Here is a 144,179-nt window from a genome sequence, read left to right as displayed (position 1 = left end):
AAATGATGTTCACCCATCACCACAGAACCTAAACCTCTGGGTGGGTGAGGATCCTTCATGTCCTTTGTCTTCATTACCTGCAACATTAAGGCACATTTTGACAGGATGTAAGGTGAGTCTTAGCCAAGGATGGTTTACTTGGCACCATGACCAGGTGCTGCGATGTTTGGCCTTAGCATTGGAAGACAAGCGTAAAATGACCAATAAGTTGCTACCAGTTCCATCAAAACATTACACACAAAAGACAACATTCCTCCGCCCAGGAGAGCAACCACCAAGAAAAGGTGTTAAAACCAATCCTCGCCCAGGACAACTGGAAGCTGCTAGAGACTGGAAAATGCTGGCAGATGTTGGTCAACGGCTTATTTTTCCACCTGAGATTGCCACCACTAACCTGTGACCAGAAATGTCTTGTGGTCTGGATCAGCACACCTTGTTCATCTGGTAGAGTTAATAGTGCCATGGGAGGATGCTGTGGATGAGGCGTATGAGTGGAAGAAACTTCGGTATGCTCAACTAGCTGCTGAAGCGGAACAGCGAGGATGGAGAGTCCGGGTTTACCCAGTGGAGGTGGGTTGTCGAAGATTTGTGGCACGCTCTACAACCTGGTTTCTCAGAGATGTCGGGTTCAGTGGTAAAGAGTTGCGTCGCACAGTGAAGAAATTATCTGAAGCAGCAGAGAGGAGCAGCAACTGGCTCTGCTTGAGACGGAAAGATTCTGGCTGGGGATCTCAAGCACAATAGAAAGAAAGAAACGCTGATGTATGGGTAAGAAAGCTGGGCTGAGTTGAGTGGGGGACGGAGGGGGGTGATGCTGGGATGCCAGAATCACCGTCGAGCCCTCTTGAGATGTCGTGGGCTAGTCGACAAAACACAGAGGATGGAAGGTGCACACTTGAAGACCCCAGAGATGTACCCTACTTTGCTCAATCCAGACGGTTGTCATGCTGATGCGCTGGGGAGACCGCACTGTGGTTGATCCCCGGAGCCAGCATCGCAGCTGTTGTGTGTGCTGATGCGCTAGGGAGGCAATAAGCTGATCCCTGGAGTCAGTATTACACTTCAGCCATCAACACCAGACAGAAGGATATCTACATCATCATATGGAAGGAAACGCAAATGGATGGACACACATATGGATCACATTAGTTTACTGTAAAGCTACGTCTTAGTTGGTGCTTATCTTGGCGAGAGCCGAGTTCAAATCAGCATGAAGTTTTAACATCTACTCTCGTTTAATGGAAATCATTATTAACTACATATCACAAGGTCACTTTTAATCATATTACCTTGAACATTGCAGTACCTTTTAAAAGCAGCAATATTTTGTTTTCTGAATAAGGAGTTACTGTATTAAAAGAAGACACTACTGTGAAACTGGTTTCATTGGTTAGTTGTGGGTGGTGGGAGGTTTTGGGCGGGGCTTGGATTAGCTGCTTTGTCATTTGGTGTGTGATACAAAGTTAGTAGTAAAATAACTATGATGTTCTGTTTAATCTTGGGTTAAAGCCTTTTGGATTTAGAATCATGAAATGTCTGATCTGTAGCACCCAGTATGGAGAAAAGCCTACAGTTCCTGTTCTATTGTTTCTGTTCTAATTATTTCTTTAATTCCTGAGGGAGCAAAACAAATGTCAATTTGTGTGCTATATTTGCATTTTATTTTGAAGACTCTCTCCTTTAATTTAAGGCCTTCGGGCCTCATTTACTAAGCGGCGGTAATTGCAGACTCTAGTTGATCTGTGGGCAGATAGAAGTGTTCAGGAAGATCTGGATTTGTGCGTCAGAAAAGAGAACATTTATGAAGCAAATGGACATAAACCGTGGGTAAGGTACACTTAACTCACACACTGAAAAACACAAAATTCTACCAAATTTCTCATTCTTGACTTTTATCAACATCTGCCAGCATTTTCCAGTCTCTAGCAGCTTCCAGTTGTCCTAGACGAGTTTTGGTTTTAATACCTTTACTTGAAGTTAGCTCCCCTGGACAGAGGAATGTTGTTCTTCGTGTGTCGTATATTGGTGGCAACCTGTTGGTCATGCTGCGTTTGTCTTCCAATGCTAAGACCAAACATCGCAGCACCTGGTCATGATGCCAAGTAAACCATCCTTGGCTAAGACCCACCTTACATCCTGTCAAAATGTGTCTTAATGTAGCTGGCGATGAACACAAAGGACACAACAGATCCTCTCCTACCCATAGATTAAGGTTCTGTGGTGATGGGAGAACATCATATGTTGACCTGATGAGGAAATTGATCCTGCTCTGTTCCACTGTCCATAGATCTCGCAAGCCGATCTTGCATTGTTCCACATTCTCCCATCTCGTCCATTCTCCCTGCTTGGCCGGGGAAACTGCCTTACACACCTCATCCTCTCCTCCTGCTTTTGCACCTCTTCGACTACTAGCTTCTTCCGTTGAGCTGGGGCTGCTTTGTGTCATGTACTGAGACCAAGGCCTCCTCTTCCATGCTGTACTTGATATCACTGATACAAAGGGCAGCCTTTGCATCTTCCACAGCTTGCCACCCACTTTCTTCCAGTTTTCAACACAGGTACTGCCTCCCTCACACATTCGTCGTGTTACTCTACCAATGTAATTTCCAATCGAACCTTGGCGCACTTAAACTCCTCGGTTAGAGCTGAGACTGGCAGCTGCAGTATCCCTTTACCATACAGTCCCACTCTGCTGAGGCAGCGTGGAAGTCCCTAATCATTACCTGAAGTATGAACTGATTAACACTTCCAGCTTCTCTACTGTTGTCAAGGAAACCTCATACACAGTGAATGGCTACTTACAATTATCCCAAAATAAATCATAGTGTCGCATTAACATGTTATGGCTATACAGGTCCTTAAATATCTGCCATTTCAAACCGGTACAGCGTCTGCCGCCTATGCTCACCGCTTTGCAGCAGCATTCAGCCGGCTGAATTTTTGAATGTATGGCAGCTCATTATCTGTGTTTAGCATGCTGCTTTGCATACGTAAACATCATTAATTCAATGCAAATGAGGCGGCGGCACTATTCTGCCCTTTCATCTTGCATCCACTAAATCCTTGTTTTCCATGTTGACCCATTTACAAAATAATACCACAGCCTCCACAAAACCGGAGGACAAACAGTAAATAACTTAAATAAGCATTATATGGTGACATATCCCACATGTTGGTGTAAAAAAAGTAGACAGAACAAATATATAAGACTTCTTCCTATAGGATTTACATGTGACAACCAACCCCCAAAACCATGTGACAGCCTGCCTCAACCAGACTTTACATGATAATTTAATTCTCTCAGTACTACTGGGAGAACCTACTGGTTTTGTTTTTACACTAAAAGATTGCCAGTATCTGGTTCTATTAACATGGCCATCAGTTCAAACAAACTCCAATACTACTACGAATTATAACAACAAGATATACATTTTTTACTTTGGGTATGAAAAAAATGAAATATGAGCTAACCTTTATGTTAGATGGAATTGACCTCAAATTACAAGATGGTTAAGTTCCAGACAAAAGAACACACATCTTAGTGTTAGTATCACCTGCCTGCGCCATCTAGTTTCATAGTTATGAGCACTGTGACAACCAACCCCAGTCTCCCCTATATATAGATTTACATACTATATATATATATATACAGTGCCTTGCATAAGTATTCACCCCCCTTGGACTTTTCCACATTTTGTAGTGTTACAACCTGGAATTAAAATGGATTTAATTAGGATTTTTTTGTCACTGATCTACACAAAATAGTCCATAATGTCGAAGTGGGGAAAAAAAATCTACATATTTTTTAAAATTATTTACAACTAAAAAACTCTGGTGCAACCAATTGCCTTCAGAAGTCACATAATTAGTTGAATGGAGTTCACCTGTGTGCAATTAAAGTGTCACATGATCTCAGATTAAATACACCTGTTTCTGGAAGGCCACAGAGTTTGTTAGAGAGCATACAGACGTGCTCAAATTTGTTGGTACCCCTCCACAAAAAACGAAGAATGCACAATTTTCTCTGAAATAACTTGAAACTGACAAAAGTAATTGGCATCCACCATTGTTTATTCCATATTTAATAGAAATCAGACTTTGCTTTTGATTTTTTATTCAACATAATATTGTAAATAATAAAACAAATGAAAATGGCATGGACAAAAATGATGGGACCGCTAACCTAATATTTTGTTGCACAACCTTTAGAGGCAATCACTGCAATCAAACGTTTTCTGTAGCTCTCAATGAGACTTCTGCACCTGTTAACAGGTAGTTTGGCCCACTCTTCCTGAGCAAACTGCTCCAGCTGTCTCAGGTTTGATGGGTGCCTTCTCCAGACTGCAAGTTTCAGCTCTTTCCATAGATGTTCGATAGGATTCAGATCAGGACTCATAGAAGGCCACTTCAGAATAGTCCAATGTTTTGTTCTTATCCATTCTTGGGTGCTTTTAGCTGTGTGTTTTGGGTCATTATTCTGTTGGAGGACCTATGACCTGCGACTGAGACAGAGCTTTCTGACACTGGGCAGTACGTTTCGCTCCAGAATGCCTTGATAGTCTTGAGATTTCATTGTGCCCTGCACAGATTCAAGGCACCCTGTGCCAGGCGCAGCAAAGCAGCCCCAAAACATAACCGAGCCTCCTCCATGTTTCACTGTAGGTATGGTGTTCTTTTCTTTGAAAGCTTCATTTTTTCGCCTGTGAACATAGAGCTGATGTGACTTGCCAAAAAGCTCCAGTTTTGACTCATCTGTCCAAAGGACATTCTCCCAGAAGGATTGTGGCTTGTCAATATGCATTTTAGCAAATTCCAGTCTGGCTTTTTTATGTTTTTCTTTCAAAAGTGGAGTCCTCCTGGGTCTTCTTCCATGGAGCCCACTTTCGCTCAAAAAGCGACGGATGGTGCGATCAGAAACTGACGTACCTTCACCTTGGAGTTCAGCTTGTATCTCTTTGGCAGTTATCCTTGGTTCTTTTTCTACCATTCGCACTATCCTTCTGTTCAATCTGGGGTCGATTTTCCTCTTGCGGCCGCGCCCAGGGAGGTTGGCTACAGTTCCATGGACCTTAAACTTCTTAATAATATTTGCAACTGTTGTCACAGGAACATCAAGCTGCTTGGAGATGGTCTTGTAGCCTTTACCTTTACCATGCTTGTCTATTATTTTCTTTCTGATCTCCTCAGACAACTCTCTCCTTTGCTTTCTCTGATATGTTCAGTGTGGTGCACACAATGATACCAAACAGCACAGTGACTACTTTTCTCCATTTAAATAGGCTGAATGACTGATTACAAGATTGGAGACATGTGTGATACTAATTAAAGAAACTAATTAGTTTGAAATATCACTATAATCCAATTATTTATTATCTTTTCTAAGGGGTACCAACAAATGTGTCCAGGCCATTTTAGAATATCTTTGTAGAATAAGCAATAATTCATCTATTTTCACAGCTTCTTTGCTTTATTCTATAACATACCAAAGGCATGCAAGTATACATGATAAAATAGCTTTTAATTTCATCACTTTTCAGGAGGAATGAAGCATTATTTCAATGAGCTGTAAGGGTACCAACAAATTTGAGCACGTCTGTATGTAAACAAACAGCATCATGAAGACCAAGGAGCTATCAAAACAAGTCTGGGATAAAGTTCTGGAGAAACTCCAATCAGGATTGGGTTATAAAAAAATATCCCAAACTTTGAACATCCCCTGGAGCACCGTTAAATCCACTATTAAAAAATGGAAAGAATATGGCACAACCGTGACTCTGCCTAGAGAAGGCCGTCCACCAAAACTCAGTGACCAGGTAAGGAGGGCATTAGTCAGAGAAGCAACCAAGAGGCCAATGGTAACTCTGAAGGAGCTGGAGAGATCCACAGCTGAGATGGGAGAAACCGTCCATGGGACAACTATAACCCGGACGCTCCACAAAGCTGGGCTTTATGGAAGAGTGGAGAGAAGAAAGCCATTGCTGAAAAAACCCATATCAAATCCTGTTTGAATTTTGCCAAAAGGCATGTGGGAGACACAGCAAACATGTGGAAAAAGGCTCTCTGGTCTGATGAGACCAAAATTGAACTTTTTGGCCTTAGCGCAAAACGCTATGTGTGGCGCAAAGCCAACACTGCTCATCACCCTGAGAACACCATCCCGGTGAAGCATGGTGGTGGCAGCATTATGTTATGGGGATGCTTTTCATCGGCAGGGACTGGGAAACTGGTCAGGATTGAGGGCAAGATGGATGGAGCCAAATACAGGGAAATTCTAGAGGAAAACCTGTTTCAGTCTGCAATAGACCTGGGACTGGGGCAGAGGTTCACCTTCCAGCAGGACAATGACCCTAAACACACAGCCAAAGCTACACTGGAGTGGTTTAAAAACAAGAACCTGAATGTCTTACAATGGCCCAGTCAAAGCCCACACCTCAATCCAATTGAGAATCTGTGGCAAGACTTGAGCAATTTTGCCAAGAAGAATGGGCGAAAATTGCAGGAATCAGGTTGTAACACTACAAAATGTGGAAAAGTCCAAGGGGGGGTGAATACTTATGCAAGGCACTGTATATATATATATATGTCACAATATATAGAACACCATTACATCATGTAAGAATAAATCATGGATTTGAATGTAAACAATAACAAGTAGTTGTCATGCTGTCAAAAACCTATAAATACCTCCAATGTTTTGATTCAAACACAGGCTCCCTTGAGAAAGATATGTACAACATATCAAAACATTGGGCAGCTGGCTCTTTGAGCTAATATATATATATATATATATATATATATATATATATATATATATATATATATATTGTAGCGTTCTGTGCTATGGGGATGAGACAGACTCGGGAGAGACCAGATGAGGTTCCACGTACTTTTATTTTTTTAATTTCTTTAATAACACAACGAAACCCTGTTTGGGCCGGGGTTCACGCCAAAATAACAAATAGCTGTCTCTCTCTCTTTTACACCGCAGACTCACCGACAAGCACTCTCTCAGCCGGTACTCTGTCTCTCGTAATCGCTCTCCAGTCAGACATTCACACGCATTCTCCCGCTCGCGGCTTCCCCCCCCTCCTACTTATAGCCTCTGGGGGAACCACCCACTGCACACACACGCATGCACTCACGCAGACACACACCAACGGCGTGCCCCGTACCCTCACAATACATGGAACCTTAAACAGGACGTAACAAACAAGACAAACACAATGTCCAGGATGCTGCCATCGCCAGGGTCGTTACACAGCCCCCCCCTTAGTCCCTCGTCCCCGAGGGAAGAACAAAGTCTCGAAAACGACCCGGGAGGCGATGCTGTCTTTGCGGGCGGGAGCCCTGCGTGGAGGACGGGCTCCTGTCAGCCACAGGGGACAGGGAAACTGAACCGTCGGGGGAGGAACCCTCAGCCCTGGGGGTGGGGGGACTGTTAGGGCAGGGTGGATCAGGAGGGGGCAGGAGAGGACTGTCAGGAGCTGCTGGGTCGGATGGTGCTGGGTGTTGTCCCAGGTAGGGGGCCAGCCGATCCCGGTGTAGCACTACCTTGCGTCCTCTGTGAGGTAGCTGCACCCGGTAGGCCACGTCCCCGATCCTCTCCAGGACATGGCAAGGACCAAGCCAGTGGCTGTCCAATTTGGGGCAACGGCCCCGCTGTCTCTTGGGGCTGAAGACCCACACGAGCTCCCCGGCGGTGAAGTGGCGCCCCCGTACTCGGAGGTCATAGTTCCGCTTCTGCCGTACCCCAGCAGCCTGCAACTGGTCTCTGGCGAAGCTGTGGGCTGATTCCAGTCGGTCCTGTAGTCTCCTGGCATACTCAGGGCCCGGGGGTACACTGGGGGCATCTGGGGGACGACCAAACGCTAGCTCCGCAGGAGTGCGCAGCTCACGCCCCAGCATGAGCAGGGCAGGGGTGCAGGCGGTGGAATCCTGGACAGCAGAGCGGCAGGCCAACAGCACGACAGGCAGGTGGGTGTCCCAGTCCCGCTGGTGGGTGGCGGTGGTGACAGCCAGCTGTACGGCCAGCGTGCGGTTGAACCTCTCCACCAGTCCGTCGCTCTGAGGGTGCAGAGGGGTGGTCCGCGTCTTCTTGATGCCCAGGCGCCGGCACATCCCGGCAAAGACCCGGGACTCAAAGTTGCGCCCTTGGTCGGAATGCAACTCTTGAGGGACCCCGAACCGGCTGAAGAACCCCTCCAGCAGTGCTTCAGCGACCGTCTCTGCCTCCTGGTCTGGCAAAGCGTACGCCTCTGGCCACTTAGTGAAGTAATCGAGGGCCACCAGAACGAACCGGTTCCCCCTCTCTGAGCGTGGAAAGGGGCCTAGTACGTCCACGGCAACCCTCTCCATAGGCCCCCCGACCTGGTACTGCTGGAGTGGGGCGTGCGACCGGCCCTGGGGTCCTTTCCGGGCAGTGCAGATGTCACAGCGTCGGCAGTGGTCCTCCACGTCTCGCCTGCACTGCCCCCAGTAGAACGACTGGCGGAGCCGCCTCAGGGTCTTCGTCACTCCAAAATGCCCAGTGCCTGGGGTCCCATGATGGGCCTCTAGCACCTCCTGGCGCATCGCCCCCGGGACAACCACCTGCCACCTCACCTCCCCCGTGGCGGGCACCTTCCACTGCCGCTGAAGGACTCTGTCACGCAAGGCCAACCCGCTCCACTGAGCCCACAGCCCCCGAGTGGCGGTGGAAAAAGGGGCCACCTCCTCCCAGGGAGGCCTTCGCTGCTCCTCTAGCCAATGTAGTATGGGGCGGAGGTCCGGGTCTCGGTCCTGATGGGCTCTCCAATCCACCCTCTCAGCCGATACTGCCACCCGGCATTGCTCTTCCCCCCGGCGGGACAGCTCTGCTTCCCTCTCCTCCTTTCTGCTGCAATGGGCGCATCCCTCCCAGGCACAGGGACGACGGGACAGCGCGTCCGCATTGGCGTGCTTCTCACCAGCCCGGTGTTGGATCCGGTACTGAAACGCCTGGAGCTGCTCGATCCAACGGGCGACCTGTCCCTCCGGCTCCCGGAACGTCAGGAGCCACTGCAGGGCAGCGTGGTCTGTGCGAATGGTGAAGGGGAGCCCGCAGAGATAGTGGCGGAAGTGGCGGACCCCCTCCACCACCGCAAGCAGCTCCCGTCGGGTGACGCAATACCGGCGCTCTGCCTTGCTGAGCGACCGGCTAAAATACGCCACCACATGCTCCCCTTCTGGACCCGGCTGGGATAAGACAGCCCCGATCCCCTCGTTGCTTGCATCCGTGTCCAGCAGGAAGGGAGAACGGACATCCGGGGGAGCCAGCACCGGGGACTGGCACAGCGCATGTTGCAGGGAGGCGAACGCCTCCTGGCACGCCGGGGTCCACTCAAAGGGCTCGTCTTTCCTCAGGAGGCGGTGCAGGGGGGCAGCGATGGTGGCAAAGCCCTGCACAAACCTGCGGTAGTAGGACGCAAGCCCTAGGAAGCTTCTAACCTGCCGGGGATTGACGGGAATAGGCCAGTCCCTCACTGCGGTGACCTTGTCCACCTCTGTCTGGATCCCCTCTGCTCCCACTCGGTGCCCGAGGAACGAGACCTCCTGGCGCATCAGCTGGCACTTTTCAGAGTGCAGTTTTAGCCCCGCTTCTGACACCAATGTAGCGTTCTGTGCTATGGGGATGAGACAGACTCGGGAGAGACCAGATGAGGTTCCACGTACTTTTATTTTTTTAATTTCTTTAATAACACAACGAAACCCTGTTTGGGCCGGGGTTCACGCCAAAATAACAAATAGCTGTCTCTCTCTCTTTTACACCGCAGACTCACCGACAAGCACTCTCTCAGCCGGTACTCTGTCTCTCGTAATCGCTCTCCAGTCAGACATTCACACGCATTCTCCCGCTCGCGGCTTCCCCCCCCTCCTACTTATAGCCTCTGGGGGAACCACCCACTGCACACACACGCATGCACTCACGCAGACACACACCAACGGCGTGCCCCGTACCCTCACAATACATGGAACCTTAAACAGGACGTAACAAACAAGACAAACACAATGTCCAGGATGCTGCCATCGCCAGGGTCGTTACAATATATATATATATATATATATATATATATATACTGTCTATACACACACACATATATACATATAGTATGTAAATCTACTGCAAAATATAATATCATATATTAATTATCCCATATATGAAAAGCAGGAATTATCTGGTTATTGTTCTGTACACTGCACTATATAACAACAAGTACAACACAGAGTGAGTAACCAATACAAAATGACTTATTTATATGTGTTGTTTATATATGCAGTTTTGCCAGTACAGAATATACAGTACTATATATACGCTCTACCTAGCTAGCAATCTTTCCATATATATTAATACTTAAAATTTTTCAACAAGGGTCATATTAAAATATATTACTAATTCGTGTTTAATACTTACCTAAGGGGTTTCCTAGTTATGGGGTATTTAACTCTAAATAGTAGACAAATACATGGCTTATACAAGCTTTATTATAGTACATCCAAAAAATAAAGAGAAACACGGTTTTGCTTCACAAATTTGACAGAATGTATAGCAGTACTGGACCGCATAAACATGCATACTCTATCTTTCTAATGCACATACAATCAATCCAATATGTTCTTTTTTTAGTTTTACATTTACAGTGTATTATAAAATACGTTACCATCAAAACTTTTAAATACTGTTTACAGATACTGCACGTAACAAAAACTACTCACCGCAGTGTCGTCCTCTGACAGCCCGCATTCAGCAGCGATCAGCATTAATGTCGCTTCATCTGGCTGTTTGCTCACTTTCAAAAAATTTTCTTCCAGCACTTTGATCTGATCTTCTGCCAGGTTCATATCCTGCATTACGTCTCCATTTCTCGCCGAAGATTCCATAGCTGAAGACATTTCCTAACAAACAAACAAACAAACAACGAATCCAAAATAGTATAATATCAAACTACTGCTACTCTTGATCTGGACCCAATTTTCTCCGTGTGATTTCAGAGGTTGACGATTGCATGCAAATCTAACGCTGGTGCCTAGCAAGTAAACAACAGTGTCTACTGAAATAGAAACGAACGAACACAAATCCCAAAGCAATTAAATCTGCTGTTAGGTACTGTACTGTGTGAATATAAAACCGAACAGCGTAGTTTTGGTCGGAGTGGGCAGCATAACCTATAGGCTGTATCAGAAAAGAAAGAGCGACACCCCCACATTTAGCACGAGAAACTGGCAAGCAAGTATTCGACTCTATTTTTAACCACAATTCTTTATGGTTCTATATATATATATATATATATATATATATATATAATTACCTGATTCTAGTGCTGACACGTTTAAATATAAATATTAACAGTAGAAAGTTAAGAACAACAGAAACGTTCGCTAGATCCCCGTCTAAGTCATTAGGTTTTATCACACACCAGCGTGTGTATTTTCTATTGGTATTGTAGTTTTCCATAGTTAAACGTAGTTCCTGGGTGACGCACGGCAAATTCTGTTAAGTTTCTGTAGTAAGCAGGTGCGCCTGTAGAACCAGTTTAAAGACTTTTCATCCACATAAAATGTTTGTAATTCCAAACATTACACCACCCCTTAGCCTTAACATAGGTCTGTCATATCTACGCTAAAGGGCAGATCCCACTTGTTTAAGTAAAGATTGCTACATGGTTTTGTGTTAACTATGTGGTTTATCAAGCTGCCAGACTATCTGTCAAAGAGTTCAGCATCTCATTGTCAGCTCATTAAAGCCCAGATGTACACACTGCACGATTGAGCTCACGTGGTATCTTCTTTGATACCAGTTTACTTTCGGGAGGCTTGCTAGTCTGTATGCAGACCAATTTTCACACCAAGTTTGGTTACACACAGAAAAGGGTTTTGTTTTTTGTGCATAGATGTCAAGTCTCAAGGTTTACCGTGAAACTAATTTTTTTTCACAATTTTGAGTCTCACGGCCGTGCAATGGATTCTCACGTTTCTTAAGTTTGTTATTGTTTGCGAGGCTGCGATACAGCAATAAATCCAATACAACTGTCGAAGCGTATTATTTCATGTTGTGGGGTGGGGTGGGTGTACGTGTACATTACGTGTACATTACCATTGTATAGTCCTGTAGCTGCTACGCAAACTCCCACCTTACTCCAAAGATAGAATTGCCTTGTTGTCTCAAACTGACTGTTTGTCTGCGAGAGCCCTTCTATGCTTCTGTACACACGTCATTACTCGGACAGTCGAAGGAGAGGCTGTCGGACTGTCATTGTCTCGTTCACGCAGAAATTAACACATAAATAAAAGAGAAATGGACATCAATGAGAATGTAATTATTGAAGTCGAAAAGTGTTATGTTCTTTATGATTCCCGTGTCAGTGATAAAAACAATACAAAGAAAGACGCCATATGGTAAGAAATAATTACAATTGGAAATTGATGATCTATCTCTCCCTTTGTTTTATTTATTTTATTTCGCCTCCACAAAAGGAGCAAAATCAGACAGTATTTTCTTTTCATGACTAGCTAGTTTTTTTTTTTTATTTTAGTTTTTTTTTTAATGTCCTCGTGCTGTATTAGTGTCGCTTGCTTAGCTCCCGTTGTACATTGCCCTTAGGTCTAGGTCAGTGGCATAGCCCCACCCCCCGTCCCATAAATAAATAAATAAATAAATACATAAAAATAATTAAGCATTTGCACTTGTGCAACATGTGAACACATTTTCTCCAAATGGGGAATTATACAAATTAAGCAAGAAATAACAAACCTGTGAATTATTTATTCTCCAGTTGAGTTTTCCATTTAGAAATACAAACACAGACCTCCAGATGTGTTGTTGTACGAAACCCCTAATCACACTATGCCTTCAGTTTCTTGTTTATGTCTTCAATACGTGCTTTATGCATTATTATTTTCAACACATATATAACAGGAGTAATCATTAACAAGTACAGATGAGAGAAAAAAGTTCTTTTTTATAAATACAAAAAAAAAAAATACATATCCTTGTTTTTCTATTGAAATGTAGCAGTTTCCCAAATTTTTGTTTAAATCTTGTGGTCGATAGCTTACAGTATGAATAGTTTTTTCACTATCTTTTCTAATTGCTTTAGTATTACAGTCAACCCACTTAATATCCCTCCTGACACCCTCCACTTATTTTTACCACATTGAATTGTCCTGGGCAGAATTTAATGGGAGTAAAGGGGAAGGAGCTTCTGGTAAAGTCTTTCCTTATTGCTCATGCTCAAGATGTCAGCAGTAAACGATGAATTTAAAAATTATGTTTTAATTTATCAAGTAGTGTGCTATAATGTGAACAAAAATACAATGTTGCTCTTTCATCTCTGCCTTTGTTGTTTTCAGTCTGGTTCATTTACTCTTATTTTACAAAAGGTTACAAATACAGTACATGCTAATGTTGAAAAACTAGAAAATGAAAAAAAATTCACATGCATTGGAAACCTATTTTAAAGCAAGTGCAAAGGTAAATGATTTTTTTTTCTGAGAGCAATACAGTTTTATTCTAGATGGCTTGCAATAAAGGCCATTGAAACTCTGCAGACATGTAGTGAACATGTATTATGAAGAAACATAAAGTTTGCTTAACCATCTTGACCTTGCTGGTCATCTGAGTCCCACCCAGCATCATGGCCAACCTCAGGAACATGGTCTCACTTCCAATGACATACCACCAAATGTATGTGTTTGTTCCGATACCCGAGGATACTTTCACTAGATAGCACACTCTGTGACTGTTTCACCTGGATGGGATCAGTTCTACCTCTGGTGAGGTGGAGGAAAATAACTCCTTCTCTGGGACAATTTCAATACAGCTGGCCACTGTTCCCTAGAGAAGTAACCCACTTAATTAACATGTAACATCCTCTCTACTATAAACAGGTGTGATTGAATAGTGGCTCCAACTAAATTATTTGCCCATCTGTAAGCCATTCTTTGCCTTTGACTGCATTTGCTTCAAAATAGGACCCCTTGCAGTCTTTTACTTACTGTAGTTGTTTGGTTTTGTAATGTTTTTCATCTGTTTGGTTATTGAGAGTGTAAATTGTCTAAAACATTTGAAGTCTAATGGTTAGAAATGACATTTTGTTCTTCAGCTGAGCTGGAACTTGTACCATTTTAGACTCTACAAGTGTTAATGATTCTCTGCTTTGTTTCTGCTACATCTGGAGTCTGGAGAAGAGTCGGTTTTTGGGAAAGTGGGTGATCACGTGAAGGTTATGTGAGCCTAGTCTCTGGGGAGGAAGAACATCTGGTAATGGAAATTGAAGTCATAAGAGTTTGAATGAGGAAATGAAGCATTGGGTAAGTAAATGCAGTATTAAAGCAAAAAAGTGACAAACTGTGGACTCACACTCTTGCAAAAATCCTTTTGGAAAGAAATATTAAAGTAAACACTGACATAAACTATTAAAACTCAGTAAAGCCAATGGTTTGCCAATATATCAAGTACATTTATTTAGTATGGAGGAATTCATCTGGCAAAAGCTGTGAATTAATCGGTACTGAACTGGAAACACTGACTATTTTAATAGAGAGGAAATTAAATAAGCGTGGTTTATTTTAAGTACATTCATGTAGATTACTAAAAGGACACGTACATTTTAGTTAAAAATAAATGAAGTAAAAAAAAAACATTTTGGCTGATGCCTTTGTCCGTTTTATAATAACACTGATGAAGTCTCGTAAAGTTGTATAGTACCTCAGAATTTGTAATTCAGTGTATGAAGTAAAGCAGGATGACAATAAAAATGAGTATTCTGCACCATCTTTGTATATTGAAGAACAAAAGACTAAAGCCCGTATAACATCAGGCAACTTTTTAGAAGACATTTTCAAGCAATTTTCACTGAGTATTACAATTTGTGGCTTAAACTATTCACATGTTGAAAATGGTTTAAAAATGTCACCACCAATACGTTTCTTCATAAGTTGCTTGTTTCATGGTGTAAGAAAATCCTCAATACTTATTTTATACAAAGACAAATTTGAAATTATCCATTGCGCCAGAGTGCTAGAAATAACTAACTTTAAAGAGGTTTCCCACGTCCCCATGTGTTGCTACAACTGTTTAAATAATGTACCTGTAATTTTTATTTTCATTGTTCAGATCCTGACAACTTTTTACACTTATAACTTTAAAGTCTGTTTCAAAATGGCTGCTTGCTCTAGTGCACTGGGATTTGAGATCTGTCCTCTAAATTACTGCAGAGTGATTAAAATATACATAAATGAAAAATAAAACATGCTCATTTATCGTTTTTGCTGTGTTACTTGTTTGACAGTGTGGGCAATAATCCTTACTCAATCAGTGCACTACAGTGGCCATTTTTTTAAAAAGACCTTTGAAACAGACTTTAAAGTTATAAGTATAAAAAGTTGTCAGGATGTTAACAATAAAAAGAAAAAATTACAGGTACGTAGCAACAGTTTGGGACGTGTAACGTTATATTTTTCGGAACCCTGCTACTTACTCTTTAAAACCTTTAAACTGTGTATGGTGGAAAGCTACATATTATGTTGCTGTAGCCATTAGCCAAGCCAGGTTTTTACTGAGGATTTCTTGCTTGGAGATAGCTTGGAGTACTTATATGATGTCCATATGTTGTACTATCTGTGACTGGGTAAAAAGCATCTGTTTCAACTTCTTTGTGCATGCAAGCTCTAAAAAAATGTACTTGCTGACGCCTAGAAAACAACTGTCATTGAATGTATTATGTTTCTTTTAGTTTCTAAATATAAAGTGTTTAATTAAAAAAAATGATCTTGTTGGGTCATTATAATCTTGCAATTACAAAAAAACAAATAAAAAAATGAAGTTCAGTCTCTAGTTTTTGAACGACTGTTTTGAAAGAACCACGTAATTAATTCAAGGTCTCTTCAGCACTCTTAAGTTTGTTGTTTTCTCAGTGTGTAATATAAACTTAGACGTTTCTTCTTTCTTAAAATAGTAGATGCTTGGCCCTGTGGAACATTTCATTTTATACAGAGCACCCCACTCAATACATCACCTCCAGCCCAATATATTGTACATCCAGGGCTCGAAATAAAACTTTTTTGAAGTGGATGAGTCGGCTAAAAAGCTATTTTTTTATTTTATTGTTTTACTTAGGCTGTGGCTAAAAATCTATTTATGGTTTCGGTATGTTTAACATACCTTTGTCAAGGCAAAGTGTGTTTGAAAACAAACAGTGGAGGCAATATAGTCTTTTGATGCCATGGTAACTTCACTCACTTATTTCTATTTAAATCTATGAATGTGCTTGTGATGTCATTTACTACATAGTTAATCATGGAACAATATACTATTCCTTTCTATTTAATCCTTCAGACATCATGATATTGAGTCTATTTATCCATTTAATTTCCATATTCTTCTACATCTTCTATGTAGTAAATGACATCACAAGCACATTCATAGATTTAAATAGAAATTAAGTGAGTGTAGTTACCATGGCTTCAAAAGCCTATCCCTTGTGACCCCACAGGTGTTCTGGATTAAACAGTATGATGATTTAAAAAGGTAATACAAACTACTGAATACATCACAAAAAAAGTAAACATCAAAACACTTTATTACATGTAATTACAGTTTGCTGTAATACACGGACTGTACTTGATTGTGAAAGAGGGGAAAAGGGATACAAAGTCTAAGACACTTTCAAACACAAACTGCATGGAGAGGCAGAGAAAGCGCTGTACTGTAACCTTATACATCCCCTTCATGTTCTGACTTAAGCAGTACAAAATTAAAGAATATTCTGGTACCAAATGTTACCTAGGGGGGTTGACAGAATTCTGTAATGGTTTGACCCACCCAAAATCCGGTAATTTGAGCCCCACGTATATCTATCCCTTCCATAAATATACAATATCAATCTGAAGTGGAAACACCTCAGCACTTCATGTCCAAACATGTAACACTACAGGTTTATTTTCCATTCAAAGTGTATCTATTTATAGCATTGATAGGGTGGATGTAACAGATGGTCTTGCCTCATCACAGGAAAAACAAACAAACAATAAGAAAACAAAAGAATTGTACTTAGTGGCTCCTGCAAGCATGGGTATAATGCCATTCTTGGCTGGAGACCAAGAAAGAGCCTTTGCAATTGGCCTTTCCGTCCCCACAGTTTAAGCTAGGAAAAGTGTCTAGATATAGTTTACCAGGCTGCTTCTGGCCTCGAGGGTTCAGTAGCTTGGGGAGATCTGTTGCTTAGTTAAACAAACAACTAAACATACTTACAGTCAATTGTTAAACTACCATTTTCATGGGGATGGCAGTTAATTAAAATGCACAATAAAACAAAATATAAAAAAAACACGCACGATTGAGGTTTGCTCACTGCAATATCTTTTCAACTACTAAAGTTAGGTTTTTTTGGCATTTAAAATTAGATGTGATCTCAGTGGAAACTGTTACACTTGTAATGAACAGATTTTACTAATTTAAACTATATTTTGGAGATCCCAGATGATTTGAAGCAATGAGGTCTGAAATGCACTAAACCTAAAGTCTTTCCAATTAAATTACACTGTGCTTGTTTTTTCTGGCTCCCAAATAAGTTTCAAGGTTCTGGTTATCTGCTTTTTCATGATACTGATCATTCTGAATTTACAGTGCTAGTGGGGGATGAATATCACTGACATGCGTGTTCAGTAAGCAAAGCTACATCATTATGAAGTGTTAGAATAAAAGCATAAAAGTGTTCAGTCCCTTATTTCAAGATCCACGGTATTGCCATGCTGTTAAGTTATCACTGACTGTCGTCATTACTATTATCTAGTTACCTTAAAGAAAGGGTTTTAAGTGTTAACATGTTTTATTTAGAACATAACTGATAAAATAAGTGTGCCTCAGGATCTCATCTAGCCTCAGTTTATAAAGCAAATACTCAGAATTTGTTTTTACATCCCATCTCTAGACTTTTCATCTCTTCAGATTGACATGGAATCTTAAAATGTTTTGTTTTTCCTTTTTTTAACCCTTTTCAGTACAAGGGACATATTGTGTCCCACAAATAAGAATTATGGTAACTTTCTTATTTTTGCAGTGAGGTGCACGAAACGGTTTACAAATATACTGAAAGGTTGGTCATCCAAATTGTCAGTTTCCTTGTGATACTTTATACTTTTAAATGCATTTTATAAAGAAACCATTTGAACAACCGCTCAATACCTTAAGGGGTTAAAACCAAATTAAATCGATCAATATGAAATGTGATTTTTCTGAATTACAAGGCAATGAAAGTGATTATTTTCTGGTTACCATTACTACTCTGGTAATGTTTACTATGGAATTCACCGATGGCATGAATATACTTTATCAATGTGTGGTGTGTGTTCTACCATATATATGCATTTTTTTATTTATTTAGTTTCTTATTCATTTATGCTATACATGTTCTCTGTTGGCAGTGGGGACGGAGTAAGAAGCTGTGATGTTGTGATGACACGCTCTACTGAGGCCTTCACAGCCAACGTTTTACATCTGCATTTTAACTAATTATGGACAACAGTGTTGTTGTTGTTTTGTTTTTTTATTCGTGTAAAATATTTTTCGCTAACTAAAATTCAATAAACTTTATTAAAATAAACATGTACATGTGTAAAAAACGATCCGGTTCCCTGAAAGAGAAAATAACCATCAAGGTATGGGACATTGCCGTCAGGCAGTAGGGAATGGCTGAGCTTTATGTCAAAGCTGCCGATAGGCCTCCGCGCAAGCTGCCGTGTAAGCCCGCCCCCTTGGGAGCTTACTATACGCAGCGCGCGGAGAGTCACTTCCTCTTTTGCCCTTCAGGCCGTGAAGGCCTCCAGAGCGACCTCGCGGCTTGATGGTTATTTTCTCTTTCAGGGAACCGGGGTTGCATCCGCAACCTATCGTTCCCTTTCAAGTCGAAAATAACCATCAAGGTATGGGAACAGTGTACCCAAGCCGTCGCGAGGGAGGATTCTCGGCAGTAGGACAGACTTACGTCATAACGCAACTGCGTAGGCAGTACATCTACACATATGCGGAGCTGCGCCTCAGCGTCTATGCTCGCAATGACACCTGTCCCAAGGTGGAATAGTCACACCATATTGTCACCTACTCTAGACGTCCGCAACCTGAGGCGTCATAGAGTGCAACACAGATGCTCCAAATGACGGAGCAGAGGATTCCAGTACATTTAGCCTGTAAAACCTCATGAAAGTATGCGGCGTAGCCCAACTGGCTGCCGCGCAAATATCAGACACCGGCACCCCTCGAAAGAGGGCCCAGGATGTCGCCATACCCCTGGTAGAATGCGCCTTCAACTGCCCTGGTGGTGGAAGGCCTGCAGATTCATACGCTAATTTAATAGCATCCACTATCCAGTGGGAAAGGCGCTGTTTAGACAGCGGCTGACCCAAAGATCTAGAACCATGGCATATGAACAACTGTTCTGTCTGCCTCACAGTCCTTGTACGGTCAATATAACACCTCAATGCCCTCACAGGGCAGAGCATGTGTAACCGCTCTTCCTCTGGGGAAGAAAAAGGAGGAGGATGGAACGCCATCAACTCAACTGACTGGTTCATGTGGAACGGGGATATAACCTTTGGTAAAAAGGCCGGATTAGGGCGCATGGAGACCTTAGAACCGTCTCCTGCAAAACGAGTACAAGAAGGATGCACTGACAGTGCATGTAACTCGCTCACGCGTTTTGCTGATACTACAGCCAGAAAAAACGCAGTCTTAATAGATAAGAGCTTCATATCCACGCTGTGGAGAGGCTCAAACAGTGCCTTGGCAAGGGCTTCTAGCACCACATCAAGGCTCCACGACGGTAAACTGGTCGTTCTTGGAGGCCGCAAGCGTCTTGCGCCTTTCAGAAACTGAGATGCCAAAAAATGGCAACCAGGTGATAACCCGTCAATGCGTACGTGGCAAGCCGAAATAGCGGCCAAATACACTTTAAGTGTAGAGGGAGACTTACCCTCGTCTAACAGCTTCTGCAGAAACTGTAATATCACTGCCATAGGGCAGGAGACCGGGTCATGGCCCTCAGCCAGACACCAACTCTGAAATAATTGCCACTTATACGTATATTGCGACCGAGTAGAGGGCGCTCTCGCACTCTGAATAGTGGATATAACCGCCGTCGAAAGCCCTAAGGCTGACAGGCGCTCCCGCTCAGGGGCCAAGCCCATAGCTGCATGAGCTTGGGGTTCGGATGCCATAGCCCTCCTTGGGCTTGGGACAACAGGTCCGCTCGCAGAGGGAGCTCCCTCGGGCGACCGTGCAACAACTGCACTAGACTCGGGAACCATATCCTCCGAGGCCACCGAGGAGCGATCAGAATCACTGTCGCTTGCTCTACCCTGACCTTCTCCAAGAAGGCGGGGAGCATCGAAATCGGTGGAAATGCGTACAGGAGCCCTGGCGGCCATTCGTGAGCCAGTGCATCGACTCCTAGGGGGCTGTCGAGGTCCTTCACCGAGAACCATAGGGGGCAGTGCGTGGTCTCTCGCGAAGCGAAGAGATCGACTTGCGCTGTGCCGAACCAGTCCCAAATGCGCTCTACCACCCAAGGGTGAAGACGCCATTCGCCCGCAAGAGGACCTCCTCTGGACAGGAGATCCGCTGCGTAATTGACTCTGCCCGGCAGATGAACTGCACGCAGAGAGGCTAACCGCGGTTGAGCCCAGAGCAACAGCCGCGTTACCATCCGGTGAAGACCTGGGGACCGCAATCCGCCCTGGCGATTGATATACGCCACTACTGTGGTGTTGTCTGACCGCACTAACACGTGCTTGTCTAGAAGCACTGGCAAGAAGTGCCGAAGGGCGAGGTCCACTGCTCTGAGTTCCAGAGCGTTGATGTGGGCTGACCTCCAGGGTCCTGACCACACTCCACGGGTCCCTGTCCCGTTCCAGACTGCTCCCCAACCTTGGTTGGAAGCGTCGGTTGTGATAACTTCCCTTCGGAAGATGGGACCCAAGCGCACGCCCTGGCGGATGTTCGACTGAACTTTCCACCAGCGTAATGCTTCCCAGCAGGTTCGGGATACCCTCAGCCTGCGGTGCTTGTCTCTCCGCGGGTGCAACGCGAAGGCATTGAACCAGGCCTGCAGAGGTCTCTGGTGTAGTAAGCCCAAAGGAAGGGCTTGCGAGGCGGCAGCCATCAACCCCAGCATGCGCTGACAGAGCTCCATACTGACTGTTTCTCTCAACCTGAATAGGGAGAGACACCGCTCTAATGAGGCAACTCTTTGTGTCGATAGGGTCGCTTCCATGGACACTGAGTCCAGATGCAGACCCAAAAACTCGGTCTGTTGGCTGGGCACGAGGCGGCTCTTGTATGGATTGACCTTCAGACCTAGCCGCTGAAGATGGTCTGTAACCATCACTGTGTGCTGTGCCAACTGCTCCTTTGACTGCGCGCAGACGAGCCAGTCGTCCAGATAGTTCAGCAGTCGAACGCCTTGAACCCGCAAGGGGGCTAAAATGGCGTCCATACACTTCGAAAAGGTTCGAGGAGCTAGAGACAGGCCGAATGGCAGGACACAAAACTCGTAGACCCTGCTCTGAAATGCGAAACGTAGGTACTTCCTGTGACCCGGACAGATGGGAACGTGAAAGTACGCATCTGTGAGGTCTACGGTGGTAAACCAGTCGCCCTGCCGGACAGACTGGACAATGTGCCTGTGCGTAAGCATCTTGAACGACAACACCCGTAGGTATTTGTTCAGTACACGCAGGTCTAGAATAGGGCGGAGCCCGCCGTCCTTCTTTGGCACAAGGAAGTATTTGGAGTAGAACCCCTGGTCGGTCAGAGCAGGGTCTACTAGTTGAATGGCACGCTTCTTGAGCAATGCCTGTATTTCTGCATTTAGAGCTGAGGACTGAACCGAGTCCTTCACTGCAGTTACCACCACTCCCCTGAAGGGGGGGGGGGGGGTTTAACCGGAATTGAAGGGTGTACCCGGTGAGTATAGTTTTGCGCACCCAGATGTCGTTGGTGCATTGTTGCCAGAACAGGAGCTGTGGAACAGTGTAGGGGTGGGTTAACGGCTGCCGGGGTTTCTCAGGGCTGCTTAGGCTGCGCTCGCTCACGAGGGGCCTGACCAGAGCCACGAGGGCGTGGTCTGCTACCTCCTCTGGGGCGCCACCCTCCGCGCTGCGGTCTTGCAAACGCGGGTTGGCTGCGTGCTGCAACCCCCGAAGGGGCGGTTTTACTGCCCTGTGGGTGCGCCTGCTGCTGTGGCGGCGCCCTGCGCCATTGGCGCTCCTGCGGCCGCTTTGGCTGGAAAGGCTTGCTTGGCCACATCTTAGCCAACTGCTGCGACGCCTCACGCGCCTTGACGGAGCGTTGCAGCATCTCCTCCACCGCTGGGCCAAACGTGTGCCCCGGGGATATAGGAGCATCTAGCAACGGGGCCTTATCAGGCTCCTGTACCCTGGCCTGTGAGAGCCATAGCTGCCTCCTTGCTACTACGAGGGAAGCAATGCTCCTGCCCTGTGCTCGCGCATTTAGTTGAGCCAGCCTGACCAAAAGCTGTGCAACTGCACCCAGCTCGGCTCTGAGCCCGACGGATGGGGACTCAGGCAGGTCGCGAATCAGCGCCGCCTGGTAGACTGTCAGGAGGCTGGCCACGTTGGACAGTCTAACTGCCTCTGTAGCCGCGGCATAACCCTTTTTTAGGTGGGCCTCCGTAATCCTACACTGCCTGTTAGGGCAGGAAGGGTCCTTAGCCAGCCCCGAAAGTGTCGGCGTCTTTACTAGCGCGGCGAACGCGGCGCCCACTGGCGGAAACAACGCAAGCCCAGCTTCGCTCGCCCCATGCATGGTGAAGGCCGAAGCCTTGCGAGAAGTCGCAGGGGCGGAGGCCGGTGCTCCCCAGGTGGACTGCACCTCCTTAATAAAATCCGGGAATGCCGGGAGCATCCTGGACTGAAGGGGCGGAGCCGATGGCAATTCAAATAGAGAGCGACGTGTTGGCTCTGATGCAGGCCAGTCCACGCCCAGATGACGGGCTGCCCTCTCCACCACTGACCAGATAGGGTCATTAGTATCCAGCACTTCAGGGTCGTCCTGCCCAGAGTGCTGGGATGCCACCTCAGGCTCTGTGTCTTCAAAGAGCGGGTCTGCATCAGATGCGTCCCTTGAGACAGCATCGGCGTCCCACTCTACTTCCTGGGGAACTGGTGGAGGAACCATCGGCTGACTAGCGCTGGGTCCGGTAACCATCCTGGGGCCCGAGGCGCCACATTCGCTAGAGTCATGAGGAGGGATTGTTGTCCCATCATGAGCTCCATAAACTGTGACATCTTGGAGGTGAGCTCAGCCACCCCAGATGTGTCTTGATGCCGTCTACCCCTTCGAGGGGAGCGGGAGTGCCTTCTCCGGCGAGACGATCGAGATCTGGATCGCGACTCCCGACTGAGACGTCGCCGGCAGCGACACGATAGACGATGGTGGGGCCGAGACGGTGTGGGACGAGCCCGAGGATGGGGAACGACCTCCCACCGCCTTCCTAGCTCTCTGGCGCAGGGTGCGTGTTTGAAACCCCGCACATAGCTGGCAGTATGCCCTGTCTGCCAGGGCAGATGCTGCATGGTCCGGCCCTAAACATGCGACGCAGTCCTCGTGAGGGTCGCTGGCAGGCAACTTGGCCTGACAGGTCACACAACGGTGGAACCCAGACATATTGACGTCAATCACGAAGAGCCGAGGTGCGCGCGTCGAGCGCCGAAGCGCTGGGCACCAAGCGTCAAGCACCTGAAGTGCGTGCGTCGAGCGCCGCCGCGTCGAGCGCCGAGGCGTCGAGGGTGCGTGTGTCGAGCACCGAGCGCCGAAGCGTTGAGCACCGAGGTGTGTGCGTCGACGTCAAGGGTGCGCGCGTTGAGGCGTCGAGCGCCGAAGCGTCGAGCACCGAGCGTCGAGTGCCGAAGCGTCGAGCGTCGAGCGTCGAGGGTGCGTGCGTCGAGGCGCCAAGCACCGAGCGTCGAGCGCCGAAGCGTCGAGCGTCGAGCACCGAGCGTCGAGCACCGAGGTGCGTCGAGGGTGTGTGCACCGAGCGTCGAGCGCCGAGGCGCATGCGTCGAGCGTCGAGGGTGCGTGCGTCGAGGCGCCAAGCGCCGAGCACCGAGCGTCGAGCGCCGAAGCGTCGAGCGTCGAGCACCGACGTTGATGGAACGTGCACCGAGCGTCGAGCACCGAGCGCCGAAGCGTCGAGCGTCGAGCACTGAGCCCCAAGTGCAGAAGCACTAAACACCAAGCGCAGAAGCGCTGCACAAAGCGCCGAAGCGCTGCACCAAGCGCACAAGCGCTGACACCAAAAGCGCCGGAGCGCGAGCGCCGAAGCGCGAGTACCGAGCGTGGAACGCTAGCACAGACGCCTAAGCGTCAGCTGACCCGCCAAGCGGAGACGCAAAGTGCTGGTACAGTGTCTGATGCTGTGCAATACCTACCTGAAGGTGCTGGGGATTTTGCACGTTGGTGGTTGTCTTCCTCTGTATAGTGAAGGGAAAAACTTTTTTTTTTTTTTTTTTTTTTTTTTGTGGACGCTGCAGAAGGAAAGGGAGTGTAGTGCAATACCACGTGGCAGGAACGCGCCGCGGGGGGGGACACTGCAGAGCAGACTACCCGCACACACACACGGTTAGCCTAAGCTAGACCGAGGATGCAATTGCGCGTGGCCAAGGCCAACGCAACACGCGTCCGACACACAATGTAAATATATATAACAATATAATTACACAAAAAATATAATATATATAGAATATATATATACAAAAAACCCACACAGTAATAAAAAAGGAACAGAGGAAAGACGGGGAGACCACGAAGAACGCAATGCCGAAGCAAAGCGAAAAGGAATATATAATGTAAACACAAAATATATCCTAAAATAATACAAATACACAATAATAATAATAATAACTGAAATAAACTCGGAGAAGGGGATAAACCAGCTTCTCAAGCCTAAGCTTAGTGAGTACAATCAGTTAAAATAGCTCTAAGTCCTACCGCTACTGATGCTGAAGGCAAAAGAGGAAGTGACTCTCCGCGCGCTGCGTATAGTAAGCTCCCAAAGGGGCGGGCTTACACGCCAGCTTGCGCGGAGGCCTATCGGCAGCTTTGACATAAAGCTCAGCCAATCCCTACTGCCTGACGGCAATGTCCCATACCTTGATGGTTATTTTCGACTTGAAAGGGAACTAAAGTTATTCTCTTTGGCAGCCTCCTAAACCTTACAGTGAAGCCAGTTCTGTGTCCATTCATCTAATTAGTTAAACTGATGAAAGAAAATGTAAATGTCTGACTTAGCTCAGGAGGTACAGTTTGCTTTATTCGTAAATGGCAACACACTGAATTTGGTCCTGATACAGCAGCACAATGGTACTGAAATTAATTATACTGAAGTGATACCACTGCATTGCCATTGAAAATCATTTGGTAAGGGTGGGGCCCTATAACTTTATAACATGTTCAGTGTAAGACTATTCATCTTCCATTGTTGCAGGTTATTTGGTAGCAATGTGTGCTTTTATTTTAATGCACTTTCCCTGTCCATTAAGGGTATGAAAGACTGTATCTTGCTCATGCAAGCAGACTGTCCATATGAAGGTGTGATGGTTAGGACTCTGGACTTGACCGGAGGGTTGTGGGTTCAATCCCTGGTGGGGGACACTGCTGCTGTACCCTTGAGCAAGGTACTTTACATAGATTGCGCAAGGTACTTTACATAGATTGCTCCAGTATAAACCCAACTGTATAAATGGGTAAGTGTATATAAAAATAATGTGATATCTTGTAACAATTTTAAGTTGCCCTGGATAAGGGCATCAGCTAAGAAATAAATAATATACAAGAAGGACATTACAGAATACAGGGCAGGATATAGAGTGGAATACATTTCCAGGCTGACATTCAGTTGTCATGGTGCTTTTAGAACACCTTATCAGCAGTTCCTTGCTCATACTCAGCCACTGGGAAACAGTGTAAGCTTATATAGAATCATGAGCTATCATGCAAATACTGAAATAACAACGGAACAGCCTCCAGCTTACATTACTTTTATGGGATTGAAAACACAGAAGCCTTGCAGCAGAGTTATCTTAAGCCTTTTCACTGGAAAAACAAACATTCCTGGATGGTAAAAGGGATACCATATATATATATATATATATATTCTTAATATAGTATTTAATTGCTTATCTGTTTAACCCTCATAAAAGTTTACCCTGATATTTTTTTAATGGTATTTTTGCAGTTTTACCAAGTTTTCCCCATGGTTATACTATGCACTTAGCATAGTTTACCCTGGTCTGCCATGTTTATTAATATACTTCACCATACCTCACCATTCTTTACAATGTTTCCTATGATTTACCATGCTTTCACTATGCCTTAATAAACTTTGCTATGCTTCTACTATGGTGAACTTCTCTAAGCGAATATCCAACTATGGTACTTGCTCATGAAATTACTATTCAAGGTTAATTGTGAGGAAGTGAGGTGGGTAATATTAGCATTGCACTCTGCAGCTTCGTGCAGTTCTAAACCAGAAAAAGTAGAGATTCCTACAGAACATGCATAAAAAGGATAATAAAAATGTAAGAAATTCAAATTAGGAAAAAAATGTACATGATATAAAGTATCCCTTTAAGAAAGCAGTTACCAGTACTGTATAAGCCCATACAAAAAAATATTAGTCCTTTTGATGGTTCCTATAAAACATGTTATTAGTACAAAAAAAAGTTGTTTTCTGAACTACAACAGAGCTTACAGATATCATTTATAACTCTCAATAGTCTATCCTGGATAAATAGATGGAACTTAATACTTAAGTTTTACAGTAGGTGCATTCCTGTAAGACACACCGATTGATGTGGTGTCAAGCAGGTTTCAAGGGTAACTGTCAACAGTCTGTTTTGTGATAAAGAATAGAGAACAGAATGATAAAATATTGATGGCAGGCACCAGTTGAATTATATTTTTTTGTAAAACTGAAGTTGTTAAATCAGTGTATACTCTAGTCTAATCTCCTATCTCATATAGAAGGCTGTGTGGTCCAGTGGTTAAAGAAAAGGGCTTGTAACCAGAAGGTCCCCGGTTCAAATCCCACTTCAGCCACTGACTCGTTGTGTGACCCTGAGCGAGTCACTTAACCTCCTTGTGCTTTGTCTTTTGGGTGAGATGTAATTGTAAGTGACTCTGCAGCTGATGCATAGTTCACACACCCTAGTCTCTGTAAGTTGCCTTGGATAAAGGTGTCTGATAAATAAACAAATCATATTTTTTAAAAAAAGTACAAGTGCTAAAGTGCACTTTAATAAAAAGAAATAATACAAACACAAGGGCAAAATAAAGGTTTAAACAAAAATACAAAAACTGTTCAGGCTGGACAGAACCTTCATTGAACTTTTAACAACAATACAGAGACACAAAAGCCACCACAGATTCACTCACCATACTCCTCTCTCCAAATGGAGCCCTGGGCTCTCCTTTTATGGGATGTGGCTGGAGCCTAATTAATCAATAATTAGCGATTATCTAATTAAGGCTCCAGCCACATTCTCACATATTTTTAGCATTAGCCCCATCCCTGCCAACCACCACCAAACACTAATAAATATACATGGGCAGAGCTCTCGCTCTGCCACAGAGTCATTCTGAGAAAATTAAAAACTAGGAAGTTTAAAGTATGTCTTCTCACGGTTCACTGGTACATCAGAGTGTGACCATTAACCTGCCCCCCTGCAACACTTTGCCCCAGTGGATGTAATACATGTTTGAGAGTCAATTTGAGGCCACATGGGTGCTTTAAATCAGTGGTTCTCAACCCTGGTCCTGGGGACCCACTGTCCTGCTGGTTTTTGTTCCAACTGAGCTCTCAATTACTTAATTGAAACCTTAATTGAACTAATAATTTGCTTAATTTTACTTTTTAAATTGATTAGCTTACAAAATGTTGGATAATTCAAGTTCCTTATATAATTTTATATTTACCTTGAAATCTCCAACTCTTAAAATAAGTAAACAGCTCTGATTAGTTCCATTAAGGGTTCAGTTAAGTAATTGAGAGCTTGATTGGAACAAAAACCATCAGGACAGTGGGTCCCCAGCACCAGGGTTGAGAACCACTGCGTTAAATACATCCACTATGGGCAGAGTGAACAAAATCTGCAATAAAGTTTCTGACATTCGCATTATGTTTTCACTATGAAATGTACAATTTTCAGGAAAACACATGAATATTTTGTTGAGAAAATTTCCAACCTAAATTGCTTTTTTAAAATCTGCACTGGTCTTCCATATTTCCTGTAATTTGGAAATCAAGGGATTAAATAGTTACAATTAGGTAAAACTATTGTATTTGTCTGACCTGACACTGAGGGGCTGATTTTCAAAGCATTTTATTCCAATAAGTAAATTACTCAATTTGTTCAAAAGCAGAAAACACTTTTAATATTTATGAAACTTGAAATAAATCCAACAGATATCCAATTACCTGATGTGAGTTTTTTTTTTTTATGTTAGCTTGCGAGGTTCGGGGGGCGTGGAGCTGGGGGGGCCGCTAATCTCTAATCTTTCAATTTTCTAATCTCCCGTTAATTAGTTTCTATTTACTATTTAAGACCTGATCACCTGCACCTTTTCTGTCTAGTGTTTCGTTTTTCCTCCTCCTCCCCTCCTCCACCTTCTACATGCCTTCGCATCGGTCATCTCTGGGGGGCAAGTGAGGCTCACTTCCCCGACCTCAGGGCTAGGCAGCCGCCTCCCTTACTTTCAGGGGTTCTCACCGCGTGAGTCAGAGCGGACCCCCGGCCAAACTCTGTTCTGTCGCAGCTCCTGCGCTCATCTCACTCAAGGCTCTCTTCTATTCTGCCTCTCTTCAGGACGTGGTCACTCGTGCCGAGTCCTATACTAACCTCAATGCTCTGTCCTTATTTTCAGGTCCCAGGCAGCGTGATGTCTCGGCCAATCAGGGGTTTTACGAGCGCCCCTTACAGAAGCCTCAGATGCTGGGTACCTCTCTCATCTCCTCCCGAGAGGCGCCTTTCCAAGTCATAACCCTCATATGTGTTTTCAGGTTGCCGGGTCCTCCACCCCTGGGATGTCGACAGCGTCGGCCCCAGTCGATGACCTCTTTTCTATCCTGTTTCCGGTTGCCGGGTCCTCCGCCCCTGGGATGTCGACAGCGTCGGCCCCAGTCGGTGACCACATTCTGTCCTACTAACTACTCATTGCTACTTCTTCTGCCTTATCCTCCCCCCCCCCCCAGCTCACGCCCAGTGAATTGTCATTCAAAACTGTTGTTTTCCTGTTAAATCACATTATATTTTTTAACTTGAAACACTGCGTGAAGGGCTCAACAGTCTTAAAGCATGCTCAACACCCCTTTACAGCTGGTATTTCTTTTTTGTGAGGATCATTGTGTAGCATGAAAGGGAGGGGTTCATTACTGGTACTCACTCACAATTCATTTCTGTTAGTGTGTGGAAGCACAGACAACCGTGCTCCTGGGGAAGGTTAAAGGTTTAGAATACAGTAGGCTGTCTGAATTGACCTTTAATACAAACAAACAAACAAACAAAAAAAGCACAGTAAACAACGAATAAAAAATAAACACCCAAGCAGAAAAAAAACACACATCTGTCAGCAGCAAAAACTGCCTAGCAACAGATTCCACAGGCAGAGTCCTTTATATCCAGCAGTTTATATTCCGGTAATTTTTGTTGGAACAGTGGGGTCCTTTCAGTATTAATATACTGTCATTTTATGTATTTCTAAAGATAAAAGTACACTTAAGAGCCACCAAGACCGATGTCAGTCCCCTGCATTTAATCATTTAAACTACGATGGTATTTTGATCCATCACTGTTTAGATCAATTGAATAGACACTTGCATCTTAAGTTAGTTGAAATACAGAATGTAAACTCAAAGTAACAGTAACATATGTTGTAACAGCACACCAACCACACCTTCAGCAATTTATATTTATATACACCTTATATAAAACAAAAACATACTATTAAATAGCTTTTGGCACCACCATCTTTCCTATAAAAACCTGCCACAATACACAGAATAATTGTTAGTCATATCTGTCAAGCAAATACAAATGATGAGAAACTAGAACCATGCATTATGCTGGCACTGTCGCACTGATACAGGATAGTTTATTTAACAAATGCACAAAACTCAGGAACAAATATGCACAAAACACAAGGGCCAAAATAAACAGTTCTCATGTCAGACTGGGCATTTGCCTTCACCAAGCTACTAAACATTTTTGGCGGTGGCAACGCAGGCAGCGCCACTTGGCACTCCGGCAGCGTCAGATGCGTGGGACACTCCAGCAGTGGCGACGCTGGCAGCTGCGTTGCTGGGCACTCCGGCAGTGGCGCTGACATCAGCACGGGCACTGAGCCCTCTGGACGTGGACATGCGGCTGGCTTTCACCAAGCTCCCCTCAGCAGCAGGTGTAGCGGCAACTGAGGTTGGCCTGGGTGGTTGCCCTGCTGACTGGAGCCGGGGGAATCTCGGGAGATGACAGCGACCCCTCCCCCTTTGGCACTGGAGATGGCAATGGCCCCTCCCCTTCCGGCTCTTTAGACGGCAGCGGCCCCTCCCCCTTTTGCACTAGAGACAGCAGAGACTCCTCCCCTTACAGCTCTGGAGACGGCAGCTGCCCCTCCCCCTTTTGCACTAGAGACAGCAGAGACTCCTCCCCTTACAGCTCTGGAGACGGCAGCGGCCCCTCCTCCTTCTGCACTGCAATCACATGTTTTCCATGATATTCACGATGCAGTGATTACAAATTCAATAAACTCACAGTTTTCCCATGACAATACAAAAATGTAAATTTTCATGAAAATTACTTAACCATTTTTGAAATTGTTTAATTGAACCAATTAAACCTCCATCCACACCCTGAAGTATATCATTTTACCTGTTAAACCTGGAGTGGAATGGCCCTCCAGGGTCATGATTGGACAGCCCTGCTTTACAGTGTAAGGCCCTTTCAATAATTCACTACCCTCAATATATAAGATTTTGTTAGGTGCAAGTCAGATAGCGAAATAAAGTCATAGGTCAGAATACTGTTCTGTAGTTAAAGTCATAGTTGCTTTTGGTGTTCTGCCTTATAACAAGAAAAACATGAATGCAAATGCTACTGCCTATATGACTATACCACTTTATACCCGATTCTACTATAAAAGGCCACCCTATATTAAGGAGAAGTTTTCCAGCAGCACAAATAATTACTGTGATACTCAACAAGGCATTACCTAAATTAATTTAGGTGTACATGTATGTGAGATTTTGACTTATTGGCAGGACCTTTAGTTCACACTGTTTGCTGGCATCTTGCCATTGCTTTTTTACATGGCATTTTGCCATTGCTTTTTTACAGCACACAGTTGTGCCTCCCTGTTTTTCAACATGTTTACCGAAGGTCTAACACTGAGTTTTTTTAATATGAACATATTTGTTTTATTAGTGTCTGCTGTAAATCGTGTTTGTTGGGGGGGCGTGGGGGGGGGGGGGGGGAGATGTAAGGATGGCAGGGATGTGGTTAAATCTGTCCCTGCCAGCAATCACAGGTGTGGCCATTCCGCAATTAGGTAATTGATGCTAACTGGAGAGTGGCCACATGTACAAAAAGGAAAATCATTTGTTTGGGGGGAGATTGGTGAGTCTGCACACTGTGTGTTGTTGGTAAATGTTTAGTAACTTGATCAGTGAAGGCAGAAAGACAAAACTGACAAACTAGCAGAGGTGACTGCAAGCTGAAGGGGCTCATTCGATGGGCTTGCTTGGAGGTTGGGCACCACAAAGAAGAGTGCCCATATGAAGACCCCTGCTTTATGATGGCATATGCAAGGAATGAGGTGGGGTCCCCGGACGAGTTGCTCCCCCTTAAAGCCCAAGACCAGTACCCGAAAGTCAGAGACGGGCCCCTCTGCTTCCCAAGCCATCTGGAGCAGGTGCTGCCTGCCCGAGTGCCAGAGAGGGAGGTGCTGCCTGCCCCAGTGCCAGAGAGAGAGGTGCTGCCTGCCCCAGTGCCAGAGAGAGAGGTGCTGCCTGCCCCAGTGCCAGAAAGGGTGGTGCTGTCTGCCCCAGTGCCAGAGAGAGAGGTGCTGCCTGCCCCAGTGCCAGAGAGAGAGGTGCTGCCTGCCCCAGTGCCAGAAAGGGTGGTGCTGTCTGCCCCAGTGCCAGAGAGAGAGGTGCTGCCTGCCCCAGTGCCAGATAGGGTGCTGTCTGCCCGAGTGTATGTTTTTTACGTATTCTTCTGAATTTCATTCCTAAAGATAGGAAGTGACAATGCATTGAATTGATTGTTTGAATGTTTTTTTTTTTGTTGACAACCTGGGCTTGGCAGCCCATATTGTAGCATACAATTATACTGAATTGCAATGAAACTTGATTATGTCATTCTTTGGTGCAAGTTATAGCAATCTGGGGATGTGTTTAGATAAGCATTAACTCATTTGTGATGAAACTTATCAGAAACAAGTTATCAGAAGGAAATGTCTGTCGTCACATTGCACCTGTCTGTTGGGGTTTGGCAGCACAGCAACAGTATTTGTTTAACATAATAAAATTGTTACTTCAGGTGAACTTTTATTTCTGGCTCCAGAAACAGGAAATAGAAGATTGTTATCTACGTAAAAATGTACTCATGTTCTCCTGTGCATTTTAATCTGGATGAATTTTATCAAGTTAACTAAACAAGCAGTATATTTTGAAATATGAGGGATCCTTTTCAGTACAATATAGCCTCACATGTAACAGCATACGCACCTCCAGAAACCTGAAGGCATCTGTTTTCTGTCAACTCCTGAAACAACATGTTGGTTGTGCCTTTTCAAAGCATAATTAAAATTGTTTTGATGATGTTATACTAATTCTACGGTTGGGGGAGGGGGGCGGTTGTCAACTGGACAGAAATGATCTCATATAATAATTTGCTTGAGAGGTTTTCTAATGTCAATGGTCTTTACCCTCACATTCTGTGCCGTACATAGGAAACTGTATGGGGTCGGGTGGGTCCCTGTTAAACAGGAAGTGAATAAGGAGAGGACACAAAGGATAGGATTTAAAATACTAAAGTTACAAATGCTATGTCAGTTGTAGTCCTTTTGGAACTGTCCATTGATACTGTCTATAAATCTGCTCAGAAAATGTGTATATTCTTGCAATATCTACAGCAGATCTTTTTTATCCCCACTGCGTATTATAGTTGAAATGCTCCCTCTAGTGGCACTGATCATTACAATGCTTTCTTGTAGCCAATGGAAAAATCCACCCCAACTACACAGTACTTAAAAGTACATTTCAAAAACTATTAAAATCACAACAAAAGATGATATAAATGTATGCCACCCCTGTGTAGGACTGACTTTGTGCCTCTGAAAAAAATGAAGACATTGGTAAAGAATTCTCTTTTAAACTACCAATAAGGTCAAAAACTTGTTCTTTCCCCTGGCAAAGTCATCCCTAACTAATTCATTCTGAGCCCACTAGAGTGTCATGATGCTTTCCTTGCCTGCCAGTGAAAATGGAGGTGCATTGTAAGGTTTATTGCTAGAAGAAAATAACATTAAAAACTGTACACAATTGAGTACAAGACATAATGAAGGTTAATCCAGGTTCTAATTTGGGTTACAATACACTCAGTGCAATTTACAGAATAATAACATTAAAGCTGGGTCCAAATCAAAACTTTGACAACCCGCTAATCACACTTAACAAAACTGTATTTAATAGTGTTTTCTTTTTCTGAGTAGAAGAAATAGATACTTACAAAAAAAAAGAAAAAGCTATTAAATAAGTGCGATTAGCAGATTGTCAAAGTATTGATTTGGTCCGGGCCTAAGTCAGTTACTCTTTACAAGATAAATTAAATGTGCCATGCATACAAATACACAATTACATAGTGCAATATATTTCAGAATAAGTTTCACAAGTGTAAACCAGTACATCTAAATGTACCAGTTTAGTTAAAATACCTGAAATAAATAGGGGTTGGAAATAGGCATAGAAACACCTACCAAATGGGTGTACCATGGATGGTGGGTCAGTAAGGTGTTAAACTTGTACAGGAGGCATACAAGAGCATTCCTCATTAGTTAGCGTGAAGATTACATTCTTTTTTTAAAATCGATTCCATTTGCAAAATAAATTAATAAGTCATGTGAGGGACAGGCCATTTACAAAAAAGTGTGTGCTAGATATGAAAACATGTTACTTTATTTTTTCCAACTCCAGTATTAAAATATTTTAAGCTAAAGTCTTCTGAACAAAAAAGATGTATCTTAAAATCCATAAATACCATTGATTTGAGTTTAAACATATCTCTACTCATAATTATTATATTATGGTTTCTAATAATTGAAAAATTACAGAGTAACCTGTACAGCAAAAATGTTTAATAACTCTGAAGGGTGCATTTTCTTCATACATGGGGGCCAATTAAATGCTGACAGAAGGGGTTCGACCCTTCTTGATTTTGAGATACCCTATCTGGCTGATTATAGGGTCCAAGAAACTGTTCAGAAGCCCAAAGATGAAGAGCACATGATTGATGGCTTCAGGCACTGCTTGAGTATTTATCATCTCTGGGAAAAAGCAATACCAGAATCCAAGGACATAGTATGGAGTCCAGCAAAGGATGAAGGTGCCCATCAGTACAATGGTCATCCGTAAGGTTTTCATCCGGACTTTGGGAGTGTTATCTCTTGTACATCTCAATGTTGCATGTTTACAATGCACTGCAAATGAAACATTGAAGTTGTTTGTTTTCCCACTTATATATCAGATATACAGCGAAGTAAAGGAAAGTACAGTTACTGTGTCTGTTCATACTACTCTTTTGTCAAAAATGGGGAGGGAGAGAGATATAACCAGAATAAGGGTTAATACCATTGTAATATAAATGTGTACACTGACATTAGGAACTGGAGGGGTGGGGTAAGGGTTGAGAAGAGCGTATCTGGGTAGTCTCTGATCTTTGGCATCATGCATGTTACATATGCAATGGGATATAGAAACAAAATAAATTCAATGACAAACATGTCAACTAAAGTCGTTCTCCATGTATTTAATGCTGAAATTAGTTTTCTGTTTTTATACTTGTATATCACTGGGTTATGTGTACTTCCCTAAGTGGTAAAATGTGAATGAATTTTCCATGTTTTACTTTTTTCCTTGCTTACCTACAGTAACTTACAGCCATGTACACCTCGGCACCATAGTTACCATAGGTTTTGGGGCTTTATTGTGGTTTCCTATTTTTTTTTAATGATATTTAGGATAGCCCTGTTGTCCATATTAAACAACAATTATGTTTAAGAGAGTTTATTAATATACTTACTGTCTCCTGTATTTACTTTTCTGGAAACAGTAACAAGTATGCATGTGTAACAGAAGACCATGACAACGAAGGGCACTAGGAAGAGCCAGGTGAAGGTGAAGAGAAAATAAGCCTTTTCCTGCCATGGTTCAGTGAAGCTGCCGTGGGTCACACACTGAGTGAAAGGTTCTGGATGGGAGATTGAGACTGTGTGGAAGAGGAAAAGCTGCAAAAAAACAAAAAAACACAGGACTGTATTTCCTTTAAAATTGAGTAACTATTTCAATTAGAGGACATATCCTTTACTAAGTATGATGTATTTAATGCAACTCGTAGGTAATGATTCTACCTTGGTAACTGGAGTACACATGTTAAAGTGGAACTCTCAGATACAATATCATTTTTGAAAACAATACGATGGTTATAAAGCAGAACAAAAAGATGCCTCTGAAAACTTATTCAGGTATGTATTTCATAAAGCAAGTCAGAACACCATACAGTTTTGTGTAATCAGATACACATTTCTTCTGATACCTGAACTAAGAGAAATGTACTTTACATTCATAACCCCTATGAATTGCATTCCAGAAAAAGTGGTATAGAAAATGAAATGATTCAATATATATATGGAATGAAAATTGTAGCCGTTCAGTTCATCTGAGTAACAGTATGTCAGGAAGGCTTCAGAGTGAGATGAAGCTGTAGCTGAAACAATGAGCAAACAAGGCCAAAAAGGAGGTATGGAATATAGCAAACTTAGACCAAGAAATTGAATTTTATTATGAAACTAAACATACTTTTTTATCTCTGGATTTGCATGCTATTTATATGTTTTGGGCATTTTTAATACATATACTAGCATTATTTTACCTTTGTGGAACTTCTGCAATGAGGCGAGTATACAAATGACCTTTAAAGATATGCACAGGCATTGTCTTCCCTTTTGAGTCTGTTCAAGATTTACATTGTAAATCTTTAACAGACTCAATGTTTACTGTATAATTGTGCAAACTGGTTCGCAAGCTTATATTTAGTTAAACACTTTGAAAACTATTTTGGTTTAATATATTACTACTAATAGCTGTCACAATTTAATTGTGCTGTATGAATTGCATGCAGTTGAACATTGAAAGTAGTTAAATAGTAAGTACTGTAGCTTCAAATATCATTTGAATTTCTTTTTTGCACCTCCTTTACTATTTTATGGTGTCTGCAAACATTCAGAATGGTTTCTCTGACATTGAGTTATCACTTTTTTAAATATCAGCCTTAACCTGACTGTGCTGCTTTGAGCCTTTTCAAAGTATCCCAAGTGCAAAGGCTGGACATTCCATTCAAATCACAAGACAATGTGACCTTTCTACTCTGAATCTGCATTTATAGCAACACAGAGTAGGCAGACCAGGTAATGTACAAAAATAAATAAAAGTGCCATTTGGAGCTACTTGCTCTTAAGGTATTGGTACAGTATTGGGATGTGACAAAGCTTACCAAAGTTTGAGAGGGTTTTTACTGTTTGTGCCCGGCTTATCAGGTGCTTCCATTATGGAAACAAGTTGTCTGCTTGCATAAGGCTTGTATTTGTGAGGTGTACACAGTCAAAATCCATCAAATGTCTTTCTTGAAACAACTCAGTTGGGAAAAGGTACTGTCAGATTGTGTCCTTCATCACTGAGTGTAAGCAGCCTGATTCATTCAGTGATGTGACACTGGCCTTCATAAAACACCTGTGCACCAGTTCAACGGTAGTTCAAAGTAAAGGAAACATGCCAGGGCTTCCTTCAAATACTCCGCATGCTTTTACAAAACCCCAACTTCAGTGTTTTCATTGTTTTCAGAAATTACCTGAGGTAAAAAATAAATAAAAAATCTGTTAACATGCCACTTGGTATGGGTATGAAATATCACTGTTATTTGAACTAATGTAGTCTTTTTGTTTAGATTTTAACTAATGTAATCTTTTTGTTTAGATTTTAACAAATGTAGTCTTTTTGTTTAGATGTGTACAGCATTTCTGTTTCAGTCATTCCATCATGGTTACTTGTTAAAGCTCAGAAGTTTAAAATCCCCCCTTGTGGCCTCAGTCATCTCTTGAAGTTAAGTGGGTACACTGCAGTGTAATCATTAACCCGTCTCCAGTGGATATATAAGAAATAAATCAGTAATAAATACCTCTTAGAACAAATATAAAATTTCTTGCTCCACTGAAGGACACACTCATGTGTACCAGTTTACTTAGAGACAACACATGTAAGAGTTCTTTAGAAGCTCTTTAGAAACGTTTAACTTTTTTTTTTAAATTCTCCAGGATGTGATGACTGAAACAAAAAATGATATTCGAAGCGATTCTAAAAAATAACAATACATTCAGTTAGACAACTGATATTTCATAACTCAAAAAGATTTAAAAAAAAAAAAAAAAGTTTCATTTTGTTTGTCAAATATCTAGGACACACAGTGACTGGATATTCTAAAGGCTGCTGGGAGAAGTTTTTTTTTCTTCTATATTTCTTTGACCCTGCAAGCTAAAAACACTTACTGTACAAACAGTCTTGTGCAGTTTTTAATTACCAGGACAGGCAATTGGTCAGCTTAGAAAATAAAAATCATTCATACAGCTCATATATTTAAAACATTGAATATTCATTCTACTCAAGTCACAAAAACATGTATTTATTTATCTTATGTCTGAACTTGTTTTATAAATAAAAAAGCAGCTGCCTTCATTTGTTATTTACATCTTCAGTGGAATGAGTTATTGCTTCCACAATGCTTCAACGATCTCAGTAACTACACAGGATTACTCCCACCCATTATTGTACATTAACAAATACAATATGAAATATGGGTTCTATCACAAGATGCTGTGTGTCTGGTGTCATTTATATTTCAAGATATAGTAATAACAGGGAATAGTAAATGACAATGTGTGTACAATTATGTTAAGAAAAAACAACAGAAAACAAACAAGAGATATATGATGGGGGAAAAACAAAGGACCTTTGATTGGTTTAAAGCACACAATTAGTGTATATATGTTTTTGTCCGCGGTTTGCTACATATTATGGTGATACTATAGGAACAGGTGTTTCCCTATTGGAAAAAAAAAGCATATTGGATACCATTTTGTTAAATATATTGACATATGGTGCAATTTGTATATCACACTCAACACAGCTTTGAGGAAACGTTTGGCCATCACCTTATATAATTAACTAATTTTGCTTCATATGAAATCTGCTAAATAATGTTTCGTTAACATATTGGATTACATACCGCGATGTAGTTTTCTATATACTTAACGAAAATCTGACAATTGTAAAATGTGACATTTTGAAATCTGACCTGAAATACCGCACTACTATTATGTCTTCTGGTAGACTTTTGCGATTTCATTTAGTATTTTCTTTGATTACATGATGTTAAGTAAAATATCTAAATTATATCTAAATCCTAAAATGATAAGTGATGCAAAACTTTTGGCCATAACTGTACAGTATATTATTGTCTCTACGCTTATAACAATATTTATGATTTATCGTGGTGAAGAATATTTTATATGAATAAAAAAAAACTCACCTGAGGGACGGCGAACACAGTACTCAGTACCCACGCTACTGTCAAAATAATTGTATTCCTTTGATTAGCACTTCCAATTCCGAGGGGATGCAATATGACACAGTACCGGTCAATGCTAATTACCACAGTAACGAAAGCACAGGAGTACATAGCGACCAACTTCAGGAACATTAAGAATTTGCAGGCAATATTACCCGCATTCCACTGGACTGTTGTGTTCCATACTGCGTCCAAAGGCATCACAACACCGGTGACTAGTAGGTCTGCACAGCACAGGTTAAATATTAGCATCCTAATGTGGCTTTTCTTCCCTCTGTGGTTCCTCAAAGTTGAGAAGAGAACTGCTAAGTTTAAAAAGGCAGAAATTACAAACAAGATAAACGTTACTGCCACCCGTATTTTTGAAGCGGTTGTAAAAGTCGGTAGCAGCAAGTTGTCTTTAAATGCGTCGACCAAACTGGTGTTGGTCGTATTCGTGCAGGACTCTTGCCGTTGAATAAAGGTGCTGTCACTACTGGGTATCATTGTAATGAAATGTTGAGTGGTCTTCATTGTTTTCTTATTGAAGATTGAGTGTGCGCCTGCACACAGAGCTCTAGTGATCTACCGACCTTGTCAGCGTCATGTAAATTCCAAATGATTCAAATTATTTACCCATATCCGAGTGGCGTGGTGCGTAACTTGGCACCGATTCATACATTGTGAAAAGGCAAGTTTAAAAAGGCACGTTTTATAGATACCCATTCATGCCTTTATGTCATTCTTTGACTAAATTCAAAGGACAGTCACCAGTCACCAGCTGTTTTTAAATTCTCTTCACCTATGGGAATCGAAATGCAAGAAGAAAAATGTAGTATATACGTTTGTTTTTTATATTAGAGACAAGTACATACACTTAAAGTATCGTATTATTTAAGACAGTTTAAAATACTAACAAAGGAGTAATGTCCAATGTGATGTTTCCTGTAATATGTTAGCAGTATAATAAAAGTATAATAAGGAAAAAAAGTGCTTTATAATAATTAAATGCTATGGCAGGAGGCTGTGTGGTCCAGTGGTTAAAGAAACGGGCTTGTAACCAGGAGGTCCCCGGTTCAAATCCCACCTCAGCCACTGACTCATTGTGTGACCCTGAGCAAGTCACTTAACCTCCTTGTGCTCCGTCTTTCGGGTGAGACGTAATTGTAAGTGACTCTGCAGCTGATGCATAGTTCACACACCCTAGTTTCTGTAAGTCGCCTTGGATAAAGGCGTCTGCTAAATAAACAAATAATAATAACAAATAAGAAGAAGAAGAAATAGACTTTTCCCTATTAATATATGAACAATAACCACTGCAAGGGGAATCTCCAGACCTACATCACCAGGGACCCTTTAATACCATCAGTCTAGATTTAAGTGCAATAAACTAGTAAAAGGGATTTTAAATCAGAAACAACCTCAGGAGTCTTTAACAGGTTTTGGCAATGGGTTTCATAAAGGCATCTCTTTCTCCCCAGGAGTGCAACATCTCTTGCACCTGCAACACACCAGAGTCCACAGAAATAAAAATACAACCCTGGATGTAGGAAGCAATTGAATCTGACGAACCTGTGCCTTTACAAGCCACTATAGACCATTACAGATTGTATATTTGTCTTTAATGGCTTTTTTTTTTTTACAAGCATCTACTGTTGTCCTACTGCTGCAAGTACAGAAAAGCATGCCAATCTGACATGGACAGTGACGTTTTGACAAGCAGGATTTGGGGAAGCTTTTTTCCCTACAGTGTACCTTTGCTGAATGTAATCAGACTGGATTACTACAGTACAAAGGTTAAATTATGGAAGAAAGAAGACAGCTTGACGAAGGCCATCTGGCTGGAATGTTGCTCTATTTTTAACTTTGTTCCTTTTTAAATAATAATAAAGAATGGAAATTTGATCTACAATCTATTAGTATGGTGTTGCACCTCTGCTTGCATCAAAGTAGAAAACCAAAACCAAAACATTCTATTTTAGTGTTAGCTCGAACATGATTGCGGGGTACTGTTACTGATAAATAAGGAGCACTCCCTTTGAGCCAGAACTGAACCAGTTCATTGTCGAGGGCTCTGTACTGTAGGCAGAACTGTCCTCTGGACGACATCTCATTGGCGTCTTTTGAAGAAAAGCAAGGTCTCAAGCAAGTTCAATAGAACACAGGCCAACCACTCTTGCCATCTTGCTCACTGTCCAGTTTGTTTACATCCCCCTAAGAGCTTTAACTTGGAAACTGCTTGCTAGCAAGTCGCACAGTAAGCCTAACATGCATGCTTCTGCAACTACTTGCAACAACAGGATGTTCCACACTAAATGGCATCATCAGACTTCGTTTGGCCTAGAAAGTGACATAATTTAAGAACAGGACAATGCTTTTTTATACTGAAAACATTTTACATAAAATTTGCATATCTGATCAGTTTATAACATACCAGTATTCTTAAATAATGGAATTTACAATCAACATATGTACCTGAATTGAATAATTTGAACAGAAGATTAAAATATATATGCTATTGTTTAACTATTTTACACAAATAATACAAAAGTGTCAACAAACTATATTCATGCAACTGAGTACCACCAAAAAACTGGAGGAGACCACAATGTCAAATGCCAGTTTTTTTTAATAGCTCTCTACCACAAAGGATGTGTAAATAATCGTATTGCTGTCTGAAATACGTTTTATCCAAATGCATACCCCAAAATAGAATAGTCTGTGATGTAACTTTAAAAAAAGGATGGTGAGTAAGTAGATTCAAGAAACTGCACAGAGTCCTTTTCTTCAGTCAGTTGTTATGTTTATTGAAATATGCAGGGAGTCTGGTCCCAGGTACAGGACACAGAATACTCGTTCTTACAATTGTTGCATGACATTAAATACCCTTCTGCATAGGTGTCTCTCTCCTCCTCTTTCTCTGACACTTAACCAATAGAAAAGGTACAACTCATTATCATGTTAACATATATTTCATTTAGTGTGAGTGTGAGTGTGTGTGTGTGTGTGTGTGTGTGTGTAGTCCAGTGTGACGACCTCTGAACTCAGTGCATTCCTCAAACCCCTGGTGCCCCAAAAAGGTCCATACATCTGGTTTTTGTCATCTTCTCTCCGTTTTGCCTTAGACCCTTCAAGTCCTAGTGGTATTATCTCTTACTCTCCCTGTGAACCTCTTGGTCCAACGGCAGTCCCTGGGAGCCTTTTAGCCCCTTTATGCTTTGTATTCCTAAAAGTCTTAGAGCCTAGCCCCTCCTGGTCCACAGCACCAATATCTTGTTAGCTTGCAGTCAATGTTGGACAAGAAGCTTGTAGACACAAGGTCTCTTATCAATTGTTAGCAGTACATGCAATTTTAACCAAACAGTCTGCTATCTGCAATATTAGTTTCTTTTCAGAAAAGAACACCAGTATAGCTCTGCCAGTCCACATGCGTAGCAAACTGCTAATCAATTCTCAATCCATGTTTTCCAACAGTCTGATCCAAAATGTTCCTCACAGTGATGTCCCATAACCTCCCATATTTCTAAATATCTTTATTTTGCACTTATTTCTTACTTTTCTTTTAATATATATATATATATATATATATATATATATATATATAGAGAGAGAGAGAGAGAGAGAGAGAGAGAGAGAGAGAGAGAGAGTTATGTGCCCTGTTCTATGAATATTATGATGTTTGAAATAATAATACAAAAAATCAATATTTAATGTCGAGGGAAATTACTGTAGATTGCCCCACTGATATATATATATATATATATATATATATATATATATATATATATATATATATATATATATATATATATATATACATGAATAAATAGTTTAATTATGACACACCATTTGTTTAAGAATTATTATTTATCTGAAAGGAATACAATTCTGTACAGTTACTTCTGTACAGTTACAGAGTTACAGTTATGTAGAAGAAAAATAGGCTCCTTGGTAAATCTGTGAAATGATAATAGGTCATGAGGGTCATCAAGAATAGGCCATCCTCTGTCTTCACCTTTCTTAAGATATGAGTAGAACTGATGATCAGATCTGAAAACAATTCTGTACAGTCATTTCTCAAGGCAAACTTGTAAAACAGATGCCCTCCATCATTCACAAGGCACAGTGCAGATGTTTTGATTGTGTTGTCTATGTAAAGAAACCGACTGCAGACTTCAGAAATGGTACAGTATGTACTGTAATACTGCAGCAAACCCTACTGAGCATGTTGACATGTTGGCATTTTAGATTTGCATACCAGAAAGCCTTAAAAGATTACAAGTAACCTATTACATGAATTGAGTTTCAAAACCATTTTAATATGTAGCTATAAAGGTAAAGGGCATGTGGGAGTAGATGGACATCTGCAGCTGTTGTGCGGATTTCATTCTGGGAGCCAGGACTTTGTTACACATGACTGGGTTTGTTCAAACACTGTGTACAAATTGTGTTGACTTATTAAAGGAGATTGTGGCACAGAGGGACATTAAAAAAATCAACTGCTGGTCTTTTTTTTCTAACCATGGCATTACCCATCCCAATAAAAGGTAAATTAGTCTCAATTTTGATATATACCCTTAGACAGAATTTTTTTTGGGAAAGGGCTGGGGGATTTATTTCTGTTTCAGCATTCAACTAACTTTACATGGAATTTACTTTCAATATTTTGTGAAGGGGTGGGGACAGTTTCATCCACCAGGTGAAATAATCGAGCAAGTTCAATACGAACTGATGGCATGGCTTGCAAACAGATTGTTATTTAACCAAGTGTACTACATACACATGCATCATGTTTTACAAGAAAAACACAAGTTTACTGCAATGTGTGTTTCTTTCAAAACTTGACAATTGAGACTCTTATAATGTGCGGAAGTACACAACATGCAAGAGTTATTTTGTTAGCTAGCCTATAATCACTTTAAAGAGCAATTTAATATGGGTATGAAATATTTAACCAAATGTATTCTTTTTCTTGTTTAGCTACGGTACACTAAACATCATTTTTTGTTGCAGCCGTCACATCCTGGTGATTTCTTAACAACACCCAGATGTTAAGAGCACCCATATGGCTCTCAAACATGTCTTATCCCTATGTATAGCTGGATCGGACCATTAACCTGTCCCTGCAATACATCTACCCCTATGGGTAGTAAATCCCGGTACAGTGAAAAAAATTGAACAAATGTGGCATTTCTTACATCCACTAGGGGCAGAGCATTTCAGGGAAATAGATAAATAGTAACCTTCTGGTGCACAAGCTTAACTTAAAGATAAGACATTAGGATGCTTTCACCAAGATGTAATCACTGTGATGCCCATTCTGGGCACACAACTTCGAACATTAGCCATAATTGAACCCAGACCTCTGTAGTGAAATTGGACAGACATTTATTTTATCCCACCCTCCCAAAGGTTTGCTTACTATTTCCAATTGTAACAGTTATAAAAAAAAGTTATAAAACAGTATGTATATTTATTTTAAAATAGATTCCTTCAAATTACCTTCAACTCTGCCAGCCCCACCGACTCTATAGAGACAGAGAGTAAGTAGGACTGACAGATTTGAAAGGTCACATTGTCCCATGATTTAAGTGGAATGAAAAAAGCATTTTAAGTATATTCACACAAATCCTCATGTTGCCACTATACAAAACTGAATTGAAATATGTTTTGCTTCTTTAAGAAGATCATACTTCACTATGTGGCGAAAATAAAGTAGATCATAAAATTTTCATCTTCTTGGGCATGCGTTACACGTCATGTGTGCACTCTCTCCTACTATACCTACCCAGAACTTTTTTCGCAATCCCATAAAGTGTACGTCTCATCAATCCCACATTGGGGAATTGGGGGTTAGCATTGTGAAATGTAACAGAAATCTCATTTACTATGTCAGATGCATACCATACAGAAGTTAGCAATACTGACCCAATCCAACCTCAGTTCAGCTCAGAGGCTTTGCAACCTGTGATGTCATGTTTTCTCATGGGGTAGAGGATTCTTAGTTCCCATAGAAGTTTAAGTTTAAGATATATATCTCCCCTTTAATTAGATTAATTACTCTACAGAATAATTTGCGGCTGGTAGCATGTATAACCACCTAATGCTGCCGATAGGTACTAAGGCTGCTTCCACCCTACCCGTGAAGAGCCATGAAAGACCCATTTTAGTTCCGAGTGTCAGGAAGGAATGGGAGCCTGTTGCTGGAAATGTCTTTAGGCAATGAACACAACCTGGTACTGCGATGAGGTCTGGTTTATTTTACAGTAGAGTGAACAAAAGGAAAAAACTATAATTAAATATTTTATTACAGAATTGAACGTGATTATTGAACACAGCCTTTTTAATGTTGATGTGTTGTTAATACCAAACCTGAACTATCAGTTTGACTCGAATTATTTTATGAAAGACGCTCACAGAACTATATCTTCAGAAACGAATGGAAGCATCAAGCCCGGGCACGTACTGTAATTCTATTCTACTTGCATCCCCGACTCTTGCTCTGACTCTTGCATCTCCTGCAAAGTCTGATGTGATCACATGGGCTCAGAGTGTTCACGTGATCAGACCCACTTGCAAAACCGGAATTAATTTGATCTCGTCATTCATTCACTGATTGTAATCTCCAACATTGACAGGTAAATCGCTTTTTTGTACATTTAATACGTTTACATTAATTGTTAAACCAATGGTGAGCCTGTGATTTTAGGGGGTGAAACAGGGTAGGCTATGTATGTCGCTCAGCAACGTTTATTTATGGAAGTCAACAGAGTAAGTTAGTAGTCAGATGAGATGGTAGAGGCCCGGGGATGAGTGAGTAAGCAGTCTGCAAATTTATTAAAACATAAACTGTTCATAATAATAATAATAATAATAATAATAATAATAATAATAATAATAATAATACATTTGGCATTCAGAAAAAGCAAAGGTGTGCACTGTGATCTTATACTTATTTTAGTGATCTAGGTAGGTACGAGAGGTTAGAGAAGCCCCCGTAACCAAAAACCACCGTGATCCCATAATCACAAATTACTAGCAGTATTGCGGTGTGTTTAAACGGGATACAGTACTATAATGCAATATTCAATAAAGCCATTATTTAATTTATTTAAAAAAGACAGTTGAATGTGTTTTGTAAAGGACTTCTTTGGCTTGCCAATGGGTGATATACGTGCATTTGTGACAAATGTAAATACTTATTTCTATTAATTATCTTTTTAAATTATGAAATGAGTCAACCTTGATGAAAATTCCAACAGTGGCTGCTGGCCAGTAGTAATTGGTTATAAGACACATTTTTGTGTACACATAACTGATTTGGTATACTTTGGCTCTGTAATACATAAAATATGAGAGATGATTTGATTGGCTGGTGCTTTCATATGCATGCTTGAACAAATTACTGCTGTTTCACAAGAAATGCAGTGACTATATTTGTACCATTTTAGATAACAGACCACTGCAGGATTTTACAACCTATTCTCTAAAATCACTGAGTTCTGCAATATATTTAACAAGACACATTGAAAGAAAGGAAAACTTTTGTTGGATTATATTTTTGCACAGTAATACTATAACAGTCTTGATTTGTTCTGTTTTATTTTGTTGTAACCATTTTGAAGAATTGCATTGAAGGAAAACAACATACCAGACTATGGCTGCAGATTCTATGGAAATTGATGATACTTTGTACAGGTAAGATTCCAGCTCTTTCTTAGGATAATTGGATTTACGACAGAAAGTATCATTAACCCTTTAAGGTACAATGAACATATGAGTCCCACAAATAGAATGAGGTTAACTTTCTTATTTTGCAACGAGGTGCACGAAACAGGGTTTAACATTTACGGACAGGTTGGCTGTGGTCATGCAAATACATATAGTCACTCTCAAATACATTTTAAGAAGAAACCGTTTGAACAACCGCTCAATTCCTTGAGAGGTTATTGTGAATACAAATGTAGGTAGCCTCTTGAGTCATTCATAAGCAAACAAAGTTGTACAATTATGCATTTTCAGTCCTTTAAAGTGAATCTATTACTGAAAGTTTACCCAATTTAAATTGGAATTATAGCTTTAAATGTGTCAATGCTGGATTCCACTTTTGTAGATGTAATAATGCCATATCTAGTATCATTTGATAAAATGTATTTAGTTGTGGTAGCCAGTTTAAAGCATACAAACAAGGATACGTTGATGTTTAATTCACTGATACAGTAGTCTCTGGATAAGAGAACATACCCTCGGGAACCAAGTGAAGTGTTCTCTTAAGCTCCATTCACACTGGCATGATCTACCCGGGTCAGAACCTACCCGGGCAGGACCCGGTGTAATACAGGTCGGGTACACAACTTCACACTGCTTTTAATAAAGCAGGGTTGACCTGGGTGACAGATGCAAGTAAACAATACGCGTATCAATGCCCCGGAAGCAGCTTGTTACAGATGCTTCCATCCAAGCTTCTCTTGAATGAACTGTCGGCCCAGATGTTGATTAGAACAAATGTTTCATCATCCCTGCAGCAATCTGGCTCATGGAGTGTCTCAATCAACGATAATATGGCTAAACAGAAACGTTCCTTGCAGAAGTGAAATGTAAGGTGGCTGGTTGTTATTGCGTCGAATCACGAACGGCCATCAAGCATTTTGTCTCGCTCAACCAGGGTCAAAGCGTGTCAACCCACATCCTGAGGTGGGCCACTGAGACTCCGGTTAACAATCGGTTTCAGACTACTTGGGATTTTGACCCAGTTCGCCAGGACCCGGGTCTGGACCCAGGTAGGAGTGTCAGGTTTGGGTCGGGTGTAGTTTGTATATTATAGTTTGGGCGTGGGTCGGGTCTGTGTGTTGTCAGTGAGAGTCGGGTCGGGTTCGGATTTGTTTGGTTGGGTTGGGTTCGGATAGGGTTTTAAATTTATGCCCGAGCAGACCCCTACTTTAAGCTAAGTTGACTACCAGACACAATATGAATCGATACATAAATAAATGTATATTACTTGTTATGACGCACGTGTATCAACATATGAAATGAACAAAATAAGTAAGAGAAAAGAAATAGGCAAGTGTATGTTAATAAACTATAATAAGAAAGTAAGAGAAATGAATGTTAATGAACTAACTGTCAAACTAAATTAACACAGCACCCCTACACACGTTAAAAAATGCAGCAGCAGCTCTAGATTCATTATGAATAGCTGTAATTTATTAAACATTTAAACTTTTAAAAATATATACTTTAAACATTAAAATAAAAAATAAAAACATTTTAAGATAGTGCTATTACTTATCTTTAAATAAATAGCTTTCTATAAATTAGCGCCTATATGTCCAGGGGTGTGCAAATCGTATCGCCGTTATACTTTGCCTGTCGGACAAGTAGTTTTTATTTATTAATTTTCCTTATTTTCCTTATGTTCGTCTGTTGCTAGAAAGACACGCAAGTTTCTGAAAACTGAATTGCAGTAGCACCAAAGCACAAACATTTTAAGAAGTGTTTACATCCCACCCCTATCACTTCTGATTGGCTACTGTGGGAAAAAACTAATCTACTATTGGTTACAAAGAAACCCAAAAATGGCTGCCAAGAGAGCCTCTGGCAATGCACAGGCAGCATACTAAATTACTCTCTCAGATCATCCCCGGGGGCGCAGTGCTGTTTTTCGTCACACACCAGTTCCACCCCTTCTCTCTGACCCCTCCCCCTTAATTAGTATATTTCCTCTCAGTAATTGGGATATTTCGCGACCAAAGGTTTACAATATAGTTATTCAGAACTGCAGCAGTAAAAATGCAGTTTAATTCCAAAAGTAAGGTTAAATTGTAGAATGAATGTTTTTGCCTTTTACATTCAAAACGTTCTCCAGTCTAAAATACATGGTTAACAACTTTATATTTGAAATGCTCACAAAAAGTAACAGAAATATATTATTATGCACAGAAAATACTTGATATTATAACAAACATTTTAATGCACTTTGTGAGTTTAAGGTAAATTATTATTATTCTTTTTTTAATTGAACTCATTTACAGCATGAACCTGTTTGTATTATCTGCAAAATAAAAACCAGCCACACCCACACACTATTTATTTATGTGTTTATTAAGAGTTAAAAGCCATTTTGGTTTACGCAGGGAAATCTAAATCCATTTTTATCTGGAAAGTTAAGGGGTTGAACATATATATATATATATATATATATATATATATATATATATATATATATATATATATATATATACCTCTTCAATTTTCACCCCTGGGGCCCTGTAGTGGTAATAGAGCCCCCGGGGCCCCGTAGTGGTAATTAGCAAATAAGTGATGCAGCTTTCTTAATGAACCTGACATATAACTGCAGCAATCTAGTAAAGTTGCAAAAAAAAAAAAGAAAAACAGCATAGTCGCTAAGGTATTAACGTATTAGAAACAATCGTGTTGTGTAATTTATAAAATTCAAGAGTCAACTTTGTGGTGAAGCGTGTACAGTACTTGTTGGGATGTTTAAAAAAATTAAAAAAAAAAAAAAAAAAAACCCTGAAGTTTACTGTTTAGAAGCATTTCAAGACAAACTTTCCCTGGCAAAAAATGTAAGGATTTTTTTTTTTTTTTTTGATTTTAGTGTTGCTAACCTAGTTTGATATTTACCATATTTATGTATTTTTTTAGATTTAAACGCTATATTAAAAATTCTTTTTTTTACTAGATTTGTTAGTCTAATATTTATTAGATATGCACAATCCATTGATTTGTGAAAATATTAAATTATGAAGATTGACATGTTTATAATGATATAAATGAAATGCGTATGTATAAGATTATCTGTACAATATGTTATTATTATTATTAAATAAAATACAGACTGTAAATCCCATGGCAGTGTAGGTATGTATTAATTCATTGTGTATTTCTTTTCAGTGAGAGTAGTGCAGAGAAAGAATGTTAAAAAACCAAGCTGCAGCAGTGTTCCAGTTAGCCATCATGGGACAAGATGTTAGATGAGGAAAAACAGCTGTAAAATGTTGTACACTGTTTAAAAAAAAAAGTATATAATAGAAATAAACAAAAGAAAAAACATTTTGTCTTTGCAGAATTTGATGGAGCCTACTGTAAATATTGCGTGCATTTTGGTAAACAGTACAAAATGCAGAGAAACTTGACAGGTTATACACAAGTCCTTTAAAAATCTGGGGTTCAGCAGTTACAAATCTGAAAGAACGTCAGGAAAATCAGAATTCTACAAATCAGCAGTAATAGTTGGCAATGATTTCGTATCTGTGATGCAACAAACTAAAACACCTGTACATCAGGAGTCGGATTCAGCTTATAGAGAAAGAGGAGTGGAAAAAAACAGGTAGAAGCTATTTTTATATTTGAATAACTCCCAAGTATTGCTTATTATAGTTGTACTCTTAGTGTGTTACTTAAATTTACTAGCAAATGTGTTCCAAACTGCACTGAAAGGAACATTTCCTTAAAGTATGTTATCCATTTGTTGAGGTGAGGTGGGGTCACAGGGAACCTTTTGTGTATCTTGAAGAATTTAGTGAACCCGTCAAGCTACAAGACTAGCTCTGCCCCTGTTAATCACTAATTGATTGATTGTGTTCACTGTTAAATAAAACCAAAATCCTACAAGTTATATTCTACTTTTCTGTGTGTCTTTTGTGCAACAGGGAGGAGGCAAGTAGATTTTTGAACAAATCACTAGCGGTGCCAAAAAGTAGGGATGGGAATTTTAAACATTTAAACATATAAACTCTAAAGAAGTGGTTAAACGTTCAATAATATGCTAGATGTGTAACCAGTCACGTGACAAATTTCACCAGACACAAATTTCTTTATCGTCATATACAGCAATCCGTCGCGTATCTGACTGCTGTGGTACCACAGTAAGGGCAGATTATAAAAAAAAAAGAAGGGGCTTGGCAGTTGCCTCCAAGTAGTTTTTCTAATTGGTGCAACAGAAAGAATGACACTGGGGTGGGTTTTATTCTCAGTCAATCTGGAGCTTCATGGTATGGCTCAGTCCACATGGGGTAAGAAAAGCGTTTTTTTATTTGTTTGTTATATATTTTTAATAAAACTGCATCTCTAGACAAAGGAACTAGGCAAAGCCACGTTTGGAATTATTTTGAGGAACCGGATGAGAAAACCGTGATATGTAAATGATTATGCCAAACAAAATTGCCGTACCACAAAAACACAACATTTGAAATGACTGTGGATAGAGTTATTGAATGCAGTAAAAATCAAACATTCATAATAAACAGAACACTCTAGATGGTGACTTTGAATATTAATTCAGGAATGCATAAGTGTAAGTTAATTATGTATAGGCTTTAATTTACCAGTACACTTTTACACAAATCATTTGTTTAAAAAAAAAAAAGTCCTTTATCTATGTAATTTGTTAACAGAAGAGGATATTAAAAAAAAAAAAAGTGTTTGCTGTTTGTGGCACCAGTAGAGTTAATATAACAATGTATTGGAATCTGTGCATTTGATAGGTTTTGTAACATACAGACGTGCTCAAATTTGTTGGTACCCTTACAGCTCATTGAAATAATGCTTCATTCCTCCTGAAAAGTGATGAAATTAAAAGCTATTTTATCATGTATACTTGCATGCCTTTGGTATGTCATAGAATAAAGCAAAGAAGCTGTGAAAAGAGATGAATTATTGCTTATTCTACAAAGATATTCTAAAATGGCCTGGACACATTTGTTGGTACCCCTTAGAAAAGATAATAAATAATTGGATTATAGTGATATTTCAAACTAATTAGTTTCTTTAATTAGTATCACACATGTCTCCAATCTTGTAATCAGTCATTCAGCCTATTTAAATGGAGAAAAGTAGTCACTGTGCTGTTTGGTATCATTGTGTGCACCACACTGAACATATCAGAGAAAGCAAAGGAGAGAGTTGTCTGAGGAGATCAGAAAGAAAATAATAGACAAGCATGGTAAAGGTAAAGGCTACAAGACCATCTCCAAGCAGCTTGATGTTCCTGTGACAACAGTTGCAAATATTATTAAGAAGTTTAAGGTCCATGGAACTGTAGCCACCTCCCTGGGCGCGGCCGCAAGAGGAAAATCGACCCCAGATTGAACAGAAGGATAGTGCGAATGGTAGAAAAAGAACCAAGGATAACTGCCAAAGAGATACAAGCTGAACTCCAAGGTGAAGGTACGTCAGTTTCTGATCGCACCATCCGTCGCTTTTTGAGCGAAAGTGCGCTCCATGGAAGAAGACCCAGGAGGACTCCACTTTTGACAGAAAAACATAAAAAAGCCAGACTGGAATTTGCTAAAATGCATATTGACAAGCCACAATCCTTCTGGGAGAATGTCCTTTGGACAGATGAGTCAAAACTGGAGCTTTTTGACAAGTCACATCAGCTCTGTGTTCACAGACGAAAAAATGAAGCTTTCAAAGAAAAGAACACCATACCTACAGTGAAACATGGAGGAGGCTCAGTTATGTTTTGGGGCTGCTTTGCTGCGCCTGGCACATTAATACTATCAAGGCATTCTGGAGCGAAACGTACTGCCCAGTGTCAGAAAGCTCTGTCTCAGTCACAGGTCATGGGTCCTCCAACAGGATAATGACCCAAAACACACAGCTAAAAGCACCCAAGAATGGATAAGAACAAAACATTGGACTATTCTGAAGTGGCCTTCTATGAGTCCTGATCTGAATCCTATCGAACATCTATGGAAAGAGCTGAAACTTGCAGCCTGGAGAAGGCACCCATCAAACCTGAGATAGCTGGAGCAGTTTGCTCAGGAAGAGTGGGCCAAACTACCTGTTAACAGGTGCAGAAGTCTCATTGAGAGCTACAGAAAATGTTTGGTTGCAGTGATTGCCTCTAAAGGTTGTGCAACAAAATATTAGGTTAGCGGTCCCATCATTTTTGTCCATGCCATTTTCATTTGTTTTCTTATTTACAATATTATGTTGAATAAAAAATCAAAAGCAAAGTCTGATTTCTATTAAATATGGAATAAACAATGGTGGATGCCAATTACTTTTGTCAGTTTCAAGTTATTTCAGAGAAAATTGTGCATTCTTTGTTTTTTGTGGAGGGGTACCAACAAATTTGAGCACGTCTGTATATAAGCTGTGTTTTTTTTTAAATTATTATTATTGGTTTTGTTTTGTTCTTTGAATAGAATATAATGTAAAAAAAAAAAAAAAGTTTAGTTTATTCACTTTGTGCCCACCGGGCCAGCACAGGTACATCTCAGTAGCACAGTACAAATACAAAGAGACATTTACTAAGATAAAAATAAGAATACAAATGCTTTTAAAAAGACCAAATTCCAGTTGGGCTTATTTTTTTTAGATTCTATTGCTTTTTTAGTATTGCATGCAGGACAGCCAATATAAGATTGTTACCTTTATTAAACACTAGCACCGCCTAGACACTTTTTCAACGGCTTTTGCAATTCAAATTTAAATATCTCCGTGTATGTGAATATCTCATGCATGTCCGTTCTTAAGTGTTACTAAATATTTGAATTAAATACCCATACGGTGTTTCAGCTGCAGAATCGTAAAAATGACTAAGTTATAAGCACTTGCTTCTTCAACCGCCAGACCCACAGTTTATGCGGCATATTGAAATCAGTACAATATAGCCGACAATTTAGTCTGGGCTTTGTAATAAAATCAACTTCATTGTGAAAGAACGTATTATAATCCTGTTGAGTGCTTGAAACACTAATGAAAGTCATTCTACACATCATATATTATTATTATGTACACTACATTTCTCAAGCAGAACAACTTTGCCACCCTGAGTGTGACGGTACAAAAAATATACAATAAAATGTGCATATTCTAAGCTCAGCACAGATCAGTGACCATCGGGACTGATGCTAAACGAAAGCCAGAGACTGTTGCATTTTACAATGCAACGAAGTACAGTGTGGATATACTGGATCAAATGGCACGGCTATATTCTGTCAAAGGTGGTACTCGCAGGTGGCCTGTGTCTGTTTTTTATAATGTTTTGGACCTGGCAGCCATCAACGGCTTTGGTTTTGTACAAGGAGTGCACTGGCAACACAATCACTTGGAGGGACTTCATTTTGCAGCTAGCCCTGGAGCTATGGCAGAAACATTTTGATAAGAGACACGAAAGCCGGCTGGCAAATGCCCCTCAAGCTTCAGCCAGTGCTGCGCCCCCTGGCACACGGAATAAAAGACAATGCCAGGTTGCTAAATGCAATAAAAACAGAACTTTTGATGTCTGTGTCTGTTGTGAAAAGGCAGTCTGTGGCAAATGCTGTGGTACAGTTTAAAAGCGTGTTTTCTGCGTAGATTGTACTTAGAATGCTGTAATAGAACTCTAAACAGTTAAGTCTTGGCGATGTTAAAACATTACTTGCTTATTTAGGGGTTCTTTGCTTGGAAAATACTAACCAGGGCTGTCAGTATAAATCAAAATGTAATACAGAGAGTGTGTGTATGTAGATATGGTTTAAACGTTTGAATGCTGACACCTGCATAGCATTTAAACATTCATAAAAATGTACCAAAGAACATCCCTACCAAAAAGGTGTTCTTTTAAGCAAACTTTCTGTTCCTTTAGGCAGAGCATTAACAGTGGGAAAAATCTATTTCACCACAAGGGTGTTCTTTTATGAGGTGTTCCTATACACAGAGACTACTGTAATAAACTTACCAGTTACTGTTGCTCTCCATCTATTTTACTTTACAATTTTGTTTTAAAATAAATGGCTCAACTTTTCCCTGGGTTCAAGCCTGGCTCAGGCTTCCCCCCAGTAGACATTAGTCCATGTCACAAAAGCACCACACAATTCAGGACGATAGAAGTCTGCTTGAGAGAGGCCCATGCTGAATGACAGGGATAGTTCAGGTCAGGATTGAGGTGTGCTTTGGCACCTCTAGCCAGTGCCATTGTCCCTCACCTTTAACAAATATTACATTCACAAATGTACAAACAGGTGTACAGGTACTTGCATCTGCTCTGACTGTTACACAGAACAGCCATAAAAAAAGGACACAAAATAGTCAGAACCAAGTCATTTATTGTAAAATAAATGACAAAAAAGTGAAGATTTTATGTTGAGCTACAGTTTTATGGGTAATTAACATTGACATGCCTGCTCTTTTTTATAGCCGTCAACGCTATGTACTGGGTGATAGCGCAATGCAGCAGATGGCCCAGTCTCATGTGTTTCTCAGTGGGATGGGAGGACTAGGAGTAGAGATGGGTAAGTTATATAGTATGATCAAAAAGAATGAGTAAAAGGGAAGAACTTAATGTATGCTTAACAATCATGACAAATTTTAAATCATTTTTTGCAGGCGGACATATTATACATAAAGTATGCTGTTATACTACAGTCATTCATTCATTTTGTTCATTCATTTTTGAGTTTCTGAATGGTACAGGTGTACATAGATACAAATAAATACAATTTAAAATCTATAATATGTATTTTTAGATTTTAGTCAACTTAACATTGAGGCAGAGGTCACTTCTGCTGTATTTAAGAAATATATATTAACTGTGTATGAATTGTTTTATTTTTACAGCGAAGAATATTGTACTTGCAGGAGTAAAGGTATGAAAACCATTTCACTTTGTCTGAATCTCCAACTCCAAGCACTGTGATACGTGCACATAAAAGCATATTCAGAAATAGTGAAAAATTATAAAATTATTTTTAGACTGGCTTTAAAAATTTTAACGGTCTCTGCGGATAATACCAGGTTTTGAGTTCCATAGTAGAGAGATATGCCAACTGAAGGCCCTGCCACCAGAAGTCTTTACTCCATCTTGGGAATGCCAACAGGCCAGTGTTGGATGATTGCAGTTGATGGCCTGGGCCATAAGGGGTGAAGGCATAAACTGAGTGCATCTGAGTCTGGTCTTTGAAAGACATTGAGACAGCCGCATCACAATTACCAGATTGAAAGATTCTAGCTCCCATTGGTGCAGATTGGACAGCTCAGTGCAAGTGATCAAACACACTTTTTCAGACTGCCCTACATGAAACTAGGCATAGACTTAAGAAACTGAAATTCACTCACAATAACACCACTGCTTTAGTGCACTAAATAATAAAAACAGGACTCCTGCCATTTGTCTTATGTTAGACATACAGTAAGAAGTCTCTTATTTTAGACAATTAATCTTTGTTTTGTACTCTAGTTTTACTTGCTTATATGTTTATGTCCCAATTGTAGGCATTGACTGTTCACGATACAAAGAAATGTGAAACCTGGGATCTTGGAACTAACTTTTTTATTCATGAAGATGATGTTCTGAACCGGAGGAAGAGGTAATCTTCACTTTTACAGAGCCTTATAAATATCTACTCAACTGCAGGGCTACTTCCTAAATGCAATGTCATTACAGGTTAAAGTACAATTAAAAGTGCTTTAGGACCTGGTCCCTGTTTAATAATAATAATTAGGGACATTGCTGCACAAATGCAAGACTTCTTGCGGACATCAGGGTAAGCTGCTGTGGAATTGATTTTGAGCACAGAGCAGGCAGGCAGAATTATAGGATCAAAGAGCTGGGTCTCAGGAGCTAGAGTGTCTCTTAAATTAAAGGAGAGGGTTTCTGAGGATGTTTGATCCATATCCCATATCATTAAATACCAGTAAAGGTGCATATAATAGAGTTGAATTGCACAGTACATATGTATAGACTATATATGTACAGTTACCACCGCTTAGAATGGGCGCGTTTGTGTTGACGTGATTCACCCGCAGTAAGCGATGGATGGTATAAACTCTCACAATAACCTGACATTCAGAATGTCCCCCAATCACAAGTTCAGTAAACAAAACAAACACTTGTGTATGCTGTTAAAAATCTTAAGACACACATTACACTAATACATTTTTTTTTCTTAAAAACTATGAATGTAATAAAAAGTAAGCACATGTTGCAAACAGCTGATTGATCAATCTGTCAAGCTTTTACTACAGTAAAGTTCTGCCTTTTTTATTGAAATCTTTGTGACTGGCAAGGTAATGGGGTGAAAACAGCTGATTGGTGGATTAGTAAGAACGATTACTACAGTAATAATCAGTGCATTTGTTATTTATTATTATTATTATTATTATTATTATTATTATTATTATTATTATTATTTATTTCTTAGCAGACGCCCTTATCCAGGGCGACTTACAATTGTTACAAGATATCACATTATTTTTACATACAATTACATTATTTTTTACATACAATTACCCATTTATACAGTTGGGTTTTTACTGGAGCAATCTCGGTAAAGTACCTTGCTCAAGGGTACAGCAGCAGTGTCTCCCACCTGGGATTGAACCCACGACCCTCCGGTCAAGAGTCCAGAGCCTTAACCACTACTCCACACTCACATTTAAATCTATGTGAATGGCACATAACGAGATCCAAATTGCTGAGTTTTCCCGAAATATACGCCGTGCTTAACACAGTATAAACTATGTCTTTGTTATTGAAATCAACAAGACTGTCAAATGGCAGACACTATTTGTCCGATATAAATGGCTGCCCGCTATAACCCTGGATGATGTAAGTGGTGGATACTGTACTGTGAACACAACACTATGTAACACAATTTTTGTTCCTGGGTAGTAAGTGTTATTTCCTAATTGCTTTTGCCTCAAAAGTATAGAAAATGGCTATTATTCCCCACAAACTTTGCTTTTGTGACCAGGACAGTGATATTTTGAAATTTACCTATTTCCAATGAGAAAACGGGCGAATTTGTGTCTTTTCGTTCACATAAAGTCAGAAAAAAACAACATATGAATCCAAATTAACATGTATTTATACTAAAGTAATACAAAAATGACTACAAAAGATTTAGAAGTGAGTAGTTTTTCGAGATTTACAATTATACTGTAAATCACTTTCACGAATCAGCCCCCAAATGTAGTCTCCCATCATGTTCTCGTTATACTGTCCTTGGTAGCGGCGTTCAAAGTCCAGTATATCCTGGTGGAAGTGCTCGCCTTGCTCCTCCGAGTACGCTCCCATGTTCTCCTTGAATTTATCAAGATGAGCATCAAGGATATGGACTTTGAGGGACATCCTACAGCCCATTGTGCCGTAGTTCTTCACCAGAGTCTCAACCAGCTCCACATAGTTTTCGGCCTTGTGATTGCCCAGGAAGCCCCGAACCACTGCGACAAAGCAGTTCCAAGCAGCTTTCTCCTTACTAGTGAGCTTCTTGGGGAATTCATTGCACTCCAGGATCTTCTTTATCTGTGGTCCGACGAAGACACCGGCTTTGACCTTTGCCTCAGACAGCTTAGGGAAGAAGTCTTGAAGGTACTTGAAGGCTGCCGACTCCTTATCTAGAGCTCTGACAAATTGTTTCATAAGGCCCAATTTGATGTGCAGTGGTGGCATCAGCACCTTCCGGGGGTCCACCAGTGGCTCCCACTTGACGTTGTTCCTCCCCACAGAGAACTCGGTCCGCTGTGGCCAGTCCCGCCTGTGGTAGTGCGCCTTGGTGTCCCTGCTGTCCCAAAGGCAAAGATAGCAGGGAAACTTGGTAAAACCGCCTTGGAGACCCATCAGGAATGCCACCATTTTGAAGTCTCCTATGACCTCCCAGCCGTACTCATCATACTTCAAGGCGTCCAGCAAGGTCTTGATGCTGTTGTAATCCTCTTTGAGGTGCACCGAGTGAGCCAGGGGAAGAGACGGGTACTTGTTACCATTATGGAGCAGCACGGCTTTGAGGCTCCTGGACAAGCTGTCAATGAAGAGACGCCACTCATTCTGGTTACAGGCGATTCCGATTGCCTCGAACAGACTGGTCACATTGTGGCAGAAGCAGAGCCCATCTTGACGGGTGAAGAAGCTGGAAAAAGGTTGGTGACGCTTCCTCTGATCTGCGACTTGCACACTTTCATCCAACAAGTTCCACTGCTTGAGCCTAGACGTCAAAAGCTCGGCATTGGACTTGGTGAGACCAAGATCTCTAATCAAGTTGTTGAGGTCTTTTTGGTTGGGGTAGTATGGGTTTCTCTCCTCAGCTCCACCTCTGAAATTGTCATCTGGATCTACAACGTCTTCCTCGCTCTCTGACTTGCTGCTCTCTTCTAAAGACGGCTGCTCTCTCTCCGGAGGAGTGGGTACGGGGAGCTCATGGCAGTGTGGCACCGGGGCGATGGATGAAGGAAGTTCCGGATACGTGATAGCAGGTGCATTCTTGCCAGTCCGACGTTTGGAAGGGTCCACCATGCAGAAGTAGCAGTTGCTTGAGTGGTCAGTGGGTTCCCGCCAAATTCTTGGGATAGCGAACTTCATGGCTCTCTTTTCCCCTCTGTACCATCCTACAAAAATACATTTATTTCACCCATGACTAATGTGTAAGAGATTCTCGCAACATTTTTCATATGATATATTTTTTCAATAACATTGAAAATTGTAAAACATTTTAAAATTAAAAACTTTTACAATTTTAAAAATTTTAACAAATTTTATAACATAAAATTCCGAGCAACAATTGTCCATCTTACCTTCCAGAGTTTTTTTGCAGTGCTCGCAGGTGAAATGAGGTGCCCAGGGTTTGTCTTGATCCCCGACAGGCATGCCGAAATATGCCTTGTAGGCCTCACACATCTTAGCAGATGCTTCCACGGAGTACTTTTTCGCTCTTGTCTTGATAAATTGGCCGCAGACATAGCAAAATGCGTCTGCCGGATGCTTGCAGCCTCTTGATGCCATCTCAGAAAAATGCAGATATGTATCCACTTAGGCAGCTGGAACTAAACTGAACTGGTGGGCTTAAGGCCCCTGTATTTATACCACTATTTATATTACTGGAAAGTCCTAGAAGTTACTCCAAGTTTACTCAGCACTGAATCTATCTGGAATGTTCTGGAAAATAGGTAAATTTCAAAATATCACTGTCCTGGTCACAAAAGCAAAGTTTGTGGGGAATAATAGCCATTTTCTGTACTTTTGAGGCATAAGCAATTAGGAAATAACACTTACTACCCAAGAACCAAAAAAAAAAAAAAAAAATTGTTACACGGTGTAACCCAACACTAGCTTGACCAATGCCTCTCATTTACTTCTACAGTACAGTACATGGTATTATTGGCTCGTACAAAGCTCACCACCCAATATCCCTGAAATAAAAATCATCTAGTAAATACATCTAGCTGTATTGATATCTTTCAATAATATATTATACTGTTTTAAATCCTATTTATAGAGTGGAAACTGTTTATCCTCGTATTGCTGAGTTAAATCCTTATGTTCAAGTCAACATATCCACTGCATCTATTGACACAACAACTGATCTGTCATTCTTAAAGCAGTATCAGGTAAGTTGATGTACTTGTATGAATGGCACTTCCACCTTTGCACGCTACTGTAATTGTGATGGTTGGTTGAAGGAGTATCAGTAACGAAGTGGTCACTTGCTCTTACCAGCCATAAACTGTACTAGAACAGAATGTATTTTTCTTTAGCAGCCTCTTTTGTGACTGGTTAATTCAGGTGTTATTGTTTTTCCTAAAAGACAAATTTAAACTGCAAAATTATGTGAACAAAGCCAGCAGAGGTTGTGCCAGGGGGTTGTCTGAAAATTCTGGAAATCTCTCCTGTTCAACCATACATATTTTTAGGGTCCTTATTCAAACAAATTGGCCCCCCCTTACACACTGATTCTGTCTGTCACACTATTCCGGATGAACACGATAACCGCCTTCATTTTGCACCAATCTTCTCAAAACTTTTGTTATACACACCCAGCCTCCTATAGACATTTCAGATTGCATTTGGCTTTCGATTTTAAATGAATATTTTAACCTGTACATGCACACATTCACGTTATACCTTAAGCAGCCCAAAACCGTTGCCTCAGCATTTCCATTTTGTCTTCGTGGAATAACAATGTAAATCCTACTTATATACAACAGTCAAAATGACAATATTTAAGGCCTCAGTGTCATTAGACACACATATATTTTTGTTTTTATATTTAATTACTTTTTGTTTACAATGTTTATGTTCCATTGATTTGTAAATGTTATGTTGGTGCACATGTACATTCAATTTTTTTTTTCCTATTAGACAACGTTTTAGCCGAATGTATTGTTCCTTCACTTTATATTAAAATACCCACATAGTTAATGCCTATCAATATAATGCATCTACATTTAAACTGTTACATGGATAGAATCAGTGGTGTGGTTTACATGCAGTTTAGAGACTCCAAATTCTCTATCCATTGTCGTGAGAATGTGACATAGCTCACACATATCACGCACATTCCTCACGCAATAGGAAGTACACAGCTAAAAAGGGTGGGTAAATCACTCATGTCTGAAGCAAAGAGATATATATTTTCACCCAAAAATATTGAATGAAAAATACCTTTTTGTTGTTTTTTACCTTACATTCTGTGCTAACCATTTTTTAAATGTAATTACCAGTGTGTGATCCTAACTGAAACCAGGCTTTCTCTCCAAAAGAAGATTAATGAATTTTGCCATTCACAACAGCCTCCAATTAAGGTAAGGTTTAGACTTTGAAACCAAAAGTAAACATTAAAAGGTTTAGTTATCGGTAGAATAATTCGCTGTTGGATATTAAAAGGGTGTTTTTTTATAATTTGTTGCAATTTGAGGCTGTGAGGTCTAGTGGTTAGAAGGCTGTGTGGTCCAGTGATTAAAGAAACAGGCTTGTAACCAGAAGGTCCCCGGTTCAAATCCCACCTCAGCCACTGACTCATTGTGTGACCCTGAGCAAGTCACTTAACCTACTTGTGCTCCGTCTTTCGGGTGAGATGTAATTGTAAGTGACTCTGCAACTGATGTATAGTTCACACACTCTAGTCTCTGTAAGTCGCCTTGGACAAAGGCATCTGCTCAATAAACAAATAATACTAAATCAAAAATAAGCTGTCCTTTTATATAGATTATTTGGGGACCAGACTTGTTTGTAGTGTTCTGATGGACAATGTTTTCCAATATGTCATGTCTTTTTATATATTGATTGTATTTCCAATGAGATTTCCTGGGTGCTTATCACCTGTGCCAACTCATCAGCATATTATTTGTAATTATAGCTGATGAAATAATTTGGTTCAGATTTATTTTTCCTCCATCACTAGTGGTTGCACCAACATGTATAGATTTTGTTTTGTTTTTCGCCATGTGCGATGGAGATAGAGGTAACTGTCTTATAGCTCATACAAATATATAAAATACATGTGGTGGCTGGTAGACATCCCATGATGACGTGATTGGTCTTCCAGACGTAATCACCTATAGTCTCTTTAGCATCCACAAAGCTCTGACTACAGTACACTTTACAGCTTGTTCATGCAGTACTGTGGTACATTGCACAGAATAGTTTCTCATACCAGACCAGGTTGTTGTAAATGGAGAATCATCAAGTGGTCGTTGTGGAATTCCATGTTCCTCTGATGTTCAGCTTCATTGCTGAACATCAGAGGATGTAAGCAGATTCTTTTTGTCTGTCACTTAGAAGTCCAAAGTCCATATCCAACAAACATTTAGCTCAAAATCTTAATATTGGAGCAGAACTTGGAACTACTCTGAATAATTGTGAACATCATAAAGGGTGCTATTGGCCTTCTTCACAAAGCAGCAGCTTGCAGGGTATTTAAAGAATGTTTCATTTTGGTGGATTAAATAAAGTTATTTATGCAGGTGTGTGTGTTTTTTTTTTTTAAATATCAAAATTAATTAAATACAATTAAAAAAAAAAAATGCATTGAACCCTTTGTGGCATAGCAGGCTAAATGAAAGTAAAGCAGTGTTTTGAAGCTATTTATTCTTTAATTGCTGTACTGTGCATTTTGCTTTACAGTTCATCAGCACTGATGTATATGGGATTTGCTCTCGTGTGTTCTGTGATTTTGGAGAACAGTTTGAAGTCTCTGATCCCACTGGAGAAGAACCTAAAGAAATCTTTGTGCAGAATATAACCCAGGTAAAAACAGGAAAATAACATTATTCAATTTTGCTATGACCATTAGAAGCTACTTTCCATCTTAAATATCGGCTTTACAGTCAATCTGGATGCGTGTGTGTTTGTTTGTTTGTTTCTTTCTTTATTTATTTATTTATTTATTTATTTTTCACAGTGCATTTGTCTCACTTTGAGTTTCAACACATTTGTATTAGCAGTCCTCTATGTAAAACTATTCATGATGAAAATTGGTTTACTGAGTTAAGCTTTAATCATATACATGAGAGACAAGTTACTTGGAGGTAGTTTTTAGATTTGGTAGACAGCTGTGTTCTGTTCTAGAACACTCTTAAATCTTTTATTATTGGCAATGCTCCATAAAAATGACCGCCATATTTCAGAAATTGTTGACGTTAAGTACTTCAGTATACATCTTACACTTTACAACCACTTTTTCCACATATCCATATTCATATTATTATTTTTTTCCTCCAATAGTGGTTACCAAACATTCTTTCACTGCTGCCATTGCTGTTTTTGACAAAAAAATAAAAACAAAACCCTAGTTAACCATGTCTAGTTAATGAATACATTTGAAATGCATTAACATGAGCTAATGTTGTTGTTCTGCAGTCAAACCCTGGTGTGGTAACCTGCATGGACAATAGGAATCATGGACTTCAGTCGGGACAGCTTGTCACCTTTCGGGAAGTCAACGGGATGTCTGAATTAAATGGAACCACTCGCCAAATAACAGGTAGGAAAATGTTTCCATATTTTTTTTGTGCTCGGGTCCTTTTTACAATTAAAAAGATGTACTGCTTTATAGGACGTTATAAACCTTCCCATATCCATCAGCCTTGTTTATGGTGGGGGAAAAAAAGATTTGGTAGTTAAGAGGTGGGATTATTTGTGCATGTTTTTTGTAAATCTGACACTGTTCCAGAAGCTTCTTCCAAAACTCATACCTTACATATTGTTACGATTGTGAGATATTCATCACATTGACCTGTGACCAAATATGGTTGCAATTTTGTGGTTATAACTATTGATATCTTTATGCTATGGTTCTTTCTGACAAGTTCAAATTCGAAGTAAGTAGGGATGCTGTTTTTAAGCTGTTTTTTTGTTTTGTTTTTGTTTTTTTTGTTGGTAAAACTGAAATATGAAAGTGCATTTGTGCAGCCAAGGGAACAGGACGTACCATTATTACACACAATGTTTTTTTTTTTTTTAACTGTACAGAAGCTCAATACAGTGTTATTGCATCACTCATACAATTGGACACAATGCAGTGTAGAAATAATACAAAAATGTATTAATAGGCTTTAAACCTTTTTATTTATTACTTTACTGGTACAAATATGGCCAGTGTCACCGCGGTTTATGCAAACAGTTTCGGTTCGGTTTCAGTTTGGGAAAATCCTAACCGTTGCATCTCTAGCAATGGGTGTCACAGCTGTAGTCTATGATTCTCTCTGTCATTCTCTTTTTTATTGTGGCTATATATCTGTTTTAACCCCCTGCTTTATTTCAGAAACTGTAAACAATTATTTCAAATATACAGCACTTCTTCCACTTTATAGCCACCATTCAGGGATGGTTGTTAAAAAAGGCCACTTTCTAGTTTCATATATTTTCTGTAAAATACATTTCTAGACAGTTTGTTTATAATTGTGATTAAACACTTGAATATGTAGTATAGTTGGTTAAATAATGTGTATTCAAGTTTAAGTCTATGTATTTATTTATTCCAGCACTGTCGCCCTATACCTTCAGTATTGGCGACACATCACACTTGGAAGCATACACCCATGGAGGAATCATTGTTCAGATAAAATCCTCCAAGACTTTCTGCTTTGTAAGTATATCAACTACATTTGTAATAAATCAATGCAAAACACATTAAAAGTTTTAGTATTTAACAACATAAACCAAAAAAGTCACCAGTAATATCCTTACCCACTGTACAATGTGCTGTACACTACAAAATTCATTCTGAGGAAAAGGCAGCCCCAAATGTGTCAAACCTAATTAGGCATCCCTGTGAGGGGAGACTGTGTTTTTGTCAACCTGTCACTGCAGCTACAGTCACTGCTGACTTATTTGTAGTCTAATGAAAATGGTACCCTTCACTTCGACTTGCCATACTCTGACCTTGTGACCTTTTGGTTTCCAGATGATGGACATACCAAGATATTAGCGTCATACTCTGTACAGAGCTATTCTCTGATTCCAAAGTATTCTCTGATTTTCTAGGTGTCATGCAAGAAAAACTAACCCTTTTGTGTCGGTAATTTTTGATGCCACCACTGTGCTTTGTATATCTGACACCATTCAAAGCACTTCAGGGACTTCATATAAACCTTGCATGCCAAATGCATTAGTTACAATAATATTGAACTCTAGAGGTCATGTGACTGACGGTTTTTGCTAGACATTGTACAAGTTTTACACCAGTTATATAATGTACAGATAGATACCTATTTTACTTCATGCCATTCTTCTTACATTATGTTTCAGGGGAGTCTTTGGGGCAATTTCCATGGAAAAAGAAAAATAAGTCTCACCTTCTCACTCTATTTTGGTAGTACTTTCGGGTTGTGTGTGTTTCCATGGATTTTCTTTTAGCCTGAGACATTCTCGTTCCAAATGCAAATAACCTAATTAATATTAAAATACGGGAGGGTATATTTAAATGTTTGTGTCTGAGTTCCAGTTTGGCCTTGTGTGACTTACTGATACATATATAATATATATACACGTTTTCCTACAGAACCATAGCTTCAACAATTCTAATCCATATAGTCTACGAACTGAGCTAAATACCAGCACTTTAGGTTAATTATATAAAAATGACCTAGTCAAAATGCTTAGTACAGTACATATTTTAAATAATGGTAGGCTACCCCACTCACCCACATTTCCCACTACATAATATTCTTGTAATAATACTACTGTACTACTATATAACAAGTTTTGTTGTCTTTTGTGATTTGCAGCACCTTTAGAGCTCTGTTAAACATATAACCAAACATGCTTTAATATTTTAGGACAGACGTGTAGCAGACAAAGTAATTATATATATATATATATATATATATATATATATATATATATATATATATATATATATATATATATATATACAGACGTGCTCACATTTGTTGGTACCCTTACAGTTCATTGAAATAATGCTTCATTCCTCCTGAAAAGTGATGAAATTAAAAGCTATTTTATCATGTATACTTGCATGTCTTTGGTATATCATAGAATAAAGCAAAGAAGCTGTGAAAAGAGATAAATTATTGCTTATTCTACAAAGATATTCTAAAATGGCCTGGACACATTTGTTGGTACCCCTTAGAAAAGATAATAAATAATTGGATTATAGTGATATTTCAAACTAATTAGTTTCTTTAATTAGTATCACACATGTCTCCAATCTTGTAATCAGTCATTCAGCCTATTTAAATGGAGAAAAGTAGTCACTGTGCTGTTTGGTATCATTGTGTGCACCACACTGAACATGGACCAGAGAAAGCAAAGGAGAGAGTTGTCTGAGGAGATCAGAAAGAAAATAATAGACAAGCATGGTAAAGGTAAAGGCTACAAGACCATCTCCAAGCAGCTTGATGTTCCTGTGACAGTAACAGTTGCAAATGTTATTAAGAAATTTAAGGTCCATGGAACTGTAGCCATCCTCCCTGGGCGCGGCCGCAAGAGGAAAATCAACCCCAGATTGAACAGAAAGATAGTGCGAATGGTAGAAAAAGAACCAAGGATAACTGCCAAAGAGATACAAGCTGAACTCCAAGGTGAAGGTACGTCAGTTTCTGATCGCACCATCCGTCGCTTTTTGAGCGAAAGTGGGCTCCATGGAAGAAGACCCAGGAGGACTCCACTTTTGACAGAAAAACATAAAAAAGCCAGACTGGAATTTGCTAAAATGCATATTGACAAGCCACAATCCTTCTGGGAGAATGTCCTTTGGACAGATGAGTCAAAACTGGAGCTTTTTGACAAGTCACATCAGCTCTGTGTTCACAGACGAAAAAATGAAGCTTTCAAAGAAAAGAATACCATACCTACAGTGAAACATGGAGGAGGCTCAGTTATGTTTTGGGGCTGCTTTGCTGCGCCTGGCACATTAATACTATCAAGGCATTCTGGAGCGAAACGTACTGCCCAGTGTCAGAAAGCTCTGTCTCAGTCGCAGGTCATGGGTCCTCCAACAGGATAATGACCCAAAACACACAGCTAAAAGCACCCAAGAATGGATAAGAACAAAACATTGGACTATTCTGAAGTGGCCTTCTATGAGTCCTGATCTGAATCCTATCGAACATCTATGGAAAGAGCTGAAACTTGCAGTCTGGAGAAGGCACCCATCAAACCTGAGACAGCTGGAGCAGTTTGCTCAGGAAGAGTGGGCCAGTCTACCTGTTAACAGGTGCAGAAGTCTCATTGAGAGCTACAGAAAACGTTTGATTGCAGTGATTGCCTCTAAAGGTTGTGCAACAAAATATTAGGTTAGCGGTCCCATCATTTTTGTCCATGCCATTTTCATTTGTTTTCTTATTTACAATATTATGTTGAATAAAAAATCAAAAGCAAAGTCTGATTTCTATTAAATATGGAATAAACAATGGTGGATGCCAATTACTTTGGTCAGTTTCAAGTTATTTCAGAGAAAATTGTGCATTCTTCGTTTTTTGTGGAGGGGTACCAACAAATTTGAGCACGTCTGTATATAATATATATATATATATATATATATATATATATATATATATATATATATATATATATATATAATGTTTTGCGATCGATTACAGGGGTAATCTTACATCAATTTCAGAACTGCTGAATTGACGATACCCACACGCTGCCCTTCTCATAGGGGATGAACCCGCTCACGCTCTGTACGACTAAGACTACTACTACTACTACTACTACGACTACTACTACTAATAATAATAATAAATACCTGAATCTGAATTCCACAGGGTCAGTGGACTTTCTGCAACTGCATTATGTCTTGCTGCAAGCTAATGTTTTTTTGAACAAATTCATGGAACCCTTTTGTTTTCTTTTTCATGTTTTTGTTCTTCTAAAACAAATCTTCCTCAATGAATTAGGTTTAAGAGATTTTACTTCAACAGTAGGTGGGCGCTCAAACCTGGTGGTGTTGAGAGCCCGCAACCATAATAAAGCAACTGGCAACGAATTCCCAGCAATGCTAATTTAATACATAGGGGTACAAACGTGACTTTTTTGTCCTTGGCAGGTACCCATCATAGATACTACTTAAGGCTAGTGTGCAGTGTAGTGCATCTTATAGCTAAGGGACAGAAAAGTCTAAGCTTAAAGCAATCTCCTATCCAAACACCAAACACAAAGATAACAAAAGTGTAAAAGGATGTGTGCAAAGGGCTTTGTTATTTTATTTATTTATTCATGTATGTATGTATGTATGTATGTATGTATGTATCACAAAGGATTGCTTTGTGGTACGGCCTTTATGTATAGTAGAAAGTTGCACAAGTTTACGTCATAATCGGGATTTTGAGTGCTATAGTCTCGTAAGCATAATGAACGATTTCCAGACATGTTTCCATGCAGTTTTTGGTCAATTGTATGGTTGTTTAGTGTGAGAAGACGATTTACCCATCCCTTAAAGTCGTTCAGTGTTTTAGACGCTCGTGGAATGTGTGTGGTATGTGCTGCTACGTCACATAAATAATGACTGTGGAGAGAGAGTGACGACTTTCTAAGCTGCGCGGAAACCCGGCCTTTTTAGTCATTTTAGTTCTGTTGAGCTTTTGTAAAGGAATGGCTGAGAAAAATTCCATAGTAATGTAATGGGGAATGAATGGCCTTTTTACGATAAAAGTTACTCAACTATATATTTTTTGACATTTCAGGAAAAACTGGAGAAGCAGCTTTCTGACCCAAGTTGCCTTATAGTAGATTTCAGCAAGCCTGAGGTAAGATGTTTTAACATCCTTTTATTGCACTAAATTAAGTTCTGTAAGTAAGTCATATACAAGACATATAGAAAGTTCTGTATTTGCAGGTATTGTTCCTTTAAGACAGTCTCAAGGGTTATATAATGTTCATTCTGCTACTTGTGACATTTTATCAATAGCCGTAAATTGGACCAAACATCATTATCCTCTGTTGGAGATGCATATTTATTTATTTGTTTGGCAGACACCTTTATGATATGCCAAGTGTCAGGGAAGCACTTAAATGTACATATACAGCTCAAGCACTGCTTATCCAACAGTGGTAAAAGTTGTTTGCATCATTCTTTACCACAAGCTATTGAGAGTCCCCCAACCTGGGGATATGGAGGACCCTGTCTGCACACACACAGAATACCCTTCGATTTTTACATGTGCAATAAAGAACTTGTGAGAACGTTATTGTTTCAGGGTATATGTTTTTAATCATCTTTTTTTGCCTCAAACAGGCCCCTCTACAGATTCACGCAGCCTTGCTAGCTATGGACATGTTTCAGGAGCAGCACCAGCGAATGCCAGCCATCGGGTAACTCATCCCCTGGATTGTGATGCAGCTCTCTAAATGTCATGAAGTCAACAAGCCTTGTATATGAAAGCCACTTCAGATATGCAGTTGCACCAAAAACTATTCAGGCGTTTACTGTACATTTTAATATCCATAGTTCTACAGTATATAGTATATTTAGATTCAATTGTGTAAACAGTTTACAAGTTTCTTAAGTCATTTGGTCAGTGAAAATAAATGTAAATAATAACAACATATAATTTACACATTGATACAAATAATGTTTTTGATATAGGTATGATGTGGCAAACCTAAACCAAAGGACATTTAGTACTTACGATTGTAAGTCGCCCTGGATAAGGGCGTCTGCTAAGAAATAAATAATAATAATAATAATAATAATAATAATAATACTTGGTAAACTAAATAGTGTCATTTGAATAATCTGTCAAGCTATATTTGTAAGGCAAGATTCAGGGGTATACCTGTACATGTAATTGGAAATATAAATATAGTAACACAGAGGCTACAGCTTCAGAGAAGAAACGTTGTTTACACAATTTATCCTAACCAAAATATGCTGTGTAAAACAATTACATTGAAAACGTACTGTCTAAATGTTTTGTACCCCTCTTACCGTAAGTATGGAGTAAGATTGTATTCTTTTATTGAGAAAAGTCTTAACAGAAACTCATGATTGCTTCCCTTCTGTGTTTTTCTTTTGTTCCCAAATCTTTTAGTTAACCACATTCATTTCACCGGCTTCTTAATCCAGACTCTTAAGTGGTGGCCTTTTAATATACATGGCCTTTAGATTAATCCTCACATTTAGCTGCCTGCAGTTGAATCTTTACCAAGGAGATTAAACACAAGGCGTCAGTGCCACTCTGCTGCTGCTGATGTGATTGAAGTCTTTGACATTACTGTGACTTGCACACTCACCAGCAAAGATGGAAAACAAAAAAAGGTTATGTTGCAGTGATAACAAATAGCTGATCCTTCCTAGTTCTATTTATAGAAAATGCTAAACAAGAGCTCTGCATAGCCTGTGATTACTGTAAGTGTTAACAGTCATAGTCGAAACACGAGAGTCCAGTCCCATTGTTAAGGAGGCTGTTATTAGGAGGTTTTGATAGGTTTGTTGTGTTGGTATCCCTTGTCTTTACGGTCTTTGGCTGAGCCCATTAACTAAACCACTATTAACAGTCCTCCAACAAATCAGAAATTACTATAGTTCGATGGACTGATTTTTCTAACAGCAAAATGCCCAATGATTATAAATGTTAAAAATGAATAACATATAATAATGCTGTTTCTGTTCTATAGGTGTCTTCAAGATGCAGAGCTATTATTAAAGCTGACAAAAGAGGTCAATACAACTCTGGTAAACAAAGTGAGTAATGCTGTCTTACTCTTACCTTTGGGAATCTCTTTAGTTCTTCATGAATGGTATAGGACCAAGCCTTTACATAATATTTTCCAATTTCTCGCTTACAGAATAGCATTCTTTTCTAAATTAACATATTTCAAGATTAGTGCAAATCGAGGTCTGTAAAACCAGCTGTGACAGTTTGAATGAAGTACTTGGTTTAATTGCCTGTTAACCTGCATAGTTTTCTGTGGGGGATGTGTAAATATGGTTTTGTCATTCTAATACATTTAGTGACATGAGTAACACTGGGTTTATTTCTTTACATATTCATCCTAAAAAACAAAGAACGAACTGTAATAGTTTTCATTTTTTTGTGTTTCACAGGCCGATGTTAATGAAGACCTTGTAAAATGGGTGTCCAGGACAGCGAAAGGCTCTTTGCCCCCTCTTGCTGCTGCAGTAGGTGGAATTGCAAGTCAAGAAGTCCTGAAAGCACTAACAGGCAAATTTGCTCCATTACAGCAGTGGGTAGGTGTTTCCAGTTTACCATTATTTACTTGTGGATGTGTGGGAAGTTAGCTTGGGTTTCCAATTACAATGTGTTTATTTCATCTTGTATATTATATTGTTTTTAACATTCCTAGGATTTTAAATAACACCAAAAAAATAAGACAAATCTGGGTAGAAAATGGGGGTAAGATATAAGATTAATAAATACATTTTTCTGTAGAGATAATCAGCCATGCAGTTGATGTGAAACATTCTTTAGCACAAGTTTCTGAAAATCATAATCATAATAATAATCTGTGGTTTTTTCTACTCATTAGTTCTATTTTGATGCGCTAGAAGTGGTGAAGGCCCTCGAGACAACCACCTGTGAAGAGTTCTTCCCAAGGTAACATGTCTAATTTGATGAAAAAATAACCTTTTTACATTAATTGTGCTTACATTTGTGTTTATTATGCATTCATTTATTAACCTGAAGTAGTAGTTATTGAGCCCAAAGACCCTTTTTAAATAAAGACTTTCATATGTTTATAGTATTTGAATGGTTTCTCTTTATAGGTCAGCATGGAGGCAGGAATCACACAAACTCCAAAATGCGGTTTAGAGCCTGTGGAGACTTGTATTCCCAATAACACATAATAACTCCGCTTCCCTCACATTATCAGCATTCTCCTGCAGAGAAAACTGCAGTCCAGGACAGACAATTAGTACAAATGTTTTTTTTAAGTATGTTTTAAATCAGATTTTCTCCCTTTTTTACGTGATACAATATGATGGGCTGCTTACACTATGCATAATAAGATCAAATGGTCATTTAATGATGGACTATTTTGTCAAACGACAAAAATGAAATAAGATCGACATAGTATGTATTCATACCAACTATAAAACACACCTTTTATTCATTAAAGAACAATTCCAATAGAAATGATACATTTTCTATTAAAATGCAATTTAAATAATGAATTTACACCCCTAATGCTAATGAATATCAGGTAAGCTTTACTAATACCTATATAGTATGTGCCTTAAGTGTTGTGTATATTGTGTTATTTGAGAAATATATTTGACAAAGAAACTTTTATATCCAATAATGACTTTATTGGTCAGTGCTGTGACCTGCGGAAACCCTGTACTTGAATGAAGCAAACTGTCCACACCAATAGGTTTTCCAGTATCCGTTGTAAATGCATTTGTCTGAACGATCCATTTTATGTCTTTTGTCTGTTTAGAGGAGATAGATACGATGCCCTACGTGCCTGCATCGGCGAAACCATGTGTCAAAAACTACACCAGCTGAAAGTGTTCATAGTAAGTATTTTTTGTCGGGGGTGGAGGGTGGGTCCTTAAACACTTGAACAGGTATTATAGCTCATTGTGGTATTTTTAGAGGAGGCTAACATGTACATTTTTCATTCAGGTTGGATGTGGTGCAATTGGCTGTGAAATGCTGAAGAATTTTGCACTTCTTGGCGTTGGTCTTGGCAGCAGCTCTGGAATGGTAGGAGTTTACTTCTCTGTTCAGTCATTCAAGGTGATTTATGCATCCCTTCTGTTTGTCTGTTGGCTCATACATGGGTATAATTTATTCTAGCAAATTGAATTTTCTTATACAGATTTGCTCAGAAACCCATACTTTCATTCTTTGTCAATGTGAATTGAAGAATAAGTGACAAGTTTATAAGTTCTTGTAAACATCTTGCCTGCTAAGGGATCTTTTTTAGCACTAGTGATATCATCTATAAAATCTGGGTATGTGGATTATGTTTGTTTGTCTAATTGTCTTTCTGGAAACTTGCTATGGATAACACAAGTTACATAATAATCATGATCTGTTTGTCTGCCTGTAGCTGTGTCGGGATGACTGTCACTGATGTGCATGTTTGTCAATATATTTAACACATTTTGTTTATGTATTTTATTAGTAGTATCTTGTTTTGGGTTTTTTTCAGATTGCTGTCACAGATCCAGATTTAATTGAAAAGTCTAACTTGAACAGGCAATTCCTTTTCAGACCTCATCATATACAGGTAATGTCTTAGAGTAGGTGAGGAAGTGGCAACACTCTCATTACTGCAAAATGTATCTTTTGTGTTTTGACGGCACCTGTCTAATGAGCTCAAACAGTCACATGAATAATGTGAGAGAGGCTTTTTTGAACACACCCCAGCTCAGTGTAACAAAACATAACAAAAAAGGTACAACATTATTGTGTGTAATCGATTTCTAATCTGGTAAAACGAAACAGCTCATTCCTATACATCTGATTGTCACCATAAAGGCTGAGGCTGGGATTAACCTTTTCAGTGGCCAAGATGAGATCCAGATGTTAATGTCTTCCCATGTGCCGATAACGAGACACTTCCACATGACTTATAAAGGTGATAGCAGTGTGTATTTAGAAAAGGAAGCCAGAGGCATATTTCAAGAAAACTGCCATTTCCTGGTTACTTTGGGCCTGGTTTTAATCGTGTTGGTAATCTCTTCCAGTGCTGTAAGTAATAGTTATGGCAGTGATTTAGGTATGGGGGATATTTTCTGCATCAGAAAACATTGACCCCGATTATAACCCTTATAGATGTATCAAAGAGATTTAATAAATCAACATAATTGTGATATAAATGATTGTATAAATGTTTCAATGGCAGAAATCAGGATTTGGCCGTGTGCTTTCTGAAACAGGAAATTTCATGTTAAAAACCTTAAGAATCTATTTGCTGATCTACAGCCTGAATTCCGTGTTTTTACTACAGGTGTTTTTTTTTTTTTTTTTTTTTTTAAATAATTTTCATGTTTCGCTGTAAAATTATTTAAAAGAACAATGTTGCCGTGTCATACAGAATACTTTGATAAAGTTACTTGATGTATTAGGTGATTTTTAACAATTTTCTAAACAGATTTTTTTGGTGCTTCTAAATTTAATGCATTTGAAAGGTAAGGGACAATTGTACTGGCTACAGTAGATCAAAGGAATTGCTAATGTCTACTGAAAGGTAAGTTAAGACCACCTAACTTATATCACTTGTGACTTGAGGCATATTCAAATCTTTGAAATCATAAAAGGCTAGTGAGTTACCCTGCTGAGCCACATATTGGAACTTCAGCTGCTTTAGTAAATGGAAACTATAGGCCCCATTTAGCAATGAATGCAAAGCAAATGTTATGAAAGGAATAAAACAATTAACATTATATAAATGTAGTAATAAACAGCTTAGTTGCATCTAGAATCAGTTTTATACTGTTAAAATGATTTTATTGCTTTATTCCTTTTAGAAAATGTGCTTTTGCACTTACACTTGTTGTAAAAAAAAAAAGAGCCAGACGTTATGACTCCAAAGTGTAAAAGGTAATAAACTGGAAAGGTTAGTCACAGTCCTAAGTGTCCTTTTTCCCATTTGCGTAATAATTTTGTCTATATAGACCAGTGGTTACCTAACCATGGAAATATTCTCTCCCAAATGACCCTGAGCAATATTTTTACATGAACAGTGCTGTTAGATGTAGGTTATTTTGAATGTAACACTTACTACCTTGATGCAACTGTGTTGTATGTTTTTCTAATATTAATTTCCCTTGCCCATACTAACAATTTGTACTATTGCACAGCAAAGGGGTGATGATTGTAACAACACAACATTGTAAGAACAACATTTTATACTTCAATGGAATCAGGATACCTAATGTCACAGGGGGCCGTAAGCCAAGAAAGAAACCCCTGCTTTAGATGATTCACTCATTTTGTCTTTTGGTACATCTTTGAAGTATTTGCTACTGTAATTTTTCTTGATGCAATGGAATATTTGTTTGCAGCAATACAGATACTATGAGCAGCATAGGGATTGCTAATGAATGAGAACATTTGCTTTTGCAGTGTTATTTGTGAAAACCAAACCCATGTTGTGGTGTTTTTTTTTTTTTTCTTTGGTATTTTAACAGAAACCTAAAAGCTGTACAGCTGCGGCTGCAACCTTGGAAATCAACCCACAGATAAAGATTGATGCCCATCTTAATAAAGTGTGTCCAGCCACTGAAAATATTTATAATGATGACTTCTACACTAGACTGGATGTCATCGTAACGGCACTTGATAATGTGGAAGCCCGGCGATATATTGACAGGTACTACACATAATCTAGTATTTAAAAAGAAACAGATCTGTTCTACGACAATTTTTATTAAATGTATATTCTCATTTTAAAACATGATATCTGGTACAAAATTATATTCTCAGAAAATCTGTTACACTAGGACTTCCTAGGTCATTTCACCTCAGCAATGTCTTCTTTGTCAAAGCATATTTTTATTTAAATCAGGTCAGTCAATAGGGGAAGCAAATGGTTGTAAAGAAGCCATGAAAGGGGTGTGGAAATGCAAAACCATTTAAAAACAGTTTTATTTAACTTAGGCCCTGTCCACACTTCATAACGATCTCAAGAACCGTACTCGAAACGGTTCTAATTAATGCAGCTCTAAGCGTCCACAATGAAGTACTGTTTCATGTTTAGTCTGGCTTAATGCGTACATGCACTATTAAAATAGTTTGGTTACAGTTCCTAGCAGCGCGATGAACAGTGGAGATTAATACGATAGTATCCCACCATGCACTGCATTTTATTTTAAAATAATGTGTCATGCCCCATATTAACAGAGGTTAATATTGCTAAAAAGAACTTGGTTCTCGAGTATGGTATTAAACGCTGCCTAGTGTAGACGCTGACCGTATTTAGCACTTTTAATCTGGTTTAAAGGCAACTAATATGGTTTAAAGGCATAGTGTGGACAGGGCCTTAGTGTTTTACTGTAACATGTTTCCTACATAACTACACATTTTTGAGTTCTCTAACAATTGGAAGAGCACAACAGTAATTACTTTAATTTACACTAGTTGATGCTTTCATTTAGGTGGCCAATATCTGTAGTAAAATGGCCTGCAATACCAGACTCTTGAAATCGGTGGCTTACATGCTCCTAGTCCATTCAATGAAAATGGTTCACCATGATTTTAGCGCTGATGTTATAGAACTGAAAATAAACAACAAGGTGCATGTTAACTTAGCATGGTGGTAAATGTTGAGTACAAAAATTAACAAATACCCATTTCACCAAAAGTCTGTATGAGAAATTAAATGTTGACTTGTTTCTTTATCTGTCTGTTAATTTTGCTTTTTTAACTCCATAGCCGGAGTGTGTCTAACCAGAGGCCTCTGCTGGACTCTGGGACTATGGGAACAAAAGGACACACTGAAGTAATTGTTCCAAATCTGACAGAATCCTACAACAGCCATGTAAGTTTGCAGGATCTCGTGGATGTGCTCTTCTGTATGTATCTAAAGAACTGGTCATCCAATTGTGATTAAACTTGGCATGGACATTTATTAACTTTTTAGAGTACTATGTCATTGAACATAGAGAGTATGCATTCTACTTTTATACACTTCTTGGTTCACAAATAAAAATGATGCTTTTGATGTAATACACTTTCAGTAGTTTTCTACTTTTTAAAATGTCTTAATGTTTTCTGTATGTCTGGGACATATTTTTAATGCAGATGTAGCCGTGGGCACTCTTATAATCTCTTAATTCTACTAATTTTTCTGAAGAGAGATCCCCCGGAAGAAGAAATTCCTTTCTGTACCTTGAAATCGTTCCCAGCAGTCATTGAACACACAATACAGTGGGCGAGAGATAAGGTAATCCTCATCTCTATTGCTTTGTTACAATCTTCAAATGCATTTTAAAAGACCGTTCATCTAAATTGCTCTTTTCTTTCTTTTAGTTTGAAAGTTCTTTTACACACAAGCCTTCAATCTATAACAAGTTTTGGCAGATCTATTCATCGGCAGAGGAGGTGCTGCAGGTAAGAATACAAATACAGTGGTAAAATGTTATGTCTAACCAGAGTAAAAAAATAGCTATGTATAGCTGTCTGGAGTTAGTGTTTCTTATAGCTTGCTTATGTTGTATCTTTGCTGTAACCTTGGCTGCTTGTATTAAATAAAGTACAACATAAGTGCCACTTCATTGTTAGTATGTTAGTTTAATAGTTAATGGGTACTAATGGATAAATGTTTTGTCTGCCCTAACACAAAAACAACATATGCCTTCTGTTACCAACTGGCAATCTCTTAAAGAGGAACATCGTATGGTTATGCAATATCACATTTATCTTAACCTAATGTATTTGACTTATTTAGAATCACTTAGTATATCTTTTGTTCTATTTAAAACGCCCATGTGACCTCTTTAGAGCCCATCAAAAGTATATCTGGTACACAACAGTATATCCATGAACTTGAAACATTCTGCCCCCAGTGGACATATAAAATACCACATCTCTACTGTGTAGTGCATGGGGGTAGGTTAATGAGATGATATAGATAGTTATATACAACAAGAATGGATTAGTTAAGATAACTGATATTTCATACCTGTATTTCTGAATTCTTTTTCCAGAGAATGCAGTCCAGAGAGAGCTTGGAGGGATCTTTTCAGGTTGTTAAATTACTCAGTAGAAGACCTACACACTGGTCACAATGCGTTACACTGGCAAGATTGAAATTTGAAAAATATTTTAAAAGAAAGGTAAGCTGTGTATTATCGTATGCTGTAATAAATGTAATATGCATTGATATTTTGGTCAAAAACATTTGCCTGCTAAGAACTTTGTTTTATCCCCTGCATGGGATGTTACATAACGTAAATATCCTCTAACTTGAATTACAGGCTGTTCAACTGCTGCATTCATTTCCTCTTGACACAAGGCTAAAAGATGGGAGTAAGTAAACACACCACATAAAAACCCATACAAAAGAAAAAGTAATTGAGAAACACATCTGTTGGTATGATGTTCCTTTTAAGGTTTTAATAGTGGTGGCTGGTGAGCTTTGGGGCAAGTGGGTGTAGCAGAAAAAAATCATTGAAATCATATTGATGATGAAAAAGTTTTTGCACGGATTCTTTCTTACCATTAGAATTCTACTGTGATTAATTAGCACTGTTATTATGGAACGTGCCACATGTTTTGCACACTGCCAATATAAATACAATTTTTGTTTTCACTTAGCAATTTAATCAGATAAAACATATATATTTATACCACTAGTGTGGGGTCATTTTTTATTCTCTCATTCGAGTGGGATAACACGCAGGGACTAGTTTCGAATATGTCTCTTTACATTATAATCCAGTGGCGTACTGTGATTCAGTAGTTCAAACAATACTGCCACCGCTATAATGTTTTTATAACAACTTAAAAATGTCTGAAATAATTTCAAATTTCTATTGTTTGATTTGAGAACGAGTTTAGTCAAGAAATGCCAGTTACTGACCCTGCGTCTGCTAATGGTTGAAAACAACAGAGTCTGCAAATTGACAGACTTGAGCTCAAGGTTCTAGCTAAAAAGACGGTTGCAAAGAAGCCATAAATAGGGTTCTAAATGAATCTGCGTACATTCAGTATCCTCTATTAATGTGCTCAATATACAATGTATGTCACTGAACAATACAGTTTAATGAATAAAAATGAAAACATATTTATAATTATATAAACTAAAGCAGTAAAACCTACGTCTAATGTATTTTTGCCCAGTGAAATTTAAGAGTTGCAAACTTCAATAGTTCCCTTGTTGAAGTCTGGTATCTCTTGGATCAGACATCATTGCCAGTGCGTCGATCCTGGTGCATCATGTTTGATACATCTCTCGAATTCCACTGTTGTCATGGGTATTGTCATGGGAAATGCTAGCACTAGCACCATGAAATATACAACCAAGCTATCTAGCACCATGAAATATACAACCAAGCTATCTTTCTTTGTTCAGCATTGGATATACTTGCATCCTCAATGGACTTTGTTGATGCTGCTGACAAACTCGGTGGTAACTCCCTCACATTGTTTCATCTAGAGAAAAGTATAAATAAAGAAATAATTGTTTGTTTACACAAAGCATTTGGTTAATAGGATTTTAAAAGCAATATTTAAATGTCAGGTTTAAAAATATATGGAAAATTAATTTTTTTATTAACAGGTTTATTTTGGCAATCTCCGAAAAGACCACCTTCTCCAATATCGTTTGACATGACTGATCCATTGTAAGTAACTGATTTTAATATAAACAATACCACATCCACGTATAACATTCACCTCTTCTACAATATAGCACCACAGGGTGTGTGTCCTTGTGGGATATCTCAATGCCTTATACAGTGGCTATGAGTTAATGTGAAATTAAAAACAACTAACAAAATTAGGTTTAGAGACCAGTGGTTGTGACGTCCCATAGCTCATTGATGGACCGTCCTTGCCTTTCTATAATAGCTGTTCTCTCTAAAACTGTAATGATGACCTTCCTGTCACCCTGAATGACCATTGACATGACATAGCAGCATTTACCACTTGTCCTATACTCTACATTAATTAGCACAAGGGGTTATTGAAAGAATCAGAGGGTATGTCACCAAAATGCTTGTTTTAAAGTGAGTACTAAACAGGTCTGTGAATTTCATTACTATTTTGCATTATTAACATTTATATTAAACCTGTAAACCTTTCTGTTTTATCAAGGCACTTTAATTTTATTGTGAGCGCAGCAAGACTGTTTGCATCAGTTTATAACATCTCATACACAGGAAAGGTAAGCTTTTGCATGTATTGCTCTGTTTTTATCTGAATCTTCGTTCAAGTGACGCAACCCTTGTATCCCATCAGGCATTATCTAAATATTTGAAAAAATATATATTAACTGATAATACTGTTGAAAATATTTAAGTAAGTATGAGGTCTTTCTATCTTATGATCGGTTTCACTGGGGATTTTGGTAAAATGATTGTTTTTTTTAATTACCAATTTGAATTTCACATGAGAACAATATGGACTTTGTTAGCAGTGGCTTAATGTTCTGCAGAGCATTTGGGCATTAACAATTACATTTCCTTTCATGTGACATCTGTATTATACTGTTACACAGTCTAGACTTTTCCTTTTGATTCCTATAAGAAGTACCTTTCTGATTCCCAAAGACACCCTGGCTCTATGTGGCTTTTATTTCTTCAACAGGACTTGTCACATGAAACCATCTTTCAAATAGTTTCAGATGTAAAGATTCCAGAATACAAGCCTTCTGAAAAAGTAGGTATTCATTATGATTTTATAATTAATGGTGTTAGTAGTTTCAATATTTATTACACTTCAGACTTTTTTGTGAACTTGGACTCTACAGTTTATTTAAAAAAGGCCTACTTTAAAAAGCTGTGTTAGATTACCAGTTAAGAGATGTTTAAACTGATGGACTGTAGTGCAATATCAAATTAAAACAAATATATGAATCTACTGTTTTTGGCATTCTTATATTAATTATTTTCTGCTTTATAATAATGACTGTTTGGAGCCCAAGCCGATTTGTGATTTTTGGAACATTTGATGCCTGAACCTTTGTTGACTGGGTGTGATTCTTGTTCTTCGTTATACCTGTGGGTTAAAAGGTGTTTCTGCCAAGCCCGTAGGAAGCATTTTGAAAGTCTCACGGCCGTACCACATGTCAATAGCGATAATGTAATTGAATGTGGTCACTTTTACAAAAAAAACACTCTAAATACTGGTATTTATACGCAAGCAAATAAAACACAATGAGAGAAATGTGTCCATGAATTGGTTTTAAATTCAACAGAACATTCAAAATAGGTGTTAAAACGGAAGTTGTAAGACTGCATTGACAGTTCGCAGCTCCCGTCTTTCTGCAGCCTCCCTCAGTCCCCTGCCCGTAGTAGAACCTTGGCCATAAATGTCTTAATATAGGGGTCCCAAGTGGCTCACCTGGTAAAAGCACAGGCGCCGTAGTGGTTCCTACGACCCTGGTTTCTGCAATCAAGACCGCCAAGACTGGTGCATCGTTCAGTGATATACTTTCCAGTTACCATTGCTGGAACCCAAAATTATGCACAAGAGATTCATGAGAATAGCCACTATAGGCATGTTGTCCGAGTAAATGCAAAAATACCTAATAGGTAGGTGCTCAAACAGATGCATTTAACCTAGTGTAGTACCAGATAAAGGGGCCTGTACATACATATCCTCATTTCAATGTGAATTATGGGATTTTGTATTGTAAGTGGAACCGTAGAAATTTTCCTAAAACGAAAAAAGGTTTAAGTGGATTCAAATACCATACAGACCTACACCTTTAAGACAGGGCAATGACATGGAGGATGTCCAATTTTATTAGAGGGGGGTTGAAAAGCTTTTGCGAAATGCTTTTTAAAAAACTTTTCCTCCAGAAGATTGAAACAGATGAAAGTGCAAGGAAACCTGATCAGACCAAGCTGGCAGTGAGCAGTGAAGAAGAGAGGGAAGCCATCAGTCAGTTAGAAAAAGCCATCGCCGCGGCTGCAGTCACAAAAGGTACGGACATTGTTTTGTTTTGAGTAAAGCATTTCCTTATCAGACGCTTGCAGTAAAGATTTGTCATACTATGTGGATCTGTATTTTACATTTTTAATGTACATGTATACAGTGTATAAACACTGCTTGGCCACTTTAATTAGGACCTGCCTACTATTGCTTTTGGCAGTGTCCTGGTTCCCTTGATTATTCTTGAAGGCCAAACGAATGTGGTAGTGTTACATAAGCATCATTGCACATATAAAGACATTATATGAATGGCTTGAGGAGTGTGACTGAGATTCTAGGTGTCTTCCATAGCAACCACAGTCCCCAGCTCTCAATCTGTTGAGCCTGAACAATGCATTCGACATCAGAATCATTTGTCTTCCTCTCCGTCTTGTCGTGTCAAGGTTGTGATCACGTACATGTCCTAATAAAGGTGCCAGGTAGTGTATATTGTATTTAATGCTAAAGTTATATATTTTTTTACTCTTTGTGTTATCCTGTCAAACAAATGGTGTAAATGTCTGATCAATTGACCTGTAATATTGAAATCTATACTTACCCCCTCGTGTGCAACAGATCATCTCCAGATGACGCCAGTCTCCTTTGAGAAAGATGATGACAGAAATGGACACATAGACTTTATAACAGCTGCCTCCAACCTTCGAGCCAGGATGTACAACATAGAGGCAGCAGACAGACTAAAGACAAAGAGAATTGCTGGAAAGATAATCCCTGCCATAGCAACATCCACTGCAGCTGTGTCTGGATTGGTAAGAATGAAATATCTGCTAATTAGGAACACTGTTAATAAGGCATGTTTACAGTGTCTCTTATTGTTTTAAAAGATGCCATCTTGTGCTGTTTGGACAAGATGACCACAAAGCTGAGCAAAATGATTTGTTATAAGTGAAACCCTACACAGAGTATATACTTATAAATCACAAAAACTTAGATTACTAATACTAGCTATAAAAGAGTTTTTAGAGCAATGTCGTTCGTATTATGCGCAAGATGACATCTGTACACAGGGTAAGATGTACAGGATTTTAGACATACTATAACAATGCCAATAGGATGTAGGGTTCATCATAGTCAGCTGTTTAATGTTTAGTGACGGCAAAGTGTTTAAATCGAATTTGTGGGATACTTGACAACTATGCTAAAATCTGTAGCAAACTCAGTTTACATGTTATTTGAAGACAGAAATACATAATCTGCAAGGCAGATGGCCAAATAGAGCTTGACTGTGTAACCAAACATCACTATCACTTGTAAGAAGTCTGCTGTGGTAATCGGCGGAATAGCTTCTGTTGGTAATACTGTGCAGCAATCAAGTGTTTACTGGGGCACAGGCTTAGTTACTGTTGGGTATCACCGTACAACTGTGCATAATACACATTTGGTGCGAGTGCTCCTTTGTCTTGACCTGAGCACTCCCCATGCCACTCGGTCTCACTGCCATGTTCTTTTTCTGGGCACGAGATGTTAAAGTGTTACAGAACACCCTGCAAAGTTTACAATAAACATTTTACGTTACCTTTGCTGTGTCCTGTTTTGTCTGTATCAGTGTTATATTTTGTAAACATATTGCAAACCCATCACAGATCATAAATGAACTGGGCAATGTATTTCTCAACATATACTCATGAGCGTTCTCCAGGAGAAGTCTTCTAAGGATCGCAGTGTATTTAGGTCACGGTCCCCCCTGCAACAATGCTGGTTTTGTGTTCCAACAATACGCCACTCATTTATATCAGAGCACCAGCATCGTTTCAGGAGCATGAACTGGATACACTGTGATGTTATGAAGAAAAAATCTAAAACACTCCCACACACTGTATTTTGCCAAATGTCACTTTTTTATTCTTTAAAAGAAAATAGAAACTAACGTTTCATCACGAAAAAAATATATATATACAGTACTGTGCAAAAGTTTTAGGCTGGTGTGAAAAAATGCTGTAAAGTAAGAATGCTTTCAAAAATAGACATGTTAATAGTTTATATTTATCAATTAACAAAATGCAAAGTGAGTGAACAGAAGAAAAATCTACATCAAATCAATATTTGGTGTGACCACCCTTTGCCTTCAAAACAGCATCATTTCTTCTAGGTACACTTGCACACAGTTTTTGAAGGAACTCGGCAGGTAGGTTGGCCCAAACATCTTGGAGAACTAACCACAGTTCTTCTGTGGATTTAGGCAGCCTCAGTTGCTTCTCTCTCTTCATGTAATCCCAGACAGACTCGATGATGTTGAGATCAGGGCTCTGTGGGGGCCATACCATCACTTCCAGGACTCCTTGTTCTTCTTTACGCTGAAGATAGTTCTTAATGACTTAAGCTGTATGTTTGGGGTCGTTGTCATGCTGCAGAATAAATTTGGGGCCAATCAGATGCCTCCCTGATGGTATTGCATGATGGATAAGTATCTGCCTGTACTTCTCAGCATTGAGGAGACCATTAATTCTGACCAAATCCCCAACTCCATTTGCAGAAATGCAGCCCCAAACTTGCAAGGAACCTCCACCATGCTTCACTGTTGCCTGCAGACACTCATTCGTGTACCGCTCTCCAGCCCTTCGGCGAACAAACTGCCTTCTGCTACAGCCAAATATTTCAAATTTTGACTCATCAGTCCAGAGCACCTGCTGCCATTTTTCTGCACCCCAGTTCCTGTGTTTTCGTGCATAGTTGAGTCGCTTGGCCTTGTTTCCACGTCGGAGGTATGGCTTTTTGGCCGCAAGTCTTCCATGAAGGCCACTTCTGACCAGACTTCTCTGGACAGTAGATGGGTGTACCAGGGTCCCACTGTTTTCTGCCAATTCTGAGCTGATGGCACTGCTGGACATCTTCCGATTGCGAAGGGAAGGAAGCATGATGTGTCTTTCATCTGCTGCAGTAAGTTTCCTTGGCCGACCACTGCGTCTACGGTCCTCAACGTTGCCCATTTCTTTGTGCTTCTTCAAAAGAGCTTGGACAGCACATCTGGAAACCCCTGTCTGTCTTGAAATTTCTGCCTGGGAGAGACCTTGCTGATGCAGTATAAATACCTTGTGTCTTGTTGCTGTGCTCAGTCTTGCCATGGTGTATGACTTTTGACAGTAAACTGTCTTCAGCAACCTCACCTTGTTAGCTGAGTTTGACTGTTCCTCACCCAGTTATATTCCTCCTACACAGCTGTTTCTGTTTCAGTTAATGATTGTGTTTCAACCTACATATTGAATTGATGATCATTAGCACCTGTTTGGTATAATTGTTTAATCATACACCTGACTATATGCCTACAAAATCCCTGACTTTGTGCAAATGTACCTAGAAGAATTGATGCTGTTTTGAAGGCAAAGGGTGGTCACACCAAATATTGATTTGATGTAGATTTTTCTTCTGTTCACTCACTTTGCATTTAGTTAATTGATAAATATAATCTATTAACATGTCTATTTTTGAAAGCATTCTTACTTTACAGCATTTTTTCACACCCGCCTAAAACTTTTGCACAGTACTGTATATGTGTATATATATATATATATATATATATATATATATATATATATATATATATATATATATATATATTTCTCTTAGTGAATGTTCCCGAGAAAGTTGAGAAGAAAAAATTATTTACCTATGTTCTGTGAATTACAAAATATGAAAACAATGTGGGAATGTTGAACACAATGGTGTGATTATGGACAATGTGGGATACAGCAAAGGTAAAATAAGTAATTTATTGTAAACACTGCAGGACTTGATGAGAGTGGTATTTGTTCTTCACATTTGTTTCATTTCAGGTGGGACTTGAGCTGATAAAAGTCGTTGGAGGATGCAGTTTTGATTCTTTTAAAAACTGCTTTTTTAACCTAGCAATTCCAATCATTGTGTTTACTGAAACAGCTGAAGTGAAGAGAACACAGATACGGTAAGCACTTAATTTTCCATTTAAAAGCAAGTTGTCACGACTGATATACATTCAATGCTATAGCTAAATTGTATGTTCAGTTATGAACAAAAACGACTCGAAAGCAGTTGACAATAAATTATTTTCGTCCTACATCGGCCGCAGCCAAAATAAAGAAAAATGACAGCGAGAGTGAAGCAGAATTAGCACCTGAGAGATGTAGTAGGGGTTTGGGAGTTGAGAGAAGAAAAAAAAAAAACATACGGCTGAGTGGAAAAGGGATTCAGCTTCATTCAGTGGAATGCTACATAGAAGAATGTCTAACAGTCATGCAAGCAGATCGTTTATTCAGTGGTAGCTTTTGTTTATTGCACTTAGCAATAGATTTATGTATTTATTTATTGTGTTGGAGTGCCAACTATTTGCTGTGAGTGCATGCTCTGTTTGAAACAAAGTATGTTATTGAAAGAGAAGAATATCTATTATAAAACTAGAAATAAACACAGCAGTATTTAATTTACACAGTTAGTTAATTCACATTTTGTAACGTGAGACTAATTTACAGCTTTGAAAACCAGTCCCGTTGTGCAACATTGACATTTATGTATTTTTATAACAACATACCATTACATTTAACTCATGGTACCAAATATGTGCCCTGCTGTCTTGTGTTTTTATTTAGTTGTGTTTTGAGGTTAATTTTGCACAGCGGCTAAACATTAATCCAAAACATGCCTTTAATATAAGATGCTGTTTTAATTCTTGTTAAAAGATAGCACAGTAACTAAAACATAAGGCTTGGAAAATCCACTACAGAAACTAGGCTAAGTTTATTAATATTTATTTAGATTTTTGATTTTCATTTGTTTCAAGAGTTTAACATAGTTGCCTGTTTTTCAACAGAGATGGAATATCCTTTTCTATCTGGGACAGATGGACAATTTATGGGAAAGAAGATTTGACACTCTCAGATTTTATAAATGCTGTCAGGGTAAGAGCTGGATTTATACTGTATTCAAATGCCAACCCATAAAAGTCTGGAATGTTTGTAGTTAGTAGTTTTTACCTGATAATGTTAGAAAACAGATTTAGACTTTGTTTTGATTTTGCAGGAAAAATATGGGATCGAGCCCACAATGGTGGTACATGGAGTTAAAATGTTATATGTCCCAGTTATGCCAGGACACAACAAGAGACTAAAGATCACGTAAGTACAGAAGAGATGATGAAAATATTAACTATGTGAGACGATATAAAATGTAAATACTAATCAGTACTGATCTATAATCTGAACCATGCTACTGTTATTTATTTTTGTACAAAGGTTTATTACTGATTTTTTTTTTTTTTGATGAGATATTAATTGGTAGGAAAGTCAATGCATTTTTAGCTATGATTACAATTATTTGAGTATCAATCTTAACAGGGTCTACTGTACTTGCTAAATGCTCATTTAAGACGTTTAAATACTGCTAAAATAAAAACTGGGCTCAATTCAGCCAAAGCTTATTATCTTTTGATTTGAATGTATTTGTAACTAAAGAGACGCCATTACTTATTTAGGTGAATAACTTTTAGAAAGAAGACATTATAAAAATAAAAGAAATCAAATAGACATTTGTCAGGTGTGGTATCTGGTTTAACTTAAGATACTTAATGTCTTCTGTTTTAGTTTTTCTTTTTATTATAGGTGGTGGCACTTTCCTGAGGTGTTTTTTTTTTAAATATTACTTGCTCGAGAGAGGTGAACAGTCATTAATTTCATTTGTGAATTGAGACAGATTTAAACCTAGGTCTCCAAAGGTGAAAATGGATGGTTACAAAATTAGATTATTTTACATATTGGTACTCAGTAGGCATATTATGCAAATAGAGATAGAGCCCATATTTTTATATAATGTCTCAATCCTAAAATTCTAGGTGATGCAAAGCTTTTGGCCACAGCTGTATGTTATTAATGTACATTAAATCAAGACAGTGTATCAGGGGTAGGGATGGGAATTTCAAGTAATTTAGTGCTCGAGTAACACTAGAACCGCCGCGGTTATACTCGTACCTAAAACCGCTGCAGGCAATCATTATGACGGTACATTTAACATCAATATTAAAACGAAAGACAACTATCGGGTACAACTCAAAAGTTTTATTCAAGCACATCATATCAAACATCTGCATAGCCGAAACTCTGTATTTAAATGAACAATTAAACATAAAAGGGTTTATTTTTTAACTTACCACATATAAAGCACTACTTCATAAAATGAAAAACTATAATAAAATAAACATTTCCAAAGAAACTAGTGTGTAAACAGGTATATGTACATAAAGCACACACAGGGGTCCCGAACCACTGCTGTAACCCAGTCCCAATCAGGGGTGCCAATTCTGGTCCCTCAGGTCTGGATGCTTACTGGTCTTTGTTCTACTTATACCCTAAATTACTTAATTGAACCAATTTAACTTCCTTTAGGTTCAGCTAATAAGTCATTATTAAATGATCCCTATAAAACCTGGAGGACCCTAGCAGCCCTGGTGTACACAATGACACTTATTTAATACATGTGGAAATGTCAGGTATTTGATACAGTTCAAGTCTTCAATTTTCCTTTTATTGTTATAGGATGCAAAAACTCATCAAACCCTCCTCTGAGAAGAGATATGTCGACCTGACCGTGTCTTTCGCATCTGAAACGGATGGAGATGAAGACTTGCCAGGTCCTCCAGTGAGGTACTACTTCTGCCAAGACAACAACTGAACCACGTGTCAACCCGGCAGCCAAGGACCACTAGCATATAGACTGCAGTCTAGCATTCTTCTGTAAATACTTTTATATTTTACTGCATAGCTTTCTATGCAGCTGCCTTAATGTGTGTTTAACAACAGACTTGCTAAGTTACTCATTTATCGATTCACTTTGTAAATGGCTTGGTTCAAACTGTTCATCTTGAAAAATATTTAATTGTACTTTTAAGTGCAGTCTTTCACATTCATTGTATCTGAATCATCTGAACACCAAAGATTTTTAGAAATGTTGAACTGTGATCTCACATTAAACACTGAAAATTGAAAATGTGATATTTGTGTTTTTTTAATGTGAATGTTTTACTAGTGGCGATATCAGCTGATCATGGCAAGCATTGGTCTTATTTTCTTTGTTGATTTTATTTCTAGAAGCCACCCGTGTACATTATTTAATATGTTTTTTTGTTAATATGTTTTACAGGTTGGGATAAACCCTCACAACACATTGAATCAAAATAACTTTGTAATGATAATTAAGTGACGTAACATCATGAACATTAAGTGCCCACCACCTGGCAAACTGGATAATAAATTATATGAGGAGTTGTATTTTTCACTGCCCCTTTCCCCCAGGTCCTTGCATTGTGCTATAGCTTTTACCGAATTCAATTTTACATGACAAAAACCTATTATAAATATAACTATTTATATGACATCACTTGGAGAACCATCAAGTTCCTGTTTCCTTCTCATTGATTTGATCAAAGGTTTGCTCCACTTTGCTCGATGGTTTGCTAGCACCTTGGTATGAAAGGTTTGTATTTTTCCCATAATATATACTGCAATATGAACATGATTTGCCATCATTGGACTACAGGGATTATACCAGGGCTTCCCGAACACGGTCCTCGGGGCCCAGCCTCTTCTGGTTTTCGTTCTAACTGAGCACTCAATTTTCTTACTGGAACTTAGTTGAACTAATAATTTGCTTAATTAGACCTATTTTTTTCATCTCTTAAACAGTTGGATATATCAAAAATAATCCAGCCCTGGATTATACTGTCTAGATTTTACTTGTTTTTTAACGAGAAAACAGAACGATATACAAAAGCAAATGATTTGCCATAAATCACATACAAGTGGATATTATTTAATATATAAATGTTTAACAGCATTTTCCTCAAATACATTTCCCATAATATTACTTAAAGTTGTATAATTTAAACCATCTGCAAACTGGAAAAATATGAATTACTGCAATGGATTAGAAGTGTGTATTGGTACAGTTCTTCAACTTGTTCAGGCCAGTTTTACTCGATGCATTGCAATTAAAGATCATTTAGCAAAGGGTATGATCATTTAACCACTTGGTGTATTCCAGTAGACATGATGTACCCTTATTTCATATATATATATATTACTATTCAAATTCTCAGAAGTTCATTTAGTAAAAAGGGCTTTATGTACTGCAGTACACAGGTTCTGCTCTGACCATGACACGTCTCACTGATTGGTGGGTTTGGAGCGTGATATTGTCTAAGTGTAGATTTCCATTAAACAGGCTTGCTACATCCAGATACATTAATTGTTGTTAATAATCTCCAAGAGTCGCTCTCCTTTTCTGTAATGCCTTTAAAAGCTCATCTGAAATGCCAGAGTCTGTTTTGGGGGGGAAAAAATTAAAAAATTTAAAACCACTTGAGGCAAACAGGTTCTTATGTTATCTAGGTTTTAGAACACAGCAGGCTTTCAAGTTTTACCCCTGTGTATAGTTAGCAATACAGGTAAAAGCATGTTTTATTGTCCCATAAAAGTCTCAGTCAACCTTAAATGGGTAATTTTTACTGTGTCTTTAAAAGAAAACATTTTCTTACCATTGTCATTAGCGTACATTTCTTGCAAATTTTTCTGTAGATAATTTTGTTTTCCAGGCTTTATTTAAAATGAAGATAATGCAAATAAAAAAATACAACTAAATAACTCATGTACCCTTCAATATCCTTTATAGCCTGACATATAAAATCTACATGTGGTAAAGCCTGTAAATTAAATCTTATTGATAATGGGATCTGTCATCTTGTGTTAAGCATTGCTTGACCATCCTTGTATATAAAAATAAAAAAAAACATTGCTAAAACTGACTATAATTGTATGAACTTGGTAGCAAAGAATTAACGTTGTAACAGAGGGTATGTAGAAATCCAGTCTGCAACTTATAAAACTCCCAATGTGGTGTGAGGTGGGATCCTAGAACATGCAGCACATACAGTGACTCTTTATGGTAAACAGGCTTCAGGCAATTCAAATTGAAAAAAAGTAATCTGGAATACTAAAATACAGAAACGTAAGAGAATTGGAAGAACATTTTAATGCCAATGTGTAGGAACATTATAAAACCTTGGTTAGTATGCCCTTTAATTGGCCTTCTGAACAATATACATTATAAATAAGATACCAGAATATAGCCATTATAGTAATTGACATGTTTAATACCTGGCACTGGAACAGCCTGGATTAGAGGACGATCATCTGCAAACAGTAAAAAAAAAGTGCTGTTTTCACAAGGTGGTTCTTCAAGAACACTCTCGAGACAGGGTTGGCTTTGCACATCAAGGAATGATTTAGTCACAGCGATTGCAGGCTCTCAATCCAATGCAGCATGTTTTTAATGAACTTGAACAACACACTCATAATAACAATCCTCTGCTTACCTGTATGCACCAATTGGGTGAAATATTAACGATTGACATGCCTTTTAGCACCTTATTGGAAGTCTTGTCAAGGCTGTGAAAAGGGCACACTGTGTCCCAACCCAATATTAGATAGTTCCTAAGAAAGTGGCCAGGCAGTGTATGCATGACATTATTTCAGGAAATGACGCCATCCTAATAAACTGTGCCTTTTTACTTAATATGTCCTGATCTCCCCTGTCTGTCATTGATCACAATTTTTGTTACACAATGCCAACACATTTTACCCTAAAGATTTCAGTGTGACTGTTGAACTATATTACCTCGCAGTTCCCCTTCATGTGCACTGTACTACATCAGAAACCAGACCACCTTGGCTTTAGAATTTGGTTTTATTTCCTCCATGCAGTTTCAGCTACACAGATACACACTTCCTCCCTCGCTGACGCCTCATACCCATACTCTGTAAACTAAACAAAAGCTCCTTCTAATTCCCCCCCTACTACTACTATATTACTGCAATACTAATACGACTACTAGTGTACCTGCTACTCTACCATAGGTTATTACTGTCATATGCAAGTGCTGCTTTGCCCAAGGCAGCAAAACAAAAATGTAAACAAACCAAAAAAAGAAATGGTGATCTCCTTTTTCACCAAAAGGTGTTTTCATTATTTTAAAAAATGTAAAAACTATTTTGACATTTATTTATTTTTTTTTAATATTCAGGTTGACTGTGAGGAGCCAAAAGGATTTAAAAAAACATCATGTAAAATGTGTGGATATATATAAGGAAAACTGTGGTAATTAACATTATATATATATATATATATATATATATATATATATATATGGGTTTTTACTGGAGCAATCTAGGTAAAGTACCTTGCTCAAGGGTACAGCAGCAGTGTCCCCCACCCTGGGATTGAACCCACGACCCTCCGGTCAAGAGTCCAGAGCCCCTAACCACTACTCCACACTACTGCCCTAAATATATACAATAGCAGTAGATTATTATACAGAGAATAATGATATATTCTAAACCTGTTCGTATAAAAATGTTCATTACCACAGTTTTCCTTGTCTGCTTAAATTACGCCTATTTCAGTAAAACAGATTGTCTGTGTTCTACCTCTAGATTTTTAAAGCGCTACTTACATAGCACACTTTTATAAAGTATAGTGAAACTGTTTCAGATAAATGAAATAACTTACCCTTCAAATTCAGTTGATTTTTTTTGTCGTGTTCTAGGAAAGGAAAAAAAAAAAAGTTAACTTAAGAATGTACAGTTATGTATAAGGGATTCTAAATGTGACTCATAGAACTATGTAACCCCTAATGGTTTAATAATGTTTATAATAATTAACTACTAATTGGTTCAAGTAAGTTGGATGGTTGGAACAAAAACCTGGACTGGCTAGCTTAGGGCCATTACAAATATGCTTAGTTTTTTTTTTTTTTTTTTAATAAACCCAGTTCAGTTTGCCTGAAAATGAAATTCATATCACACTTCAAATTAACTCAGCATGTTTTCCTGATTTGCTTCCAACTTTTTTCTGAAACGATTTTGCTTTAACATTGTACTGAAGTAAACCAACCAAACTGAGTTTGTATGTCCAAACAAACTGAGGCCACCACAGCTTTGATTAAAACAAACTGTGAAAGTGACTTAGTTTGTTTTGGAGCAATCATATACACTTTCCAACAAACCAAAACACACTCTTGAATACTGGAATGAGTCCTTATCCAACCGCTGCTGTCTGGAGTACCAGCTTTAAGATGAGAGAGTTTTGAAAAACACTACGCAGAAATAAACCATAAAAAAAGATATTGTTTCTCTTCTAAAAAAAAATATATATAAGAATCTCAAAACAATATCCATGAAGTACATGCCATATTTATACTCGTGCCCTCATTCAGCAGCGTTTATTCCTAGTTATTTTTCCAACAAACTGCCAATACAATGTAGGGATACCTTGCCCAAGAGGACTGGATTTCTACAGTAAGCTGGCAAGAAAATAATTCCTACATACTTCTGACTGAAAGGCAGAAAGCAGCCAACCAAACATATAGGATCTGTACTGTTACCAAAGGGAGAGAAATGTTTGGACGCCACTTCTTCCATGGTATATACGTAGTGGAAAAGTATTAGTCAATCATCTATGAAAACACCACAAGCCAATAAAGGGAAATAGGACATATAAGAGCTGATGTAAGGATAGGCGCAGTGCAAACAATTGTGGCTTCAAAATCCAAATTGCCTAGCGACCAGGCAATTATTTTGCACTGCGGCCTATGTAAGCTTAAGAGCAATGCAAATTACTCAACACTCGCAAATAATGAGCTGCAATCATGATAATGAGGGTCACAATGAGCACCGCCTGTGCATCGGGCTATTTAGCGGCCACACTTACAGCCCAGAGGTGTAGTGAGTTAGGAGTACAGAGAGCAGTAGGCACTGTATGGGATTTGTGGAGCACGAAAATCAAACCAAACAAAAAAATGTCAGAGGAAGGGCAGCAAAGTTTTGCGCCCGCTTAGTATTCCAGATCCCCACCCAGTACCAAGTTCTTTTCTTCATTTGAATACATTACCATCATTAATGCATTTAAATGACATTGAAAAGTGCTAATTTGACAGCGGCTGCAGAATGCCAGGTGAAAAACATTCTTTACATATGCCGCATTTTTTGGGGCTGCTGAAGTCCTACTTTAAGCATCACTTTGCACGTATCCTTACATCAGCCCCATAATGTTAGTTGTGGTCATAGTAAGTATTCGCCTGTGTACAGGCATGTATTCAAGGATTTCTAATTCATCATTTAATCATAGCTGAATAAATCACAGACAGGTGCAGTAATCCATAAGACTTTAAGAATAGTTCAAACATATTTAGGAAAGTTTTTACAAAACTTAAAAAAAAAACTAAGAAGAAAGCAGGTAATATGCTCTTTAAATGCTGTTAACATGTGCACACAAAAGGTTGTGTGTGGTGTTTTTAAAATATATCATTTATATATATCATATACTGTATACCAGAACTGGTGGTTCGCCCTCCGCTAACATGATTCAACTCTTAAGTACTTAATGCAAAGAGCGTTTCTGGGCATGTTCCACCTCAGTTTCAAATATCCATAAGCTAAAACTTTAAATAAAAAAAGAAAAAAAAAGGATGCACAGTTGGATCAATTATATAAACTATAGAAGTAAACAGACACCAAATAATGATATGTGATACCTGTGGAAACTGCAGCTTTAAGAGGGAAACTGAACACAGAGTTCTTGTTTCAGGCTATTCAAAGTCAGAAAGAAAACTTTATTACTACTGTTAAAGTCCCCACAGGAAACCTAAAGAACACGAGTGCTCACTACTGTGGCTGTTCAATCAAAATCCAGCAGGATGTATGGAAAGTGTTAGGTGTAGCATTGATCATTCAGAGTACGATGTCAAATAGGAACCATAACTGCAACTCGAAGCCCTTTTTTCAGAATATCCATTCAAGAATATTGCAGGGACATAAACTTAAGTGCACTTTGTTACCATTATGCTTTTCACTGCAATTGCATTGTCAAAAGAAGTGCCACTTTTATGCAACTAATTTGGTCTATATAATCAATTTAGCCAAAAGTCAAAACAATGTGACTGTCAAAAGGTTAATATTTACTGTGTAACACTAATATTTTAACTTAATTTACAAACTCATAGAATACATCTGTGTTCCAAATTTAAAGACCATGGATTGTGTTCTATACCATCAGTATAGCCAAATGTGAAAACCATGTGGGTTGATTTATATCTCTATATATCAGAAACATAAAAAGATACCTGACAGCCATATTAGTTCAGAGGTTACTGTCGTGGTCAGCAACACATTTAGCATGCCAGGCTTATATAACCCTGCAAATATGAAGTCACTCCCTCAAATGGTCTCAGAGAGAAAATACAGAATACACTTGGGTACCAAATATAAAGCCAACATCTCAAAGTGCAAGTTCTGGAATCCTAAAATGTGCAGTCATCTATAAAGGTCACAGGTTAAAGTGAAGAGTGACAATGAGATTTTGCCAGAGGATATTTTATATCTGAAAATCTAAATTTGAAAGCTGACATGGTTTATGAGGCATTAATAGTTGTAATGCCCCCCTTACATGGATGCTTAAATCACCAGATTAAAACTCACTAGCTACAGTTGACATAAAACTCATCAAATTACTCCAGTTTGTTTTCGACTAAAATTAACTGGATGTGTCCCTTAAGGAGATTTCAGTATTATGAGTTACTGCAGCTTGCAGCAGCTGTGCTGGTTTACCATCTACATTGATGTAGTTAACTTCAAGATATTCGTGATCAGAGCTTTGACTTGAAGTTGGTGGAGGAGTTGGGTTTTGGATCATTGGAGCAACTACTGCCTGGGGGATTTGCCTCTTCTGCTGATCTTTTCTTTCATTGAGCACAACTGGCTGGTCTGAGGAAGACAAACAAAACACATCTGAGACGAGAGGTCATTTTGTTAAGTTTTAATGCCAGTAAATTGCACTGGGAAATCCCAACAGAACCATGAACATGGATGGATTTGAAACAAAAGTTGCACAGTGGTCCTGATAGACTAGGATACTGGTAACCAGCTTGCTACATTTCATCCTACACTGGCTGGATCCCGTTATGACTTGCATTATTTTTTTTTATGGTGCTAATTGCAGTCATAGGAGAGCAGTCATAGAAGAACATCCTCCTGAACATAACACTCAATTAGAAAAAAATTCTTACAAAAATAAACAAAAGCTTCTACGATTAAGACATTTCTGTGTTAAAAGATTACTATTTAGGCTTCACTGGATACATTTTTGAGTGTGACATTTTTATGGTGCCATGCAAACCAAAACAGAGTTGTGTTAGAAACACCTGTGCCAGCAAAACTCCTGCACTGAAATAATCAGATAGTTTTTCAGCCTTTTTAAATACTAAATACTGTTTAACTAATATATTTATGCAATTTTTATTTTATTTTATTATAGCCCAAAAGTTTGAACTAAAAAAGTTGACTGCACAAAACAAAATGTGTTGGCTAACCTCTTCTACTGAGTTTTTTCATGTTTTTCTTTGTTCATTTTGAAAACTTTAGATGCATTTAGCTACCAACCCTCAACGTGATTAAGTTTTCAAAAATCCAAAGAATGATTCATTAAATCAAATATTGTAATATCATACCAATTGTGGTGGCATAAGTGTGTGGCTGGATGAAAGGTCTGAGATTTCCGTTAGTCTCTTTTACAAAATGATCAGTAACATCACAGAGGCTGGAAACAGTGACCTGTCCGAAAAAAAGACTCCACTTTTAGCAAAAGAAAATGAGATTGTCATACACGTCTAGCATGCCAATGAACTATCTGAACCTGCTATGTAACACATAGGCCTATATACAGTATCTCCTACTATCCCTATATATATAGCTATGTTTCAACATTGTACACATACATTTAATATATGTCTAGATTTAACATCATTTTCTGTCCACATGTACAGACCCAGGGCCCGAAGGAGAGATATACACTGCCTGGCCACTTTAATAGGACTTGTACCTACAGTAATATTGTGTTTGGTAACAGTTTGCCCTGATCCACAGCCTTGACACATAGTGTTGGAAGGTGTCTAGAGCAGTGGTCCTCAAAGAGGTGCCCGTGGGCAAATTCGTGCCCGTGAAGCCGGGCCCTCGTGCCTGCGGCAGTTGTTCTTAAATTATGGGTCGTGAACAGATTTCTGGCGGGTCGTAGTGTGGGAAAATAAATAAAGCTTTAAACACGTTTTTCCAACAAAAGCGTCACAGCAGCCTGTTGACAGTGCTGCTCGCTTATGATGTGTTTGTACGTACTCGACATATATTTTTTTCCTGAAGGGCCTCTGCGATACGATCAACCAATTGAATATCTGCATTTTCTCTGCGGTAGCCCAAAGATAAGTTAGCTGGGTGGGGCATAAACTGTGTCTGTTTCAGTTGCAGGTTCTGACAGTAAGTTTAACCAATAGGAGAGTCAAATATCTGCCAAGCTGTCCAAACATAAGCAGGCACAGACTGTTCACGGTATTCTGCATGAAAATTGGCGAGTAAGTAGCCAATAGGAAAGTGAAAGATCTGACAGCTGTCCAATCATTCGTGAGCAGAGGCGGGGTGTTAATATGCCGGCTAAACACTGATTTTCGCCGACTGTTATTGAGAAAAATAATACATTTCAGTATTTAGAATTTAATTTTCTATCTATCTATTTTTTAATTTCAACAGACATGGGAAACACGGTAGTAGATTTAGTTACGAAATCCACTTTCTCAGAATAATTGTACTGGAGATGAGCGATCTTTAAACAGAATTTTGCCAAATTGAAACAAAGTGAGACGCTATCTATCCTCTTATTTCAGTTTACTCATGGTTATCTGTGTAAACATGCTATTTAAAAATATTTGCATCGCGTATTTTATACAAATTATTTAAAGAATAAGTGCAGCACTCACAATTACTGTCTGAGACTTGGCCTTATCAGAGTGAGCCAAGAATAACTCCCACTAAAACTCTGGGTAAAATTTATTATTTTTCTCATATATATATATATATATATATATATATATATATATATAGGGAAGGCAGTGTTTAAGATATGAACTTATGCAATACTCAGCGTGCCCGCAAACAGCCAAGTAAGATCAATTTATGCCCGTGCTCAAATTACTTTGAGGACCGCTGGTCTAGAGGGACGTTAATCAATTCAGTCATGAATATTTCACACAATTGTTGCAGAGGATTGTGCTGACGAATGTGTTGTTCGTGTTCATCCCTAACAGGATCAATTGGATTGAGATCCAGAGAGGGAGGTGGCCATGCTCCTCAAAACATTCACACACAATTTTGGCACGGTGGATGCATAATTATGTAAATGTGCATCAAAAAAGAAAATGTATCAGGGGTTCCCGAGTGGCTCATCCAGTTAAAGCGCTGCCGCTGCGAGTGCAGGATGAGTCACACAGCTTGGACAGCGCCAGTTCACATCCGGGGTGTGCAAAGAGGACGAACTTTGCTGGGGACCCTGAGCGGGGTGTCACATTGGCTCTGACGCTCCAGGCGTGGGGATGGGAAACCAGCAGGTATCGCTTCTCCTCATCACGCAACTGCGAACCCTACTGGCCAGACACCGAACACATTCAGAGTGGATAAAAACCAGGGCTGGTCTCTGTTCTCCGGAATCGGTAGCCCGCCCACCTCTGCTCTGGATTGCTCGACGTAAAAGCAGTTCTGGCTTTAGGCTTGTGAGATCGGAGGACGCTCACATGCCCTCGGAACGTCTGTGATGTGTGGGGACTCGGTGAGGTGAAAAAACATAATTGGACATTCCAAATTGGGGGAACATAAATAAAAATAATAACTGGTCACTCTAAATTAAAAAAAAATAAAAATAAAAAAAAAGGAAACGCATCACAGGAAATATTAAGTAAATAAATAAAAACATAAATAAATGGAACTTACAGGAGTATCAAGCGCTATGGAAAAGCCATTCTCTGCACACATCACTTTGTAATGCTTTATAGATGGTCCACTGTAATAAAATATTCATGTCAGTCATGTGGTATCCTTCGTTTACAGATTCACTTGGGAATGTTTTTTAAATGAAGCTCATGATGGCTCTATATACATACTCAGTGAGCAGCTGCCTGACTGTCACTGCGAAACTCATCTTTTCACTGCCAGGTCTTAAGATCATGTTTCCAAACTCTGGGGATTCTGCCAGCATTTCTATGGCTTTGTTTCGAGATACAGAGTAGAAACACCTACAGCAATAAACAAAGACAAATGTTTAGTTGATACAAAACAAAAATTATTTCATATATGGTGAGTATAGCCATAAATGTTGAGAAAGATATACACAATATTACAAAGAGGACCCTATTTTATACACAGGTGTAGTCCCTGTACGCTTTTCCCATTAATGTGATTTTGCAGTCTTAAAATCCTGATCCGCCTCATTCTAGCGTAAACATGAAACTGCGAGGAGGAACATGCTGGCTAGTTTTAAGTTACTGACATTCCCTTTAAAAATAATAAAGTGAGTGTGTTTGCATTTTCTGTGACTTTTTAATTTAGTCGTTTCCAATGATTTTTAACCCAGTTTTCTCCCCAGTTTGGAATCGCCAATTGTGTTACTAGTGACCCCCCGGTGACTCAGAAAACGGAAGCTGAAACACGCATCCTCCGAAACGTGTTCCTGCCAAGCTGTCATTTTTCGCACAACGAAGCCATCAGACCTATAGTGCCGGAGGACAACACAGATCTAAATGGCTCCACAGCAGACCCGCAGGCGCCCTATCAGCCAGGGGTCGCTGGTGTGCAGTGAAACTGCCCTGCCGACCTAAGCCCTCCCTACCCAGGCGGCGCTCGGCCAATTGTTCTCCGCTCCCTGGGAACCCCCGGTCATGGTCGGCAATGACATAGCCTGGATTCGAACCTGCGATCTCCAGGCTATAGGGCGCATCCCCCATTTTCTGTGATTTTGATGAAGAATAAGTATAAAAAAAACACAGCAGTAGTGTTTTGGGTATTTGTTATGTCCAGTACAAATTGTAATTCTTATACACCACTTCATGGCCTATTTCTGCAGATGACATTGGAAAAGAAGAGCATTTAAACCAATTATAATATAACACCCAAAATAGAAAGGTATAGTTTTTTTTAAATTTCATAATATCTGTAACTTGCTTCCTGTTTCTGACACAAAAAAATTACTTACAGTAATCTACTGCCATTTAATATTGATGGATTTGTGACTGCTCTCCATTAAAAGTCTGATTCATCTTTTTTGTCCATATTGCTGTTTATTTACACAGATATATACAGAGGTTGCTTACTGCGGAACATTAGAAGCCTCAGGTGGTTCTTGCTCTTTTACAGGCACAGGCTGTCTTGCTTGTCGTTGCTTTTCGTCTTTCAACACTTCCTTCAGTCTTAGCAGTTGTCCAGGAAGCAGCTGAAGCTTGCTAGGAATTTCCAGCTGCAATAATAATGTATATGTACTAAGGCTGTCAAGCAATTAAAAAAATGAATCGCGATTAATCTCGCAATTTTTATCTTAGTTTTTTTATCTTAGTTAATCTTGGTTTTAATTGCATATTTAATTGATACAATTACTGCATCCATCTCATTCATTTGTTTTATTACTGATGCTATTATTATTATTATTATTATTATTATTATTATTATTATTATTATTATTATTATTATTATTTTAAAGTTCTTCTTATTACCTATAAGGCCTTAGATGGTCTTGGACCTTCTTATCTTCAAGATATGATGACCCCACATGCCCCTGGTCGTTCCCTGAGATCACAAAATGCTAATCTTCTGACAGTCCCTAAAATTCGTTTGAATTTTTTGAAGTCAGAGCTGGGGCATTTAGTTATAATGCCCCTCATCTTTGGAACTTGCTCCCTATTCATATCAGGAATGCCAGCAAAACTGAGTCTTTTAAAAATGTATTTGTTTGGGTCTGTTTATTTGTAGCTGGATTATATATTAGACACAGGCTTTTTTCTTTTGTAAAGCGCCCTGGAATGCTTGCATGAAGAGCACTATATAAGTGAAATTTGTATTGTATTGTTGTATTATTATTATCATCATCATTCAAAAAAACAACCCACCATAAAACAACCTGTTGTCTTATTTCTGGAATAATATTGTTGCCCCTTCCTTATAGTTTTATATTTATTTACACAAAATTGTACAGAAAAACTCCAGCATTTGCTGTTAAATTGCTTGAACTAACTGCTAAGTCACCTTAATGCATTTCAGATTATACTGTGTGTGTGTTTATTATAATAATAATAATAATAATAATAATAATAATAAGTATTATTTTATATATATATATATATATATATATATATATATATATATATATATATATATATATATTGTGAAACGATTGCACTCACTTGGGTTCGTTGCCCCTTTAAGAATCTGACCCAGCACACAGAAATTGGATTTTCAGCGCTGATGCGCAATTTTTTTAATAACACACAATAAAACAAAATACAAAATAAACACCTAGCTCTTTCTGAGCACTAACTACACACGCAGGAACCTAACTACCACAGGACGGCTAAGCCGTTTCCCTGTCCCAAAACTTAACCACACAGGTTTGCACTATACCTTTTACCTCGGGACTGCCAGGAAGCAGAGCACTCCTTTCTGCCTCCTTCTCCTTAGCAGCCCCGAGCAGACTGCGTGCTCCCCTTTTAAACTCCGCACCTGGGTCTAATTCTCCAACAACGCCCAGGTGCGGATGATCATTAATAATAAAACAATTAAACAATTAAACTAAACAACAATACAATTAAGAAAATCAAATGAAACAATAAAGCAACACAAATCAAAACGGTGCGTCTCTCTCGCAGGGAGGTTTTAACCCCCTCCCTGCTGTCTCTCACAACCCGCTACGTTACAATATATATATATATATATATATATATATATATATATATATATATATATATATATATGTATGTAATGTTAGAAAGTGGTACATCGTCACAATGTGTTACACGTATATAATGTCGGAAAGCGGTACGCTATCACATCGAAAGTGGTACGCTGTCAGATATTGGTACATGTACAATCAATTGCGATCTGATGTGTGTTTTCCTGTTGTCAAACAGAGTTACATTTACCAATAATCTACCTTTTTTTTTTTTTGCAAACTTAAACTGGATATAGACAATCAATTTCTCTAAAAAGAAAAAAAAAAAAAATTCACGAGAAGTCCGATACAAAGTTGCACAAGTAAAAAAAAAACATTACAAGACCCAATGCATTGCATATGATAAATATTTGCACACTAATTTCTTAATGTTGGAAAAATATGATAAATTTAATTTAAAAAATATGTAAAAGACCGAAAACAGCATAACGTACCACATTTGAATGTGTGCTTCCCTGCTTTCTTAGCGGCAGTTGTTTAGCATGCGTGCGCAAATTTTTACCGCATATCTGAAAATAACACTTACACCTGTAACGTATCGACTGTCAGCATTAATATACGTTATAAACATTTTTATTCACTGATATGTATTTTTTTTTTAAAAACTTCCTATAGTAGTAGTTGAATTTCACTAATGAGAAGAATATTTTGTATACAACAGACGATGCTACGTTTGGTATGATTATTTTGTTACATCGCGTATCACTGCCTCACACCAGCTGTGAGAGAAAAAGACACTTATCGCAAAGCTGGGGGTTTTTTTTTGCACAAAGTTCCCTCCGTTACCGGGGATGTCAGGAAGCCAGCCCAGTGTACAAAATATAACTTAAAAAAAGTAAAAGTCAAGAAATATAAAACATATTTTAACACAACTCTCTGTAGTATATTTACATTTAAGCAGCGCGACGAGTTAATGTGAGACGTTTGGTTTGATTTTCTGCAATGACATCTACTGTCTGAAGCGCAGTAACGGTAGGACCAAAATAGGGTGTTTTCCATCTAAACAGACAATTATTCAGCTTCACAACAGGCAGAAATGGAATCTAGACATATTAAGGAACAAAATGATACCAAAAAAAACTTAGTCTGACGGTGGGTGCAGTCAGTTAAAAAACTAAGAGCTTTCTGAGTTATGACTCATGGACTATAACTATCTATGCAAGCGCCGACTGCACTCAGTGCTGCAGTTTCATAGGAAATGTGCTTCACTTGTTAACAGGATTATGCAATTATCATCTAATGCACTGCAGTTGTATAATTCTTAAACCTTAAAATATTATATTGGCACACCACGGCTATTGTTAAAAGAAATGTAGTTTTTTCTTCATTTCCAGAATATAGATTCACTGACTGGCACAACACTTAACCACTGCTTTTACAACTACATTTATTTCCTCTGCAACAAGTATTAGACCTCCATCTGTGCCTCTCAATCAACTTCTATGCAGAACAGACTCAATGTGGGCCTAGGGGCCCTAATACCTGCTGCACATGAAGAGGTCTTATAGTGGGCAGTCAAAGTAAATCTAACGTCTGGAGAAATTCTGTAGAAATCAGCGGTCCCAGCTGGCAACTGTCACAGCGCATCCTCCATCTCAGTAAAGGAAGGATTTGCACATTATGAATAAATCTTAGGGAACAAAATGTTTTCAGACAGAAAAATTAACCTTTAGAAAATCCTAAAAAAAAAAAACTCTGCCCATTTCTTCCCCCCAGAATGCCCTGAGCAGAAATGTACAACCTCTAGATCTGGAGGGAAAACCTCTGATCCGGCAACACTGACTGCACTCATTGCGTTGCATGCACTCAAGTACTGTATATTAAAATGGTGCAGCAGGGAATGAATAAAAGAGGGTCAAGACAGAGGGGTGCGATTAATAGACAGCCCTAATATGTACAGGTAGGCGTTACATTAGCTTAGCTTTTCAAGCACTAAAGGAACATGACATGTGACATTGTTGACATGTCTGGGCAAGGAGCAGAATATAGTCTGAATTTTAAAAGATCCTCCAGGAGTCAATAAACTAAAGGAATTTACACAGAACCTTTGCTATAGCTTCTTGGCAAACTCGCAATATGAAAAAAATAATAATGTTGCAACAATCTAAGATGCAAATCTGTGTACTTCAAGAAACACCTTTCACCTCACCACACACCAACAAAACAAACACAGTCAAATTATTACCACAACAATATAACACATTTAGTGTAAATTAATAGTTATTTTCCAAATTAAAGGTTTTTTTTCTTCCTTTGTCTGAGGCTTAACTGACCTGTAAGAGGAACTTACTTAAACCTCAGTTTTCACTTCTCACCTGAATAAATGGTCTTTGTGGACTCGAAAGTGTATTTTACACACATATTCATGTGATTAAATCTTCAAATTTATAAGGGAAGCTGATGCATTGCTCTCAGCTTTAAAATAAAAACAAAATGCAGTACATGCTGTATACCAAAACCACATCTATAAAACAAACCTTAGCCACTGTAAGAATAAACCCTTTCCATTCCTCTCCAGCATCAGGATTTTCAATCTGAAATGGAAATAAAAAAGATATAAGATGCCATTGTTTGTAATACTAAATACCAGTTTTGTTGTGCTTTTGTATTGTGATATTGTGTAATATAATATTTTGTAACAACTGTAAGTCGCCCTGGATAAGGGTGTATGCTAAGAAATTAATAATAATAATAATAATAATAATAATAATAATAATAATAACTTGCAGTTAGACTAATAACTTAAAGCACCATTAGGCCTACCCATTGTAAGGGTTATCTAGAAGAAAACTCTCACTTTTCCAGCTAGCTCTTTAGCGTAAGGTCTATTTACTGTGCATAACCCTTTTGGGTCCCATATCACTCAACAAGGGCACCAGTAATATCCAATAGGTATGCAGCTAAGTAACTCATGTATATTTAAATTGGACACCAGGCATCATCGACAACATTTTCATAAAGACTAATTGGAACTACAATTTGTGCATAATCCTTCATAACCACTTTGAAAATGGACATAGCTTGCATATAAATATTCATAACATTATCATAATTTCTAACCAAATGTACTGGAGGCAATTGTGAATGAAAGAATGTTGTTTATTATTTGAATGGCATTGAATCACATAACATTGTATCTGTTCTCAATACCTAGTTCAGAAAAATGGTGGATGAGGCAAATCCTGTGGAGTAAAGCAGAGAGGAATCGGAACCAAATAAACTGTAGGGGTCCTGCTTGGGAATGGCAAATGCTGGTGTGGATGTGACTCGGAGGTAAGTGGCTGCAATGAACAATTCAGACCTGAGAATGTATGCATCATTTTAATATTCAAATACAGTATATTAGTATATTTAACATATTTAAATGTGTATCTTAGGTACTGGCAATTAAAAAACATGACCTTTCTACAGACTGCCCTCTGGACTGCCACTTACGAACACACACATGACTATTAATGGCTTTTAATCTCACATGGAGTGAAACTGTCAGCATACTGCTAGAAAACATCAAGTAAGTAAGTTATTACATATTTTCTATTCTAGCAATAATTCAACCCCAATTTGGCCTGGATTTTCACTTCTCCTTATTAAGTTGTGTGGAAAACGCTCCTTGATTAAAGTATATTATTCCAGTCTAAAGAACATACAATATATTTTTTTAAAAAGCCCTTTAAGATTAAAATGACAATAGGAAACTGATGTTAATCTATCATTATTTTGGCCTTATCATTACATCACAGTGGAAAATAGGGTCCATTGACTCCTTCCCATTATGTTCATTTACAATTCTTAAATAAAGTGAAAATAAAAGATACAAAAATCAATAATAGCAACTCAAAACAGCCGGGTCTATTTTAATGATCTAAACCAGAGGTTCTCAAACTTTCTTTGCTGGGACCCCCTTTGGAAAAGTTTCAGGCTGTGACGACCTCCAACCCCACCCCGCTGTGCGATATCATATGAAATTACTGTACATCACTGATCCCCAAACTTTGCTTCCCATGGACAACATCACTGAACAAGTAATGCACCGGGGGCAACATCATACTTTGCTCTACCTAGCAGCCTGAAGAAACATTTATGTGTGTAAAATAAAATATAGGACCTACATCTCAGACAGTGGTGATTCTAGAGTATAGCGCACAGGGGGGCACCAAGGGGGGACACATTTAATTATAGAGGGAGACATTAGGGGTTCTGCAGTGTTTTCACATCTAATAAAATGTCCCACAAAAACAACTGTGTTGATTAAAAATAAGAAATCTGCAATGGCATAATCTGAAGCAAAACTTAATTAAATAAAGTGGAAAAAAACACACAATTGTGTACCTGCAATTTAATGAATTCTGAAGTGCCTTGACCCCCCCTAACTTTAACCTGGACACATTTAAAAATACATAAATAGCAATAAAGAATAGAGTAAAATAAATATATAAATAACATTAAAAAAAGAATTTAATGCTGACATTAAATGCTGGGTGAGATTGGGTCTGATTTGAGAAGCTGACTATGACTAGAGAAGTACAAGAAATAAGAACGCCATCAACATATAATTAATGATTTAAAATGATTGTCAACCATATTTTTCTCTTACTAAACCACAAATGTAATATATTGTGAAAGAACAGAGTGGACCACAAATTAATTTCTATATGCATCATATCATATTGCAACACTCTCTTCGTGTCTGCAAGTGAAACAGGACTCCGGGAGACCAGATGGGATTCCAAACCTGCAGTTTATTCACTGAAATAAATAAGCACAACTAATCCCTGTTTGGGCCGAGATCACAGCAAAATAATAAAACAAAACTAATTCTCTTACTCTCTCTGTCGTCGTCTCACGCTCCCTCACTTGCTCTCTCTCTGTTCTTCTTGGTCTCTCACTTTCTTCTCTCTTCTACCCACTCTCACACTCTTTCTTCGTCACCGCACACTCCATACTTCCTTCAGGATTCTTTTTACTGCTTTACAGGTCAGGCCCTCACTTTTAGCCTCTTGTTCTGTCCATCACAGTCACCCAGCAAGCACTCACTCTCAGTCTGTGCCTTGTCCCACTCCCCCCCCCCCTTACTTAAAGCCTTGGGGGACTGTTCCATATATATATAAAAAGATTTCATATATTGTTTATGGAATATTTTGCCAAAAATGTAATAAAATAAAATATGTAGGAGAGACAGGTACAACACTATACAAACGCATACAGAATCACCTATCAAACATCAAAAAATACAAAAATAAATGAACCAGTGGTTCAGCACTGTACAAAGAACAAGCATAACATAAAATTCGTAGACGTCGTAGTTTTAGAAAAAAAATTAATTAGACAATGTACAATATAGAAGACTAAAAGAAAATAAATGGATAAATAAACTCTGTACCATGATGCCTGAAGGTTTAAATAGAAAGGAATAGAAAGGAATAGATCATTACAACTACAGTATGTGGTGAATGACATCACAATACATTAATAGATTTAAATAGATATAAATTATTGTAGTTGCCATGACATCCAAAGTCCATAAATACCTCCACTGTTTGTTTTCAAACACACTTCCCCTTGACAAATGCCATTTTGCAAACTTTAAGTGATTGTCCTTGTGACATTTTCCTAAGAGTGGCTTTTTCCTTGGCCTACGACCTATTGTTGAAATGGAAATCCCAGTCCCATTTTAAGCCTATTGTCGGGTTTGCACATATTCTGGCTCTTTGAGCTAATATATATATATATATATATATATATATATATATATATATATATATATATATATATATATATACTCAAAGCACACTCTTAAACTCAGGGGAGACGTTCAGGAGGACATAAAGATGTGTCGGACTCCTGTAAATGGATCGTTTGTGCACTGGGCTTGCAACGTATCCAGATGACTTAACTGGAGCCTAGTGCTGCAACCGTGCACGATACACGGAGACAACTGTCTTGCTAAGCTGTTTACAAAAATATTAAATTATATTTTCACAGCATTTAAAAAAACGCTCGGTATCGGCGCTATGCTTTAGTGCGAGAGGTCCCGGGTTCGCGCCCGCCCTTCGCCTACGTGTGGATTGCCTTGCCCTGTGTGATGTGCCTGCCTGCGTTAACCGAGATCGCCACATTGGTGTCAGAAGTGAACGCAGGTACCCCGAGACGAACTTGTCGGACTGAAAGAAGGAGAACAGAACGAAGAAAATGAGCTAAAAGAGAGAAAGAGCTAAAGAGAAGAAACAGCCGACTAGTAGAAGCGTGAGCTGTGGCTGACAGCAGCTTTGTTAAGCAATAATTGAAGCCAAAACAAATATATATAGTATACTTTGTACAGTAGCCACTTTTATAGTACTTCGACACATGAGACGTTAGTACAAAAAAAAAAACCTCCTGGTTTCACAAATCCGATTACCAATTGTAGACTCTCACCTTACCTAAATTAACATTCATTTCAGAAGACGGTGTTTTCAGTTACAGACTCATCTCTGACCCGTTTACTCAACGAAAAAAAAATGCAAATAATCCACCAGCCCAGCAGTGGATCAAAAAAAGAGGATATTTAGCAAAATAGACACACTTTTACATGTTAGTTTCGGAAAAAACGAGTAAAGAAATGATTGCATTGAATTTTCCAAACCAAAAACAAGCATTAATAGACTGCTGTTGACAAACTTTTTTTTAACATTTTATTTGTAACAATACAAGTCTGTGTCTCAGTGCGCGCTGCTTAAGAAAACTTTTTAAAGCTTTTTCGGTTTAAATAGCATAGGTATTTGTGATTTAAACAAACATGTTAAGTTCCTGACAGGGTTTGTAGTAAACAAATTACTTTTATAACAATTGATGATTTTTATACAGACGGTTCACTTCCACGCATCTTCTTTCTGTGTGCTTATGGTATAGCTCTAGTCCAGTAAAACAAAACCAAAAAAAAAGTTAATTAGCCGACCAGTAAAACACGACGGGAGGGCTGGCTTCATAATACATCTTATACTGTTAGGGATTAAATGTATATGCGCTGTAATAAAATCCTAAGGATTTTATGGTTATGAGTATTTTGTGATCATGCGACCCCCCCTACAATAGCCACGCAACCCCCTTTTGGGTCGGGACCCTGTGATAAAGAGAGAATGAATCAGTGCTGTAAATCTCCCTCCCAACCAGAAAGGGCTCTGTGTAAGGTTGGTAGTACACTTGGTAGACGACAGTGGGTGGAAACAGGAAGTTGGACATCTTGGAGTGTCTTCAGTTCAAAGCATCTTACTGGCTGCAAACCATGTTGATCAAGAGGTGATGGAGCTGGTTTGTTCTTTTTTACCATGTGTAATACCAGATGTCATGTTTATAAGGACAACACAGGTTTGCTATCAAAAATACACAATTGAGAAATTTTGAATGGATGTACATAGTGTGGAAAATTTATGGGATTCTTTTTTTAGTTACAATTACTTTAAAGTATTACAGACGGCTGAAGATTAATTAAAAAGCACTGACCTTGAGTCGAACTTCCTCGTTCAGCAGTGTTAGAGTAAACTCTGCAGAGATATAATTCTCTTTCAGACTCCAAGTATCCAGTGACTTCAGGTTCTGTAACTCAAGCTTTTCAGTATACTGTAGGGAGATTTAAAGGAAAAAATCATATTATATTTTAAATCTGTCTGAACATTCACATGTTCCATTTAAAAAGAATTCTTGAAGCTATCAAGAAAATTAAGAATGTATGTTACCGTGGCATTTTTCTCATCTGAATACAGGAAAATTGTGGACCCTCTGAGCTCTGCAAAATATCTATTAAAATCCTGTATAAAATACAATTCAAATAGTTTAATAGCAGAAGAAGCAAATTAAAGAGCAACTTGATATGGATATGAAATATCAGAGTTACCTTACCCAATGTATTCTTCTTCTTTAGAGTTCCTTTGTTTATCGTTTTCTGTTTCATCCTAGTGACTTTTTAAAAACAAAAAGGCAAAAGCACCTTGTGGCTCTCAAACATGTCTCATCTCTGTGTACAGCTGATACAGACCATTAACCTGCCCTAGTGGGTGTAAGAAATGCAGTACGGAAGTAAAAAATGAATAAACACAGACGGGCCGTGGCACAGTATTTCTTACACCCACTGGGTGCAGAGTGCTTTGGGGTTAATGGTACATTCTGGTGTACAAGCTGTACAAGATGAGGCCATAGGGGTGCTATAACCTTCTGAGATGTAAAATGTCACCAAGCTCGAATGGCTGCAACAGAAAATTATATACAAAGTGATTCTAAACTGCAAGAGGAATGCATTCATTAAGTTAACTGTGTTATTTCAGACCCATACAAAAACGGTCTTTACAAAACTGCCGGTTGCTGAAAATGTGCCTCTTCATTATGGCTATAAAGAACAGTAAAGAAAAGAACATTATGTACCATGTACAACTATAATGATGAATTACTCTGTAGCAAACTACTATTCAGTCCTATTCATTTTGTAGTTGTTAATATATGCAGGAAAAGTGGAACAAATTAACTTTTTGAATTTATCACTTAAGTCCAACGATAATCGAAAGCACAACAGTTCATACGTCCAAGAGGACACAGTTCTTGCTATGTAATCAGGGTGTGGAAAATCAAAGTCATACGTCAAGCACATTCATCATAACTTGTGTTGTATGAAGATACAGTTGGTCAGTGATTTTATTTGTTTATTATTCTGGTTTAGCCGGGACGCGTTTAATGTGTCCATTGCCTCTTGGGCAGATCAGGGGGAAAAAAAAATAGCAAGGTACTGGAGGCTGCCGAAATGTAAATGCACTGTATGTTACAGGGAATAAAGCTTATCTATGATTTACGAGAAGTAAAAATGTAGACAAATAACAGTGTAGTGTTTATGACTTGTCTTTGTTGATTTCTGTGTATTTCAAGTTAACTTACAGACAATAACTTGTTAAACACATACGGGTCTATTTTACTATTCTAAACAGTGGCAGATCTTCAAACTGTCACCCTAGAATTTATAACCCTGATTTTTGCATATCTCATTTCACGGGAATTGTATTACAGTAATATTAATATGTGGGTCAATAAATCCCAGCTGGATTAATATAGTTCAAGAGTGGCAGCGTTTAGATCTGCGACTGTTTATATCATTACACATGAGCTAAGGCGATGTGTGAATCTGTCGATTCTCTTGCTTTATTGTACAATCTGTCTGTCAAGTAGCATAACAATTGATTACTGAATTATTGATTACTGGAAAGACAGTTCATAGGAAAGATAGTTCATAGGAAAGACAGTTCTTTTAAACTCCCAGTTAAAGATTAACCCTCTTGTTTGCTTAACCAACACAGAGAACCTTATAAGAGTTTACCATAGGAAAGGCACAGCAAAAGCCTATTCAAGCATAGTGAAATCATGATAAAGCACAGGTAAGCATTGTAAAGCCCAGAGAGCTATGGTAAAGCATAAGTAAGTTAAATTATGATTAATGCACACACAAATAAAGGATACTATGATAAATAGCCATTGGAAAGCCTGCAAAATGACCATGCCAATTTACTGATGAACTTTAATAAGGAGAAATCAAACATTCCAACCATGTATTATACATAGTTATGTGCAGAACCAAGCAGTTTGTTTGTTTTAAGAACCTGTCTATCCGTTGCACAGACGGATCTTGACTCATACAGGGGAACAGCTAAAGGAAGATTGTTTTGATGTAGTATCCTAAACCAGTTACATTGTTATATTTCATTTTGATAACAATACTGTATGTTCACTATTAATATACAGCAATTAAAACAATATTACAATTATAATATTGATTATAAGTTTCCCATGATAAAAGCCTTACAAAGTTAAAACATACAGAAAAGCTTAAACATGGTGAACTATGTTAAAAGAACAGAAACAATGGAAAAATGGCAAATGTCCAAATTCTGAATGGTAAATATAAATATGGTACTAAACAACTATAAACTACATAGCAAGGCATACAAAAAGACTTAGAAACAATTACAAAATACATTTTCAAAGAAGCTACCTTTTCTCCCGTGTGTTTTTTCCGCACAAATCCGTCACAATATAATGGCAAGGCAGTGATTTTCCCTCGTTCTTTACTGATAAATCTCGGAGTTGGTTTTGGCGCAGCCATCTCGAATGCGATTCCGTTGAAAAATGAGAAGCTAGTCAGTTAAAGTCATCTGAGTTACTCACAAACAATTGAAGGCTGAAGCCAGTTCAACACTGTGCTACATCCAGAACAGCAGTGATTGAAGGAAAGGAGACAGAGTAAAGTGAGCGTTCAGTTTAGACTGTAGACATGAGGAAATGCTACACTCGAACTGAGACCAGGGGAAGCCCCGTAAAAGTGATTTGTAGAATTGTACCTTAACCTTTCTCATTGCCAGAGATTGTCCTATCTTTTTGATAATGCCAACACACGAGAATCAGAACACTTTTTATTTAATACATTTCCCACAAAATGTCTTCTCTACATCAAATAAATGTTTGTGTATTGTACATTATATCAAATAATTCCCTTTAAATCAGTCAAACTGCTATTTACCATAACCCTAATATAAAATCAGCCTTTCCATTTATTTAACTTCAATAGGCTGAAGTTCTCAAGCAAACTCCGTTGCACTCTCAATTTGCATGCTTCTCATTTTGGAACTTTTGAGTCAATTATAAATTAAAACAAATGAAAAACATTTTTGCGCTAGAATTTGTTTTTATTGATTTATTTCAGATGCCAATTAATACATTACAGAAAACCCTGGAGGCAGAAAAAAAAAGCAATGATGTTTTATCGGTCCGGCATAATGGCTATATTTAAATCCGATACTTCTAGAAACATGTTAATTTCTGCCTCTGCTTTCATGCAATCTTTGTTTGACTAATATTCAAATACTAGTCCATGCACAACACTCATAACTGTGAAAACTAAACCAGATTAAATAATTTACAGTAAATAAATTGCTTAACAGAAGACCCATGATGTGTGGCATTTTAAATGTTTAACAACTTTATGCAATCATAAGTCATACAGAACACAAGCAAAGAAATAAAAACATTTCACAAAACAAGAAACATTACTCCATGTCATAATACCATTACATCAAAACGAGAAGTACATACTACAGAGCAGTTTTCCTTTTTTTTTTTTTTTTTTTTTTTTAGGGCAATGGAATACACACACCCTAGTTCCCTAAGTGTTGCCAACATCTCAGAAGCTGTTTAATTGACAAATTGTTTAAATTAGTACCAATATCAAAATGCATGTTATGGGGATTAAGGTTTAAATGTAATTAGGCCACTTATTTCCAAGGGGAGATAAGTAGGGACATGTACATGGATTTTCAGAACAGGAGTCCTATTTTGAAAGCTGCAATTCTGAATCGCTATATATATATATATATATATATATATATATATATATATATATATATATATATATTAGTATAGTAGTTTATTATAATGATTAACAATGTTCTTTTAGAATCAAAAGTTTCTTCATAATTCAAGGCAAACAGATAAAGTAACAAAGCTGATACACAATGTAGCACACAAACATGTATGTATTGTATAGACAAACTTTCTACTGCATATTTATATATCAGACTTTCAATGAGGTGATTAATGCAAAGTTTTACAATTTTGCTTTTTCAGAACTAATACAAAAAAAACAAAAAAACATTTAACACTAGCTAGAAACAACTCAAAACAATAATTAAGGACCGTGTGCAATCAAGTTGTTTCTTGGTAGTATAAAACTGATGTTTGTTTAAAATTGCATTTGTTTATTTAAATAAAAAAAACAAAAAAAAAAGGAAAACTTTGCACACACTTCAAAACTGGGCCACAGCATGGAAGCTGGGTTATCCACTTGACTGTATACACACCTCCTAGTATGGGCCAGTAGAAAAACAACTCTGCTGTTCTGACAAGCACAGGAAGAACCCCCACCTACAGTAGCAATGTTTCATATTACCACTCAATTTAAGCTTAAGAACAACAAGCGTAGTGAATGTGTGTGATTACTTCCCAGCTCACTATATATCCAAATGATAGTCTGTTGGTTATCAAGAAAGTTATAATTTTTTTTTTTTTTTTTACAGAATGCTTTTCAGTTCTATAGATTTCATGAGACATAAATATACTTTGCATGGCAAATAAACAACTGATAATACTAGTACTCTAATCAAAGTCCTGCAAAACTGGTTCTAAGTCACAAGAACATAACTTCCTTTTAACTACATGAAAATGATATGCCTTTGGTTGAATTAGAAGCCTTTTTGACACTATTCAAAACTCATAGCAAACATCCCAGCAGGACTGAAAGCTTCCTATTTCCTTAGATCCAGCTCTGAGAAACATTTCTGTACCAAAACTCCTATGCAGAAAGCTAGTTTTGGCAGTGCATTGTAAATAGCTGAAGTGCAAAACATACCATTTTGATTTGAAATTCATTTCTTGGGCTCTCCATCTTTCTCCCTAGGCAGTCTGCCCATGCTATAAAACTCTTCATTGGGGCGCATGTCTGTGAAGTGAGCAATGCGATTGGACAATGAAAAAAAGGCAGCAATTGCTGCGATGTCCCACGCGTCTTCACGGTCAAAACCATGGGCCTCCAGGTTCTTAAAGTGCTCCTCTGTGATGTTATCGCATCGGCTTATTGCCAAAGCGAAATCCAGCATCACCCTCTCGCGGGCCTGGAGCTCTGCCACTTCGTAGTTCACAGACACCTGTCACACAGACAGAATAAATAAACATTACCATTTGTAATCTTCAATGCAGTTTCTATTTAGGCTGGGGTGATGCATTGTTCCATCATATCGTTTGATCACCATCAATGGTCAAGCATGCGCATCGTCTTTTGACAGCACTTCTTCTGCCTGCTTGAGTTCTCTATGCGCATCTGAACCTCGTTCAAAACACGTACAGTAATTGTATTTGGGTTCACTTTATACCACTACATATAAATGAATGGTGGAAAAACAACAAAGATTGCTTCCCAAAGTAGCCAGAAGCACCTTAAGCATCCCGGCAAAGTTAGTCCCCAGTGAGCAGGTTTTCAGCAAGGCTGGGCAGATTGTAAACAAAGTCTATTCCTCTATAAAAGAAAAGGATGTGAGGAATGGACAACAAAATACATGTTTTTTTTGTAAAGAAGTTCTGTTGTCAAAAATGAACCATCCATTACTCGTTTAAATTATTCAATGGATTATTTTCGTACTTTTACCATCACGTTGAAAATAAGGGAAGACTTTTAAGGCATTATGTATAACCTGATGTAACTGATGTAATAGTTTTCAATAATTTAGTAGCTATTCAGTATATTATCAGTAGCTCAAAATGTATTAGTTCTGTTAGTTTTGGTAATTTTTTTTTTTTTTTTTTTTTTAAAGGACACTAATGTATCGGCTTTGTTGGAAAACGACACATCGATGGTTTAAAGGAAAAAAAAGGGGGGGGGGGCGGACGGATGGACGGACATCATCCTAGCCTTAGTTTCTATGGCAAGTACTTCACTTTATATACGATCTCTGTTTGCAACACTGCAACTGTTTGCCCCCCATTTTGTGTTTCATAAATATTAACAGAAGAAAGCATGGGCTCAGACACTTTTCTGACTGAAATAGCAACCACTGCAAAATCTTTAAAAGCTTTGAGATATTTCAACATTAACTAGTATTTTATTAACAAACAACCCCACTGCAGCTGTAAATGCAACATTAGACATATCAGTATCATTCAAAAGTAGATCACCAGGCCTACATATGTGCTATGTTAATGGAAAAGCAGTGGGACACATGTAGACGGACAGGTAGGGGATTCCAAAATACATGTTCTACTCCCGATGGTCTGCTTTGTATGATGAGTAAAAGGAAATTTTAATTAGATCGTGAAATTATATATTCATACCAACTACAACTAAACATGTATTTCTTATTCTTAACCATTTGACAGCTTAAAAATAGCTGTGTAATGCAGCTGGTCAAGTATCAAAATACATATGATAATCTCCTCTATAGTGATACAATATGTAATGTTGTATTTCAATGAATCGATACATGAGTTGTTACATCCCTAAAACAAAAAATCAAAAGCAAAATTAAAAACGTTTACATTATTATGATCGTTAATATTGTAACTTCAAATTAAAAAACAAAAAACAAAACAAACAAAAAAAAAAACACCTTACCTGGTCAGCTAAAGTTGGGTTTTTAGAGTAGATTCGGTGCAGAGCACCGTGGGAAATCACACAGTATAGACAGCGGTTATTGATACTTGTAGCCACCACTATAAGTTCTCTGTCGGCTTTGCTGAGTCGGCCTATAAGACAAAAAATCTTTTATTTTTCCCCACCACAGCAAGTTGCAAACTTATTAGTTCTTATGATGAAATTCCTAAAATGTGGTTTTTTTTTTAGCAATTAATATTTAAAACTAGAAGAGCTCAGATCACACATTACTCAGTTTTATTCTATAGGGGTTGGACAAAAGATTAAAAACACATTTTATATCACCAATAGGATGTACAGAGTACCAACGGCAACCAGGATGACACTTATTTGACGTGGCAAGCCTAGAGGGATAGGTGATCATATCTTTATGACTACTGCCTTTGGAACGGAGAAGGGAGGAAATGTGCAGCAAAAAACTGCCTCCAGATTGGCATCACTTTTTGAACTATTCCTTGTAAACATAGAATTTAAACTTACTTAGTAGTTAGCACATGTGCTCTTTTTTTTTTTTTTTTTTTTTTTTTAAATCTCACAATCTTGTTGCAACAAAACAACTATTACAAAACAGTTTAACTCAGGATGTAGATGACAACATTTTTATTTCTGATTAGTGTTTGAGATTGTAAAAGCATTGGTCACACGTGTTCCTAAAACAACTTTTTGTGTTGCATATGCAACCAAACTGGGCACAGCCCTGAAACATCAGTATTTTGTGCCGTCCTAGACACAGAACCAACTGAGTGCTATCAACCCTCAATCAAAGTCTGTCAGATATGTCACTTTGCACATTGCAACTGAAACCGACTACAGTCGCAGTGGTGTATATTCTGTGGACGCTAAAGTAACATATACCCCTTGTCACAGCGGAGAATAATTTGTAATGTATTTGAATATAATATTCCTATCTAATTTGAAAGAACAATATAGAATAATAAAATGACAATGAATAGTTCAATGAAAAATTGGATATGGTAGTGAAGACCGATGGCATTAGGTAAACAAATGAAGTGTTAATGCAGGGCTTCCCAACCCTGGTCCTGTGTCCATGTGTCTTCTGGTTTTCATTCCAACTGAGCTCTCAGTTGCTTAACTAGACCCTTAATTAAACGAGTAACTTGCTTAATTAGACCTTAATTGTTTTCAGCTCAAACAGTTGCAGATTTCAATCTAGCTATAACATTTTAAAAGTAACTTGAACTCTGCAACTTTTTAGGAGCTGAGAACAAGTAAAGCTATAATTAAGCAAGTTATTATTTCAATTAAGGGTTTAGTCAGGGTTGGAAAGCCCTGTGCTAATGTCATGGTGAAGTATACTGTATGTGGAAATAACTTATGGGGTTCAGGGGACAGGAGGTCGGGCTCCACCTCCTTTCTCAGTTCGCGCCAAATTAAATTGCCAATTATATATAAACCCTGAGCACTCCCCATTCTGTGTCTGTGTTAGCGTTTTTTCCTCCTCCTCCCAACCTTCTCCACTATGCTGCGTCACCTCTGCAACGGTCTCCTCTGGGGGCAAGTGAAGCTTCACTTCACAACTTTGGGTCGGCCGGGCCACCCCATCCTCCGAGACGGAAGGCTCTCCACACGAGTCAGAGGGGACCCCCGGCCAAAACCTTTCCTTTCTAACACCTTCACCTCTTGTATGCTTCTCTCCCTCAATTCACATTCATTTGTTTCTTTAGAGGTTACGCCAGGAAGGAGCCGAGCTATCCAGCTAGGAGACCGAATCGCTCTGTCCTGCACCTCAGGGATAGCGGCTCCTTCTTTAAGCAATGGGATCCTGATGTTTACTAATCCCACTTAGCCATAGCTCCTGTCCAGTGAAGTGTTCTTAAGATACAAGTACACATGCACAGTGAGCCTACAGAGATGAATGTGCACCTCCATATATATCCCCAGAATTGGATACTATTCTACTACAAATACAAGTGAACAAATGTATGAACAGGCAGACATTCCCATATATCTCAATAATACAATCCTCTTAATAGTGTAAATACCAAGTTTCTTACCAGTTTCTTTATTCATAAGAGCATTGTAGTAGGCAAAGAAAGCTCTAAACTCAGCAGGTCGATGTGACAGTACTTTGAACACATTTGGCAAAAATCCACTCTGTAAATGAAAATCAAAGTTAAATAGTGGCACCATGAGGTTAAAAACAGGAAATTATTTGCCATTACTTAATGTCTCGGAGTGTGTTGCAATTCTTTCCGTAGGCAGGTTATTCAAATGCTATTAAATTCAAACAAAATCTGAGATGTAAGGGTGACAGAGACGGATGTACAGACAGAGAGAGTCCCACAATCTGATATTTGCTATAACTTGATAAATAATGCCCATACCATTCCTTGTGGAGGTAGCTTATTCAAATGCTATTCAACTAAACAAATGTGTTACTATTTTAAACACAGAACGGTGTTATGTGAGGCACTGTTGTTACAAATACTATGAATTGAATCAATTAATGGGATACACACATCAAAGGGTTAAGTAGTGGTTATGACAACCGCTTGGCAACCACAAAGCCGGTCACACGTACACCTGAATTAACCAGTAACAGTAAAAGGGATTGAACATTTGTGGCTGCTTATTCAAGGTTCTTGTCTCATTTACTCGTATTGAAAAAATAAAGTTCTGGGGAAACCTTTTAATTCATGTGTCTGCAAAATGTTTAAAAGTACATCATATACAATTACACAATTTCATACATGGTTACCTTTGTTTCCATTTCTTCCATGAGCTCCACTATGTCATATGGAAGATCCTTCTTATAAGGAACAGGGTAGCGCCCGATAGGTTTTGTAGGTTTGGTGCAGTAATTCTTTTGGGCTATTGGTGGGAAGATGGCTCTTGTCCATTGCCATTGAGACAAGAGCCCAGGTAATGGCTAAAATGGAAAATAAAAAATGTATAACATTTTATTTACAGTAGTTTAATACATTTGGTATTATCCAAGATCCTTTTGTGTTCCAAACAATTTTCACATTATGTCGCTGTGTTTCTAAATTATTAAAAATGAAAAACAAATAAACAAGAGAGTGCTAATAACTTTATACTACTTTGTAGTTTGGTTCTATTTTTTCACAATTAACAGCCGGGTTTTTTTTTTTAATCTAAAACACAGGAGTTAGACTTGAGTAAAGGATTTCATATTCTTTATTTGGTCGAATACTACGGTGACCACCTGTACCGAAGTGGACGGGGCAGTCCCTAAAGATCAAGTCCCGGTCCGGGAATTTGTCCCGGTTTCCTAGACAGCCCCAGAATGATTGACACATTGGATAGCCAATCTATCACATAAAACTATATTATCCCACTATCATGTGACTTTTCACACTCACATCACATGTTCCCCAACAGCCTGACATTGATATGCTTTGGCAACAGCAAACAATATACAATTCATATAATATTTTAATTTCACAGTGTTTTCTTTGTTTTTTTAAATGGCTGACTCTAAAAGTTTAAGTGACACGGATTGTGATACGTCGGTAAAGGAAGGAGTACCCTATAAGGGAAAAGTGCAAATTACTTTACACATTAATTATGTAGAACATATTCTAGAATTGGAAAGGGATGAAAACGTTGTTAAGAAGAATTCAAAGTTGATATAGATATTTATTTTTTTAAATAATATTGACTATAGTAAGAAATATGTAAATATACAATCCCCACCCCCCGAATAAAAAATGGCCGGTGTCCCGTTTTTGCATTTTGAAAAGGTGGTCATCCGATCTAATACAGGGGTGGCCAAAGTTTGCCTTTCCACTCCTGGTCTTAGTTCACTGTTCTAAATTTAAATCAATTAAACCTTCATCCAGACCTTGAATTAATTGCACATGTTAAACCGGGAGAAGAACCCGGCAAGGAACACAATGACACCCCTTCCTTATCAATTTTGCAGCGTGATTAGTGAGTCCATGCGTTATTAAAAAAACGCACAACAACAACAATAATAATATATGTTGCAAATAACAGTTTAGCCGGGATACTAAATTAATTAAATGTCAGATTGGACTAATTTACAGTAATTGATTGAGCAAAACTAAGTGCATGTCTTAAGTTTCTCATTTACCGTACACTTTATTGTAAAAACAGTACCAAAACATTAAACTTATCTATTTGGCAACAAACTGCAATTTTCAAAAAGAAAATGAGAAGATACATCGATTTCCTTACAGAGTGTAAGAGACTGCGAAGGTTGAACAGAGTTAGCATTCCCTTCACGGCGCTTCCAGAACGAGCCATCTCTTCTGTTTTGGATAGAATCCAGGGGCGTTTGTTTCCCAGTTCACGGGCAAGGGTTCACGTCCCTTTTGACCAATCACAGACGAGTTGATCAGGACCCCTCCCCCCCTCACATCCGCCCATCACTCTCAATGTAAACCAATAACAAGGGAGCTTCAAAGTACCACCCATGACAGTATTTAACACTGCTGTGATGTACAGTGTTACACAGCTTTTTACTTGATTTGAAAAGTACGAAGTACCGTATAATCGGACAAATAAACGGATTTCATTAATTTATTATTATTATTATTATTATTATTTTATCAATTCTTCTTTCAATGCTTACAACGTTGTTATATAATAATGTAAACCATCTTAATCTCTACGTGCATTCTCAAATATAATCAGCCATACAAAAGAGTAATTGTATTTGCACAGAAAAAAAAGTATGCGCCAATTTGTGATTACCCAAGGGTCCTAAATTTGGTAAACATACACAAGGAATTGAGCGGCTGTTCAAACAGTTTGGGAGTGACTCAAGTATTACCAGGAATGGACAATTTGGATGACTAGATCCAGCCTCTCAGTACATTTTAAACTCTGTTTCGTTTACCTCAGTGCTGTTAAATGCCTGAGCCAAGGGCTTAGTTTTTGTTGATAATGAATATGTTTTCCTCAAAAAAAGTATAATTCATGGTAAATGTACCTCTTTGACAATAGGAACACACCACCCATCGGTTCGTAATTGATTGCACTTCTACCAAAATCTGACAGCATACCACTTTGTGACGATGTACCACTTTCTACCACTACACCGTGCATGTGTTATTTTGATATGCTGAAATAAAGTTGCTGAAAGTAATCAGCCTGAATTCTATAACTTGTCATTCAAACTGGAGACTAGTTGCTATTACTGTTGTGGTTACGGTATTGTATGGAAGAGATTAAACATAGTTTGAACGATAACATTCAAGGTCATATACCAGAGATTAGGAACCTCATATTGACCAATCAGGTAAATGAAATCTCTGATCAATGTTCTAATTATATGGGCAGCAGTGTGGAGTAGTGGTTAGGGCTCTGGACTCTTGACCGGAGGGTTGTGGGTTCAATCCCCAGTGGGGGACACTGCTGCTGTACCCTTGAGCAAGGTACTTTACCTAGATTGCTCCAGTAAAAACCCAACTGTATAAATGGGGAATTGTATGTAAAAATAATATGATATCTGTATAATGTGAAATAATGTATAATGTGATATGTTGTAACAATTGTAAGTCGCCCTGGATAAGGGCGTCTGCTAAGAAATGAATAATAATAATAATAATAATGGTAAATGACAAGCCTTCGTGTTGTGAATGCCATCTGGTGGATGAACTTGGAACATGTAGTTCACATTTATTTACCCTTACATGAAACATCTCAGAAACAGGTAACAGTATATCATTTTTAGACATTTCCAGACATTTCAGTTTTGAATTCCACCATTAACACCACTATCTACTACAAATCAACCGATTCTCATTCGTATCTGCAGTATGATTACTCACACAGTATGATTCCCTATTCCCAACTTTTAAGACAAATGTATCTGCAGTGATGATCAACAGTTTTTATGTTGTTTTTTTTACCCGAAGGAAATGTGGGGGCTTTTTTGGGGATATTGTGATTTTGCAGGCAAGATAATCACTGAAGCTATTTTTTTTAAAAATGTGTGTGTCAAATTATTTTATCCCGATTTTCTCCCCAATTTGAAATGTCCAATCAAACCCCCTATCAATGAGAAACAGGAAGCAGCAAATAGTGTTGCTCTGAAAGCAGACAGTAACAATCACAGACCGACAATGCTGTGTTTTGCAGACTGTAGCTTTTCAAGGGTGTGCATGCATAATAGTATTTTATATTTTGCAGTACAGATATAGTTACAGCGTCCTTTTTGTGTAGTGGGTTGAAATATAAAGTTGGGAAGCAGTGTAGAGTAGTGGTTAGGGCTCTAGTGGGGACACTGCTGCTGTACCCTTGAGCAAGGTACTTTACCTATATTGCTCCAGTAAAAAACTAACTAAAAATGGGTAATTGTATGTAAAAATAATGTGATATCTTATAACAATTGTAAGTCGCCCTGGATAAGGGTGACTGCTAAGAAATAAATAATATCACAAATGCAATAGTGTACATTGTATGAATATAATTCTCCAGAAGAATGCATTTCATTAATAAACCTTATTTTTTAAAAAATGTGTGTGTAGATAGGTAAATAGATTAGATATTCCTCCTAGTCGCTAGAGGGCCCTCTTGATACTGTACATGTACTGGACAGTTAGAAGCAAGGTTCTTCTTGCCTTCCTAGCTCGTTGGTAAAGCGTGAACGTACCCATTATTTACATAACAAGGTGCTCGTTTAATTGTAATAAATATTAAAATTATCAATATGACCGGTTACGGAGTGATGGCCGATGAAGGAACTATTGATTACTCTGTTCACGAAGCATGGAATGAAGCTACAAATGTATACCTCTTGGTTATTCTCGTCAGCTTTGGACTCCTCATGTATGCCAGAAAGTGAGTATTACACACAGTCAGTATTCTGTCATTTAAAATGTTCACTGGGAATTAATAACATACCATGTTTAAAATAAATCTGCTGGTCTTTAATATCCACAGCCGTTTTTTTTGTTGTTTTCTAGATAGTCGAGTGTTCTATTTTGCAGTATGCCCTGCTTTCTTCTCATACACTGGATGTATACACAGATACAGCTCTCATAAGTTCCTGAAAGATTACAATTTTATTTGTATAAAATCGAGTGTTTGTCGTCTAGTTAAAGCCAGATGAATGTCGGGTACGGTACATTTAACTCATACACTCAAAAACAAACTTCTACCAGATTTCTCATCCTTGACCTTTATAAATATAACATAATAAAAATGAATAAAGAATCTAAACTTATTTACAAAAATACAGTAAAACAAAATAATCTCGTTGAGCTCTAGCAGCGTTTTTTAAGCACCCAAACAAAAACCAACTAGAAAAACAAACCAATATATATATATATCTCCTTAAACGAAAGATCTTTGGCAAATCATATTTTTAAAACCGTTTTCCCCCTTCAACAGAACTAATTGAACTAAACGTCATGCTACTCCATCATTCACCGTATCTCATTTATTTGGCCGTGTCAATATGCGACTTACAGGGTGCGTAGTTAGGCTGCGTTCACGATACGCAGACTTTGCTAAGTCTGCTCAGATTCTGCAAAGATTCTGAAAATTCATTGGCTACTTGATCCGATTCTGTGCAGATTCTGCGCAGAATGACGAAAGTCTGCGTGTCGTGAACGCACCCTTAAATTCATCGGTGCTCTGCATCGCTGAGTCGGAAGTGACATCACGGTGCGGGAAATTTAACAGTTTGGTGAATCAACATAACTGACAATAATAATAGAAATGTTGCTGCTGCGGTTTGCAAGGCTGTGGTTGACCTGTGCGAGCTGAAAGCTTATTGGGACGAAGGTTTAGTTATCTTTAACCGACTATAGGAGCTAGCTTGTTGTTACATTAAAATGTAGAAAGCAGCTAGCCTGCAACTGTAAATATTTATAAATATGAATATATTAATGGATACACTTTCAAATACAGTTCGCCCACTTTTCGCAACTTTGTAACATATTTGTTTTAAGTTGGGTAGCAGTGTGGAGTAGTGGTTAGGGCTCTGGTCTCTTGACTGGAGGGTCGTGGGTTCAATCCCTGGTGAGGATACTGCTGTTGTACCCTTGAGCAAGGTACTTTTCCCTAGATTGCTCCAGTAAAAACCCAACTGTATAAATGGGTAATTGTATGTAAAAAAAAAAAAAAAATGTGTTATCCTGTAACAATTGTAAGTCGCCTTGGATAAGGGCGTCAGCTAAGAAATATATAATAATAATAAATGACAGTTAGCCATGTTATAAGCGGTATAAACTACTTCGGTTGTGCAGTTCCGATGATATATACCATGCGTCCCTGGTGAATCCGCTGCTTCAGCGGTGACGCACAGGTCAATTTAACAACAGTTCGTTGAGCAACTCCAACGGCTTTACATCGGTACATGCAGCGGTGAATTTAACAACGCACCCACACCTAACTCATAAACCTGTGCGCTGCTTTAGTGTGACATCACATCTGCGGTGATTGTTGCTAGGTGATTCCAAACAAACAGATGAGTCTAGTAAAAGTAATTAGTGCAGTTTAAAACATCTGTACAATTGTATAAGTGGTCATTTATATATATATATATATATATATATATATATATATATATATATATATATATATATATATATATATATATATAAATCAATGACAGCATGGTGCAGTGTTTTACGGCAGACTGCAACACCATTCAAAAAGAGAAAAATGAAAAATGTAGTACAAATACCCTTGTCATTGGTCAGCCATATCTGTAAAACATTTAACAATTCAAGGATGGAAAGAAGACGCCCATTTTATAGCATTTTGAGCCATTCCAGATTTTGTGGTAACCTTAATCATTCAGACACAATTAAGCTTGTTACTAATTAATGTATCTATTATTCAGGTCTGTTCTTCACAGTAGACTATTGTAAATCTGCTTCACAATAACAAGAATATCAATTTAACAAAGGGTTTTCACTCAAAACACGTTAATATTACTGTCACTTAGGGGAAGCTAAAATACCTGTCCTAACCCAGTTTCCCAGGACTATTTTCAACATGACCTTAAATGGTAATCACTTTATTGGGCACTACACCTTTAATTAAAGACACATTTCAACTTAAGTTTAAAAAAAGGCTTTTGCTTTTTATTTAAACAAAATACAGAACATTTATTACAATATTCTGAGGTAACGTGTCCATACAGAGAACAATGAAATTAAACTGTTAAAATGTATAGCAGAATAATAAATCGGTGCCAGCTATTCCACGTCTTTATCATTAATATTATCTACTGCTATTATTATTCTTGTTTAAAAATAGTTTTTTAAAATCATTTTATACCAAATGATAAAATCTGAGAGTCAGTTTTTGCGGGAAACTTACCTCAACATTGTAAGTTTTAGTTTTCATACTGGCATTAACTTTGGCTTTCAAGACACCAAGTATACCATCATATAAGAATGATTAAAATTCCCCTCATTTGAGAGAGTTTTCTCCTTTTAATTAGTTGTTCTTCCCTTTAAAAAAAAGTGAGGGCCGAAAACATTGAAAGCGCCATGTTGTTTGGAACCAGGTAGCAACCATCTCTAAGGAAGTGAGTGTCAGTGACGAAAGCACTAAAGAGCTGTATTATTTCAAGTTTGTTTTGCGCCCTGTAGCGCCCCTAGTGGCTACTACGTGCAACGTCCCCCCCCCTTGAAAAAGGTAATACGCAGTAATATTTTCACCTATATTTAATAATAAATACATTCATAATTTCTGTATTTTCCTCACTTTGTTTTTCTTAAAATTACATTTGAAAGCTTAACGACAAAACATTTTGGCAGAATTTTGTATTTTTGAGTGTGTGAGTTAAGTGTACCATACTTCAAACTTCTGTGTAGGATAAATTGGGTGAAGACAAGAGCCCCTTTCACACTGGCATGCTCTACCCGGGTCAGGACCCGGTGTCATGCGGGTTGGGTACATGATTTCACACTGCTTTTGATGAAACAAGGTTGGCCTGGGTGACAGATGCAAGTGCACAATATGCGTTTCAATGCCCGGGAAGCAGCTTGTTACTGACGCTTCCATCCAAGTTTCTCTGGATTGAACCATCGGCCCAAGTGTTGATTAGAGCAAATGTTTCTAGATCCCTGCTGCAATGTGGCTCATGCTGTGTCTCAATCAACAAAAATATGCCTAAACAGAATAAACAGAAATTGCGGAAGTGAAACCTTCACGCAGGCGTGGCTGTTTGTTATTGCATCGGCTCACGGATGTCCGTCAAGCATTTTGTCTCACTCAACCCGGGTCAAAGCGTGTCGACCCACATCCTGAGGTGGTTCGCTGAGACGAGGGTTAACCTAGATAGGACCCAGTACGTGGTTTCACACTACGCGGGATTGTGTCCCGGGTAGCCAGAACCCGGGTAGGAGTGCCAGTGTGAAAGGGGCTTAGGACAAAATCAAGGGAGTTGTCGTGTTCACCATGAAGTGGGGAGTGTGACAGACAGACAGACAGACAGACGGACTCAATCAACGTAAGGCTGCACATTTTTGAGTGATGTTCATGACGTTGGTATTGTGAATGTACTGGTTTTTATGTACCATTATGTCACTACATCCTTACCATAACTAGCGAACTGGTATGGCAACCCAGTTGTGGTGAAACTTGAGTTAGACATACTTTAACTTGAAATTAGAATCTAGGTTGTGTTGAGTTCTGCCAATTCCAGGTAAGAGCGGCTACCACTGATGGATTAACAGTAGGGTTAAGAGACTTAATTCTGATTACATAACGTGTTAGTATTAATGACAGTTATAAAAAATGAATGCATTTCATTTTTCATCTCTTGTGTCACAGGGCATTGCACAGTATTAATAACGACGAGTTTAATGGTTAGGCTAACTAAGGCTATATCTTGGAATAAGTTCTCGTGAATTTTGTTCAAACTTTGCATAGTACAATTCGTTTTTGATATAACCCCACAGGAGAAAAGTGTTCAGGGTCATTCTCTTGTCACGTTGGTCAATCAACCTCCACCTCTCCATCCACCGTCTTGCAGCAAGCTACATTCATGCACTGCTGGTACATTTGCCAAATCGTTCTGAATGTTTAGCACAGGTGGCCCATGTCCTACTAGCCAATTTCATCTGAAGAACCAAGCTGAGGCTAATAGTCATTGTTCTGTAGTTGATACCATGTATGCATTACCAGATTAAACATGGAAATCCATCGTGGTCAGCCTCTAAATTTAATTCAGAGTCATTTGTTCACGGAGGCAGTACACCCAAATTGATCTAGGTGTTTTGTTTATACAAACCATTCAGAATTCTAAGTAGGGAATATATTATACAGCCTTTTAATTTTATGAGCATATTGGTTGTATATATTTGTTTGATAAACCTCTTGCCATTTCTTTAAAACGTCACATTTCTGTGCTTTCAGAAACAAAAGGAAGATCATGAGGATTTTCACAGTGCCACCTACGGTTGAATCGACACCAGAGCCTAACTTTTATGACAGCATTCAGAAAGTTCGATTACGGCAACAATTAGAAATGTACTCCATTGGTAAGACTAATGCTAAACTTATTTCAAGTAGTTTTTAAAGCACGTTAGGGGGGGCTCCTGAGTGGCGCATCCGGTAAAGTCTACGTGTGGAGTGCAAGATGCGCCTTACAGCCTGGAGGTCACCAGTTCGAGTCCAGGCTATTCCACTGCCGACCATGGACGGGAGTTCCCAGGGGGCGATGCACAATTGGCTGAGCGCCTCCCGGGGAGGGGGCTTAGGTCGGCCAGGGTGTCCTCAGCTCACCGTGCACCAGCGCCCCCTGTAGACTGGCCAGGCCCCTGCGGGCTTGCCTATAAGCTGCCCAGAGCTGTGTTGTCCTCCGACGCTGTAGCTCTGGGTTGGCTGCATGGCGGGCCTGCTGAGTGAAAAGAAGCAGTTGGCTGACGGCACACGTTTCGGAGGACAGCATGTGCTCGTCTTTGCCACTCCCGAGTCAGCACGGGTGGTAGCGGTGAGGCGAGCCTAAACTAGGGGTAAAATCAATTGGCGACTACTAAATTTATAAAAAGTAAAACAAATATTGCTTTTTGTGTATAAAATATATATATATATTTTTTTTAATTGAAGTAAGGGGTTGGTTTGACCAATAAACATATGTGTAGATGCAATCCTGGTGTATTCTCTAGTTAGAAGAAAGCTCTTAACAGTCGTGACTTATCCTGGCGAGGTATAGGTTCATCATTCATTTCGGCTAGTATCATCATCAGTGTATTTCACTATTCAAAACATTTCTATACTTGACTTACGGGTCAATTTGATCAATCTATACCCTGCTGGGATAAGGCCATCCGGGATTGCATCAACCACCTCCCTGGTTGTCCAGGGATTGCCCCTAAAATTATTTTTTTAATGCAATCGAGGGGGTTTTCTTTTACATTTACTGTTTTTATTTAAAATAATAATTTAAAAAAAAAAAAAAAAAATAGGCATAGCAAGCAAAAGTCAAGATTTTGTGTGGGAAAAAAATAATATTTTATCATGCTCTCCAACAATCATAATGGCATAATGAAAAGCTTTTCTCTCATAACAACAAGAAATATGTTGCAGAGAAGGCTCTATAAAGATAATGTTTTTAAAAAAGATCTGTTCCTTGCCTTTCGGTTTTTATCAATTTTATATTACTGATAACTGCTTTTGACTAAAGTTTCTAGAAGTACATGGAGATCTACTGTAACAAAATTAGCTTTTTCAATTTTTTTTTTAGGATTTACTTTACCAGAATTGTATGCTATACATTTTTATATAATGATTTAGAAATGTCCAGTAGTTGCAACTAATAAGTTCTAATGGGGACACAACTTATAATATATATATATATATATATATATATATATATATATATATATATATATATATATATATATATATATATATATATTGTGATGTACTTTGGTCTTTTCAGCCGGAGTCTGTGCTGTTCTTCCCAACAGGTGTCTGTCACTTTAATTACACACGAAACAAGGGTAGTGTTCTTTAAACGCCGTGGCGTACGTTTATTCAGCAAACTGATATTTCAAACAAAAACAAAATACACAAAACAAAACCTAGCCTTTCTTCAGGCGCTACCTAAACTGAGTAACAGTAAGGCTAACTAATGCAGGGCAGGGTAAGCCTGTTCCCCTGTTTAAACTAATTCCACGAATCACCTAAGCCAAATCACCGTCCAGAACTCCGTTGTCAAGAATACCCGTACCTTTGTTTTGTTAACAGCAAATCTTTTGTACAACACGCTTGTTTCACCACTTCAACCCTTTCTCCCTGAACACACAAACTGAAGCCCTTTTAACCCCGACCTGATCACTTCCATCTGATCAGCATTTACCCATTAATTATACAATTAAGCACTTGTTAGACTTGTTTCAACAAAGTGTGTGGCTACCCCCCATGGTCCTAAAGCCTCCAAATTACTGTATGGTACATACACATCATCACATACCCTCCCCCTCTGCACGATCCCGTGGGGTCGGGCATACAAGATTTCTGCTGGCTGCGGAAACCTAGACAGGAAATCAGCATTTATGTGTTCTTTACCTTTTCTATGTATTAAGTCAAAACAGTAGGGCTGTAATGTTAAAAACCACCTGGTTATTCTCGCATTCTTGTCTTTCTGACGATACATCCACTGTAATGGGGCGTGGTCTGTAACCAGTGTAAATCTCCTTCCCCAGAGATAATACCTCAAAGAGTCCACGGCCCACTTAACAGCTAAGCACTCCTTTTCTATTGTGGCATATGCTTTTTCCCTTGGGAGGAGCTTTCTGCTCAAAAATAAAACAGGATGTTCCTCCCCCTCCCAGGACTGTGATAACACTGCCCCTAGACCCACTTCCGAAGCATCTGTTTGTAATATAAACGGTTTATCAAAGTCAGGACTTATCAAAACAGGTTCAGAGCACAGTGCTGATTTCAAATCTAAAAATGCCCGTTCAGCCTCTGCTGACCATTTTACCATGTTAGACGTGGATGTTTTAGTGAGATCTGTTAAGGGCACAGCTCTTGAGGCAAAGTTTTCAATGAACCGGCGATAATAGCCAATAAGTCCGAGAAAGGCTCGGACTTGTTTCTTGTTCACTGGACGGGGACAAGACAGAACAGCTTCAATTTTGTTTTGCTGTGGTCTAATTAAGCCACGTCCAAGTGAAAATCCCAGATATTTTGTTTCCTGCAGAGCGAATGCACACTTCTTTTTATTAGCCGTTAAGCCTGCTTCCCTTAACGATCTCAATACCGCTTCCACCTTGTATACATGAGACTCCCAATCAACGCTAAAAATGACCACATCGTCAAGATAAGCTGCTGCATAGTGACTATGTGGCCTGAGTACCCTGTTCATAAGCCTTTGGAACGTGGCTGGGGCACCATGCAGACCAAAGGGCAACACTGTAAATTGGAACAAACCCTGTGGAGTTACAAATGCTGTTTTTTCTTTTGACTCTGGTGACAATGGCACCTGCCAATAGCCTTTGGTCAAGTCGAGTGTGGTAATATACTTGGCTTTTCCCAACCTTTCTAGCAATTCATCCACCCTCGGCATTGGGTATGCATCAAACTTTGATATTTCGTTCACTTTTCTAAAATCCATACAAAATCTTATAGTTCCATCAGGTTTTGGCACCATCAATACCGGGCTGCACCAGTCACTATTTGATTCCTCAATTACTTGTAATTCCAACATCTTTTTTATTTCTTTAGCGAGATCATCCTGTTTAGACTCTGGAATTCGAAATGGTTTCACTCTGACTCGGGCTCCTGGAGGGGTAATGATACTATGTGATATAAGATTAGTTCTCCCTGGCAAGTCTGAGAACACGTCATCATTTCTATTAATTAGTTCTTTAATTGCAGTACTCTGTTCCGCGGTCAAGTGTTCACCAATTTTCATTTCAGTTGCACTTGTCATACCCGGCAATTCGGGACCCAGTTCTAAGTCTTCGCACTGTACTGTGCCTACTAAAGGTTCCCTGTCTACCCACGGTTTCAGCAGATTGACATGGTAAATCTGGTATGGTTTTCTTTTCCCTGTCTGGTACACCTTATAGTTTACATTACTTAACTTATCCGCTATTTGGAAAGGTCCCTGCCATTTAGCCAAAAACTTGTGTGCATGTGAAGGCAGCAAAACCAACACTTTGTCTCCCACTTTAAACTCTCTTAGACGAGCCCCGGCGTTATACGACGTTTTTTGTAGCTCTTGCGCTCTGACCAGATTTTCATTTACCAGGCTGCTAACCTTGTCCATTCTATCCCTCATTTTTATTACATACTCAACTAAATTGTCCCCTCTAGGTGGCGTTCCTTCCCACACTTCTTTGACAACGTCTAAAATTCCCCTCGGCTGTCTCCCATACAATAATTCAAACGGCGAAAACCCAGTCGAGGCTTGAGGAACCTCTCTGATAGCGAACATAAGATAAGGAAGAAAACTATCCCAGTCTTTGCCGTCTACGTGCATTACCTTCTTTATCATTTGTTTTAACGTTTTATTAAACCGTTCCACCAAACCATCCGTTTGTGGGTGATGAACAGAGGTAGTAATTTTTTTTACTTTGCACAACTTACACATGTCTTTCATAACTGTGGACATAAAGGGGGTCCCTTGATCGGTAAGGATCTCTTTAGGGAAACCGACCCTAGAAAAAACCTGTATCAACGCTTGTGCTATATTCCTTGAATTAGTGTTCCTTAACGGTATAGCTTCGGGGTATCTAGTGGCATAATCCACAATGACCAGAATGTACTGGAACCCTGTTTTAGATTTTTCCAAGGGCCCAATTAAGTCCATTCCCACTCTCTCAAATGGCACGTCTATGACAGGTAACGGGACAAGCGGGGCTCGAGTAGGTTTCCTGCCAGCGACCCGTTGACATTCTGGGCAAGCTATACAAAACCGCTCTACATCCTTATAGACTCCTGGCCAATGAAAACGCATCATTACCCGGTCTCTAGTTTTCTGTATGCCTAGATGCCCTCCTAACAGATGGCTGTGAGCCAGCTGTAGTATTAAACCTTTAAACTTACTTGGCACCAGTAACTGTTCTAACCACTCGCCACATTCAGTTCTAGTGACCCGATACAAGAGATCATTTTTAACAATGAAATGTGGTACAGTGTTAGTGTCCCTGTTTTCCCAATAACATTCGTCCGCTACCACAGCTTGATTAAAGGCATATTGTAAATTTTTATCTTCTATTTGTTCTCGTTTGAAGTCCAAAGGAGACACTGCTAGCTCATCCCACATCTCGGGGAGGTTTTCTTCTAAACTTCCTAATGACTCAGATTCCCTGTTAGGCTGCCCTACACGCCTTTGGGGGTCTGCACTTTTGCTTGTATATTTCCCCCCAGGGAGCCTTTGCGGTTTAGCTTGGGTCCTATACTTTTGACTTCGTGTCTTCCTGGTTTTTCCTGGTTCAGCTAGTATCTCTTCGTCAAACGGAAACAATTCAGACAATTCTTGGTTCTGGCCACTAGATGGCCCTGCCTCCTTAGTAGCAACAAAAACCTCTCGTAACTGTACTAAGCGAGCAAATTCGATACAATCACGACCCACAATCACTGGATAAGGAAGTCTAGGTAACACTCCCACTTTTAACTTTACCTCCTGGGAACCTATTTTTAGATTTACGGTGGTAGCTGGGTAGGTTTTAATATCACCGTGGATGCACATTATTCGTACTTCTGCCTGGTCTGTAGAAAAGTGTTCCCCCACCAGGTCAGAGGATATTAAACTCTGCCCACAGCCTGAATCTAACAAAGCTACTGTGCTTTTATCGCCTATTTTAACAGCAACCACATACTCTGTTTTTGGAGAACTGCAGGAAAATAAGTTATTAACCGTAGTCACTACATGACAGTCCATTGACTCTACCGTCTCCTTTTCGGGACAATTTCGGGCAATGTGCCCCCAACCATCACATTTAAAACATTGCACCCTGTGATATGGCACACTCTGCATTTCAGTCCACAATTTATTCTCCCCTGCCCAAGGTCCCTTCACGGTTCTAGACCGCTCTTCAGCGCCCCCTTTTTCCCACACATTCTTACCGGGATTCTCGGCGGTGCGTTGTTTCGGGCTTGTGGGGCGCCAGTTGCTTTTGGCAAAACGGGATGTGGGCTGGGCAATTTCCAGGGCAGTGAGTTGACGCTCGACCAGAGCGATTAGTTCATCGGCAGTGTTTGGACTGCCCTGTGCCACCCATTTTCGTAAGCCCACTGGAAGATTCCTCAGATAATGGTCGAGGACCAGTAGTTCCACCACCCGCGCAGAGCTATTCGTCTCTGGTTTAAGCCACCTACGGGCTAAGTGGATTAAGTCAAACAGCTGTGACCTTGGTGCTTTTCCCTCTTCATATCTCCAAGAGTGGAAGCGTTGAGCCCTCACAGCTACGGTGACCCCGGCTCTCGCCAGAATCTCAGCTTTCAGAAGATTATAATTAGCTGCTTCTGTTGGCTCCAAATCAAAATAAGCTTTTTGAGCATCTCCACTCAAAAAAGGCGCAACAATGCCAGCCCACTGCTCAGGTGGCCAAGCCTCTCGCTCGGCGGTCCTTTCGAACGCCAAAAGGTAAGCTTCCACGTCGTCTGCTGGGTTCATTTTCTGTAAAACATGGCTAGCTCTTATAGGACGTGGTCCGGCAGAAGCGGCCCCCACCCGTTCTCCAGAATTCATCTGGCTCCATAATTCTCTCCACTCTCGACGATCCTGCGCTGCTTGTTCGGCCAGGACTTTGGTATGCTCCTGCAAAGCCGCTGTGGCGTGCTGCTGAGCTGCCGTTGCTTGTAGAACTGTTTTAAGTAATTCTTCCATGTTGCGGGGTTCTCAAAGAAAACAGAGCCCCACTTCTGGTACCAAATGTGATGTACTTTGGTCTTTTCAGCCGGAGTCTGTGCTGTTCTTCCCAACAGGTGTCTGTCACTTTAATTACACACGAAACAAGGGTAGTGTTCTTTAAACGCCGTGGCGTACGTTTATTCAGCAAACTGATATTTCAAACAAAAACAAAATACACAAAACAAAACCTAGCCTTTCTTCAGGCGCTACCTAAACTGAGTAACAGTAAGGCTAACTAATGCAGGGCAGGGTAAGCCTGTTCCCCTGTTTAAACTAATTCCACGAATCACCTAAGCCAAATCACCGTCCAGAACTCCGTTGTCAAGAATACCCGTACCTTTGTTTTGTTAACAGCAAATCTTTTGTACAACACGCTTGTTTCACCACTTCAACCCTTTCTCCCTGAACACACAAACTGAAGCCCTTTTAACCCCGACCTGATCACTTCCATCTGATCAGCATTTACCCATTAATTATACAATTAAGCACTTGTTAGACTTGTTTCAACAAAGTGTGTGGCTACCCCCCATGGTCCTAAAGCCTCCAAATTACTGTATGGTACATACACATCATCACAATATATATATATATCATTAGCTTAACAAATTTGTGATTTGGTGGGCAGACAAATTACACAATAGTGTGTACTACTTATCGCTGGTGTTTGAATTTGTTCTTTCCTTCTATGTGAATTATGATGGAATATCTTCCTGCATATTAATTGTAATAGGATTGTTAAATTAACACTTTGCTTTTATTTTCTCTTCTAGCAAGGAAACATGATCAGCAGCAGCAACAGCAGTCAGACAGTGTGCAGCTGTCCATGGAGTAAACATTGTGCAATGTTCTGCAGCATTAAACTGTATTCCTGTGCAATATAGTGTTTTATTTATTCAATATTATGGTGGACTGAAGAAGATTCTGTTGTAATTTGGTACAAAGGAATCGTAAATTCTGTTTTCAAAGTGTAAAGTATGGTACTGTATTTTTGCTATACCCCAGTTTGAATTTCTGCCTATTTAAAACATACCATTTCAGCATCGGTGTCTAACGCAGCTTTCATTACCTGTTACCTGATAACTGACCGTGATGACAGGTGCCTGGAGTTGAAGGTGAAGGTACTTAATGAAAAGCAAGGTTAGTTATCTAGATGTAATGGCCACTGCCAAGGATAGTAATGCTATTATAATGTGTAGGAAGAAATTAAAAACATGTTTTTAGGTTACATTTTGGACTGGGTCGCTGTTTAAGGGCAAGGCTGTAAATAACGTTAGTTTTGATGTGTTTTGGACGACAAGTTCAAATAGAGATACACATATGTGAGTTTGCTATACATATCTCTTTGAATTTTGTTTCTGTGAATGGTAATCAAAACATTAAGAAAAGCTACCTGTAGGTGGACTGATGTGAGAAACATGGCATTCAGATACAAGGGACAGTAATGGTACCTGCATGGCTCCATCCTATGCAAACCTATTCATGGGAAAACTAGAAATCAAGACATAAACCTTTGGTTTGGTGGCAATAAATGGATATCTTTTGTGATTTGCATCTCCTTATTCCAACCTGACCATTTCTAAGAAAAACATATACAGCAATGCCACAATTTTATTATAGATTTTAACTCCAGTGTGCAATCTGTGCATTTTTTTTTGCGAAAGGAGAAAAGGTGTTTTTTTTATTTTTTATTTATTTTTTTAAATTTAGTCGTCGCCAATTATTTTACCCCGATTTTCACCCCAATTTAGCATGCCCAATTATTATCTGTATCCCCGGCTCACCGCTCACAACCCCCGCGCCGACTCGGGAAACGGAGGCTGGAACACGCATCCTCCGAAACGTGCTCCTGCCAAGCCGTCATTTTTCGCACTGCAGATCCACAGCAATGCCACCAGACCTATAGTGCCGGAGGACAACACAGATCTGGTGGCTCCGCTGCAGAGCCACAGGCGCCCTATCGGCCACAGGGGTCGCTGATGCGCGGTGAGCCGTGTATTCCCCTGCCGACCTAAGCCCTCCCTACCCGGGCAGCGCTCAGCCAATTGTGCGCCGCCCCCTAGGAACTCCCGGTCACGGTCAGCTGTGACATAGCCTGGATTTGAACCTGCGATCTCCAGGCTATAGAGCCCATCCTGCGCAGAGCGCCTTTACTGGATGCGCCACTCGGGAGCCGGAGAAAAGGTGTTTAGTCCACCCAAGTTGTGCTTTAGTTTTGTAACAGAACTAGCGTGTTTTTCTTTCACAAATGAACCATGACTTTGGTCAGATTTATCGGATTCTGTCGGTCCATCCATCCATCCATATGCACGTACCACTTATATTTTTGCATTCATCTGGAGAATAACTTATACAATTAAACATGTCATTGTTATTCTATGCTATTCTAGGTTGATATATGTCATGGTTATCAATTTGCTCTAATTTTGAATTTACAGCCCTAGTGATAAATGTTACTGACATACTTGTTTTAATTTACACCTACTTCAAACATGCCAACTGCTAAGATTTGGTCGTAGCAGCTATTATTTTCGAGGTTCTGCTACGGCGCTACGTCAAAGGGGTATAATACTACGATTGTTATGTGTGGGCCAGTGGTTAAAGAAAAGGGCTTGTAACCAGGAGGTCCCCGGTTCAAATCTCACCTCAGCCACTGACTCATTGTGTGACCCTGAGCAAGTCACTTAACCTCCTTGTGCTCCGTCTTTCAGGTGAGACGTAGTTGTAAGTGGCTCTGCAGCTGATACATAGTTCACACACCCTGGTCTCTGTAAGTCGCCTTGGATAAAGGCGTCTGCTAAATAAACAAATAATAATAAATAAATAGATGATGGATACACCTTGAATGTTTATGAAATATTATTTCAATACTATGTGTGTGTTTTCCTCTTTAATTTTTTTTAATTAGTTAATGGTTCTTAAAGAATACTGTATTTCATTGACAGTTTTTATTGTGGCATTTTAACTGACACACTAAAAGCTCTGAGCCGGGTTGCTTAGTAACCAGTTTAGAGGTCCTTCAGAAACAGCTGTGCAAACGTTGCCTTGCTATCATTTTTCAATGCCTGTCGGGTCTTTGACCCAAATCAAGCGAAGTATCTAAGCATAGCTGAGAAGTAAGTGTTTGAGGCCATTCTACTGTTTGAAGACAATTGTGTAGCACAGCGTGACTACCGTGTAATCATTTTCAGCATATAAATGTATTTCGGGATGACAAGAAAGGCATCAAGCATGTACAATATGTTGTATCAGAATAATATGTAAACAAACAAACAAACCAAAATGTTTTACCAAGTCGTATTGTGTTGGAGCAGCAGGAACTGCCTGATCATACGACTTGACATGCGATCAAGTCACGTGCCACTTTTATCAGGTGTGCTGCGGCGCAAACGTGACACAGATCAGAACCTGTAAATGTCTGAAAAAGAAGCACCTAGGAAGTATGAGAGCAACGCTGAAAAGCAGAAACACACCAAGTACAGCGTCATTGCGAGGAAGATCAACAAAACACCAACACTGACATGCTATTTTAATACAATACCAACAAATGTATGTGAAGGTACCAGTACTTCGGAAAATACACTGGAGAGGAATCAACAGTACGAAAGGACCTAGGTTTATATGGATTACAGTGAGGCAATCTCCATGGAAAAATAAAAATAAGTCTCACCTTTTTCTCAGTCTATTTTGGTAGTAGTTTGAGGTTTCCATGTACTTTTCTTTTAGACTGAGAAATTCTCGTTCCAAATGCAAATAAACTAATTAATATTAAAATACCGGAGGCAGTATGTTTGTGTCTGAGTTCCAATTTGGCCTTGGGCGACTTAATGATATTGTACATCTTTCTTAAACCGGGTCTTAAAACACAGCCTGCCTCATTTGGTCCCCAAAAAACATACAAACAAATAAAATAAAAAAATATGTCGTTCCTGTGGGTGCAGCTCTGCTGATTCTGCTGACACAAGTAATAATAACAAAAAACTAAATTCCATAAGAAAGCGCTGTGTCCTATCCTTGTATTATTTGCTAAACATTTTTTGGCTCCATATATATTTATTATGAACCTATTATACATATTTGTAAGCAATAAGGACAGGAGGCTGTGGGGTCTAGTGGTTAAAGAAATGGGCTTGGAACCAGGAGATCCCCGGTTCAAATCCCACCTCAGCCAGTGACTCATTGTGTGACTCTGAGCAAGTCACTTAACCTCCTTGTGCTCCGTCTTTCGGGTGACACGAGGTTGTAAATGACTCTGCAGCTGATGCATAGTTTGCACACCCTAGTCTCTGTAAGTCGCCTTGGATAAAGGCGTCTGCTAAATAAACTAATAATAATAATAATAACACATTTCCAGATAACTTGTTATTACGACAAAAGAGTCTGCAGTTTGCATTTCCCATTTTGTATTTGAAACTGCCAGTAACTAACGCTGTGGCCAATGCTCATTTTCAAAACTGGCGCTAATGCAAGAAACTGGGATTAACGTGCTGGTGTTAATCGAGAGGAACGAGAGTTCCTCGCGCCAAATTACAGCATCGCACAAGAACTGCCAGTGACTATCTATAAAAGCATGGATAGTTTACATGTTTTCAGGATATTGGCACAGCAAAAGTAAATCAGCCAAAAGCACCATTACACTTTTAATTTGTAGTTCCAAACACTCTTAGGTGAAATGTAGAAAAAAGTAAATACCTGTCATGCAGTAAGAGAAATAAGTCGCCAAAGTAAGTTAAAAAATGTTTTTTTTCTCCCGGTATTGTTTTGCAGACCTCAGCCACTTTTATCCACGCATATGTATATTACAGGACATCCGATTTTAATGACAGTTAACTTGTTTTGTCAACATGGAAATATACTAGGGAACTCACTTGTGACATCTTTATCATTTATATTAAATTATTTATTTCTGTTTTTAACATTTGCATGCAAAAAAAATCTTTATATAAATAAAAAAAGGTCTAGTATATGTGGGATTTGAATTTGAACCTATAACCTTCAGTTTGCAAGCATGTTGTGTTGTACTGTCAGTGCTACAAGATTAGTTCAGACAAGCAGTATTTTGAAAGATGAAGTTAGTCAACTGAAAATTCTCCGGACTCTGTGATATTTTTGGAAATTTTCGAGCCAGTATTCATCTTCATCATACTCATTCTGAGATTCTGATCTTGAGCTCTGAATTTGGATTTTTGGTTTCCTGTTCGTGTAACGCTCACTGTGGTCCCTATTGGCGCAAGCAAGTACGGTTTTCTCTCTCGATACTGGTTGATGAGAGTAACGATATTTGTGGTCCCCACTGCACAAAAGGAACATTAATTTCTGAGAATTAGCTACGCTGAAGGATAGCCTATGTATTTGGTAAAAGTAAAACATAAATAAATACATTAATATACATATTTAAATAAATGAATACATAGATATTTATGTATTTATTTATTCATCTTGATATTTATTCATTTATTTTTCACTATCATATAAACACTGCCATTTATTACTGTATGAAACGAAAATAAATACTCACCAGTTTGTGTTCAATTGTATATTAGTGAAGATGTTTGTACATAAAGGTTGTCATGCTTTCATATATTTTTACTTTCAAATTTAAAAATATATATTGTAATGACCCGTACAATTACTTTGTTGCAGGACTTGTTGTCTGTTCAGTTTGTCTCGTCTGTCTTTTCTATATGTTACATGTAGTGAATGGGGAGAATGTGTTTTGCTGTTTATGGGGGTTGCATAGCATTTCGAGAATTCAACACCGTCTCCCTGAATTAGGGTTGCCATCTGTTCGGGTTTGACCGGACAGTCTGGGAATTGGCACCTGTGTCCTGGTGGCAGGAATTAACCGGTTTTTAAGTGAAACGCATAAGAAACACCAACCTTCCTATAATATTTTCTTTGACATACATTAGTTGCTTAAACGATTTCCACTATCTTATTAGAAAAATATACTGATAAGTACGGATCTGTACATTCTACTTTATCCACAGCATTTGAATAATGCTGAAGACAACGAACATATCCACGTGATGTAAACACTCCAAGTGAGGGGTTGCAGTCACGTGATCCCTGCAGGCTACACTGGCGATATTTGCAACCACAGAGCATACTTACCTCCAGTCACAGGAATTAGAAAGATATATTTTATGATGTGCCAGATACTTGGAATTTGTGACCCCCTACTGTGCACCACCGTTAGCGAACACACTTTGACGTGATTTGACCAAGTTTAATTATATACAGTATTTCTATGTTGTTTGTATATAAATGTTTAACATCATTTATCAAATAGACTCACAATTAAAACAATGTCTATGACATATTTGGTATAAGAGTATAATAACTTTGTACGGGGATAAAAAAACAAACAAACAAACAAACAAAAAAGTGTTCTACGAAGCATCAGTAACTAGAATCTGTATATTACCTGTAAAATCAACTTCAGCTTTGGACTCTTGACTGGAGGGTTCTGGGTTCAATCCCAGGTGGGGGACACTGCTGCTGTACCCTTGAGCAAGGTACTTTACCTAGATTGCTCCAGTAAAAACCCAACTGTATAAATGGGTAATTGTATGTAAAAAATAATGTGTAAAAAAAAGAAAAAAAAGGTGATATCTTGTAACAACTGTAAGTCGCCATGGATAAGGGTGTCTGGTAAGAAATATTATTATTATTATTTATTTATTTCTTAGCAGACGCCCTTATCCAGGGCGACTTACAATCGTAAGCAAATACATTAAGTGTTACAATACAAGTAATACAATAAGAGCAAGAAATACAATAACTTTTGTTCAAGCAAAGTACAAGTGTGACAAACCACAATTCAATAATACAGCAGATAATAGTGAAATAATAACAATATGTAAGGTAAGTGCATAACGATTTCTGTTCAGTGTTCAAGTTGCCTGAAATTACAGGTAGATGGATGCTGTTTGCAATTATTGTGCTTCTAAATATGTTATAAATGATGATGTTTTCGTGATTTCATATTAGTTCAGTAAAATAATAAATGTAGCATAATGCATTCTGTTAACAGTAAAGGCATATTTTATGTAATGACTGGGAATCACCAACTTAATTGTGTTAAACTGTATTACAGTACACTGCAGTTTTCATAGACTAAGGCTGCCTGAGAAATATGTCTGGTTTGGTCTGTGGAAAAGATGGCAACCCTACCCTGAGTACTACTTCCTAAACATGAAAATGTTACAATATTCTAAATGAACCGATCAAGCTTATTATGATAGTTTGCAAAATCAGATGAAAACTTTCAATACAATTGGGATAATACATAATCATTATTTACAAAATCTTGTTCGTTTTATTATGAAAACTGTAACTTTACTGCTATTCTACCTGCAAATGGTGTGAAATGAAAGGGCAAACTTTGTGGCGTGAAAGCTACAGTATCTGCACTGCAAACTGCATTGGAAGCATGTCTTGGGTTCGATTCCCACACAGTTTATATTGCAGACTTTAAAAAAAATATATATATATTTATGTGTAACGAACACATTTTTAATGTGAAAAAATGTAGTTGATATAAATGACACTTTCATTGAACATACATACTTTTGCACACATAACTTTAGCATGCATATATATTGTTGATCATTTCTATTGTATGTATTTTTGGTATACTGTTGATGAAATAATATGAAATCATGATTGAATTTGGATATGTCAATTGCATTATGCTGAATCAATTATTATATTTATTTAAAAAAAAATTACACTTTAATTTATGTGGCAGATTGCTGCTGAACATATGTAACACCCAGGAGGGGCACTCGTTCTTTCTGATCAGGGTGGGATCAGCCAGGCAGAATACCAGAAAGATAATAAACTGGGCCACTCCACTATGTTGGGCAATGAACATCGTTTTAATAAATACAGGTGGTAAACTATACTTAGACTAGAGCCCGCAGCCGCCACCGGAGAGCCCGCAGCCGCCACCGGAGAGCCCGCAGCCGCCACCGAAGAGCCTGCAGCCGCCACCGAAGAGCCCGCAGCCATTGCCGAGGAGCCGCCAAGGAGGGAGCAGCCTATGCTGCCAGCACCAGAGCCCCAGAGAGAGAGCCCAGCATCGCCAGACTGTCCTGGGCCGCCCAGGAGAGAGTGTCCCGCGCCATCCAAGAGAAAGAGCCCCACACTGCCACTGAGAGCAGCTAAAGAGTATTTACCGCCGCCAGGAAGAGATTATGCTGCACTACCAGAGAGAGAGTACCTTGTGCTGCCAGAGCCCCAGAGAGAGAGCCCGACACCAGCACAGCCCCAGAGAAGGAGCCCAGTGTTGCCAGAGCCCCAGAGAGAGAGCCCAGCATCTCCACCCTAGAGAGAGTGCCCTACGGCGGTGGCTGCCCTGGAGCCCCGTGATGCAGCCCAGCCCCTGAAGTGGGCGTTTTGTGTCTAGGCAGTGCTGGTGCACTGCCTGGAGTGTCACGTTCACAGTGCAGCTGTATGTAGATGGGGTCTGTGTTGGCTGCACTGTGATCTGTGCTTGGTTCTGCCAGCCAACTGTTTGCGCAGGACCGAGGGTCTGAGCGATTGGACCGTGTGTATGTAAATGTGCCCCTGTAGAGAGCGGCCATTTGCCTGCTGTTCCAAAGCTTCAATAAAAATAGCAGTTTTCACTGATTTAAACTGTATCCTGTGCTGTCTCCATTTTTTCTTGCTGCAGACCAGATACGCCACCGCTACAATATATAGCAGATTGTTCAGTATCTGGAATGTGAATTGAATGCATTGATTGTTAGATTACTATTTCTAGTAATCGGATAAGGTGTTACATGACAGTGAGTACCGGGTGCTCTTAATAGATCTCATGAGTCCTGCTTTCAATACACTCTGATGAAGACAACATGTCGAAACATGTAAGCGTACCTGTTTTTACCTTGTTTTAATTAATAATTTACACACTTTTGGGATATAGACTTATTTAGCGGGAGTTGCTATCTTTTCTCTTGGCAGTGGCAACACCTAAGAAGTGTTTCCTATTTAATGTTTCCTGGGATGAAGCACCTCATGTCTGATTAAATGGACTGAAACATCTCGGAAGTGCCAGCATCCATATTTTCTACAATATATACGGAGCTAGGGCAAGAGTGCACGGTGCTGCACGGTACTTGGTGCGCATGGTGCTCAGTACGCATGGTGCAGGCGGTGCACATGGTGCTTGGTGCCACTGCTACACTAGTGCATGGGCATACGGTGCTGCACAGTACGCGGTGCCCACGGTACTCAGTGCTCGGTATGCATGGTGCGCACGGTGCACGGTGCGCACGGTGTTCGGTACCCTCCACTACAGCGCTAGTAGGTGAGCGCATGGCATCACACTATTAATCAGTGCTTGAGCACAGTACAAGCGGTGTTCGGTGCACAGCCCATGCAGAAGACCAGACCCATGTCAGGCAAGTTGAGGTTCCACCCCTGCACGGCCTACAATGCAAATATCCCAGAAGAGGATAAACATACCCTCTGTGCGCGGTGCTTGGGCATCCAACATGCCACCTTGGCCCTCAAGAAAGATGTGGCCTGCAGCATCTGTGCGGCTTTTCAGCCCCGGGTGAAGGAAGCTAGGTTGGAGAGGACCACGAAGGCGAGTTCCGCGTCCTCAGTGGCCGGACCATCGGCGGCTCTTGGAGCCCCAGTGTCCCTCCTCCATGACCTGTCCCAGGACCTCTTGCTGGACATCCCCGATGCGCAGGCCCCCCGTAGTCGCTCCCCATCTCCGCAGGTGAGAAGGGTGAAGCGTTCTAGGCAGGTGAGGGACATTATGGACCTCAAAGCCCAGATGGCCTAGGTCCTGGAGCTCTTGGCCAAACAGACACCTGCAGCCCCGGCCGCAGTCCCAGCTCCGTTGCAGCCCCAAATGCCATACTCCCCCTCCCCCAGGGGAGATCGGGGTGGGTGGGAAGAGGCATCCCAGCTGGCGCAAGAGGACACGCTTTCTATAGCAGACTCTGGGGAGGCAGCCTCCTTCTCCTCTGACATACAGGTAGGCGAACCCCTGCTGAGGAAGAACCTAGCTTTGAGGTAGCCTCGGAAGCCAGTGCTCCCCCATTATCTAGCTCAGTTTCAGCACTTATGGGACACGCTGCAGCCTTCCTGCAGGTCCCCTGGATGCCAGCTGCAGAACCACGCCGGTTCATTTTCCGAACGCAGGCGATGGCTCCTTGCCCTCAAAGGTTCACAGTCTTCCCAGACTTCATGGAGGAGGTACGCTCCTTCTGGGATAGTCTGGCCTCAGGTCCTAGCGTGCATAAGCAGGCCGCACCGCTTGCTTCTCTAGAAGGCGCGGAAAAGCTGTGGCTGTCACAAGCCAGAGTTCCTGATGCAGATAAGGATGCACTGCTAGACATGCCTATATCCTCAGGACATACCTTTGGGACAGCCTTGGAGGAGATCTTACAGAGATCCTACCTGAAACGTGAGGCGCCCCGGCAGGTGGCCGCATTGCTTATTCCCCGCACTTCCGCGTGGTGAGCTCCTCAGATGTGGACTGTCACCAGGACAGTTCCAGTCCCTATGGCTCCACTGGGTTACCTAAGGCATCGCCTACAGGGCACACGAGCAGCAAACAATCGGGCCCACCCGGCAGGCAGAGGGAACACAAGACGTGGCCAGCCCACACACCAGTGT

General features: G+C 39.1%; 5 protein-coding genes across 9 annotated transcripts; 2 read left to right on the top strand and 3 right to left on the bottom strand.

Annotated features, from left to right (window-relative positions):
- Positions 1 to 33,588: 33,588 nt before the first annotated feature.
- LOC117420434 (gonadotropin-releasing hormone II receptor-like) lies at positions 33,589 to 39,501 on the bottom strand. The gene is made up of 3 exons (XM_034033882.3): positions 38,938 to 39,501; positions 35,380 to 35,584; positions 33,589 to 34,777 (listed from the first exon to the last, which is right to left on the bottom strand). The coding sequence occupies exons 1-3, from the start codon at positions 39,487 to 39,489 to the stop codon at positions 34,479 to 34,481; spliced, it is 1,056 nt and encodes a 351-aa protein (XP_033889773.3). The 5' UTR covers positions 39,490 to 39,501; the 3' UTR covers positions 33,589 to 34,478.
- Positions 39,502 to 45,451: 5,950 nt separating this feature from the next.
- LOC117421264 (ubiquitin-like modifier-activating enzyme 6) lies at positions 45,452 to 89,330 on the top strand. 4 transcript variants are annotated; one of them, XM_034035427.3, is made up of 33 exons: positions 45,452 to 45,593; positions 46,581 to 46,653; positions 55,105 to 55,199; positions 55,525 to 55,553; positions 56,179 to 56,273; positions 60,177 to 60,288; positions 61,402 to 61,482; positions 62,804 to 62,926; positions 63,539 to 63,662; positions 64,663 to 64,766; positions 68,833 to 68,895; positions 69,384 to 69,460; positions 70,766 to 70,832; positions 71,196 to 71,339; positions 71,639 to 71,706; positions 72,551 to 72,629; positions 72,739 to 72,819; positions 73,271 to 73,348; positions 75,255 to 75,436; positions 76,498 to 76,603; positions 76,919 to 77,008; positions 77,095 to 77,175; positions 77,772 to 77,900; positions 78,042 to 78,093; positions 79,346 to 79,409; positions 79,882 to 79,951; positions 80,374 to 80,445; positions 81,594 to 81,714; positions 82,279 to 82,472; positions 85,494 to 85,621; positions 86,504 to 86,591; positions 86,713 to 86,807; positions 88,221 to 89,330. In XM_034035427.3, exons 2-33 carry the CDS (start codon positions 46,613 to 46,615, stop codon positions 88,354 to 88,356), a joined length of 3,069 nt encoding a protein of 1,022 aa, XP_033891318.3. In that variant the 5' UTR covers positions 45,452 to 45,593; positions 46,581 to 46,612; the 3' UTR covers positions 88,357 to 89,330. The 4 variants fall into 4 exon arrangements, with proteins under 4 accessions (XP_033891318.3, XP_033891317.3, XP_058888005.1 ...); XM_034035426.3 differs by having other exon boundaries at positions 81,591 to 81,714; XM_059032022.1 differs by lacking the exon at positions 45,452 to 45,593 and adding an exon at positions 45,694 to 45,768 and having other exon boundaries at positions 81,591 to 81,714.
- Positions 89,331 to 89,461: 131 nt separating this feature from the next.
- Positions 89,462 to 111,863, bottom strand: LOC117420433 (signal-transducing adaptor protein 1-like). The gene is made up of 12 exons (XM_034921200.2): positions 111,554 to 111,863; positions 109,260 to 109,331; positions 109,027 to 109,143; positions 104,025 to 104,081; positions 99,920 to 100,062; positions 98,714 to 98,845; positions 98,544 to 98,613; positions 96,242 to 96,344; positions 95,343 to 95,498; positions 92,248 to 92,280; positions 90,837 to 90,872; positions 89,462 to 90,002 (listed from the first exon to the last, which is right to left on the bottom strand). Exons 1-12 carry the CDS (start codon positions 111,662 to 111,664, stop codon positions 89,935 to 89,937), a joined length of 1,098 nt encoding a protein of 365 aa, XP_034777091.1. The 5' UTR covers positions 111,665 to 111,863; the 3' UTR covers positions 89,462 to 89,934.
- Positions 111,864 to 111,955: 92 nt separating this feature from the next.
- On the bottom strand, positions 111,956 to 120,074 carry si:ch211-175m2.5 (uncharacterized protein LOC568697 homolog). The gene is made up of 5 exons (XM_034034426.3): positions 119,939 to 120,074; positions 118,476 to 118,646; positions 117,772 to 117,871; positions 115,718 to 115,848; positions 111,956 to 114,257 (listed from the first exon to the last, which is right to left on the bottom strand). Exons 1-5 carry the CDS (start codon positions 120,005 to 120,007, stop codon positions 113,979 to 113,981), a joined length of 750 nt encoding a protein of 249 aa, XP_033890317.2. The 5' UTR covers positions 120,008 to 120,074; the 3' UTR covers positions 111,956 to 113,978.
- Positions 120,075 to 122,315: 2,241 nt separating this feature from the next.
- On the top strand, positions 122,316 to 136,377 carry LOC117421458 (small integral membrane protein 19). Of its 2 annotated transcripts, XR_009329700.1 has the most exons (4): positions 122,316 to 122,548; positions 127,088 to 127,212; positions 134,312 to 135,210; positions 135,723 to 136,377. XR_009329700.1 is itself a non-coding variant. In XM_034035924.3 (3 exons), exons 1-3 carry the CDS (start codon positions 122,418 to 122,420, stop codon positions 134,371 to 134,373), a joined length of 318 nt encoding a protein of 105 aa, XP_033891815.3. In that variant the 5' UTR covers positions 122,316 to 122,417; the 3' UTR covers positions 134,374 to 136,377. The 2 variants fall into 2 exon arrangements, 1 of the variants encoding a protein (XP_033891815.3); XM_034035924.3 differs by having other exon boundaries at positions 134,312 to 136,377.
- Positions 136,378 to 144,179: the final 7,802 nt, after the last annotated feature.

The sequence above is a fragment of the Acipenser ruthenus genome, chromosome 1, assembly GCF_902713425.1.
Source record: "Acipenser ruthenus chromosome 1, fAciRut3.2 maternal haplotype, whole genome shotgun sequence".
Taxonomy (NCBI): Eukaryota; Metazoa; Chordata; class Actinopteri; order Acipenseriformes; family Acipenseridae; genus Acipenser; species Acipenser ruthenus.
This window is presented reverse-complemented; position numbering and strand designations above follow the sequence as displayed.

Bases quoted from the DNA above. Each gene is read 5' to 3' on its own strand.
- LOC117420434 (XM_034033882.3), bottom strand. From the start codon at position 39,489: ATGAAGACCACTCAACATTTCATTACAATGATACCCAGTAGTGACAGC. The intron at 35,585-38,937 runs GTGAGTTTTTTT...GTTTTTTTGCAG, and splicing joins CTGTGTTCGCCGTCCCTCAG to CTTTTCCTCTTCCACACAGT. The intron at 34,778-35,379 runs GTAAGTATATTA...TTTCATTTGCAG, and splicing joins AAAAGTAAATACAGGAGACA to TGCATTGTAAACATGCAACA.
- LOC117421264 (XM_034035426.3), top strand. From the start codon at position 46,613: ATGGCTGCAGATTCTATGGAAATTGATGATACTTTGTACAG. The intron at 56,274-60,176 runs GTAATCTTCACT...TCCTATTTATAG, and splicing joins GTTCTGAACCGGAGGAAGAG to AGTGGAAACTGTTTATCCTC. The intron at 77,009-77,094 runs GTAATCCTCATC...TCTTTCTTTTAG, and splicing joins TACAGTGGGCGAGAGATAAG to TTTGAAAGTTCTTTTACACA.
- LOC117420433 (XM_034921200.2), bottom strand. From the start codon at position 111,664: ATGGCTGCGCCAAAACCAACTCCGAGATTTATCAGTAAAGAACGAGGG. The intron at 100,063-104,024 runs GTTTGTTTTATA...TTATTATTGCAG, and splicing joins TTATTCTTACAGTGGCTAAG to CTGGAAATTCCTAGCAAGCT. The intron at 90,873-92,247 runs GTAAGTTATTTC...TACTGTTTGCAG, and splicing joins AAATCAACTGAATTTGAAGG to ATGATCGTCCTCTAATCCAG.
- si:ch211-175m2.5 (XM_034034426.3), bottom strand. From the start codon at position 120,007: ATGGCTCGTTCTGGAAGCGCCGTGAAGGGAATGCTAACTCTGTTCAAC. The intron at 117,872-118,475 runs GTAACCATGTAT...TTTCATTTACAG, and splicing joins TGGAAGAAATGGAAACAAAG to AGTGGATTTTTGCCAAATGT. The intron at 114,258-115,717 runs GTAAGGTGTTTT...TCTGTGTGACAG, and splicing joins ACCCAACTTTAGCTGACCAG to GTGTCTGTGAACTACGAAGT.
- LOC117421458 (XM_034035924.3), top strand. From the start codon at position 122,418: ATGACCGGTTACGGAGTGATGGCCGATGAAGGAACTATTGATTACTCT. The intron at 122,549-127,087 runs GTGAGTATTACA...CTGTGCTTTCAG, and splicing joins CTCCTCATGTATGCCAGAAA to AAACAAAAGGAAGATCATGA. The intron at 127,213-134,311 runs GTAAGACTAATG...TTTCTCTTCTAG, and splicing joins ATTAGAAATGTACTCCATTG to CAAGGAAACATGATCAGCAG.